The sequence below is a fragment of the Mustela putorius genome, unplaced genomic scaffold, assembly GCF_011764305.1.
Source record: "Mustela putorius furo isolate JIRA1106 unplaced genomic scaffold, ASM1176430v1.1 tig00003909_pilon_pilon_pilon, whole genome shotgun sequence".
Classification (NCBI taxonomy): Eukaryota; Metazoa; Chordata; class Mammalia; order Carnivora; family Mustelidae; genus Mustela; species Mustela putorius.
Window position 1 is genome coordinate 266,801 of NW_025422057.1, and position 131,916 is coordinate 398,716.

The window sequence follows — 131,916 nt, forward strand, 5'->3', positions numbered from 1 at the left end:
TACTACTTGCCTATAAGAATGGCTAAATCTCGAAAACCTGACAATGCAAAATGGTGGTTCGGGTGCGGAGCAACATTGCTAGTCAGAAAGTGAAACGATAAGTTCACTCTGGAGCATAGCTTGGCAGCTTCTGATACAACTAAACATACTCTTGCACGTGATCCAACCATCACACTCTTAGGTATTTACCCAACTGATCTGAATACTTATGACCACACAAGAAAAGTGCACAGGAATGTTGCTACCAGCTTTACCCAAAGAGACTCAAAACTAGAAGCAACCGATACATCCTTTAATAGATGAATGGATGGATGAAGTCTGGAAATCCTGCATACAGTATGATTCCAGTTATATGACATTCTGGGAACGTCAAAACTAAGGAGACAGTAAAATGATCAGTTCAGAGGAGAGGAGAGGGTTTAGAAGGTAAATCTCAGAGGACTTTTAGGGCAGGGAAACTATCCTGTAGGATCGTGTAATGATGGAGACATGATACTTGTTGAAACCCATTGAACTTTACCACACAAGACGTGAATTCCAATGTGTGCAAATTTTTAAAAAGTCACTCAGAACATTTGGGGATCCAGGATGGAATGCAGAAAGTGGCAAACAATCTGACCATAGGAGTGGGGTGTGAGGGTGCCGATCTGAATAACCCTGGAAATGAGTGGAGTCTGTAAGACCCACAGCAAGAGAAACCACGCGAGCATTGCACCCCAGCTGACAAGTCAACCATCCTGTTGCCACCAGGCATGTACACTGGAGTTGAAGAGTCAAGTAGGCAGATGTTGGGTGTACAGACCTGTAAGGGCAAGAGGCTGGAATGACCACACAGTGGTGGATTAGAGGTGGGTTAGAGGAGATGTAGGTAAGATCTTGTGCTCAACGTAACATGGGTACAGGCGGCTCCGTACAGAAGTGGCTGCAGATGTGTGCACTGACTGGACAAATATTCGCACATAACCCTCTCTTCTCTGTCTGCTGGGAGGGCCTGGAAGCCACAACACTCGGAAGCAACGGGTTACCTAGTGGGGGCCCAGGTGTCCGTGTCTAGTACAAAGCACCGGATATCCTTGGGGAAACAGCTGAATCTACAGCTGGGAAAGGAAGAATGCAGGATGAGCCTGGCACATCGCCTCGTGCCAGAAATGTAGTAAGTGTTCGGAAAGACAAAAACACAACGGTGGGGTATGTCAAAGGGGCCTGGGAAACAGCTGAGTGCTCTCGCCAGCCAAAGCTAGGCCAACAACAAAAGAAGCACAGTAGTACTGGAACATAACCCAAGGTATGAGACAGCTATCCATGAGTCTCTAATGATATAAACTGATATAAATGGAAAGAACAGATAAACGTCCCACAGGAAGAATTCCAAATAGTCTGTGTACATGTTCCTCTCTCCAGGAGGAAGAACACAACTTCCCACCCCTTCAACACGGGCTGTGCACAGCGACCTCCTTCCAAAGAGGGCAGGATAGAGGGGGTGTGAGTAACCTGACAGTGAAGAAACCCGACACATGGCCTCAGCCCGGGACCAGCCATGGCCATCCGTGCAGATAACATGCGCCCTTGATATGGTGTACTGGGAATGCCGCTTCTCGTCTATGGTCTTCCTCTGAAGATTCACAATCCTTATCTAGTCATGTGAAAAACATGAGACTCATCCCAGCTGAGGGACACTGTACAAAACAGATGACCAGAACGCCTCAAAATTGTCAAGTTCGGGGCGCCTGGGTGGCTCAGTCGTTGGGCAGCTGCCTTCGGCTCAGGTCATGATCTCGGGGTCCTGGGATCGAGCCCCGCATCGGGCTCTCTGCTCAGCAGGGAGCCTGCTTCCCCCTCTCTCTCTGCCTGCCTCTCTGCCTACTTGTGATCTCTCTGTGTGTCAAATAAATAAATAAAATATTTTTTTTAATTGTCAAGTTCATAAAAAATAAAAAATAAAAATAAGGGAAGTTTGAGAAACCCACAGCCAAGAGGAGCCTAACGAGATATGACAACTGAATGTAATCGCGGGATCCTCTATTGGATCCTGGGACCCAAAAAAAAGAACATTGGATAGAAACTAAGGCAATCCAAACAAAACGGAGGGCATCTGTGATGAGCCCCAGGTGTTGTATGTAAGTAATGAATCACTGAATTCTACTTCTGAAACCAACATTGCACTGTACGTCAAGTAACTAGAGCTTAAATAAAAAATTAAAATTAAAATGGGAAATGGAAATTAATACCTAACTGAAAAAGGAAATCCAAATAAAGTATAAATTTTAATTGATAAGAACATATCAATATCAGTTCATTAATTCAAGAAATGTACCATGCTAATTAATGTAAGTTACTAGCACTAGAGGAAACTGGTTGTTGCGTGTATGAGAACTGTCTGTAATACCTTTACAACTTTTTCATAAATCTAAAACTGTTCTAAAGTAATTTTGAAAACTGTTCATCAAAACACATCCTATGGGGCGCCTGGGTGGCTCAGTGGGTTAAAGCCTCTGCCTTCAGCTCAGGTCCTGATCCCAGGGTCCTGGGATCGAGCCCCGCATCGGGCTTTCTGCTTAGCGGGAAGCCTGCTTCCTCCTCTCTCTCTCTCTCTGTCTGCCTCTCTGCCTAATTGTGATCTCTGTCAAATAAATAAATAAAATCTTTTAAAAAACAAACAAACAAAAAAACCCACATCCTAAAGGAACTAAAAAAGAGTTCCTATAACCTGAAGAAAGATAGTTGCAAAAGATGCTAAAACTTATAAACCACTCATGAAAGGAATCAAAGATACCATAATTACATAGAGAAATGTACCATGTTCATGTTCCCACACGAAGATGAAAGGTAATTCAATTTTCAACACACAGTGCCAGGAAAAATCAGCTATCCATATGCAAAAAATGAACTTTGCTCTGGAACCCACACTCAAAATGGACCAATGACCTAAGTATGAAGCCTTAGACATATGGAGAAAATGTTCATACAGCAAAAACTTCTTCAGTACAACATTAAAAACACAATCCATAGAAGAAAAAAGTACAACTGATTTCATCAACTGCAGAACTTCTGATCTTTGAAAGACTATTGGTGGAGTCGAAAGACGAGCCATGATTGGGAGGGTGGCAGAGGGGGCGGATTTACAAATCAAATCCCTGATGGAATATCTGTGCTCAGAATTTAGAATTCTTGAACTTGAAAGGTAAAGAAACCGACAGAATAAGCGAGTGGGTGTAAGAGCTGAACGGGCATTTCACTGAAGACTGGGTAGTGAGCACACAGTGAACAGCAGGAGTCGGCGGGAAATGCTGGGAAAAACCGTTAGGAGCGGCACCTGGCTAGCTCAGTCCAGCGTGCGATCCTTGATCTCTGGGTTGTGAGTTTGAGCCCCACACTGTTTTCAAAAATCTTTTAAAAGATTTTTTTAATCTTTTTTAAAAACCCAACACCACAAGGAGATACCCCTACAAACTTTTTAGAGTGACAGTTTTTCAAACTCTATACCAAAGGCAAAGTGGCATAGCCACTCTGGGCAACAGGTCAGCAGCTCCTTCCACAGTGATACTGCATGTGTTTAACAGCTGTTTCTGGATGTTGGACAAGAGGCAGTGCAGGACCGTGTCCTTAGGGGGCGGGTAAAGGGACAGGAGTTCCGGGTGTCACGCGTGGTTTGGGAGCCACAGGGAGGAGACACACACCGGAGCCGGGGGACACTGAGGCAGGTGTCATGCAAGGGATGACTGCACTTGGACCCCCACTTCTAGCCAAGGTGGGATACAGAAACTGGATTTACCGTCCCACCTGGAAGGAAACAGACAAAATTGTGAAAGAAAAGGGAAAAAAGTGGTTTTCAAGACCCCGAACGTGAGGCAATGACAGATAGCGACCCTGAGAGGAGGGAAGCGAAGACACGGGCTCAGCTCTCCCGGCTCTCTGCGGCACTCTCCCGCCGGCAGACACGGACAGGGGCCAGGCAGAAGGAGCCAGAGCCCCCCAGCTGCCCAGACGGGCGGACCCCAGGCAAATGCAGCTGCCGAGAAGAGCAAGATCTCAGTGACAGGAAAAGGCAAGACCTGAAGGACGACATAGAGCAGGACACCCTTCCTGCAGGCCGAACACAGGCGGCACTAAAAGATCGTGTCCTAACCAGAGCACTTGAAGCAGCAGCGGAACCCAGAGCGTGGGCCCTGGGAGAGGGGAGCCCAGGGTCGGGGAGGAAAGGAGCTGAGGTTTACAGGTGGTTGGTTAGCTGCGTTACTTTGTAACCAGATGAGTAAAGGGCGCGCCTGAAAAAGAAGCAACTGAGCGTCCGCGGAAGGGCCCTGAGCCCGGGGCGGGTCTGCGGACCGGCCTCCCCCGCGCCTGGCCGCCTGGAGGGCAGGCGACCTGCAAAGACCTATTTGCCGCTGAGGAGAAAGGGGGCAGGTCGGACCCATCCCTCCGGGGACCCCGCCGCGCCCCTTCACAAACTGCTCGGAGAGTCCCGAGGGTCCCGCGCCCCTGGGACTTTGCAGTTCGGGTGCTCCCGACCTGGCGCCGCGCACCTGGGAGGGAGGCAGCGCCGCGAGCGAGCCCGATAAAAGCCACCTGGGTCCAGAGGCAGCGGGGCCGAGGGAGACGCGGCGAGCCTTCCCCAGACCCTCGGAGACCTGCGGAGACCCGGCGGAGGCCGCGCATCTTGTGCGGGGGCAAGGTTGTGCTTGAGGCAGGGGCCTGGGGGAGGCGAGGCGGCGGGTTCCGGGAGGGTCTCCAACACCCTCCGTCCGCCTGGGCGGCACAGAGCGCGGGGCAGGAGCTCCTGGACCCCGGACCCCGGCGGCCTCAGCCCGCGGGTCCAAGAGGGTCCCAGCGACCGAGGCCCCACCCTCTGTCCTGCAGACGCTTCGCCGAGAATTTGGGGGGCGGTCCTCATCGCTCCGCACCGGGGCCTGTGCCCCCACCCGCTCAGAGCGGCCTGCGCAGCCCACCCTCCGTCAGCCAGCTCCCCGCAGGGCTGAGCGGGTCGCGGGGGGCGGGGGTGAACCAGCGCGGTCCCTCCCGGGGTGAGCAGGAGCTGCCGGCTCCCCCTCCCCCCGGAGCGGCGGGAAAGCCTGGAGGAGCCCCTGGGCCGCAGGTGACCGGTGGGGACGGTCACCCTCTCCCTGAGATACGGCTGTCCTTCAGACACCTAACTTCAGTCCCAAACACCACAACCCCTTAGCGGCTCTGAGAGGACCGCTCTGTCGACCCCCTAAATAGCCATTTTGCTCCTCAGAAAACACAGGTTAAAGGCCTCAGGCTGGCTCAGGCATGGTCTACTTGAGGACATTAGAGCTGGGGATGACCCCCCCCCTTCCGCAACCCCCCTGGCAGCTTGGTTCAGCCCTAGAGAGCTCACTGGTGGTCAGACGGAAGTGGTGTCCTTCCCCAGGAAGGAGCATTCTTCTGGAAGGAGACCTGGGTGAGGCCAGGAAAGTGCCTGGGGACACAGCCCGAAAAGACACAGTGGGCAGAATGGGTCTTGTCTCTTGCTGTGTGTGTTGTGCACACCTAGGGGTGTGTGTGTGGAAGTATGTATGCACCTGCAGAGGAGATGTGGAAGGGGGTGCACACCTGGGAGTGTGTAAGAAGTGCACACCCGGGGGGTGTGGGTGCGCCTGCGCCTGGAAGGATGGGCATTTGTGCATACATGTGCACGTGCATGCACACACACCTGGCCCTGCACTGGCGGGGGGGGGGGGGGGGGCAGGTGCAGGAAGAGCTTACGCCTGCGGCTTCTATAGGAAATAGGAGTAAGAGTGTTTGCACCCAAGGCCCCTCTGCCGGTGCTAGATCTGGGAAACTGCATGTTGGACTGGGGGTTGGGGTGACAGGTCAGTAGGGCAACCTTGGAGAGCGGACATAGCACACCTGCCTCTCTCTGCTGTTCCAGGGTGCTCAGAAGAGACCTCCCCACCAGGGAGGGCGATGAACGACTCCACTGAGACCCTGGTAACAGAATTCATCTTGCTGGGCTTCCCAGAGCTGTGCCATCTTCGGGGACTGCTTTCCGGGTTATTCCTCACAATCTACCTGGTGACCATCCTGGAGAACCTGGTCATCGTGCTGACCATCCGAGCCAGCCAGCAACTGCACACACCCATGTACTTCTTCTTGGCCAACCTGTCCGTGCTGGAGACCCTCTACACCTCAGTCACCGTCCCCAAGCTGCTGGCTGGCCTCCTGGCACGGGTGAGGACCATCTCCTTCTCAGGATGCCTCAGCCAACTGTTTCTCTTCCTCTCGCTCGGCTCCTCCGAGTGCTTCCTCCTAGCCACCATGGCCTGTGACCGGTACCTGGCCATCTGTCGCCCACTGCACTACCCAGCCACCATGAACTGGCAGCTCTGTCTGCGCCTGGCCCTCAGCGCCTGGCTGGGTGGCTTCCTGGCCTCTTTCGTGTCCATGGCTCTCATCTCCCGCCTCAGGTTCTGTGGCCCCAATGTCCTCAACCACTTCTTCTGCGACATCTCACCCCTGCTGCAGCTCTCCTGCTCTGACACCACTACCATCGAAATTCTGGACTTCGTGGCAGCCCTGGCTGTGCTCGCAACCTCCCTGCTGGTGACCATGGTCTCCTATGCACACATCCTGGTCACAGTGCTGAGGATCCCTGGCTGGGCCGGCCGCCGGAAAGCCTTCTCCACCTGTGCCTCCCACCTGGTGGTGGTGGCCACCTTCTACACCACCACCATTTTCATGTATGCCCGGCCTCACGCTGCCAGCTCCTTCGACATCAACAAGCTGGTGTCCGTGATCTACTCAGTTGTGACGCCACTGCTCAACCCCATCATCTACTGCCTGCGGAATCGAGACATCAGGGAGGCTCTGACCAAACTCCTCTGAGCCCCTGGTCCCTCCTGAGCACCATCTGCAGGAGGCCAGCCCCACTTCCCGGCCCTCCTGGGTCCTACCTGCCCTGTTCCTGAGCCCATGTGGATGGCCTCCATTGCCTAAGCAACCAACCTCAGCTGGCCAGACTGTGAATGAAGTGTGTGGGCAAGGCCAGACGGTGCCACAGGCCACACACTTGCCGCTTTTCCTCAGAAACAGGACTGTCATTTGACTTAAAACTTGATGGGTCTAGTGAGTAGACAGCATGCCCATACTTGGCTTTTCTGCCTTTTCTTTGTTCTCTGGCACTTAGTGGCAGAAATTGGGTTGATCCAACACCTTCCTTCTTACTGGGCTGCTGTCCCTGGTCAGGGCGAGTGGTTCTGACTCGAACCCATTGCTTCCCACACCCCAAGCCCTCCCCTGCCCTGGCCCTGGGCGTGATGTGTTTGGTGTGCGCCCTGGGACAGTACGCGTGTATCTGCAGGCGTGCCGGCTTGCTTGGCGTTGAGAGTTTTGAATTCATGGGAATGGTTTGGTGCTGTAAATATTCTCTTACTGTGCTGCTTGATTATTTTGAGGTTATGTCATTAAGTACATGAAATTTAGAACTGTGTTGTCATCTTCCTAAATTTAACCTCTTGTCATTAAGAAGTATTACTCTTTGTCTTCAGTGACACTTCTGCCTTCCTCCGTCAAGCTTCAAGTCCACTCAGTCTGATGGCAGCAGAACTGTCAGCCTCCCTTCCGTTCGTGGCTGCTTGTGTGACACTTTCTGCGCCTCTTGGCTTCGGACCACTGCTGTCCTCGGCTCTGTAAACCACACTTCTGGGTTGTCAGCTGCTCCCTACATCTGTGGAGAAGTCAGTTTGTTTTTACTCCTTTTAGGTAATTGGGTTTCCCCTACTTCTGGAAGCTTTCAAGGTCTTCCGACAAGAAGTGTGGTGCCTGGTCCCCAGGGTGTGCTTTTCTCTGTCTTTATCATGTCTGGAGTGTGTGATGTTTCCAGAATTGCGCCTTGCCTCATCAGTTTTGAAAATGTCCAGCATGTGCCCCTCAACACTGCCTCTGCCCCAGCCCTTCGCTGCTCTCCTTTGGTTCCCCACGTCCACATGGGGTCCCCATGGGGTCCTCATGGCGGGCCTGCGGCAGCCTCCCCTGTGCGCCGCAGCCTGTTGTTTTGCTTTCTCCCCGGGCTTTCTTCTGGGCATCTCCTCATCTTCCAGGTCACTAACCCTCCCTGGCCAAATCTAACCTGCGCTTTTAAGTGTATCTTTTCAGTTCTAGAATTTCCACTTGGTTCTTTCCATTTCCCACTCTCTGTCCCCTCCTCCGTGTTGTTCTATTCCTGTAGGTACGTGTGCATTCCTCCGTGAGTCTGTTAGCGATCCTGGTTTGCCTGCGCGGCTGTTTCTTGCCCAGACTAGTAGTCTTATTGCCCTGACCTTTTATAGCGTCTTAATATCTGACAGGGTGCCTTCTTCTTTGATCTTGTTTTTCAAAATGACTTCTATGAGTACTTCTTTCACTTTTCCATATGGACTTTAGAAACCCTCAGGTTCTCTATGACTTTCCTCAGGCCGCCGTAACAGAGTGCCATAGTTGGGATGGCTTAACACTAGAAACTCATTTTCTCATGGTTCCGGAGGCTGGAAGTCTGGGACAGCGTGTGCGCAGGGCTGGTTCCTTCTGAGGCCTCTCACCTTGGCTCACAGATGACTGCCTTCTCCCTGTGTCCTCACGTAGCTGTCCCTGTGCTTGTCTGATGTCCTCTTCTTGTAAGGACAGCAGTCAGATTTGATCAGGGCCTGCCCTCCTAATCTCATTCTACCTTAATTACCTCTGTAAAAACCCTGTGTCCAAATACAGTCCCATTCTGAGGTCCTAGGGGTCAGGCCTTCAATACAGGAATTGGGTGGCCAAGACTGTGCGTGGAGCAGCAGTTCAGAGCCTCTGGGAATCGAGGGGGTCTGATGGAAGCTAAGAGAGGTCACATCACACCAACAAACTAGTCCCGTCAGGTCACTGTTGAGGAGGTCCTGCAGTCCACCCCTAGAGCCATCAGGAGAGCTGGGTGTCCCCAGGCAGAGTGGCTGGGTGGGGCACCCACAAAGGTGGAGAGCAAGATGGCGCCATGTCAAGGAGTCCCAGGGTCCTATCCAGCTGGGACTGGGAAGGCTGGCTGGCTGGGGCACCTTGCTGGGCAGTGGCCACCGGGAGGGCTACCTGAGGGGTCTGAGCAGTGGCACTGCAGAATGGTTAGAAGGTCACCCATTTCCTCCTTTCTGGATACCAGAGGGATAACCTGGCACCTCCCAGTGAAGGGCACTGGACACCAGGATCTAGGGCTCTGGGGCTGCCCTAGCATTCTGTGGCCCGTGTCTGGGACACCGCCTGGGGCAGGGATGAAGATGGGGTGGGGAGGGTGGGAGAGGGGCGGGGTGTGCGAGGGAGGGGGGAGGAGGGGTGGCGTGAGGATGGGGGTTGCTGGGTGCAGGAGAATCGGGATGGGGTTTGTGCTCACTGGGTGGTGGGGACAGAGTGGCGCGGACGCGCGTGGAATCAGGAGGTGGGGTGGGGGCAGGAGTTGACGAGGATGAGGTGAGGCCGCGCGCTCCTCTCTGCCGGCCTCTTTCTCCGCCCTTCCCGTCTCCCGGGGGATGAGCCTCCGCGTCTGCCCGCCCCCATCCTAGGGCGGAGGCCTCGCGCACGGCCCAGACTCGGCGCTCGGGTGCGGGGTCTTCGCCGCCGCCCGCTCCCTCCCGCCCTGCCGCGGCCCCTGGGGCAGCCGCTCCGGCCCGCGGTTCCGACAGAAGCCCGCGGCGGGTAAGGCCGGGCGACGGGATCCGGGCGCACCGGAAGGCTGGGGCGGGCACCCGCGGGGGGGGGATGGAGGCGCCGCGTGATGATCGGAGGCCCCGGGAGGAGGGTCGAGCCGCTACCCGGGTCCCCCGCGCCGGGATTCGGCCCTGCGTCGCGTCCCGGTCCCCCGGCCCAGCGGCTCTGCCGAGCGGTCGGGGGTGGGGGGGTGGAGCGTGGTGCGGGGGCGGGGCGGGAGGGAACTGTGCCCTGGGTCCCGGCCTGCGGGGGCGGGGTCTGCCCTGTGTCGCGGCCGCGAGTCCCTGCGCCGGCCCGCGCCCGCGGTGAGGCCAGGACCCCCGCTCTGGGTCTGCGCGCTATGCGCGCTGCCCCCAAGGGCCGGAAGAGCCTGACAGAGGCTCACGCTTGGTCCTTTCTGCAGACGGTGATCTGGGTCCCTGGGGACCCTCGGTCCCTGAGACTGTGTCCTTCAAGTACATCCCCCACCTCAGTGTGGCCTCTTGTCCCAAGCCGTGGAGGTCGTCCCACGGCCTGGCCCCTCCCCCAGGCCTCAGCGCCCGACCGCAGGGAGTTCACCACCCTCCAGCCCCAGGCACAGAATAACCCCGAGGTGCTCAACCCTCTCACCCTCCGGGTCGCCCCTTCCTGGTTCCCGAACAAGACTCCCACCCTCGGTCGAGGCCTGAACGCCGCCCCTCCCAGCCCACCCTGGCCCTGAGCCAGTCGTCCGCCGGATGCTGAGGGCTCCCTGTACTGCCAAATGCCGAGTCTCCTGTCCCCAAGCCCTGGGCCCGCTGGTCCCCCAGCCCGTGTCCAGGCCCTGAGCCCTTGTCCCAAGCCCTGAGCCCGCTGGTCCCTAAGCCCCTGGGCCCAAGGCCCCTGGTTCCCTGATCCTCGCAGAAGCTGAGGTCCTTTCCCCGTTCTGCCGCAGGTTTGCTCCACAAAGATGAACTGGACGGCCGCGACGTGCTGGGCTCTGCTGCTAGCCGCCACCTTCCTCTGCGACAGCGGTGCGGCCAAGGGAGGCCGTGGAGGGGCTCGCGGCAGCGCCAGGGGAGGGTTGCGCGGAAGCGCGCGCGGGGCCCCGAGGGTGCGCGTGAGGCCGGTGCCCCGCTACGGAGGCTCCTCCCTGCGCGTGGCGGCAGCGGGGGCGGCGGCCGGGGCTGCCGGGGCGGCCGCGGGCCTGGCAGCGGGCTCCAGCTGGAGAAGAGCCCCGGGCCCGGGGGAACACGACCTGGAGGACGAGGACGCGGGACCAGGTGGCAACAGAACGGGCCAAGGCGTCTACAGCTACCGGGCATGGACTTCAGGCGCGGGGCCCACCAGCAGCCCCCACCTCTGCCTGCTGCTGGGCGGCGCTCTTGGCACCCTGGGGCTCCTGCGGCCCTAGGCCCTGCCGCGCTCCGGCAAGATCTGGCCCCCAACCAGTGCCCTCCGGCAGGCCTCTCCAACCTGCCCCAGAGACCTCCAGCTGCTGAGCACCCCCTTCCCACCGCTGCCCACTGCCTCTGAACCAGGGAGCCCAGTTCCACCTCTCACCCAGAGGCGGCCTCCTGCTCACAGCCCTCCACAGCCTCTGCAGCTTCCCCATTTCTCACCCTACCAGAGGCCCAGGGCCCATCAGCTCCAGGATGCCCCACCTACCACCAGGTCAGGGTCCTCCCCAGCCAGAAACGTGGTGCCTGTGCTGCCGTGACCAGCAGTCCAGCATCTCTCCCCAGCTGCCCAGAGAGATGTGCCAAACCAGGATGTTCAAGCCATCCCAGCTCCCCTGACCCCATCCTGGACCCTGGAGGGGTGTGGACAGTGCTGACCACCAAGCCAAGAGGTGGGCCCTGAGGACACTGTGGCCCTCCCCCACAGCAGCAGCCAGTACAGACTGAAGGCCTAGTGGCTCTGGGGAAGAAGAGGTTTCTCTCACAGGTTCTCGTGTGCCTACCACCTGTCCGCAAAAGGCAGTCTGGGGATTTCGGGGCCCACACGTGCCCATCATGGGTTTCTGGATAATGCCCAGGGCACCCCTGCCACAGCAGCTGCCCCAGAGCCTTGCCAGCCCACCCTTGGGCCCAGAGGCATGCTCCCTCCCTGGACACTCTCAAGACCATGGACCCATTGGGGCCACTGCTCCCACGTGGAACAAGTCACTCAACTCTTCTTGGGACCTATTTTAGGGGGAAAAAAACCACATTGTTTAACTTTCAAGAGCTTTTCCTTTTCTTTAAGGTTTAGGTTCACATTCTGGAATCAGTGCTCGCTGGTCCTCAGGGACCGCACGGCCGCTCCCACTGAAGAGCTCTCCCAGGACAGCCAGCCGTGTTTTGGGCAGATCAGCAGCAGGCAGCCCCCCCGGGGAAGGGGGGTGTGAATACGGCCGGCCCGATCTCATATCGGAACCAGCAACCAGCATGGCCACGAGGCAGGTCCCTGGAGGCGGACGGCGGCCAGGCCCAGCACCCGGCAGGCACAGCCAGTCGCGAGAGTGCTTGGGCTCAGCAAAGCAAGCCCCCCCCCGCCCGGAAGCCGAACCCCCGCCAACACCGAGCATCTGAGACCATGCTGGGGCCAGGACAGACTCCCCGAGAGGACTCTGAGGAAGCGCCAGGTGGGCCCAGCAAGGGTTTGCCTCTGGCGCCCCAGTACCCTCCGCAGAAAGCCGGTCCTTTGGTTCTCAGGCGCCCAGAGGCCCGTTTCCCTCAAGCCTCAGGCCTGGGTCCCGGTCCACAAGCCCTGGGGGTCTAGGCTCTTTACCACTTCCTCCACCCCATGTCCCACAGCAGGACAACCTCCCAGGCCTAGACCCTCTGGATCGCCCCGTCCTTCGGTGCTCACTGAAAGCCTCACCTGCCACTGGGCTGCCCCCCAGAATATGCCCTCACACCCGCCCCTGGACCATGGGGCCTTCGGACTCAGCTGACCGATGCCAGCACCTCCCATGGGGGAGGGGGCGGGAGGGCCTGCCCGCTCTGCTTTCCCGCAGCTGACACACAGGTCTGGTTAGGGTGAGGGTCTCCAAGCTACCAGCAGAACCCTGGACCAAGCATCGCTCTCCAAGGCCAGGACCCAGAGCTGCAGGACACAGCTCTGCCTGTACCCACAGCGCCAGCCTTCTGGGGGCACAGCAGGCCCCGACGCCACGCCATCCATTCTGGATCACACCTGCCGCGACCAAAGACCAGCACGGCGGAGCCCTGCCTGGGGCCTCAGGAGCCGTGCAACCAGCCTGCCGCCGCACCCTTTGGGCAGGACAGCCTTGCACAGGGACTCAGCTCTATCTGAGGGGCCAGGAGCGGGGGCCCAGTCAAGAGCTGGGACGCCGGAGTCAAGAGCTTCCACACCAGCCTGACTCCAGGAGTGTGTCTGGCATTCGGCACCGCCGCACACTGGCGTGCTTCCCGCGCTACTGGTCAGGGTTCCAGCGGGAAGCAGACAGTGCCCGGGGCCGGTCTCCTCAGGAGAGGCCAGTGTGTGCGCTCCGGGAGTGGACACCTGCAGGAGGGGAGGTGCCCCACAGACACTCTGGTGTTTCCAGGAAGGCCACACCCCCACGGGACACCAGGTCCGCCCGGCCCCCTCCTTCCTCTGCCCTTTGCTGGAATGCAGGCTGGTAGCTCCAGGTCCGTGGGGAAGAGTCCCACCGACCTGTTGGCTTGAAGGTGCTCGGAGGCAGCAGGAAAGCTCTCGAGTCTCCACCGACCACACCAGCGACCATCGCAGCCCGTACGCGGCTGGGGACAGACCGTCCGTGGGTTCTGCCACGGATCCTGGAACCTCTGTCCGTTTTGTGTGCACATTTTAGTCGTGTCGTGAAATAAACACTCTGTTGGCAAACAGACCCGTCTTTATTGCAGGACCCAGGGCGTTAGGAGGACCTAACACGAGAGCCCCGACAGCATGGCTCACATCCTGACTGCTCTGGCTGAGACACGGGCCTTAACGCGTGGGCCCACGGTGCTACTGCGCACAACAGACGCGCCGCCAGCAGAGACAGGCCTTCTAAAACATTTAACTGCAGACTGCACTTTCAGCTCCGGAGAAAACGTCAGCTTCTCCCTAAGAGATACTCAGCAGGTGTGCGCCGCACAGGGACAGCTCCGGCATGTCAGCAGTCCCAATGTCCAGACCCTGGGCACCGTGCCCTGTGACCAGCAGCTGGCCAGACTGTGCGGTGGCAGCAGGTACAGGCTCCTTCCTAGAGACAAGACCCGAGTACCGTACGGGGACCAGCATGGAGATTCTAGGAAAGGGAGTCCCAGCGTCAGCTTCTTGGGTGTGAGGGCCTGGGATATCCCAATCTCCGGTGTCGAGGGCCAGGCTGGGGTGAGGCCCCTGCCAGCTGGACCCACTCAGGGGGCTGCCAAGGGGAGGCTCTGCAGGACATCCCTGTCCAGCATCACTGGGCCGAGCAGCCCGCTGCGGAAGGTCCGGAGGAAGTCTCGGGCTGCCGCGGGGTAGTTGGGCTGGATGACGTTCACGTCCCCTGGGGGAAACAAGACGGTCTGGGAAGGAAGGCCCCTCTGTGCAGGGCAGGCCCGGGATTCAGACGCACCCCTCCCTGCCCATCCTCAGGGACTGGCGGTGGGAACCGGTGGAGCTTGGGCCCCAGGGCATATTCAGAAAGAAACCGGAGTCCGGGCCATGGCACCCGGACCTCAGAGGCTCCCAAGGGGTAGGACACAGGATGTACCCAGCACGAGGCAGGGCCACTCTGCCCTCCTCTCCAGGCTGGACCCCGAGCCCCACCCTTGCAGCACCTCGGTTTCCAAAACAGCCACGTGTGCCCGCCATGCCCTCCCCAAGAGCCGCAGCCGCTCCACAGGCTGGTTGTCCACGCCCAGCCTGGGGCTGAGGCCTCCACATCTCACCTGTGCCTGTGAACACCTTCACCTTCTGCGTCTTTCCCAGCCTCACAGCCACCCGCTTCAGCACACTGGTGATGTCATCACAGGCCCCGTCCAGGCCGTAGTGCTGCACGTACCTACACACACACCCACAGTCAGGGAGGGACGGCCAGAGCTGATCTGTGCTGGGCCATGCCCAGCTCTAGCAAAGACCCCTCCCACGGTCCCCACCCTTGGCCGGCCATGGCCAGGTGCCCTGAGGCCAGCTTCCCTGCAGGAGCCCGTGGCTGCAACATCCACCCCATTCCTAAGCAGGCCCGGGGCCTGGAGCCCTGGGTCAGCATGGCCAACCACCAGAGGCAGCCGCATGAGGTCAGGAGCACCAGGGTCACCAGCACTCTCTCCAGTCGAGAAGGAAGAGGTGTGCCTGGCGTTTTTGGCAGCCTGCGGACCAGCAGACAGCGCCCACCACTTCTGAGAACCGCCCAGTGGCCCCCGTGAGCTCCCTGTCCCACACAACTCCGGCTCTGGGCCCGATGCGGGAGGCCAGCATGGGGCCGGCACGGCCTACCCTGAAGGGCTGAAGGAGAAAAACCTCACCCACAGCCAAGCACCTGCCGAACCCCAGGGTCCGGGAAACTCTAGCCTGGACGGCCCCACAGGCAGAGGAGACAGTGGATCTGCCCCACGGTCCGCAGTGGGGAGCGGGGCTCAGGCACGAGCAAAGTAAGACACAGACCCAGCCCCCATGTGGGCATCAGAGTGTCCATCTCAGAGGGGGTCTGAACCCTGAGAACACAGGTCCCAAGTCCAGCTTCGGAGGGCGGCAGCCCCACAAGGCCTTCTGTCCTGACGATCTTGAGAGCCGTCCCCGGAAAGCTCTCTCACTAACACAGCCGGGCGTGGCCACCCGCAGGGACTCTGGAAATGCTCTAGAAACGCTGCAGGACTGCAGATGCCCAAACAGACTCCCACACAAATGAGGCAAAAAAATTAATTTGAAATTCTACCTCCATGCAAAAGAGAGTAACAGGAACTGGATTTACCTCCCCTGAAAACAACCAAAGACACACAAAACGGTTTTTCAAAAGCACCAGACATCAAGCTATGAACATAAACAGGGACCCGGCGCTGTCCTGCTTGGCACCTCAGGACCCCACGGGGCCCAGGGGGCTGCTGGAGCACAGACGCCACCAGCAGAACCAGAGAGAGCAGAGCTGCCCGCAGAGGGAGTGCCGAATTCCGCCAGCCTCCGTATTTAGCAGATGAGGGCTCAGCGCACGTGAGAAAGGGAATCCTCCGAAGCCAGAGGCCGGGCGAGACCCCCAGCAGGGCAGAGGGACACTGGCCCACGCTCACAGAGCCAGGAGCAGGTGGAGGGGACACAGGGCAGGGGAGGGCCCCGTCCCACGCAGGGCAATGGCTCCAGACCCACAGGCCTGGAAGGAACTGCTTCCGGACAATCGTCCCAAGCGAAACTCAAGGATTCGTGCAGAACTGGTAGACGCCCGTCACCCAAAGAGACCGAAGTCCAAACGCCCAGCAGCCAGGCGTCCACCACGACGCACGGACAGTGGGGAACAGACTCATCATGAGGAGAAAAGCCGAAACCGCCCCAGACGTCAGGGTTAGCAGAGACGGCAGAGCGGTTTGTGTGACCACGGTCCACGTGTCACGAACTCAAGAACACAAACCATGTGACACGCGCTGTGAGACACACACTGGGGGCGTGAGCAGTGGGTCAGACATGCAGGGGCACAGGCGCGTGGCCAACCCACGGGCACCAAGTCCTGACGACAGGAGAAGGCAGACGCTGAAATCACAGGAAGAAACGGTGGTCGAAAATCCGAGAAAAGCTACAAAGCCACAGATCCGAGAGCACCACAAACTCTCAGCTCAAGAAAGGAGAAGAAAGCCGCGGTCATAAGACCAGCTATTGGAACAGAGACAGACATGACCCGCTACTCATCAGAAACAGGGGTGAGAATGGGGTGGGCCAACCTCTTTCCAGTCCTGGAAACAGCTGTCCATCGAGCCTATCACGCTCAGTGCAAGTATCTTTCCAAAATGAATGTGAAAGAAAGACGTCTCTGAACAACCAAAATCTGACCGTTCAGCAGCAGCACAGGCGCTGCAAGAGGCTGACGGGAAACCCTCCGACCTACACCAGGCAGCGTGTGGCACCGCGAAACACCAAGCATCGGATCAACAGCTAAGGTCTGTTTCTTAGGCTTGAAGTCTCCGTAAAAGCCAGACGGTGCAGCTCAGGGTGACAAGACACATCCCAGTAGGACACAACAGCAAAAGCCCACAGATCCAGCGAGGAACGGAGACGCGCCGGCGTACGGAGCCTGCACTCGAGACACACTCTGGTGTCGCTCAGAGCTGCTCCTCAAACACCCGGGCAACCCCTCCAGGAGTTACAGGCGACAGGCTGACGGAGGGGACAGAGGGACATGGTAACGTCCAATGCATCCAAGAGAGGGCAGAGGGAGGGAGAGAGGCAGAGGATGCCCAGCAAGGGGACAGGCAAAGACGGACAGACGGAACAGACAGCGAGACAAGAGATTTGGGTTTTTTTAAGATTTTATTTATTTGAGGGGCACTTGGGTGGCTCAGTCATCAGGAGTCTGCCTTCATCTCAGGTCATGATCCCAGGATTCTGGGATCGAGCCCCGCATCAGGCTCCCTGCTTGGTGGGAGCCTGCTTCTCTCTCCCTCTGCCCGTTTGTATTCCCGCTCTCACTGTCTGTCATAAATAAATAAAATCTTTTTTTAAAAATAAAAGGTTTTATTTATTTGAGAGAGTGTGAAAGAGAGCAAAGCAGTGGGAGCAGCAGCAGAAACAGAGGCGGAAGCAGGCCTCCCGCCGAGCAGGGAGCCCCATGCAGGGCTCGATCCCAGGACCCCGGGATCATGATCTGAGCCAAAACCAGATGCTTAACAACTGAGCCACCAGGTGCCCCTATAAGATGACAAGTTTAACCCGACAACAATAATCACATTACATGTGAACAGTGCAAAGACTTAAAATGAAAAACAGGGGGCGCCTGGGTGGCTCAGTGGGTGAAGCCTCTGCCTTCGGCTCAGGTCATGATCCCAGGGTCCTGGGATCGAGCCCCACGTCGGGCTCTCGGCTCAGCAGGGAGCCTGCTTCCCCCTCTCTCTGCCTGCCTCTCTGCCTACTTGTGATCTCTGCCTGTCAAATAAATAAATAAAATCTTTAAAAAATAAATAAATAAATAAAATGAAAAACAGAAATGGTCAGACTGGAGAAGAAACTAGCCCTCACTGTACGCAACCTGCGAGAAACACGTTTTTAACATAAAGACACAATTAAAGCAAAAAGTGAGAGAAGAAAAGGCCACCACGTTGACACCAAGAGTGGCCACCGCGTCCTTGCCAGACGAGGCAGATGTCCGAGCAGCGAGAACTGCCAGGACCAAGGCGGCCCTTCTGAGCGACGAGGGCATCAAATCAGGGACACGAAGACCCGCAGACCGTCCCCTGCACCTCCCGGCACAGCCTCGGAGTGCGTGAAGCAAACACACAGATCCGCAAGGACAGACAGACCAGCCACAGGCAGAGACTTCAGTACCGTCTCGCAGCACCTGGTGGCAGAAACAGAAGAAAGCCGGCAAGGCAGAAAGAGGGAAACAGGAAAGACCGAACAGTAACCAATGAACTAGAAGACAGAAAGACAATGGAGAAAGTCACTGTGACCGAAAGCTCTTGGTAGAAATCAGTAGAACTGACAAGCGTCCGGGGCACTGAGGTCCTCAACGCGACACAGGACGTGCGGGAACTCCCCGCTCCCCGCACACTCCCCGCACACTCCCCGCAAGAACAAACGGGTGCGTCCGTCTGTACCACAGAACACGGTGTGGCGGCCGCCAGGAAGGAGTGACACGCCACACAACACGGAGCAGTCTGGGAGCTATCTTGTCAAGCGCAGGGAACCACACCATGGGACTCTATTCCTAGGACATTCGAGGACAGTACAGAAGGCAGATGGCCGCCAGCTGTGGCACCGGGGTCAGGAGACCGTCTATAAAATGGGAGCAGGAGGGTAGGGAGGAGCCGTCCCCAAAGAGCGCAAGAAATTGGGGGTTTTCTTGACTGTGTAAGAGTCAAGCGTGTCACACTGCACAGAACGTGCGGAGTTTACCTAAGAACACGTGAATGCTGCTGTTTTCCTTAATGATGTCTGTCCAGGATGAGACAGGACGGCCCGCCCAGCCCCCGACCCCGCACTCACCCAAAGAGCCGGTGCCTGTTGAGGGTGTAGAGAAGGTAGTCGGCCAGGGTCTCCTCCCCCACCAGGTGGTCCAGCACGGTTCCTGGAACCAGGAGGCCAGGCTGAGCCCCACACATGCGCCCGGCATCGGCACTCAAGCGACCCCTCCCTGCTCAGCCTGAGACACTGCGGCTCCCAGCAGCCCTGCCTCGGCGGTAAGCTCTCCAGGCCTCGTTCTGCAGGGTGAGCGCAGGGGCTGGCCCGCCTCAGCTGGCCCACTTAGAGCAGGCCCAACCCATCAGGCCCGGCGGCAGGAGGGGGCGCTAAGGGGGCCCTGACTCACCGCACAGGGCCAGCTTCAGGCCCATCTCCACACTTTCAATCCGTGGGGACAGCACCCCAGGAGTGTCCAGCAGGAACATCAGTGGCCGGTCACACACCTGTAGACAGAGGGCAGTCAGGCCAGCCGCCCCCTCCAGGTGCTCTGCTGGGTGGCCCCCAGAGGCAGGCTGCTAGGTTCTGAGGCTCTGAGGAGGTTCTGGGGCCCCGTCCCAAAGGGTTCGTGCTCTTCAGGAAGCTCTCCGCTTCCCCACACCATCAGTTCCCACTGAGTTTGGGATATAAATCTGGGCCTCGGGTTCTCCTCCCAGGGCATAAAGGGCGCATGTGGACAGGCTGAGCTACCCGGGGAGAACAGGCCACCGAGTGACCTTGGGCAGGTGCTCAGCTCCCTCCTCCATGAAATGGGGGTGACAGCGTGCCCTCCCCCGGGTTTGATGTAAGGGCCCCCAGTGTGTGGCACATGGCGAGCACTCGGGGGGCACACAGTGGAGAAGACAGGCCACCCCACAGCCCTCGGGAAGCACCAGGCATGTGCGTGCGGCACTCGAGACCCTGCAGCCGAGCCCCCTACCTGAATTCTGGACATCACAGCTCTGGTGATCCCGGGCTCACCGCCGACCCTGGTAGCTTTTCCTGCAGGATGGAAACAGGCCGTCAAAGGTAGCCACACACAAGGCCTGGCACAGAGGCTACAGGGTAAGAAATGATACACACAGAACCCTACGAAGGCCCACAGGGACTTGGGCTCGAGTCAACTCCAAACCCGCTCACAGCAGTGACTCTTCCACCAAAACTTCTTCCCAACACCTGCCCAGGGACCAGCAGGCAAGCACCTGACCATGAAGGTCCCAAAAGAGCTCTCGTGGTAGCACGCCAGCTGCTGCCTCCAGGACCTGACCCCATGCCTGATACCAACCCTGCACCCTGCAAGTCCGTCCCCACAGTGCTGCCCGCAACAGGCCTGTGAGCTGAGTTCCTGTCCAAGGGGCCCAGACAGCTCCAGAGTAAAGAGATCCACCTGTCTGCCAGGCGTGCGTGGAAAAGCAATTGTGGTCCAGAAACCCAACAGAGTATGACTCAGCCTTGGAAAGAAGGCAGTCCTGCAGCAGCCGCAGGACGGACCCGAGGACATTACGCTGACCACTAGCGCTGACTGCACACATGTGAGGTCCAGAGAGAAAGAACATTACTGGTGCCCAGGGCTGGTTAGGGTTTGTTTAAAGCCGTCCAGCTGGAGACAATGGAAAAGCCTAGAATAGTGGGATGGACGGACAGCACTGAATATACTTCATGCCACAGCATTTTTAAAAAGCTGTAATTTTAAAAAAATAAACTTAAAAGAACAGACGGTTTGCCGAGTCTACAATGAGGACCAAAAATGCCACCTGCAGACTCGCAGTTCAGCTGCACCGGGCTGGGGTCTGCGTACGGCAGCCCGCTCATCACGGCTCTGGAGAACAAGGCTAGCACGGCTTTGGCGCGAACCCTGAAAACCCTGAGTGCCACAGAAGCACGGCGGGCAGGCGAGCGTAATGGGCGCGTCTGCGCAACCCTGACACCGGGCGAGCACAGTCGGGAGGTGCCCAGGAGCTCCCGGAGGCCATTCCCAAGCCGGGAGGAGGCAGATTTCCAGCTGGAGAGGGGGCCCTCACCAAATGTCTCCTGCCTGACATCAGGTCCCACGTGTGCAGTGGCGGCCTGAGACCTCGGTGAGGACAAGACCGCCGCAGAGCAGAGAAGTCATCCCCGCGTCAAACACCAACATCCCACGTTCAGGAAAGAAAATACATTCAGTATAAAACGGGTAAGGATGACTCTGTGTCACCCCTTAACCTCACATCGGACACTTCAGTGGGTCCTTTCAGGGCAGAGACAACCCCGAGGGGCCGTAAGGCTCCGGCTATGGCCGTGTTGTCTGTTGTCAGGACTGAGACAACTGCTCACGGGGAGATGAAGGGCCACAGCAGCAAAGAAAGGACCTTTCCCGAGGTGCTGTCTCCTGAGTGCGTTGATGAGTGAGGACTTGCCCACGTTGGGGATCCCAATCACCATGGCACAGTACTCCAGGTTCTGCCAAGGCACAAGAGCAGGGAGTCAGGGGTCTACCCAGACCACCCACGGCCTCCTGTGGCCCATGCTGGGGAACCCACAAGCCGAGGTTTGTGATCAGAGGGAGGAAGACCAGGGTGGAGGCCCCGCCTGGCTCAGCAGGGCCACCCCACCCTTCCTGCCTCGAGAAAAAGAACACGCAGGGCAGCTGCCCCTGACCCCCAGGCACCTGCAGCAGCAGAGAGAGAACGCCAAGGGGTCGTGGCCCAGCACAAGGACTGCTCAGCCGCTGCTAGCCACTGAGCCTTGACCCCTCAGCAGGAGGCACCAGCCCACGGCCAGCCCGGGCGCCACAAACCAACCTCTCCTCGATGATAGCGGTAGCTGCCCTCAACCAGTCCTCTGACCAGCGGTATGACCTGCAAAGCACAAACAGCAGACACTGGCCTTTTCTGGACTTCCGGGGTGGCGTCTGCCCAGGTCCAGCATCCAGGAAGCAGGGCTGTCCCCATCAGGATTTAGAGTGTGCTGGGGCCCGGAGATGGGGGGAGGCGGTGACCTGTGGCCCATCCTGTCCCTCCACCATCAGTGAGTGGGTCCGTCCCCCAGAGGGCGACAGCTCTGACTGCAGCCACTCCAGCCACGCCGCCTATCAGCCAGTGAAATGATCCTCCAAATACGGCTGCAGACACGAGGCCCCAGACCCTCCAGAAGCCTGTGGGAGCCACAGCCCCAAGTGCACGCAACAGCCCACTGCACTCCTCAGACCGTCACAGGCTGCCCAGAGCCCACTTGCTCTCACCCAGAGAGGAGCGTGCCCCTGGGCCCCCAGCAAACCCTGGACTGTCTCGAAATTCTGCTTCTTATAATAACATGAGCTGTGGGATTTCTTCAACGTATCTAAGCGAACGCACTGGGTGTGAAACAGTGTGTACCTGCTTGATGTTCTCCTCCTTCACGCAGTTGGTGAAAACAACATTTTTTAGGCCTTCTCCTTCTAAGTGTTGTATGATTTTCTGAAAGAGAATATTTCCATTTCATACAGTCAATGCAAAGACGGGTGGTATACTGTGCTAAAATCCAAGGATCTGAGACTGACCCCACCCCCACCCCCACCACAGGCCAGGCTGTTCCCTGGCTTGGAGCCACCCCAGCAGGGTCTGGAGATGAGGCAGGCTGCGGGGGGGCAGCGGTGCAGGCGCGGGGGCCCCTGGGAGGGGGAGTGAGGGTTAGGGTTAGGGTTCGGAGGCCCTGGGAGGGCAGGAGGGACGTGTCCCAGTCAGGGGCCTTGTACTCCAGGCTCCAGCGGGGACGAGGGTTCAGCACAGACGTCACCTGCCTCTCGGGACTCAGGACCTCCGTGTGCAAGGGGCCACTTCCAGCAGCAAATAGCCTGTTACACCCGAGTGTTCTACCCAGCCCCCCTGTAAACTGAGGCATGACCCAAATCCAATCACAGAACATATCTGATGTTCTAAAAGCCCAAAGGTAACCTAAGGTTAATACGAAGTTACCAGTCTCAGCATTAAGCAAAAGCAGTGTAGGAACCCTGGTTTTTAAACCAGTATGAGGACGTTCGATCAGCTACCGACCTAAACATATGGTTGATGCCTAAATGAACAAAAGGTCACTCACTTGTTCGGGTTTATATTTTAGTTATTTGTTGGGTGATGCAGGTTAAGAGACAGGCCACAGCAGACACATCTGAAGCCACGCTTTGAAGTACATAAATTCACAACGGTGCTGACCCAGCACTCAAGGTCGACACGAGGGGCGTCCACTCGGGGCTCCACCCCTCCTCTCCAGGACCTCTGCCATAGTAGCACCTAAGAACAGCTCCCAGCCTGGGGAGACCCACTGTGGTCTTACAGTAGGTCACATCAGTGCCCAGCACTCTACAAAAATTAGCATTTAAGGGCAGAAGCAATCACTGATTAAGACTCAAACCTCAACCAATAAAAGCAAAGCTTGTGATTAAATGACTACATGTGCACATGTACTGAGACCCACAGACACCCAGCTCCTGGAGGGCCTGAGCTGCCCGATCTGCACAGCGGGAAGGCTTGAAATGACCCCAGCTGCTTGCACCTGGCTGAGGGGTCGCTGCTGCTTGGATTTTCAACGAACAGAACTCTGGTGGCTTCCGTGTTGGATGTCTCCCTGGAAACCTTGACACAGAGTCTTGTGGCTGGGGCTTACGTGACTCAAACATGCCACGATCAACGAGGAAACCTGAACCAAGGGGCGCCTGGGGGTCTCGGTCTGTTGAGCGTCTGACTCTTGGTTTTGGCTCAGGTCATGATCTCAGGGTCCTGGGATCGAGTCCCTCATCGGCTTCTTCCTCAATGGGAAACCTGCTTCTCCCTCTGCTTCTCCACCCCCAATCCCGCTTGTGACCTCTGTCTCTCTCAAATAAGTAAACAAAAGGAAAGAAAAAAGAAACAATCCTTTTTAAAAACAAGAAAAGAAACCTAAATGACATTCTGGAAACAAAGAGCGAACTGCACCACTGACACCCTGACAGCAGCCGGGCTGCAACCCACAAGGCTTTGGTGCAGCCCTTTGGGCAGGAAGGGCAGAGGAGAGCGCTTGAAAACATGTCCAGACCTCCATGTTTCTGAACTTCTGCAACGCATGGAAAAGCCCTGTCCTCGGTCACCTGGTGCCTCGTGTCCCGATCCTGCCTTTGAAGAAGTTCCTTGGGGCCTCCCCACGCTTCTAGTTTCCAACTCAGTGGCTATGCGGGGCTGGCCGGCTGGTGCGGGTGCCTGGGTCAAGCGTGGCCGTCACGGGAGACCTCTAGGTCAGTACCTGTGGCCTGAGCCTGTGGCCACTGGCCTCACACAGCCACTGAAATGTAGCTCACCAAAACGATGTAAACTGTGAACGTCGCGGCTGCAACAGGAGCCACATGTCAAGTGCTCCCTGCCAGACGGGCCAGAGGCCACACGGTGGGCCGCGGGACTCCAGCCCCACAGCCTGGCCATGTCCCATGGGAGAGGCTCACCTTGGTCTTTTGGACCGTAGACATAGAGGGAGGCTCGTCATTCTGAGAAATCGCGTGCGAATACCTCTGCAAACAAAGTGCTGTTTGCCGAAGCAAGCCCGTCCGGGGGAACCAACCCCGCATGCGTCTGCAATCCCAGACGCGGGAGCCCTGACGCGGACCACGCCCTGACGGGCACCTTCACCTGCTGCTGCTTCAGATCTGCCAAGTCCATTTTGTTGAGGACCAGCACGTGCGGCTTAAGCCCAAGAGTCTCCTGAAACAGAGGATTGCGGCCTGAAAGTGGAATGTGCGGAAATTAAGGAGAAACCCCGTCAGTGCTGTCCCGGCCCGTGGACTGACCTCGTCCACCGCGCCACCCAACTGACGCCACCTTCAGAAGGAAATCTGTAGAAGGGACTGAGCAGAGCAGGAAGCCCGGTCTCAGCCCGGCCAGCCAGCCCAGCCCCACACTCCTCACACTCCCCGCCGGCTGGGGAGAAGGACACCTCGTCGCCGCCACGGTCCCACAGCAGACATGCAGGACAGCGGCTCCCGCGCACCTTCCCAAACAGGAACGACAGGGCAGACAGAAGGCAAAGCTCAGTGGGAGGCTTCAGAACTGGCTCTTTGTTCAGCTGCCAAGGTGCAGGAGTCCAGAATGAATGACGTGACCGCCCTACGGTGCGGCCAGTACTGCCCTAACCAGTCTATGTCCCACCACTGCCACCCTCTGGTGACCGCCAAGGAGATGAGGGTCCCCCGTGGAAACCATCCCTGAAGGTTCTGCCTCCTCGCCAGCACTGTCGGGCCCTTCCGCCCTCAGCCAGGGACCCTTAGGGAATCAGGACAGGTCCCACCTCATGGGACCCGAACACGGGCAGAAGGATGGCCCCTAGTTATCCTCTGAACACTAAGCCACTACCGCTGCTCCGTCTCCTACTGAGTCCCCAAGGCCTCCAGCACACCCTGGGTCTGGACACCTGTTAAGGGCTGTACCCTCACCCACACAAAAGGACTTTCCACAAATCTCACTTTTCGCTCAAGGGTTAAGCAATACCAAAAGCCCAGACTCCATCCCAGGATCCCTAACGCAGCCTAGGTCTCCTTACCATGTCCTGGGGAAAAAGACAGAGGTCTAGAAACCAAAAGGACAGATGTCCACTCACTGCACAATAACAACTATAGCTTTGCTGTTTTTGCTAATCAAACACAGGACTGCCCAGCATGGACTATCCTATAAACTGACATAGTTAGCCTACAGTAAATAAACTTGACATCTTGTTACACAAGTTCCAGAGTCTGAAATAGTGAACACGGTCCCTCATCTGACATCCCTGGGCTGGTAACAACTCTCACAGCAACACCTTCATCACATAAAGAGAATCCAGACACACTCAAATACAAGAAAAACAAGGTCTGAAAAGTACATTCGTTACTGAACAAGATCACTGGATCTTGCCAATGCACACCTCAGGCCCGGAGGAAAACCCCACTGGCCAGCACGCTTACGTGAAGCTTGCATACCTCACCTAGAGAACCCACTGCTGGACTGGACTGGAAGGTCTGGGTGTGCCAGGCAGAGGTCAGAGCAAAGATGCTGCCCTACACACCAATGCAGAGTGTCAAAAGACACAGGCCTGGACCCCACGCCAGAGACGCTGGTTAACTGGTCTGGAAAGGGGCCCAGACCAGGATTTTTTAAAGCCTGCTGGAGAAACCCTAGTGTGTAATAAGAGCGGAGAGCCACTGCTTCAAGTGCCAGTAACTGAGAGGCGAGGGCACCAGCCTGGTACAGCAGACCAGAGCAGAGACCAGAAGAGGAGGTAGACACAGACCAGGTAACATCAGGAATGCCTCCTGCTGCCTGAGCGCCACGCAACCCAGGACGAAGGGTCCTGGGTCCTCTTCCCACTAGGGTGCCGCACCCAGGTCTGGGAGAGTTGGGAGCAAGAGGGCTCACGACAGAAGCAACTCCGTGACACCAGCTGCATGTCCTATAATTCCACTCAACTCTAACACGATCTACATGGATAAAGAGTCAGATCCCACAGGCTAAGGGCTCAGTCCCCACATGCCCCCAAGGTACCTACCACAGTCCAGGCCATCACTTGTGCTTCTGACCCACGACCCCTCCTTGGATTCAGTGAGTTTGCCAGAGTGGCCCATGAAACTCAGAGAAAACTTTACATACGAGATTCCTGGCTCGTTATAAAATGACGACTCAGGAATAGCCAGATTCGGCCACATTCGTACAAGTGCTGTGTAGGATGGAGCACAGAGTCTCCGTGCTCTTCCTGTGCCCCTCGGGCTCAGTCAGTTAAGCATCCAACTCTCGATTTCAGCTCAGGTCCTGAGATCAAGCCCCCTATCAGGCTCAGCACTGAGTGCAGAGGCGGCTTGAAATTCCCTCTCCCTCTCCCGCTCCCAGCCCTGTACCTGCTTGTGTGCCACACCCCCCTTCTAAATAAAATCTTTTTTTTTTTTTTTTAATAATAAACATGCCCCTCTTCCTCTATATCCATGTTTGCCAACCCAGAAGATCTCCAAACCTTGTCTTTTTAGGTCTTAATTGAGGCTTCATTATACAGGGCTGATTAATTAAATCATTGGCCATCAAAATCAATCCAACCTCCAGCCCCACACCCTCCCAAAGGTCAGTGGGTCCAGGGGGTGGAACCAAAATCTCCACTCCTCCGACCGCAGGACTGTTCCACCGGCAACCAACCCTCAAACCTAGGTGACTTAGTGGCTTTCCAAGTCACCCCATCGACAGACACCTTTATCTGGCTCATCACCTGGGAAATACCCAGGGCTTTAAGAGCTCTGTGCCAGGAACAGGGACAAAGACCCAACATACACATATTTCTTTTTACACGTCACAGGATCACAACCACGGAAGGATATCCGGGCGTCATGGACCTCGATGATACAGTCCACCAGCTTCAGGCTGCTCTGCATCTTCTTCAGCCCTGGAAAACAGAAGAAACCTAATGGGTTTAAACAGGACAGGTTTACGGGGCACGTGGTGGCTCCGTGGGTTGAGCGACTGCCATCGGCTCAGGTCATGATCCCGGAGTCCCAGGATCGAGTCCCGCATCGGGCTCCCAGCCCCATGGGGAGTGTGCTTCTCCCTCGGACCTTCTCCCGCTCACGCTCTCTCTCACTCTCTCAAATAAATAAACAAAATCTTTAAAAAACAATAATAAACAGGATAGCTTTAATGACCCGCCACCACAAACCATCTGCGGGACCTGCCCGACAGGTGCCCGCTGAGCGCCTCCTTCCCGTTCACAGCGGGGCCTCCGGAAAGGGACAGGCCAGCCAGAGGGGCAGCAGCGCGTCCGGGCCCCACTCCCGGGGCAGTTAACCCCCGCGGGGCCGGTCTCAGCTACCGAAGCGGCGCCCCCGCCCCCGCGACGCGCTGGGCCCTCCACGCTGCACCGAGGAGCTGCTGCCCAGCGACCCCGCGGCCCCCCGCCCCCGCCCAGGGGCCCCCACGGAAAGCAGCAGCGACCGCACCGCTCACGGCTCAGGCCCCTCACGCCGCCTCGCCGGGGCCCCGAGGGCGCCCTGGAGCACCGCACAGCCCCACCCGCGCGCACCGCGGGAGCCGGAGCCGGAGCCGGAGCCCGCCGCGGGACACGGACGTGCGCGGCCCCGGCCCCGCGCCCCGCCGGCCCCGAGCGCGAAGGGAGCGGCGCAGGAGCGGCCACCGCGGCCGGACGCCGAGCGCTCCCCGACCGGCCGGTAGACCAGGAAGCGCCTCCTCGGGCGGTCTGGCGGGGCAGCGAGGCCCCTGCGCGGTACACGTGCTGCGGGGACCACGCGGCTCGGAGAGGACCCGCCGCGGCCACGGCGCCTCGTCCCCAACGTCCGAGCCGGGACGCGTCCCCGGGTGGCGGCGGGAAATACGGCGGCGAAGGGACCTGCGGGGACCCGGGCCACCCCAGGGCACCCTGCCGTGCCCCGCCGCCGCCCGCCCCACGCGCCGTCAGCCCGCCGAGCCAACGCGGCCGGGGACGCGGGGGCCGGACGCCGGGGCCGGACACGCCGGGGCCGGGGACGCCGGGGCCGGACACGCCGGGGCCGGGGACGCCGGGGCCGGACGCCGGGGGCGCACTCGCGGGCAGACGGACCCCGCGCCGCCCCGCCTCACCCTTGGCCATGTGTCCCGGGAACCAGCGCGCCACGTCCCGACCGCGCAGGGGGAAGCTCTCCCGCCAGGCGGCCCCCGCGGCGCCGCAGAGCGCGTGCAAGGCCACCCGCATGGCGCCGCGTCCCAGGCACAGCGCGGCGCGGGGGGACCGCTCCCGCGACGGACCGGCCCGCCCGCCCCGCGACCCGGCCCTGCAGTTCCGGCGCTTCAGGGGCGGCTCAGCGACTCGCGCCGGAGCACTACGGTGTGCTTGGGCGGCGCCTGGAGCGGGGGGCGGGCCGCGGGGCGGAGCGCGGGGGGCGGAGCCGCGGGGGCGGGGCGGCGGGGGCGGGGCGGGGCGGCGGGGGCGGGGGCGGGGCTACCAGCCAACCTGGGACCTTGTGCAGGCCAGGGACTTCCCAGGGGTTCTCAGTTCATGGAAACTTTTTTTTTTTTTTAAGATTTTATTTACTTGTTTGTTAGACAGAGATCACAAGCAGGCAGAGAGGCAGGCGGGGGCTGGGGGGGGGGTGGGGAGCAGGCTCCCCGCTGAGCAGAGAGCCCGATGCAGGGCTCGATCCCAGGACCCCGAGATCATGACCTGAGCCACCCACTGAGCCACCCAGGTGCCCCCATGGAATTTTTTTTTTTTTAAGGAATTCATAGATATATTAACGTTAACTACATTTTAAAATTTCTAGTTCCTCCTCGACTGTATTCGGAGCATAACTGTGATGCAACTCAGCAGCCCCTTTTTACAAATTGGTTACAATGTTCAAATACTACAAATAGTGTAGTTATATATGTAATATCCCCCTTTTCTTTTTCAAATACGCCACGTTTTAAACAAAGCCTTCGGAAACGCTGAGGCGGTCCCGCTCCGCGGTCAACACACGGAGACAGATCCCGCGGTCCCCTGCTCTGCGCAGCGTCAGGTTTTAGCTTTAGTTCTGGGTCCCAGCAACTCCGCCACACACGGTGAGTACAAGAGTGTTACTCTAATGGAGTTTCCGGGAAAAGCTGCTAAAATCCCAAACACGCTTGAATTCTCAGCACAAAAATGTCACTACAGTCCCGGGACTGCGGGAGGTGAGCCCTCCCAGGCGGCTCCCAGACCAAGATGATGGACTCAGGGGTGGAGTCAGACACCAGATGAGAATGAGGACGAGGTCGCAGCCCCCAGCCCGCCTCACATAGCAGCCGTCCCACCAAGAGGGCAGCAGGTGCCCTGCTCACCTTTGTCCCCTGGGGTACAAAAAATGTCTCCCCAAGGCACGCGGCTTGAAGAAACCTGAGAGGTCAACAACACAGAGGGAAGCAGCATCTCTCAGAGCCCTGGGACCACAAACCTGAAACAAAACCCTGTCGCATTCCGGTTTCCCACAGCTGACTGGCAGGTGTCCCACACAAAACACTCGAGTGACAGAGCAGTGGACACACATGCAGAACTCTGGGACAGCAGCAGGGAAGCCCCCTTGGAGGGGCCATCTGACCCAGGAGGGGAAGAAAGAGATGGGTCCGTGCAGGGCGTGCTGGGGCCAACTTGGGACTGGAGGAGAGCCCAGGCAGGCATGGCCCCAAGACCTCTCCCCCAAACACACATACACGCTTGCTCATGCCTGTAGCCAGGGTCCTCCCCGCCGCCCCCACCAGAGCCCATCACAGGCTGCAGACTGAGGCACAAGTGGAGGCAGGAGCCACTGGCTTCAGGGTGGGTGCAAGGCCACAAGCCCCACCACCTGCAGCTCCCGCACCTTCCTCCCAAGTGCCACTGACCACAGCACCAGCCTCCCTGGGCCTGTCCTGGGAAGAAGACCAAGCTCTGCGGGGGCAGCCCTGAGGCTGACCTTGACCTCCAGACTTTCTGTCCCCTCCTCAACTGGGAAGTGGCAGCGCTTTGACCCATTCCTGGGACACTTTGAGAATGCAGCAAGGTATGATGGGGTCAGCTGAGCCGAGCACCCCGGCATCCCGACACACTCACCCCAACACTGCCCACTGCACTGACATGCCCCCCACTCGCCCTGACTCCGCAACCACCCCACTCCTCTGCACTCTGGAGGGATTTTTTATTCACTTCCTCTGGAAAACCTCTGGCCCCAGGTCAGGATGGGGTGCCCTGTGTACTCCTGTGTCCGCACTCTCTGGCCCTTCCCCAGCGCCGCACACCTGGTGTCCACTAAGTATCTGTCACCATGGTCCTGGGACCAGCAGTGAGAGCTCGAGAATATCTGAAGGCGCCAGGGACAAGGGGCAACCACAGCACCCAATGTCCAGGGAACTCAAGGGAGGGGGCACCTGGCCCTGCAGTGGCCCAGGCCTGGGGCCTGGCGAGGACAGGTGTGACGGGCGCCGCAGGCCTGAGCTGCAAGAACGAGGAGACACGGAGGCGTTAACAGACTTTATGTGGCTGCCCCAGCAGCAGTGGCAGCCTCCCATGCCTCATTTCTCCAAGAAGACTTCGCACTCAGCTCTAGCTAGACCCTGGCCAGACTCAGGGACATGAGAGATGAGAGCTTCCTCCAGTCACCAGAAAAGGCAGGCTGTCATTAACATCCCCAAATCTCAAGCCAGGACAGACACTGTCTGTCCGAGGAAAGGACGTTGTCAGCCTCCCCGTGGCACTGGAGGGGCAGAGCTGGGCTCAGAGCCAGGGCCCGGGCAGCTGTGCCTGTGGGTCCCGCAGAGCGATGAGCCGGTCGGCCTCCCTCCAGCCAGACAGCAGAGCCCCGTGCGTGGTGGAGTAAAACGTGCGATGTGTGGCTTCCCCTGCAAACAGTATCTGGAGCTGCAAAGAAAAGCCGGGGTTAGCCGGGCGTCAGGCCGCAGCCTCTCGCCTCTCACTGTGGCTGCAGAGCTGATGGCAAGTGTGTGGCTTTATTGTTCATGAATCCCGCTGAGCTCTGCCGGTCAGGAAGCATGAGCAAGAATACAGACAGCAGCCATGCCCATGATCAAGAGAAAATGCAAAATGGAAACCCAACAGACGGTTTGGGATGCGATGTTAAGGACTTCACCCAAAACAAAGAGTGAAAACCCAGAGACATGGAAGTTAGGAGGGAAAAAGATTATTAAAAAAAAAAAAAAAAAAAATGACCAGTCCCCCATCCAAACAACAAAATCCCACAAAAGAGGGAAGCAGCAGAGGAGAAGAACAGGGAGCAGAGATGATTCCAGGCTTCCTACGAGGTAAGAAAGGAAGGATGCTGCATGGCTTCGGACTTCCCGAGCAGCACTGCAGAACGTGTTCAGAACACTGAGGGACGTGCCCCTCAAACCAGGCTTGGCTCCCCACACGCGGCTCCTATGGGGTTACGAGTTCCTGGACACGCCTCCCATAGAGAGGCAGCATCTGTGTCCTGACCTTGAATCTGGGCAGGCTTGTGACCACTGTGTGGTGGGGTGTGGCAGAGTGGCACTTTCTGACATCCTAGCTGGGCCACAGGAGGCGACACAGCTGCCTCCTCCACGGGAATGTCTGGGCCACCACGTGGGCAGCAGCAGCCGTGCTGTGAGGAAGCCCGAGCCACTCAGAAGCCACAGGCAGGGGGGCCCGTCAGTGTCCCAGCCCAGCGCAGCCACACAAGACAAGCAGCCTCAGACGACCCCCACCCCAACCCCGAGTGACCCTGGCATAGGTCAAGTCTTCCCCACTGAGTCCCCAGACATCATGGACAGAAAGAGATGGCCCCACGTGCCCACCTACAGAGCCTGTCAGCGTAACAAAGTGGTTGTTCCCACCCCTGGGTTTTAGGGTGGTTTGTTTCTTGCTGGCAGGACTGCAACATACAGTCTAAGGGGGGAAGGACATTTCCACACAGGCAAACTTTCTCTAAAACCTCACCTCCCCTGCACCCCCTCATCAGGGAGCTACTGGAGCAAATGTTCCAGAAAGTGCATGCACACGGGGCAGGCAGGACACGGGGCGCAGGACAGGCTAGGGCTGTGCGTCAGGAGCTGAAGCTGACTCAGGGGTAGGGGAGGACGTGAGAGAGGACGGAAGGAGTTAGCAGAGTCCAGGCAAGACGGGCACAGAAATCGGAGCCCTGCACACTCCCTCCCTCGTGCACGCAGTCACATGCACTTGCACATGCCACACCTCCACACACCGGCCCAGAGCCTCACAGACACACACGCATAAAGTCTCGCACAGTTGCACACTCGCATCTACAGACAGGGAAGGAACCACAGTGTCCTTGGGGCCTGGAGCAAAGCAGATGACGGAAACACTGAACAGTGGTCTTACAAAGAGCACTGCGCCACACGTGGGGAGGCTGGGGCAGAGGTAAGTGCTGAGTGGGCAGAGGAGGGCGAGAGACCTAAAACCCTGTCTGCCACAGGGAGACTCACCAGGGATGCCAAGAACTGAAAATCCAAGGAGCAACATTATGGAACAAGCAGGCCATGAAGAGATTATAAGGCACTTGGGAAACGGAGCCCTTAGTTTCAGATCATACAGAGGAATTATCATTCATTTTTAACTTGGACAGCTTTGCTATAGTTACACATCCTCCGAGGGCGTCCTGGTCTTTAGAGACCCACTCTGGGGTGTCTGCAGTAAAACGATGTTGTCATCCCATGGTGTGGGGGATGGGCCACGGCTGCCACTGCACAGCGTAAAAGCCACAGGCACAGCCCAAAAGTCTGGCTGGCTCATGCACATACCCGAAATTCTCCATGACTGAGTGTTTTGTAAAAAGAGGCAGATGCATGTGAGACTTAGAGATGCGGTATTTGGAGCTGAGCCTTGGCTCTGAGGGCCTGGGAAGGGGATGCTGGAGGCCCTTGGCAGCCGCCGTGGTTTGTTAAGTTTGGTATTCGTACCAGCACTGCAGGATTTTCTGATGCTTTAGGCTATGTGCGTATAAAATTCTGATAAAATAATGCATATTTCATGATTCCTAATTTCAGAAAGCACAGCGACCCAGTGCAGGGGTCCCAGCCCCGCCCACGCACGCCTCACCTGTGCCTCTGCGCCGTCCGTGGGCAGGGGCTGCGCCAGCTGGTCGATGTCGTCCCCGGTGCTGCCCACGGCCACGTAGCTGTAGGAGCCCCTGGTGTACGGGGCGCTGTGCCAGCGGGAGCGCAGCACGCTCCTGGGCGCAGGGAGCTGGGCGTTTCCTGCGCCCAGAGACACCCGTCAGTGCGGCCCCACTGCCCCTGGCCCCATTCCAGCTTCCCTTTAAGACCCCGCGGTTTAAACTGAAGGAAACTACCCAGGAAGAAAACCTCACCACGAGTGTACTCCTCAGAAGCTCTCCTGTCTTACCGCTTTGCTTAACTCAGGACACCCAGAAACAGAAAAAGGCAATGGAAAGTGTTTGCAAAGCCATTTCAGTTCCTCAGACATAAGAACTGAGTGACCCCACTCGCAGCAGGAGGACTGTCCCTGGAGGGTCAGAGCACCAAGCTCGTTCTTGCAAAGCTGGGCTACTGTCCAGAGATGGCCAGCGAGGAGCCCCCGCGGTGCCCGGCCATACACGCTCCATACCTGTCACCCTGCGAAGCACTTGGGTCAGAGACAGAAGCACGTCCTCGTCGGACAGCGACTCCATGAACTCAGACTCCAGCCCGGCGATGAAGCCACAGAGGACGTGGACAGACCTGCTGGGGAGACACACACTGAGACGACTTGCAGCTCACCTGTGCTCAGCCCCTGCGGTATCCCGACAGCAGGTGTGGCCCACAGCCCACCCTCCGGGGTTCCAGCCCCCAGGGACTGTGAGGCCACAACCCTTTCCACAATGCTGAGATAGTGTTTGCTTTTTCTACTCTGTCAACATCCACACTGGCGTGCAAGGCCCACAGGAGTGAACGGCTGTCCCTTCACAGAATTGGGACCAGCACATGGTGTCCTGCCATGACACATACCCCATGAAAAATAAATAAAGGAACAAAAACACCAAATTCACTTGAGAATGTCCTAGATGAAGCAGCGCACACCATTAACTGTATTAAACCTCGAGTTCTGCTACACGCTGGTGTGGCACCGTCTTCAGGACAGCCTTGGGCGGTGGCTGGAGTTGCCAACTGCGCAGCTCCTTTCACAAACACCATTTCTACTTAAGAGAACGCGACCGGTATTCAAGCTTGGGTGTGTGGCAGGCAGGTTCTCGAAAACGAGCAGTGTGTCCATCGCGAGGAAAGCAACTGCAAGCATCTACTGCCTATGAGGAAATTTAAGTGCTCAAGCAAAAATTACAATTTTAGAAAACTTGTATCTGCCACCAACAGCTCGATAGGTTCCCAATACCAAGAGACTTTCCTGAGATCCGTGGTGATATTAATAAACATAATTCTTCTGGGTGGCCTCAGTTGGTTAAGCGGCTGCCTTGAGGTCATGATCCCAGATCAGTGCTCCTTCTGGAATGCTCAAGCTCGGGACGGGTGCACTGTACCCATTCTTTTAAAAAAAAAATAAATAAATAAATAAATAACATAATTCTTGCGGTCGTACATGAAAGGCATGCCCAAGCTCGGGACGGGTGCACGACCCATTCAACGTGCGGCACAGGCAGAGTTCGGAGCACAGACGTCCACGACGAGCTTCCCGACTCCACACGGTGCCTAGCCCAGGAGGAGCGACTGCGTCTGCAGTTTCGGTGCCATTTCACAGAACACCCGCAACCATCTGAAGACTAAGCACAACCCCTTCTCCAGACTGCGTGTCTGAGTCAAGATGTGTCATCCGCTTCAAGTGGAATGAGGCACGGCCCCACCACCTTCCAACAGCCTTGAGAGCCAAGCTGTCCGGGGCCACCCCAGACAGTAGAGGGGAGGAGAAAGGCAAAACATCACTACTCTCCTCGCTAAACTTTGTTTAAGAAATATAGTTATTTTTATTTAATAAACGTTAACATGATTTCATTTAAAAGTATAATGGGGCCCTGAATGGCTCAGTCAGGTGACCGACTCTGGATTTCAGTTCCGGTCGTGATCTCAGGGTCTTGAGACCGGGCTGCATGCCAAGCTCTGCGCGGAGCGTGGAGTCTGCTTGGGATTCTCTCTCATCCTCTGCCCCTCCCCTCTCTCAAAAACGATGCTATCTATGCTAACATGGTATAGATTTACTCAGTTTAAAGAATAAGCATTTGGGGTGCCTGGGTGGTTCAGTCGTTAAGCATCTGCCTTTGATCCTGGGGTCCTGGGATCCAGCCCTGACTCGGGCTCCCTGCTCAGCAGGGAATGTGCTTCTCTCTCTCCCTCTGCTCCTCCCCTGCTGTGGGCTCTCTCTCTCTCTCTTTCTGTGTCTCAAATAAATAAATATAAAATCTTTAAAAAAATTTTTTTTAATTTAACCGTTTTCATTTCTAGTGTGGTAAATGTACAGACACAACCACCTAACGGACACTCTTTGGAACCCTCAGTATTTTTAGAGTATGAAACGGGGTCCAGAGACCACAAAGTGTGAAGGCCACCATCCTGGACCACAGAGCGTCCTGAGGGCTGTGGTCTCCACCAGTGTCCTGAGCACAGGCCACAGAGCCAGGCATGGGGCAGCTGGCCGAGCACGCCAGCCACCGCTCCACTACGCATCCGCAGCCCTGGGTACCTTTCCAAGCCCCTGGATGTCTGCCTTCTCTTCAGTGCAAAGGACACGTGTGGGTCCCCTCCTAGGTGGGAGGGCCCCACGCACCCAGCTCCTTTGGCTGTTGGGGATGAGCTTTGCTGGAAGGCATGCCTGCATTTTGTCCTCCAGGCCCAGAATATGGTCTCCAATCCTGCCACATCTGTGTGTGGAAACTTGGACTCTCATCTGCCAATCGACTACCACACACTGGCTACGTCTTTGGCTCTTACGGGAAAAATCGTCCCTCTGTCCCTAAATGATTCGTGCTCTTGTTTTCTGAGTTGACACCAAGCCCACGTAGACTGCTTGATCCATGCATCATAGCCAACCAACTTAGCCATGGATGGGTCTTTGATTCCTGAGTTATAAGGAAACACAAGGGTGTTTCCTCAATTACTGCATCAGGTTGAGATACTGTCTCCCAGTTACAGACCCTTCCATGTTTCAAATTCCTTCTGTAACCTACACACCCCAGCTTCCTGGGAATTTCAGTAAACACTTTCTTACTGATTGAACACGCCCTCCCGGCCACAAGCTCATTCTAGCACTTAAGACACACCAACAGGCTGCCTGCAAGAGGCTTCCATCCAGCCCTGCAGTGGTTAGAGCCCCAGTGTCCGTCATCAGTGCCCTTGGGTGCCCTTGGAAACCCACCCAGAAATGCCCCAGAAATGCCTCCCAGTGAATCAACAGCCAAACTAAGGCCAACGAACCAGCTCCTCAATGCTGGTTCTGAGCGGGTCCTCAGAGAGACTCAAGCAGCATACATACTCAAAGGAAGGCAGGACCAAAAAGCCAATGAGCTTCTTGAACCAGACGTGCCGCAGCTCAGACGTGACGTCCTCCAGGGGTGACGTGTCCTCCCATACCACCTGGATGTACTGGCAGTCTGGCTCCCAGAAGGGCTCCTCAAACTCCAGGAAGATTTTATTGTTGGTCCCAAAGCCCATCTTCCTGATCGCTTCTGCCTTCTCAGTGGGCAGTGGTGGTTCAAAGAAGGTGTCCAGATGTTCTTTAAGAAAACCTGGAATTCACAAGTGGACTCAACTTACACCACATAAATCTCATAAACTGGAACTGACAGCCACAGGAACCCATCCAGATGCCCATCAGAGGAGTCAGCAAAAGGAGGCATCCAGAGCCCATGTCTACTCGAGACCCACACCAGCCCCAGCTCAACTGGGCTCCCAGAAATCGGGCTGGCTCTGGCCACTGGGACTCGGCCTCAGTAATCAACACCGCAGTGGAGGGACGTGAAAGGCCCATGGCCACCTGCTCAGGCAGGGACAGTTGTCATGCCCCACCCAAACTGCTCTGTAGGACACTGTCTCACTTCGAAACCTATCTGCCTCTCAATGTCTGCAGACCCCGCTGCTCCAGGATAGTGTGGAGAAGCACCACAACACACAGGCTCTCTCCAGAAGCCACAGGAAAAATAATCTGCATGCCAAAAAAATTTAATTCTGGGCCAGAGTCAGACAACAAGATGGACTGTTTGCAGCACAAGCCAGTCTCCTTACAACACAGGTAACCTGCAAGCCGGTAAGTAAAGGACAAACAGCCCAGGAGGAAACAGACCCACAGAGGCTGCAAGGGCCCACAGACGGGTCCCACGCCCCCACCACAGTCCCATTTTCCCAGACCCTCAGCCTGGCAGCTCCTACCACTGTGATTTATGCCACAGATACAGTCACACAAGTGGTGTTTCCACCACACAGATGGAAAATGCTTTGTGAAACAAAAAAAGTGAAAATAGGCTGAATTTCCATCAACTAAGGAATATTCAGCAACGACCCTCACGTACAAGGAAATACTACGTGCCTATAAAGTGTGACCGGTGTCCCCGCTCCCGGTGAGCCACACCAGCAGACACAGTGACGCATCCACTGGTGAGAGCGGGGGCCCCCCGCAGGCAGCACTGCAACACAGACGCTGGCGGGGCGGGGGTGGGGAGCTGACTGGGGCGCACTGACAGACGTCGGATGAACCGAGAAAGCAGGGGGCGGCAAACAGAGCAGCAGAAGACGATGCTCGTACGTCCAGTGTGGTTGCACGTGCGGGAGACAGGAGCAGGGTGCTGAGCGAGCTAACCACAGCCGCATCCCGTCCCAAAGGAACCCCGGGAACCCACATCTTCCCTCAGCTCGGGCCCTGCCAGGTTGTGAACCTGCACAACTAACTGCTGTCATTCCATCCACCTCTGTCCAAGAGGACAGGGAGATACACGTCCCCAGCTGCCTGCGGGGTCAGTGAGACGGCACAGGCCCAGCTCGGCTCAGCCACCTCCACCTTTTGTCAAGTCGCCGAAAGAGCTTCTGTCTCGGGCGTCAGATCTAGAATCAAACAGAACTGTGTGCTCGAGCCATTCCTTGATTACACCAGGACGGAACCTGAGAGCTGGCTCTCACACCCACTTCCGTCTCCAAGAAAGCCCAGCAGGGGGAACCGGAGGCCGTCCGCCTTCCCATAACCGTCCCTGGAAGGAGCAAGACACACGTTTTCTCTCACTGTGAAACTCAATGCCAAAGCACGCAGCTGCTACAAACACGAGAGAATAATCCTGTTGGGAGCTAGACTGAAAACGGGAGCTACCACCGGACCCGGCCCTCCAGAGCCTGCTGCCGGGGCCCGGGGGTGGGGGACCAAAGGGAACCCCGACGGGGCAAACGGCTTTACCTAAGGGCACAGTGACGATGACGTGATGTGCAGGGAAGCAGGCTCCGTCCTCGCACTCCACCAACACTGGAAACGTCTCCCCGAGAGACGAGGCTTCCTTGAAGGACCCATTCCAGTGAACGGTCTTCACAGGCTTGTTAAAAACAATCACGTCCTCTGGCAAGGAGGCCATTATGTGGTTTGTGAGCCCCTGGTAGCCCCTAGGAGACACAGAGGTGTGGGCGTTTTCAGAGGAAGCTGCCATCGGAGGAGGCCCTGCAGGGAAGTGGGAGGAGGGCAGGGTCTCCTCGGGAACACAGACACCGCTGCCCAGGCTGACAAGGGGATCAGGTGAGCGTGAGCAAGTGGAGGTAACTGAGGGTTCCTCCCCACCCACCTGGAACCTGCTTCTGATCACAAATGCCCTCCCCTGCTGGGAGCCTTGGGGTGGTGATGCCAGAGAGCCCAGCGGGACAGTCCTGTGAGGGCCTCTTGAGTGCTCGGTGGGGGACAGCCACCCGCCACAGGGGTGGGCTATCTGTCCATCACAGAGGCTGGAGCCTTACGCAGCACTTAGCACATGAGAAGCCTCATAAACAGGGGAGGAAGAAAGCGTGATGAGAGGTACGGCCTTCTTTTAATTATCTTTTCTTGAAAATAATTCTTTTTCCCCAGTGAGCAAAACTAGAGAAACAAACAGGCAATCTCTCTGAAACGAGGAAGACCAATGGCCTCCTGGCCTCTCACCCTTCCCCTACTTCCCGAAGCTCAACCGGTAAATGGAAAGGGTCCCAGGGTGCATGGAGGGGAACCAGAGTACCTGGACAGGGACCAGGGTCCATAAAGGGGGGGAGGCTCAGAGGGGACCTGGGTACATGGAGAGGGTCCCAGGGTACATGAAGGTGGACAAGGGGGTATGGAGAGAAGCCTGGGTGCCTGGAGGCGGCGCACGGAGGGCTGACTCGGTGGGTGGGACATGCACATACCCAGGAAAGGTGCAGTCCAGCCCTGGCAGCACGGTGTACTCCCCGAAGGGCACGAGGGCCACCAGGTCCATGCTGTGGGTCCCGCTCACACAGCACTCCACGTTGAAGAAGCTGTTGAGGACGGCCAGCTTGAGCTTCCTGGTCTCCTCATCCTCAGGCCAGCTGGCCGCACGCTGACGGATCTCCTTCTTGAGGTACTCCCCAACACTGGGCACTGGGGCATCCGCCGAGTGTAGGAACTCCCGAGTCTGGTCTATGAGACCGTAGAACAGACTCGCCATCTCCACTACCAGCTCACGGCTCACACTTACCCCAGAGCTGCCATAGGACACGGAGGGCAGGCCCACATGACCCCCAGTTTCGGTCAGTTGGTTCTCCTCTGACAAGTCCTTCTCCCTCAGCAGCTGGTACTTGGCAGCCAGCTGAAAGACCGGGTTGCCCTGTGAGGGCCCGTGGATCCAGTGGGCACCCAGCTCTACCACACCACCTGGCAGGGGCAGCAGATGAGACTTGGAGGTTCTCTCCCCACAAAGGCCAACCCTGAGCCCTTCTCCTGGACCGCACCAGCCCCGCCCTCCCCAAACATGCTCTGAAAGCCCCAACAGAGGACACAAGGTCCCTGAAGACTACAGTCCTAGGGCCTGCTCAGACCTAGTTTTAGGGGAACATTTGGCCTGCGCCCGCCTTCAGAGGACATTTAGAGAGCCGCTACGGGGGCAGAAGGGGTGCCTGGGGGTGACCCGGAGGCTGGAGGAGGAGCTCCTCGAGGGACACAACCAGAAGGACTGCAGAGACACAGGCTACCCTCCCCGGCAGGGGCCGGCCCTGCCAACGGGACGGCTGAGTTTCGGGCACCAGTGAACTCGGCCTCATTCCTGGGCGGGGCGGGAGGGGGGAGAGCGGGCAGGCAAGGCTTCCGGGTCGGCCAACCCCGGGTGCAGGGCTGCCCGGGAGCGGCAGAGCCCGGGCCGCACCCGTTGGGCTCCGGAAATGGGCTCGGGGAAGGGGTTCCGGGAGAGGCCGTTACCGAAGCCGCGCTCCGAGCGGATGCGGCCGCCGGCGCGGGCAGTGGCCTCCAGGACCCGCAGCTGCGGGAAGGCCGGGTGGCGGCAGAGCCTCTGCGCAGCGCCCAGCCCCGCGATTCCGCCGCCCACCACCAGCACCCGCGGGCCGCGGCCCGAGCCCTCCGCGCGGCCTCCGCTCGACTCCATCGCGCCGTCCCGGGCAGTCCCCGTGCGCCCCCGCCGCCCCAAAGCGCGGAGAGCGCAGAGGATCCCCGGCAGGGGCGGGAGGTGGGGCGCGGGGCGGGGCTGGAGGCGGGGCGCGGGGCGGGGCTGGAGGCGCAGCAATGGGGATGGGTGGGACCGGGTGCGCGCACCCGGAGGCCGGCGACCGGACTGGGGGCGGGGGCGAGCCGGGACTCGAGCGATAGGGAGGGGCGGGGCGAGGGCTCGAGGCGGACGGGAGGGGAGGAGTTGGAGGCGGGGCTATGGGGCGGGGCGAGGGCTGAAGTTGGGAGAGGCGGGTCTGGAGGCGGGGCGATGGGGAGGGGCGGGGCGAGGGCTCGAGGTGGACGGAGGGGCGGGACGGAGCTGGAGGTGGACGAGCGGGGCGAGGAGGGGCGGAGCGATAGCGAGGGGCGGGGCGGGTAGGTGGAGCGAGGAGCACGGCGGAGGCCACGCCCGGGCTGCGCCCACACCACGTGACCGTATGGGCTGGGCCTGGGGCTTCCGCGAGAGACACCGCCCACGTTTGGGCCGCGGGGCGGAGTGTGGGCGAGCGCCGCTGGGTGGGAGTGTGCCCGCCGTCGGCCTGTGCGGGGCGCGGGCCTGCTGCTGGTCGGCGTGGGCGCGTGTCCCCTCGGAGGGCGGATGGCGCCGGCCGTGCGGGCGGCTCGTGTCTCCTTCCGAAGGAGACGTGGGGGAGGCGACCAGAAGGTGGAGGAGGCGCCTCTCTCCTGCCGCCGAAAAGCGCGGTGAGCGCCTTCGCCCGGGACCCCGGGGAGCCTTTGGATGCAAGTCCGAGGCGGGCAGTGGTGTCAGGGTGGGGCGGGGAGAGCTGAGCGCGTCCGAAGTGGGGCTCTTCTGAGTGTGTGTGGGCACAGGAGTTTATACACACGAGGTACAAAGTTCAAGAGAAAGGGGCCCCTTCCCCGCCACCCGCCCCAGGAGACATTTCGTGCGTATTCAAGCACGCAGGCCTTTCTAGAGAACTGCCCTAATTCAGGGAGGTCTGTTCTCTACTGTCTTGTGAGGGTTAGAAAGCTTCTGCCCTCTGCCCAAAGGCTTTCCTGTAACAGGGTGTTAGGGCACGTCATTCCTTCTTAGTCATGCGCTAGATCCTGCTGTCCTAACCCACTGGGAGGCTTCCGTGGACTTTGTGGCCCCGTGTTCCAGCCAGTGAGGGTGGCCGAGATGGGAGGCTCTGCAGCCTTCAGCTACCACTCCTAAGTCAGCTCCAGACTGGGTAGATGGTCTCTGTCTGGGTTTTCCCCTCTCCATGTCCCAGAGGATTCCCTCCTGTCCCCCTGTGCGGGCTCTCCTCGGCCATCTATTCTTGTTTCTTAATTCACTCACCTGTTTGGGTGAAACTGAGAAGAGGTGTCTGGGAGATCATTTTTTTTTAAATACTGCGAACTTGAAAATGTCTTGGTTTCGCCCTCACACTTGATTTGTAGTTTGCCTAAGCATAGAACTCTAGGTTAGAGACCTCCTCCTGCAGGCTGTGAAGGCATTGTCTCATCCCTTCTAGGAGTGCGGTTAGGAAACTCACAGGCAAGGGCACCTGGGTGGCTCAGTGGGTCAAGCATCTGACTTTCAGCTCAGGTCATGATCTCAGGGTCATGGAGTTGAGCCCTGCATTGGGCTCTCCGTTTAGTAGAGAGTCTGTTTGTCCCTCTTCCGCTCTCCATCCCCCCATTCGTGCGCGCTCCCTCTCTCTCTCTCAAATAAATAAAATCTTAAAAAAAAAAAAAAAGAAGATTCACAGGCACTCAAATTTATAATCCTTTACCACAGTGGCTTGTTCTGCCCTTCAAATATTTAGGATCATTTGCTGAAATTTCACAGTGTGGTGCCTCCATGTGCCTGGACTTTCAATATGTTGGGAACTCAAAGTCTGGAAACTCTGTCCATCAGTCCTGGGAACTTCTTTCATGGGTTATTTCACTAATCAGTTGTTTCCACCAATGATTTATCCCCCATGTGCTGTTAAGCTTTCTCAAATTCCTACTCTAGGGGCACCTGGAGGGCTTAGTCATTACGTGTCTGCCTTCGGCTCAGGTCATGATTCCAGGGTCCTGGGAACGAGCTCTGAGTAGGCTCCCTGCTCAGCAGGGAGTCTGCTTCTCTCTCTCCCACACCCCCTGCTTGTGCTTCCTCTCTCACTGACTGTGTATGTGTCAAATAAATGAATAAAATCTTAAAAAAATAAAATGAAATTCCTACTTTAGGACATCAGAGGTTCCAGACTGAACCCTGGATGCTCAGTGTATTCGCTCCTGTTTTCCATCTTTACCTGTTGCTCTGCTTTCTGCAGGATTTCTCCCCATGAGGCTTTTGTTTTTGCTGTCACAGAGTTTAATTTCCAAGAGTTCTTCCTCCACACGTCTGTTTTTAGAGAAATGTGCTGTTCTTCAAGGAAGCGATGTCTGAGGATATAAAAAGAAACTCTGAAGTGGCATTCTCCTGCTTTGGGAGGTTTGCTCCAAATTGTTTCTTCTGTTTCTATCCTCCAGGAAGACACTTTACACGCAGGCGAATAGTGTCTGTTTGCTCATGAGGAGGAATAGGCCAAAGGGATGTTTGGAAATAGGTTTGTAAGTGGGGCTCATTGAATTTGAGCTTGACTCTGCACTGCTCAGGGTGGGGAGCTGTTAAATGGGGAACCCCCCATCAGTATCTCTAAGTCCTTCCTTTGGGCTGGCCAGGCTCCCCAGTAAGGTCTTCCAGTGTTCTTCCTGCAGCATATAGGTCTGGCTGCTAGTATTTTTGAAGCCAAAGAATGGACAGGAGTGGGGAGGGTCAGCATTCTGGGTGCTGGAGACCCACCTCCAACTGTGCCTTCTTCCAGAATCCCTCTGTGCAAAGACAGATGTCCAAGCTGCTGCCAGAATGGCCTAGGGCCAGTACTGGTAATTGAACAGCTTCTTAAACATGAGGGAACCTGTTCAACAAATTCAAGGTGCTCAGAACTTGCCCCAGAATAAAGACAAATCCCCCTTATGGCATTCAGAAAATGGACATAGAAATATACATAAATATGTGATTCACAGTGAAACATACATGCAAGGGGTGCATGGGTTTTTGAAGAATGATGTTGGGAGAGGTGTTGCCATCGGCAGAAGGTGGTGTCTGAAAATCCTTGCAGAGTGCCCAGACCAAGGCTGCCCCCTCTCCTGATACTGAACGGTTTCTGTGGCTGGTCATATAAGAAACCAAGCAGGTCAAGGCGCCCATGAGTGACTGCCAGGAACGGCCTGCTGTCATTCTGCACCCATCCCAGCTCCCCAACACGGTCGTTGACAGCTGGCTGTGCACTGCCCCCTGACCCAGGGCTTGCGTCACTGTCGCACAGGGAAAGCTCCTAGGTGACAACACCCGTCAGACTGTGATCCTCCTGTGAGGTAAATCCTGAGTCCGATGGCTTGCACCTGGCTGCTGCACAGCCCCCAGGTGGGGACACAAAGCCCTGGGCAGAAACCGGAGGTCATGGGGACCCAGAAGTGGGCTGCAGCACTGGGCCTCGGACCATTTCACAGAGCTGACTGCCTGACCCCTGGCCTTGTCACTCAGCCCGACACCTCAGGCAGTCTGACTGAGTCCGCATATGTTTGGGTGCAGTCACCCTGCCCCCAGTGTCACCTGTTTGTTGAGAGGAACAGCTCTCTCTTTGGGGGAAAATTTACCCCCTGCCAGCTCCTGAAGCAAAGCTGCTGGCCCCTGGGGGCTTCCTTCTCAGAGGTTCTCCCACATGACTTCTGATTCTTCCCCCCAGGGTTCAACTCAACAGTGTCACTGTGCTGCGGCCAGTGTCCCAGACGTCTGGTCTACCACTGGGGATACTTCAGCCCACAGATTAAAGATTCTTTGAGGCCCCAAACTCAGCAAAGTGGCTGCTGTTGTCTGGGTTTCTCACAGGTATGCCTACGGTGAGGGCAGGTGGTGGAACCTGAGAGGCCCAACGGTTACCAAAGTGGCCTGTTCTTTTCCTACTCAAGACTGTTTGTGAAATAACCAAGCGGTATTTCACAGCAAGCTGGTAATTTATTCAATGACCAGAGAATGGAGAGGAGGAGCTCAAGCTCTGAAGGTATCTTCTTCCTGATTTGGTCTCATGGTCAGGGCTATATGGGGTTAGGGTAATTAAAGGGCTGGTAAGCAAGCTGACTAGGGGTTTTTTAGGGAAGAGGAAGAGGTGCTGTCTTGGATTCAGACTGCCACCTCTTTTTTTCCCTTAAATGGGTACAGGTGGATTTGTCAGTGCACTAATAGGTGTTTGGGGTTTTTTTTCAAGATTTTATGTATTTATTTGGGAGGGGGCAACACAGCAGACAGAGGCAGAGGGAGAAACAGACTCACTGCTGAGCAGGGAGCCCGATGGGCTCGATTCCAGGACCCTGAGATCATGACCTGAGCTGAAGGCAGAGGCTTAATCAACTGAGCCACCCAGGCTCAGTGTCTTTGTTATGACAATGACATGGTCATGATCCTGAGGTCACCTGCAAGGTTAGTGCAGTGTCTGAACTGAATCAGACTGGTCCAGAACTGGGTCAGTGGGGCTTCTTTGGAGTTACGGCTTCTGGCACCTTAGTTTCTGGTGGCAAGCAGCACCTGTAAGCAGGGCTGGAGACGTGGGTTTTTGTGGGCTGTTTGGAGCTTACTGGAGTCTCGAGTGAAATGCCCACTGCCCCTGACGAGGCAGCCCTATGCCACCTTCAGGGATTTGACCATGGGACCATGAGGGACATATCTGTATGCTCATCCTTGGGTGAAAGAAGCCTCCTAGCACGGGCCATGGCCACTTTCAGCAGACCAGCTGGCTAGACGCTGCCCTCTCCAGGTGACTGCAAGGACTCAAGGCTGCAGCCCCATTTTCAGGTTGCACCGTCACTGTCCTTGCCCTGTGAACTGGCTCTATCCCCCTGAAAATTACCCTGTGTTATGTTTTCTGCTATCCTGTCCCTTTATAGTCTGCCAGTGGTCACCCAGCAGTTGGCCCTAGTGCGGGTATTCCAACACTTGCTGACACACTGCCTGTCCGGTCATAGGGATTCTAGTACGTAGGAAGTGTGTCCACATTTCCCTAGTGAATAATGATATCGAGCACCTCTGTGTGTGGGCACTGGCCACTTGCATATCTTTTTTTTTTTTTTTAAGATTTTATTTATTTGTCAGAGACAGAGGGAGAAAGAGCGAGCGAGCACAGGCAGATAAAGAGGCAGGCAGAGGCAGAGGGCGAAGCAGACTCCCTGCCGAGCAAGGAGCCCAATGTGGGACTCGATCCCAGGACCCTGGGATCATGACCTGAGCCGAAGGCAGCTGCTTAACCAACTGAGCCACCCAGGCGTCCCCCACTTGCATATCTTTATTGGGGAAATTTCTGTCCGATCCTTTTTTAAAAGCTTACTTTTTTATAGTCATCTCTGCACCCAACATAGGGCTCAAACTCATGATGCCAAGAACAAGAGTCTCATGTCCTTCCAACTGAGCCAGCCAAGCACCCCTCCTTTGCCCAATTTTTTTTTTTTTAAGATTTTTTCTTTATTTATCTGACAGAGATCACAAGTAGGCAGAGAGGCAGGCAGAGAGAGAGGAGGAAGCAGGCTCCCTGCTAAGCAGAGAGCCCGATGTGGGGCTCGATCCCAGGACCCTGGGATCATGACCTGAGCCGAAGGCAGAGGCTTAACCCACTGAGCCACCCAGGCGTCCCTCCTTTGCCCAATTTTTAATGGTTTGTCTTTTCATTATTGATTTGAACATGTTCTTCAGATATTCTAGAAAGAAAACCCTTACCAGATATATGATTTGCAAAACGTTCTCCCATTCTGGGGATTGTCCTTTCACTTTCTTCAAGGTGTCCTTTGAAATACAAAAGTTTTTAATTTTGCTGAGGCCCACTTACAGATACATATATATGAAAATTAATGATGGGAAACCTCACAGAACGGAGTCTGGAGGCCAGAGGGGGAGCCATATGGCTCCATGGTGAGCACAGAACCAACTGTGAGTTACAGACCCCAACAGAAGAGCCCTCAGCAGGAGACAATCAACCACGGCCCCACCAGAAGAGGTGAATCTGCATCCGCCACCAAAACTGGCCCACCCCTGCGCCGAGGCGAGGAAGCCCTCGGAGGCTGAGCACCGACGCGCCGTAGCGGAAGTAACGCAGGTGCACGTACTGGTAACACTGTAACAGTCACTGAGTCACTGGTAACACTGTAACGAACTATGCGTGACGTCGAACTCAGAAGCCACCAAGCTGCTGGCGGGGAGCACCGGCTGGGCGCGTCCTTCCCGTACACGCGTCTCCCGGGTTTTGGTGGCTTCACGCGGCCACCGAGCGGAGCAGGACGGCCCCGCGAGCACCCCGGCGCGGAGACGCGGGCCGAGGCCGCACCGCGGGAAGCGCCGCTCGCTAAGGGCGGCGTCGGTACCCCCGCGGGGCTAAAGCTAGGGTCCTGGGGCCACGGTCCTTTTTTTTGGTTAGATTTTTATGTATTTCACGGAGGGAGTGAGAGAGGGCGCGCGCCCGCGCCGGGGGAGCGCAGGGGGAGGGGAGAGGCAGGCTCCCCGCGGAGCAGGGAGCCCGAGGCGGGGCTGGGGCACAATCCGGGACGCGATCCTAGGACCCGGGAACCAGGACCCGAGCGGAAAGCAGCCGCACCCCGGACTGAGTCGCCAGGCGCCCCTTGCTGCCCCCGCCTTCTCCCGTCCACGCGCTTCCTTCCGCCGCGGCCCGTTCGTGCCCCGCAAACCCGGCTTCCGCGGACTTCGCGGGGGTCCCGGCCCCGCGCCCGCGGGCTGCGGGGCGGGAAGCGCGTCCCCGGGGGCGTGAGGCGTACCGAGCCCGGGTTCCGCCAGCGACTCCCCCTCCTCCCCCGCCTTCGTCCCGGAAGTGGGGCAAGGGCCGAGGGCCAAAGGTCAAGAGGCGGCGCCGGCTCGCCCGGGGGTCTCTGCGGGCCGCAAAAGGCCGCCGGGCGTGCCCTCCGGGGTCCTCCGGGCTGCTGCCCCACGGCTCGGGGTCACCGACGGCCAGCACGGGGCTGCGGCACCCCACCAGGCCAACCCTGCGAACTCCGCTCCCGGACCCCGACCCCGCCCACCGCTTGCCACGCCCCTTCCGCCGCCCGCTGGTCTCGCGAGGCCGGCTCGGAGTCTGGCCGGGCCCGGACTGGTGCAGCCGGGGGCGGCTCCGCGGGGCGGGGCGAGCGGCGGGCGGAGCGGGGCGAGCGGCGGGCGGAGCGGGGCGAGCGGCGGGCGGAGCGGGGCGAGCCGTCCCCAGAGCGCCATGGCTGCCCTCCGCGCCCTGATGCCCCGCGTCCGCGGCCCGCTGCGCCCCCTCCCCGGCTCCGCGGCCTTGCGCCCCTTCTCCTCGGGTGAGTACGCGACTGAGAGCGCGTGGGGGTCCGGTACCGCGGCCGCACCCGGGACCTCCGGACCTCACTTCAGGGCCTGACGCCGGCCTCCCCCGGCACCCCCGTGCCTCGCCCTGGACCTCACCCCCTCCACCGGCCTGACCCCATCGGCCCTCCCCCTCCTCCCTGTGCACCCAGGGCCCGGCCCCCGCGGCTCTGCTGTTAGGCTGGGCCCCCCTTCCAGCACCTGCTGCCTCAGCGTGCTGACCTTTGCGGTTACAGGTCCCCCCCCCCGTTGGGGGACTCGGGATCACGTGCTAAGACCTCTAGCCTCTTCAGTTTGGTTGTTGGTGAAATTCCGCGGGGTTTGCAGGACTTGGAGAGAATGTGCAGCTGGGGCCTCCAGTTGGCAAAGTTGTGTCCCGCAGCGCCTGGGACGCAGGCCTGCCCACGGCCACTGGTTTTCCGACTCTTGTCTCCCCCAACTGGCCCGGCCTGTCCTCCCCTCGCTCAGCCCTCGAGTTAGGGCCGCAGTGTTCCTGAGGCGCTCTTGGCCCTGTGTCTGGGGGGACGTGCCTGCATCCTTCTCCCTCCCGGGTGTCCCTGTACCTGCCCGGCTACCAGAGCCTGTTGATTTTCCCCGGAGCTCTCTTTGCTGACGGGTGTCTGCGGGTGCTGACCTGCGGTCAGCAGTCCTGTCCTGGGTTGCATCAGGCTGCTGCCAAGCCTCTCACTTGCATCCCTCCCCACCAGACCCTAGCGTGAGTGCCCACAGGCACACAGACCTGTGGCTTCCGAGGTTGTCCTTCCTCCTCTCCAGGCCATGCTGGCCCCGAGTCAGCAGCCTGCCTGCCCCTCTGGCCTGTGAGGCACCTCTCCCCAGTGTGTGCCTCCCGCTCTGCTCCGTGCACACACAGCTCGTTGCCTCACCCAGCTGCAGTCTGTGGAGGGAGCCCATTTCCCAGCCCTCGCTTCTGCGGAATCCCAGGGTATCTGCAGAGTGGGTGCAGGGAGGTGTTCAGACTCCTATGAAGGTAGAGAGCGGTGCAGAGGCCACCGCGAGGCTGAGAGCTGTGGGCTGCTGCCCAAGGACTGGGCGGGGGACGTGTTGGGGTCACCCTGTCCACTGACCTGTCGGAGGCCTGCTCGAATTCCCTAGGTGCTGGCTTTCAGTACATCATCGCAGAAAAGAAGGGGAAGAACAGCAGCGTGGGCTTCATCCAGCTGAACCGCCCCAAAGCCCTGAATGCCCTCTGCAACGGCCTGATCACCGAGCTCAACCAGGCCCTGGAGGCCTTCGAGGAGGACCCAGCCGTGGGGGCCATCGTCGTCACGGGTGGGGAGAAGGCGTTTGCAGGTGCGCCAGGGGCTGACTGTGGCATGTGACATTGTGAACAGACTTACCCCTGCGTGGTGGTATCAGAAAAGTCAGGGCAACTCAGGGTTGACTTAAACATCGTGGAAACAGACACAGAGCTGCTCTGCCTGTTTAACGTCCTTGGCAATCAGGTTTTGTATGTGTCGGGGCTTAAGTGACTGATGAATTAGCCCTGCCTTCCGAGTCTAGCTTGCATCAGTTTCCTGTCCCGCAGTCCCTCTGTGTCCTCTTCGTCAACACATAGCATGGCGTGTCGCCGCAGTCTCTGCTGCCCAGCTCTGTCCAGGTGGCCAGCACTGCGCAGGGCCTGCGTCGTCCGCCATTCGCAGCAGCCCCCAGTGCCTACATGTGCTGCACACTCATAGCTCCCTGAGGGTTTGGGGGTGCAGCAGTCCTCGGGTCCCTGCTCTCTGGTAACTGGGACTTGTTTCCACCCCCAGCCGGAGCTGATATCAAAGAGATGCAGAACCAGACGTTCCAGGACTGTTACTCCAGGAAGTTCTTGAGCCACTGGGACCGGCTTGCACAAGTCAAGAAGCCCATCATAGCTGCTGTCAATGGCTACGCTGTGAGTGTCAGACCACGTCTCCTCTCAGTGCACCGGGAGGCGTGGGATAAGCTACCTTGATTTTGAAAAGGCCGGAGCGAAGTTACAGTTCCGCCGTTCCTGCTGAGGGACGTCACAGATCCAGGACGTGCAGAGCAGAGGCGCTGTAACACCAGCTTTCCTTAGCGGGTGTTTGCTGTGGGCTTTCGCATTCTCAGCCCTGCCCGTGGCCCCTGGGCCCCTGCGACTCCTAGGAATCTCCCCCTTCTGCTGGGCTGTAGGCCACACATTGCCTTCTCCGTGTGGTTTCAGTGGCTCCAGCCTGCTCTGCACTTGCCACGCTCGAGAGCGCACTGTCCTCTGTGTGGTGTCTGGGTCTCTGGGCACGAGGACACCCGATCATGGTGAAGCAGTGAGGGCATCTCAGCTCGTGACCAGCTGGTAAAGCTCCCTGTGGGTAAGGTAAGGCCAGCCAGTCAGGTTCATTGGGCCCCAGTCGAGCGTGCTGGTTTGCGAGCTCTCTGTGGCTGCCGTTGAGCCCCCACAGCAGAGCAGAGACTGGGGGCCCCAAAGCGGAGAGAGTTTGCCGCAAGGCCCTTCACAGAGGGGGTCACCAGCTCAGCCAGTTTTAAGTAACTTGTGGAAACACTTAAGTGACTTTGTGTATCTGGTAGTCTTTGCTGTGCCCTGGGCTGTGTTCGTTTTGATGGGAAATTCATATAAGCAAATGGAGTGACTCTGACCGGTGCCTGGTGGCCCCTGTGTTTTACAGCTTGGTGGAGGCTGCGAACTTGCTATGATGTGTGACATCATTTATGCTGGAGAAAAGGCCCAGTTTGCACAGCCGGAAATCCTGCTGGGAACCATCCCAGGTAGAGTGATAGCGTCTCCGGCATGAACGCTCCTCGCCATTCTCCAGAATCTGCCCATGTCTCAGGAGCTCGTGGCCTTTTCCAGTCACAGACCAAAGCATGCAGTTTGCTGGTGACGAGGGACCTCGGCTGTGGTCTGCGCGCGCTGGTGGTGGCCGCCTGTCTGTGCCCATTGCTCCCCCTGCCGACCAGCACACTAAGCCCGGGGGACACAGCAGAGCTCAGAGAGTGGCCCAGGGGGCCTTAGGTCCAAGCAGGCTCCACTGATGACTGCCAGATTGAGTGAGTGTCAGACACTATTAGGGAAGGCTGGCCACATCCCGCATTGTCACTGCAGTGACGCCTGCTTGTGACCCACGGTTCAGCAGAGCAGGGAATCTGATCCCCCACAAGTAGGGTGACGGGAGCCATGGTCAGACAGTGACTCCTCTGTACCCTGGGGGCTACCTGATGAGAGCTCTGGGCTTATGGCCCCACAGGGTCTCTGCCCTGCAGGTGGAGCCTGGAGCCCAGAGCATCTGCTGAGCAGCTGTCAGATCCGCAGAGGGTGTCTGAGTTGGCCAAGGATGAGCACAGCCTTGCATGATGCTGTGCTGGCCACTGGGCTGTCCCTGTCCCAGGGCCCAAGGTCTCCGCTTCACTGAGGCAGCGCCTGAGTCTTGGATTGTAGGTTTCTCCATCAGGTGGTCCCTTTGGCTCACCCGGGCAGCCCGGGGTTCTCTGTGGGGCAGACAGAAGACGGGGCCTCAGGTGGGACAGACAACAGGGCCCGGGTGTCCCTGTGGGGCAGGTGGACGATGGGGCCTCCGCGTCAGTGTAGCCAATGATGGGGCAGACCTCTCCTGCTCCAGGTGCAGTAGGTCGGGTGAGCAGGAGGGGGAGTGGGGCACGTGGAAACCAGCACTGGGCCAGAAGGCCACAGTCAGAGCAGCTTGGGAGGTAGAGCCCTTGCTCTTGCTTCAAACTCTGGGGGGAGCGGGCCATGATCAGAGGCCACCTCAGCTGCCCTCCAGGTTGGACTGGGCCAGGGCCTGAGCTACACGGACCCAGTGTGCCAGGCATGGGGCCCCAGTATGAAAAGGAGGCTCACCTGAAGTTTCTTGGGTGGTCTCCTTTCTGCCCACCTGCCCCACCCAAGGAGCCCATCTTCATCCCTCAGAATTTGCTGGACGTGTGTCCGTGCCATCTGGGCTTGTACTAGCCATGAGCCAACTATGACCGATAGCTCTCTGCCCCTGCAGGTGCAGGGGGCACCCAGAGACTGACCCGCGCTGTTGGAAAGTCATTGGCCATGGAGATGGTTCTCACTGGTGATCGGATCTCGGCCCAGGAAGCCAAGCAAGCAGGTGTGGGCCAGGGCCACCCCACGGAGCCAGCTGCCTGGGGAGCTGGGTGGAGAGGTTGGTGGGGGCTGCGTCCAGGTGTGCCCGTGGGTGACAAGCACCGTCATCTTGGGAGTCCTGAGAAGTCAGGGCACACGTGCCTTTGTTTTTCTTTGGAATGCCACCCACAAGAGAGTAACTAAAATATACATCAACTTCAGGAGTCAAAACATTCCTGTTTCCCTAGCCGGATGTCAGCAGTAAGGGATCTCCGAGACCTTTGCAGGCACACCCTGTCTCCGCCCCAGGGGACCTGCTTTCCCTCCCTGTTGGGGTGTCTGTGAGTGCGTCGACATGGCCCCACCTCAGGGACGGTGTGGAGCCTGGGTCCCCACAGCCCCCTGTTGGCCCCCAGAAGCCCCCAGCCCCAGGAGCAGCACCGTGACTGGGAGAAGCACAGTCAGGACCATTTGCACTCCTGTTTACCTGTTCGTGTTTTAGGTCTCGTAAGCAAAATATTTCCTGTGGAGAGACTGGTCGAGGAGGCCATCCAGTGTGCTGAGAAAATCGCCAGCAATTCTAAAATCGTACTGGCAATGGCCAAAGAATCCGTGAACGCAGGTAGGGGTTCCGCCAGGAGGAGGTGTTGTGCAGGCCGCCGGCAGGGGCCGGTCAGGAGCCGTGCTGCTCAGCCGGTCTTCCGAGGCCACCCTGGCCGGAAATCGGGAATATTGTTAACGTCGGGATCCCGGCTTTTTGTAGAGTTCCGGTCTTCGGGTGCTTGCTCATAGACTTCCTGAAATGTTCTGAATTATCCTTGGTATTAGGACCCAAGAGAGGAGCTAGCCTGAGGGACAGAGAGTGACAGGCACTGGGGTGCAGGGCGATGGCCGGGAAGGACAGGACGATCCCTCAAGTAAAGGCAGCTCTGGCTGCCGAGAAGCCCGGCTCACCTGCCGGGTCCCGGTGGAAAGTGTTCTCTCCTCAGCCGCTCTGCCCGCAGCCGGGTGGCCACACGCGCCCACAGGACACCAGTGTGAGCCGCAGCGGGAGACACGCTGCTCCCGTTGCTCTGGACTCACAGAGCCACCGCCTCTCTGAGCCTTGCCGAGAGCTTCTTGAATCTTAGCATAGCAGATTGTGCTCAGCATTGGGGGAGCGCTCCCCAGGGCCGCTTGTTGAGAAGGCCGCGAGCCTGGGCCGGCCGCTGAGTCACTCGGGTGTGGGTGCTCTTCTGCAGGGAGGCAGGCCCCTCCCGGTGGCCGCCAGCCTTTCGTTGGCTGAGCTGTTGTTCCTGACGCATCCACGGGATGAGCAGGTAGCATTTGCTTACACGGTGGACACTGCCATGCGTGGAGACGGCCAGCAAGGCCACAGTCAGAGGCCTCACCGCTCACCCCAGGTGCTCAACCAAGAAAGACCCTGCACCTTCGCTGGAAGGACGACCCACAGCAGTGGTGGTCTTACTGCCCCGGACTCTTCCGGCACACTGTTCCTGTTGCGGGTTCTCATCCTTAATTTTCATGTCTTTTAAAACGTACTTAGTTCTGGGGTGCTTGGGTATCTCTGTCCGTTGAGCACCTGACTCTTGGTTTGGGCTCAGGTGATGATCTCGGGGTCATGGGATCGAGCCCAGGTCCAGCTCTGCACTCAGCAGAGTGTCGGCTTGTGACTCTCCCTCTGCCCTCCCCCGTCTCATGCATACACGTGTTGTCTTTCTCTCTCAAAATAAAATATTTAAAAAATGAAATCCATGTAATTGTGCAGGCTCTCAGGTCCAGTTGTGATTACTGGACAGAGTTAGCCTCCGCACCCTTTACTCAGTTCCTCGTGCTGCTCCTCTTGGGGCTATGGGAGTCGCAGCCAGGACAGGGCCTTTGAGAAGGGGGTGCTTCCCAGGCTCCCATCCAGATCCCGGCGAAGTGAAGGTTCACGTGGGTCAGCGGGAAGTGTTTCCTGTCATCATAAAAAAGTTGCCTATACCCACATCTAACACCTGAGTTCCTGACTTCAAGCTTCTCTTTTTCAGCTTTTGAAATGACATTAACAGAAGGAAACAAGCTGGAGAAGAAGCTCTTCTATTCAACTTTCGCTACCGTGAGTAAACATTCGGTGGAGGTAACAGGTGGGCCAGCCATAGAAATCCCTGGAAATTTCCTTGCAGGTTTTTTCATTAAATGCTATTTCTCTTTGGTCAAACTGTTTGCTTTCCCTATAGCCAGATCAGATGTGTCCTGTCCGTGAGTACAGTGTGCAGAAGCTCACGCGTATTTGAGGTGACTTCCTGCTGTGTGGGGTCTGACGACTCGCACACTTAGGCAAAGAGTGCTTGTGTCCCGTGCAGGGCATCTGCGCCCGTGGTGTTGGTGTCCTGTGTCATGCCGCTTACCTGGAGTTCAGGTGTATCCTGACGCCATCTCTGAAGCTTCATGTCAGGGTTTTCTAGGATTTGCTAGTCACTGAAAGGGAGTCTTTGTGAGTCATTAAAACCCACCTCTCCGTATCAGAAAGTCACGTTTAGTTGTTTTGTGGAAGAGAGTAGAAGTGACTGCGGCTGTTGAAGTGAAGGTGTGTGCGTGTGCACACGCAGGTGGCGAACGCGTGAGTGGCCCCACCAGGTGCGGCTGAAGCTCTCTGCGGAATGAGAGTTTATCGGACACACAGTGTGGTGGTTCCTGGAGGCTCACACCGAGGGACGGGGAGGGGCATAGACAAATGGCACTTCTAGATGCCGTTTCCAGGGCAAGGTCAGGGAACCCAGGCGGTTCTCAGGTTCCCAGGCAGTCCTGATGCGGTACCTCCCGCCTGTGCTTCTCCACTCTGTGGAAGTCCAAGGTTCTGAGGACCCGGCCAGACTGATCAAACCCCACAGACGGCCAGAGCCCGGCGCCTTGACTCTCTAGGAAAACGTGACCGTCCATCTCCTGTTTCCCATTTCCCACCAGGAAGACCGGAAGGAAGGGATGACCGCGTTTGTGGAAAAGAGAAAAGCCAACTTCAAAGACCAGTGAGCATCACTGCCTCTGCCTTGAGCCCTCTACTTAAAGACAAGTTGCAGTCTGACCGTCTTAGAGCAGATAAATCCTTCTCTTGTAAAGGGCCTCACAGGTGACACCAGTTTCTCTTCCAGTCGGGCTCTTGCTCCCCGGGGTGGCGGGCCGTCTTCACCCAGCGGCCGTGAGAACCCAGGCGGGGGCGTGTTCACGCTCTGAGTCTGTTCTTCTTAATCAGAAGTTACGGAGGCGCCTGGGTGGTGCAGTGGGTTAAGTGACTGACACTCAGCTCAGGTCATGTCTCAGGGTTGTGGGATCGAGCCCCACGGAGGGCCCTGCTCAGCAGGGAGCCTGCTTTAGGTTCTCGCTCCCTCTGCCCCCCCCAACTTGGGTGTGTGTGCTCGCTTGCCTACTCGCTCAAATCAATAAAAATCTTTCTATCAGTTCTGCTCATGAGCCTTTGGTGGTGTGCTCAAGTTTTTACTTGATTTCAGGACCTGAGAGATAGTTCAGTGCCAGACACTCTGTTCAGTGAGCGGCGTTGGGCTGGAAGCGCGTCCCCCATGTGGTCACTGCAGACTCACAGCCGGTGAACGGGACCGCTCAGAGGGCGGGTGCTGCCGACAACGTGGCAGACGCTGGGCCTCTCTTCTCTGGAGGCCAACGCCACGTCACTCTTCAGACTTCTGTTTTGTCGTGCTAGACCACAAGCAGACACGTCTGTCAATCAGTCCCCTGGCACACTCCCAGGTTAACCGTCGTTAACAGTTGTGTAGCTTTCTAGATGCTTCTGTGCACACACATGCAGACACACACGGGATAGCTGCTTTCTTACAGAAAGGGCTGGTGCGTCCACACCCCTGCACAGTGCGGTGATCCGTTACCTTCCGCTCCAGGCCCACAAGTGCACCGTCCCGTTTGCCCATCATCCCGTCATCGTGGTGACGTCTGAAACATAAAGCTTACTGTCTAAGTGGTCTTTAAATGCCCCGCTCAGCGGCACCACGGCCATCCCCACCATCTGTCCCAGCACTGCTTCGTCCCCAGAGACACTGTCCCCACCACATGCTAACCCTCGGCCCCCCGCAAGCCCGGCGCGCCCTCTGTATCCGGGAATTCAGTGCTGCCGGTCAGCCCATCCAGCTTGCTTTCCGTTGCTCAGCATTGCCCCTGTGAGCATTCCATCGAGGGCCCACAAGTACTTTAGGGCACAGGAACGTCCCTAATTATTTATTTATTCCCGTGGTGTTGGACATTTAGGCTGCGTCCAGTTTCTCGTTACCAGCACTGTTGCGGATGACCCAGCAGTGGCCGTTCTGCGTGTGAATCCTTGCACCGAGGTGCAGACACGTCTGTAAGATTTGGAGCAGCGAGCCTGCTGCACAACAGGGCCACCCGCAGTGGGCACCTGCTCGCTTGGCCCCATCCGTGGCTGTCAGCAGGGCCCCTCCCCTGGTGCTTCTCGGTGCCCGGCTGGCCGAGTCTCCATGGGTGATGGGCAACGGCTTGCATCCAAACCTCAGGTGTTTGCTTAAATCACGTGCCCAGAGCTGGATCAGAGCTATGGGAGGCCCTGAAACTCGTGGTCTCCGAGGCATCTCGGTTCCCGAGAGCTGTGCTCTCGGCTGTCACGCTGAGTGCTGTTTGCTGTGGGGACAGAATTAACTCCACTGGCTTCAGACTCTGGTGGGCCAGCTGCATCCCCTGACCCCACCTCCCAGGGCATGGAGTGACCGGGGCAGGGGGTGCCCAGTTCCAGGAAGCCCTGTCCGCCTCACCAAACATCTGCTGCTCAATTTGTGGCTGAGCACAGCACCGTGCTCTGGACCGTCCGTCTCTCCAGGCCATGGAACAAAAGTCTGAGCACGGGTCAGAGACCATCCTCCTGCTTGGGAGGGCTTCATGGGTGCAGGGGCTGTCGCTCTCCCAGAGTGGGGCCCCATCCTCAGAGCATCCTCAGACCCTCTAAGGGGAGGTCAGGCCATGTGCATCTCTGCCGGCAGCCGCTGGGCACCAGGGGTCCCAGCTGGCTCTTGGCGCTGGTGCAGACAGGGCAGGTGCGGGCTAACTGATGGGCGCGAGTGAAGGGCGAGGCTGACTGCCATGGAACCCCCGTCCCTCACCCCATCGGTCCTGCTCTGTGGCGATGACCCCAGCTCTCAGGGAGAACCCAGGGCTCTGTCTAAGCAAGGGCTCCACAGTAAGACCCGGACCTGGCTGCTGCGGGGGCTGTGCCTCAGAACCCTCCTCCCCGGAGAGCCCGCTGTCCCTGAGCCCAGTGGTGCCCTGGGGCCTCCTGTTAGTGATCCCGCCCACTCTGTCCTGCAGGAAGGTCACCAAGTAGTCCAGTGACCGGAACGCAGCCGAGATCACAGGGCTGGGGTGGGGCCCCGACTGTGTTACCTTCCCCAGCCCCCAGGAACTGAGCTGAACGCACCTGCACTTGAGAAAGAACTGAAATCATCTTCTCCAAAGCTCTGGCTCTCTGAACACCTTCAACTACTCTCGTGTCATTCTCAACCCTCAAGGTCTTGAACTGTGGGACACTTACTACGGAAGTAGGTACAAGGGGGTTTGGGTGGCCTGGTTTGGGCTCTCCCTGTGGGTAGGTTTGTCAGAAGGCTGGGCGTTCTTCCTGGTGGCAGGTGTGGAAATACTCATTGACTAAAGCTGAATGCGGGGCGCCTGGGGGCTCAGTGGGGTAAGCGTCTGCCTTTCTTTGGCTGAGGTCATGATCTCGGGGTTGTGTGATCGATCGAGCCCCCTGCTCAGCGGGGAGCCTCCTCCCTCTCCCGCCACTCATGCTTGCTGTCTCTCTGTCTCAAATAACAAATATTTTTTTAAAAAAAGCACTGAATGCATACTCAGGGGTTTGTGCTGGGTGACATACAGCATATTCTAGATTCCAGTGCCAAAGGAGGACCTGAAAGGTGGCCTTCAGTTTTCACGTGCCTCGGGAAGTGGCCTCTATCGCTTGATTGCGCGACAGAGCCCCAGAGCTCCGCGGAGTTTTGATGAGCCCATGTGACACTTGCCTTCATACGCTTGACTTAGCCGTGCTCAGCCAGAAGCCAGGAAGTGGTTAAACCCTGAATCCGTACACGACAGTCTGTGTGCCTCAGAGGTCTGACTCCAGAGCTGGGCAGGGACAGGAGCCCACCCCCTCAGCCTGGACCTGGCATGGGGGCTCCGGGTTGGGTTGCTGACTGCCCTACGCAGGACAAGCCCAGGGCCCACAAACCCCACAGCGAGGCTCCCACCCGCTCTGAGTTTACGGACCTCTGGCCCCATGTTGTTTGGGATTTTGATTCGTTTTTAAAGGGGGAAACTTAGCTTCTCACCTGTGCCACTTGGGTGGCCCCTTGCAGGCTGGTTGCCCTTCCCCCTCCCCATCCCCTGGCCAGCTCCTGACTACTCTGCCCAGCGGGGCCAGCCCAAGGCCCTGCGTTCCTGGCCCTGCTGGATGCCAGGCTGCTTTCCAATGGACTCCCTTGGCCAGTCGGACTCCCAGGGCCCGGCAGTAAAACACAGAGACATCTTTACCTTCTTCTTCAGGTTTTTGCTGTAGTTTTGTTGTTTTTTGTGTACAAAGCCTTCCCAGGAGTGGCCTGGCCTCCCAGCATTTCCTGTCTCCAAAGGACTGGAGGCTGTGACAAAGCACTGACCACACAACCCTGAGTCCCTTTGGGAATGAAGTGGAAGAAGGTAGGCTCCACAGGGAGGGAGCCTGGCCTTGGCTCTGGGTCGGACTGTCTCCTGCTGGGCCGGTGTGCCAGGCAGCCCCGTGAGCTGAGGCCAGGGCCCGTTGGAGCTGAACAGGGTCCCATCTGCAGGGTGAACCATGAGGTTTGGTGCTGGGTCCGTAAGCGGGCCAGCACACGTGTGGGCAGCTGCGCCGCCGTCTGCCCTCCAGCCTGAGTGTGGGGGAGGGATTGGAAGAGAGCGACCAAGATCGAGAGCCAAGGACCTTGTCGGCAGGGCTTTTGGCGTCCATGTCGGCAGGGCCCAGGAGACTCCCAGACCCGTCAGCCATGTCTGCAGAATTGCTCCTGAACTCAGTAGCTCAAGGCAGCAGTCCTGGCTGTTCTCACAGTCTGTATGGGTGCCAGTGGGTCAGCCTGTCTTCACCTCACTGTGTCTGGGTCCTGAGTTGGAACCTTCTGACCAGTCACTCGTCTGTTGTTTGGTGCTGCCTCCCCTGGGCCTAGCTGGGGCTAAGGGCCAGAAGATCCACAGGGAGGCTCTCTGTGTGCCCTAGGCTTCCTGCCAAAACCGTGTCTGGGCTCCCTGGACAAGCGTCCTGACGAGAGAATCAGGAGGAAACCGTACTGCCTCTTATGACCTATCCTCAGAAACACCCTCTCCAGTACATTCTTTTGGTTGGAGCAATTACAAAGGTCCACCTGATTCAAGGGAAGGGAAGAAAACCGTCGCTCAGTGGAACTGTGCCCATGGCCCTCCAGGATGGCAGATGGAGTGTTGCCACCATTTTTGGAAAACAGCCTGCTCCACAGCCAACCAGGGTCTGGCCCTGGACACAGACAGCCTGTGGGGTGCACCTCGGGTTGGTGAGCATCTTCCCGCAGGGAAGTGGTGACATGGTGGACAGGAAGGCACGGTATGGTTAGTGGTCCCAGCATCCCAGATCCCAGGTCTCTAGGGACAAGGGTCCAGCAAGTGGGGGACTCTGGCCAGCTGAAGGCAAAGTGCCCCCTCCGTTCCAGGGAACGCGCTGTGGACCCAACCCCCACCCCACCCCCAATCTGGACACCCCATCTTGGTGGGGTGGGAGATGGGAAGGTCCAGTCCTGAGGAGGATGGGCAAGCTGGGGTCCCGTGGGAGGGGGGAGAAGAGGTCAGGTCACTGCTGTCCTGGGATGGAACACGGCACCCCACTCAGGTGAGGGGTGTCAGCAGGTTGGTGCCTGAGAGACAAGGTGGAGACCCCACAGTAAGGGGCTCCCCGCATACCAGCTTGGCCCAGGGGCGGCTCCTGCCTGCCCTCCAGGTTTCCCTCCAGGGCAGGCCCGTGGCTGTCCTTGCGAGGAGGAATGTTGGTGAAGAAGTCGGACGGGACCGGCCACCCGCTCCTGCTGGGGTGGGAGTTGGGGTGGGGGGTCAGCGAGGCCTGGGGGCGTAACTGAAGGGTGATGGGGAGGCCGCGAGGGGCGGCAGCGGGGAGCTCGGGTCTGGGACCAAGCGAGGGACCTGAGGCCCCGGAAGACGCCTGCTGGGTGGGCCGGGTGTCGCCCCCGCCCCCGGTCAGCCGAGCCGCAGTCCTCCGTGCGTCCCGCCCCTGAGCTGGCGCGAGGAGACGTTCCCCACTGCCCGCTCCTGCCCCCGCTCCTGCCCCCGCTCCTGCCACGCCCCTTCCGCCGGGTCACGCCCCCTTCCGTCGGGCCACGCCCCTCCGCTCCAGACCCGGCGATCATGGTGGTGCTAAAGGGCGTTCCGGCGCTGCTGTCCCCTGAGCTGCTCTACGCCCTGGCGCGGATGGGGCACGGCGACGAGATCGGTGAGGGGCGGGGACAGGGCCTCGGGACCCCCACCCTTGGGCGAGGCGCGAGCGGGACCCCCGCCACCCCAGGCCCTACAGGGGTCCCGACCCAGACTGTGCCCCAGCCCGGGGGCGACGACTCTCAAGCCCGGGAAGAGCCGGGTCCTGGGGTGGAGGCCTTGGTTTGGCCGCCCCGTCCCACTTCCCAATAGGACACGCCCCACCCTACCCTCCCAACTCCTACCCCCAACTTCTTTAGGAAACTGGGGCCAAGTTGGTTGGGGGCCAAGCCCCTGCCCAGACCTTGGTCGGCCCCAGGCGGTCACGAGGACTGTGGCCCTTGGTCCAGGCAGCGCCGCGTCCGGCAGGTCCGGCCCCTCCCCCAGCCCGGCTTTCTGGGGCCCCGGGCCCAAGTTCCCAGCCGCGGCCTCAGGCCCAGTGCGCTGCTCGTTCTCCAGACCCCTCCCAGACGGCCCCCAAGGGGCCACACCTCTTTCTCTGGCGGTTTGCCTTTCCTGGAGCCCTGGACCTCGGGCGGGGGCTGCACGGTCGGCGCCCCAGGGGGTAGAACGGGGCGGGGTCCCGAGTTCTCCCTAGTCCTCGCGGCGCCTGCAGCTTCTGCTCTAGGAAGCTTCCTCTCCCCGCCGCCACCTCTGACGAGAGGGGTCGGGGAGGGCAGGGGGCGTGGTCTACCGTGGGCGGCAGGTGCCCCGAGGTCTGTGCCCACCCACGCGGACCCACCAGGGGATGTCTGACCCGGTTGCGTGGCTGTTCAGTTTTCGCAGACGTGAACTTCCCCACCGCCTCCATATGCAGGTGTGGGCCGGAGGAGATCCGCGCTGACGGTGAGCCGCCGCTGGGCAGGGAGGGGTTAGGCTGGAGACCCAGTGCTCCAGCTCTGCGCTCCCCAAGCGTTGCCCTGTGCCCCCATCCCCACTTATGCCCCAGCCTCCACCGGTGACCCAGGGAGGCCCCCAGAAGTGACCCTGGGCCTCCTGCCCCATCTCAGGCACCTCTTGGTAGCTTCTTGCAAGTGGGGAAACTGAGGTCCAGTGACTTGTTGGCTGCCTGAGCACTGATGCACCCCTGCTCCCCACAGCCCAGGTCAGGTGTTCAGCTTTTACTCTGCTATAGAAATCCCAGTACTGACCTCGCAGGCTCCGGGTGCCCACATGCTCTGTCTCTGGGACCCTCTGACCCTCAGGGGTGGGTGGAAGGCGTGACTCGGAGGGGCCTGGAGCCAGGGCCCCGAGGTGACAGTAGTAGCAGTTAGTACCAAGAGCAAGGGGGTAGGGGGTGTGAGGACACCAGCGTCCTGCCCTGACCTGTCCCACCTGGGCTGGCACTGGGCTTGGCTGTCCCCCACCCTCAGCAGTGCTCTGAGGGGACACAACTCTCCCTGCAAAATCGAGGCCACTGAGGCACAAAGATGTGAGATGTAGGGTAAACCGGCCCTTCTGGACAGGGGGCCAGTGGTCTGAGGCCCGTTCAATGCGCTGCTGACTCCAGACCTTGGCTTCCGCCCTCTGCTGAGGGAGATGAGCCAGCCGTGCCTGGGTTTACACCATGGGCCAGAGGACCCAGCACACTCTCCTCTCCAAGGAGGACAGGACAAGGTGGGCCATGGGAAGGGCCCGAATGCTGGAAGGTAAGGAGGGGCCAAGCTTCCGAGTGTCCCGCACGCCCTGCGAGTTAGTGGAAACAGGCAATGAGGAGTGAAGGCCCGCGACGCAGACAGGTCTGACCATGGAGAACTGCAGAGAACACAGCAGAAGAGAATGCACTCAGGACAGCAGGGCTTCCCAGCCGCAGACTAATAAGATGACAGCCGATTTTTGTCTTGTCCCCAGCCCCGTATTTCCCCGTTCTGTGCAACCAGCACAAGTCCCTTTAACAATGAGAAACCAGCTCCACAGGATGACAAGGACCTCGGAAACCAGTGGGCAGCCTGGGGCAGCCTGGGACAGAACAGCCTCTTCCCAGACCCCACTATCCTCATAGGAGAAAGGTGGCCACCCAGGGGTCATGGGGGGGTGCTGCGGTCAGGGAAGTGGCCCGGGTGCCCCTCCTGGTGGATGAGTAGGGGAGGTCACCACCAGGGGCCTATGAAGTACGGACTGGAGGGCAGGGCGAGCCCAGGGCTGGGACGGTCACAGGTGCTGTGGCAGGGAGACGCTGGTGCGACCCCAGCAAGTGTCACCAGGCGGCCTGCGTCCTCCGCCCTGTCCCGGGCCCGAGGCCGTCCTAGCTGGCCAGCTTGGTGAGGCCCAGGGTAAAAGGCGTGGACAGGCCTGGAGAGCAGGCGGCCCTCTTGGTGGCCGGGTGGGACAGGGCTCCCGTCTGAAGCTGGCATTCCGCCCTAGGCCTGGGCATTCCACAGCTCCTGGAGGTTGTGCTGAAGCTGCTGCCACTGGACACCTACGTAGAGAGCCCGGTGAGCGCCTGTTGCAGTGCCGCCCCTCCCTGCTCTGGGCCTTGGTTTTTTCTTGGTCAGACCTCAGAGGACCCCTGAACTGTCATCCAGTGGGAGGGGAAGCTGGGACCAGGGCTGCTGGGTGCACAGGCCACAGAGCTGAGCCCCCTCTGTCCCTAGGCTGCTGTCATGGAGCTGGTGCCCGGTGACCGGAAGATTGGCCTTCAGACCCCGGTGTGGAAGAGCTACGAGTCCATCCTCCTGGAGGCTGGCTGCGTGGTTAGGCTGCTGCCCCACCCAGGGGGCTCCCGGGGACCCTCTGCACCTCTGTGGAGGCTGGTGGGAGTAACAGACAGGGCCCCCAAACCCCCCTACAGTTGTGGCTCATGTGCTCCACAGAAAAGTGACCCTGGGGGTGTGGCTGTTCCCACCCCCCAGCCTCTCACCTCTCAGGTCAGGGACCCTGTCATGGCCTGGGGTGTGTCACCCACCCCAGCCTGTGTGAGCGGAGCCAGGGGCAAGTGAGGCACCCCTGGCCCCTGTCTTATGGCCAGAAGCCTGGCCTAATGCTGTGTGTCACCCCTGCATTGTGGAAGGATGTACCTCTCCTCCCCAGGACCTTCCCCTCGACACGTCTTGGGCAGGACCCCTCGATGACAGGCTGCCCGGGACTCCTGTCCTGAGCAGGGGCCCTCCTGCCCTTAGACCAACTCCAAGAGACACAGGGCCCCTATGACCCTGCCTGCCCAGTTCTCACAGCTCAGAGGCTGAGCATCCTTGGGACCCCAGCCAGGAGAGCCAGTCGTGGAGCTCAGAGTGTCCGTGTCTCCTCATGCCGCTGGTGCCTGCTTGGGCCCTGAGGGTTTCTGAGCAAGGCCCCTCCACGGTGCCATTTTGCATTCCAGAGCGCCCTGGCGAAGATAGAGAGGTTTGAGTTTTATGAGCGGGCCAAGAAGGCTTTTGCTGTTGTAGCAACTGGGTGAGTTCTGGCCGAGTCCCTGGGGTCCCTTTGGGTCCTGCTGGTCAGGGTAGGTTTGGCTGGGACTGTCTGGGTCTGGGTCCCGGAGCCACTCCCTGTCCCCCTGCTCAGCCCCGGCCCCGCTGGGAATAGGACTGTCGGGATTCCCTGGAGGACTGGTCCCTGGGCTTGCCTAGTGGGCGGGACGGGGGGCGGAGCCGGGGACCTAGCCTGGTGCTCAGCTCAGCTCCTTACTCAGGGAGACGGCCCTTTACGGAAACCTCATCCTCAAGAAGGGGGTGCTGGCCCCCGAGGCACTGACCTAGGCCTGGCGAAGACCCCTGGGCCCAGAGAGGAATCTGCATCTCTGGGCCAGACCACGGACAAACCGGCCCTGTCCTGCTCAGCCCAGAGCGCCCCCAACTGGGGACCCTGGGGGGCCAGGCCGGTCTTTGGGGGGTAGGGGGAGGTGCTGCTGACGGGGGACTGGGACTCACCCAATTTACGACAATGATGTGAAGTGTGGTGACTCGTCTCTGAAGTCAGAGGTTTCAACAACAGCCCCGTCCTCACAAAGACTTGTTCGGTGCCGAACACGAGGGAGCCACTGGCTCCTCGGAGCGCCCCCCACCCCGTGCATCCTCAGGGAGGGAGGAAGGCCTCTCTCCTCCCTAAGGTCCGAGGCAGGTCCCTGGGTTCGGGACAAGAGCTCATAGGAGCAGAGGTCCTCTTGTGAGGAGCCCCCGCGGAGGGCTGGGCCGTGTGGCCGCGACTGCACTGCGAGAGCCTGGGGTGGACAGAGCAGCTGCCCAGGGGCCCTGAGTGGAGGGGGTTCTGCAGTCAGCCCCAGAGCTGGGGGTGGTGGGCAGGGGTCATTCTGGGTGCTGGGGAGGGTGTGGATCAGTCGTCTGTTCCCTCTCCCCAGTGGTTGAGTGCCTACTGAATACACGGGAGCCCGAGCTGTTCTGGGAAATGGGCTGGTTGGGGTGGGGAGGTGAAGGCCAGGAGGATGTCCTTGCGTTGCCAGCAGGCAGAGGGCCAGACTGCCCGAAGGCAGCCCGCGGAAGGGAGGCTGTGATGGCTTCGGCATGAGGCTTGGGCTGGAGTTCAGGGTGGGGGTAGCCTGCCATCACTGCTCTGGACCCCAGGGTCTCCCCAAACCTTCCCACTCCCCTCCAGACCTTCCTGTAGCCATGCGGCTGCTTTGCAGAAGCTGGTGTGCGGGGCGCCTGGGCCTCTAGGCCCCTCAGACCTCGGGGCTGGTGTCCCAGATGTCACAGAGAACCTGGGGGGACAGGCAGGCCCCCTGGGCAGGGGGACCAGGTCTCAGCCTGGCCGGGCCCAGTCATTGCCAGGGCTTAACCTCAGACCCCTGACCCCATGGCCACCTCTAGCCACACAAAGGCCTTGCTTTAAACAGCTTTATTGAGACTTAACTGACCTATAATAAGCTGCACACATTCCAAGTGTACAGTCAAATGCCTTTGGATATTGTCTACACGGGAGAGCTTCTGGCCACTGCCAGTGTCCTCCTGCTCACAAGGCTCGCACACCTCAACGGCCCACCCACGAAGCCCCAGCTCACCCCGCCTCCCCAGGCACTCTCAGCCCTGTGGCTGCACCCTCGGGCTGGAGGAAATGCCCTTGGGGAGTCCTGGCTCCAGAGAGAGACTGGGCTACAAACCACCCTGGTCTGCCCAGGGCCAAGGTCACCACTGACTGACCTTGGATCTGAGCTGGGCACCCCCAAATTGCTTAGAGATGGCCACCCTTGACCTGACGGGGCAGGGGGAATGACCTACGGGCCTGCTAACCCCCGTGCGTACCATGCGGGATGCAATCTGGGGCCTCCCCAGGCACCTGGCTCCCCGGATCTGGGGCAAGAGCGGGTGCCAGGTGCACGGTGAGGAGGCTGGGGCCCACCCTGCCGCTTTAGGGCAGGACCACGGACAGGTCACGACCTGGTCCAGTCTGGGGTCCCATCCACGGTGACATGAAGATGACCTGGCCTGCTGGCACAGTGCGAGGTGGTGAGCACATGAGCCACTAGGGAGAGCCCTGGGGCGTGGGCTGCCATCCAGGTGCTCAGAGGGGACCCACGACAGGACACGGAATTCCAGGGCGCGTGAGGTCACCCCAGACCAGCCCGCAATCCCCGGAGCAGCCGCGTGCCTCAAAATCGAGCCCTGGATGGCCTCTGCCTGGAGCTCTGTTTGTCCTAACCAGTGGAGGGGCTCAGGCCAGGGTGTCGGGGGCACTCCAGGCTTCCCTCTTGAGGCAGAGGCGAGATTGCCACAGGCAGCGTACTCGACACAGATTCAGTGCGTCAAATAGCCCCAGTGAGCCCATGCCTGCAGCCGCAAGGTTGGGCCATGCCCTGGGGTCCGGCCCCTCAGATAGCACTGGACAAGCACCCAGAGAATGGGGAGGACCAGGAGCCTGGGCCTGAGCCCTGCACCACCCCCCCAACCTGAGCCCCTGTGCACCTGAGCACCCAGCGACGCACCCTCCTGCTGTCTTTTTAGGGCCCATCTGTGGGAAGCTGACTGGTCCCAACCACTGACCTCTGCCATGCCCCGGGCCCCATCCCACCATCCAGGGAGGAGGCCTGAGGGGAGCCGATCATCCCAGGAGCTGGGGCGCTGGGTTAGGGGAGCTTTGGGGGCCCTTGGTCTTTGGAGACCAGCCTGTGCACCAGGATGACACAGGCCTTTCCTTGTCCCCGACAGAGCAGGCTAGGACCATGGTCACTGTTGCTGAGGACACATGTGGCCTCCACCCCTATGAGGTTTATTTTTCCAGTTGGGGAGGTGTCAGGGCCCCCCGGAATCCTCCCTGGGGTGGTAGATGTGGTCTCGGTCCTCCTCTGGCCCTTGAAGCGCCTGGGGAAGTGACAGTGCCCAGGGCCACAGCCCTGCCTCATCCTGGGCCTCCCTGGCCTCCTCGGCCTCCTCGGGCACTGGGTGGTACAGGTCATCACGGTCCAGCTCAGGATCCCACCTGGGGCTTGGAACATGGCCCAGGATGTCCTCCGTCCCTGCCTGGGCCTTGGAGCCTAAGGATAAGGAGATGGGATGGAGGCGAGGTTCTCCTGGAGGAAAGTCAGCGCCACCGGGGCTCCGCCGCTGTGACCTTGCCCCCCTTCACCTGGTGCCTGCCTGACCTTGCCGTTTCTCCCACGTGGCAGCGGCAAGGTTTGGCGCCGCTAGCAGCCCCAGGAGCTGGTTGTCCGTTTTCAGAATGTCCACCACACGGGCGTCCCAGGCCCTGTGAGCAGAGCTGGGTCAGGCCTACCTGTGCAGGAAGAGGAGCCAGGAGCCCCGCCAGTGAGGGCGACCACCGCCGTCTGAGCAGCCTCGAGGTGCTGGGCAGGAGACCTAGCGGGAGGTTGCTCCCCACCAGCATCCTTCGTGGCTCTATTCTGTCCCTTGCCAGTGGCCCCGGGGGACCGCCGGACAAGCACCACTGACCCCTCCACTGCCCAAGAGCTATGGCCAGGCAACCTCCATGGAACCCAGACCCGCCAGCCAGGCAACCGCCCCTGCTCCGCCGCATCCCTGAGCTATAGGGGCCCAGGAAGGTCGGAGAGTCTCTTGGGTGGCGTCCTAAAGGTGTCCCCTGAGGAAATATCTTGGCCCAGCCCTGCATCGTGGAGACCTGGAAAACTTGGGCAAGAGCTCCCTCCTGTCCCAGAGGCCAGGCCTGTGCAGGCTGGGGAGTGGCTGTCTGGCCTCTGGCCTCTGGCCTGGCGTGGCCCTGGGGGAGAAGCCAGCGGTGTTGCCTCATGGGAGTGCAGGGAAAGGGGCACGGCTTAGAAGCGCCTCTGTGGGGGGCGCCTGGGTGGCTCAGTGGGTTAAACTTCTGCCTTTGGCTCGGGTCATGATCTCTGGGTCCTGGGATCAAGTTCTGCTTCGGCCTCTCTGCTCAGCAGGGAGCCTGCTTCCCCCTCTCCTTTTGCCTGCCTCTCTGCCTGCTTGTGATCTCTCTGTGTCAAATAAATAAAATATATATTTTTCAAAAAGTGCCTCTGTGGGTAACTATAACCCTGGGTGTGGGGGTGGGGTAGCCGCCCTGGAGGCTGCTAGGAGAGCTAGGGGATCATTCTGGAGCACCACCCCCGCCTTGTAGGTCTCTGACAGATCCCACAGGATCCCATGCTGGTCGGAGCAGTGCCCCCTCCCCGAAGCTGCTGGGCAGGGCCTCCCCACATCCACAAACGCCCTTAGCCTAGAGGGTTCCCAGAAGGGGCAACAGCAGGGGAATGTGGCCAGGGCTGCTGGGGACACTCACTCCTTTGTGTCCCACTCAGGACCCCCGACTGGGCCTTTGGTCTTGATGAGGACCTGGAAGAGGGAGGTCACAGGTGTGGGGTCCATGGTCCGAGAACACCGGCTCCAAGGCCCCCCCGGACCATACTTGCTGACTCCACCCCACCCTCTGGGGACAGGATTGAGGCCCTGAGGTTCCTGGGGAGACAGGGCCACCCCTGGGGCTGTGTCTGCTCACGCTTCCCTGGCTGATGGCCTGAGGAAGGAGGGCCAGTTCCTCTGAGCCCAGCCCTCTGTGGAGCCAGGGGAGACAGGGCAGTGAGTCGAACATGACCCTCGGGGAAGGGTCGCTGTCTATTGCCAGGAGGGGGTGGGCCTTCCCCTTCCCTGCCCTCCCAGGTGTGCAAGTCTGAGTGGTCTGGACCCAAGGCAGGGTGGGCAGGAAGAGGGCTGGGGAGACAGGGCCCGACACCAGTTACATGCACAGGTCACACCTGAGCGGCATGCACGAGGACGAGGAGGGGCTCAGACTCACAGGGCACACACGAGTGTCATCAAGGGCCCCTCCCCCATCTGGACCAGCAGGCGGCTGTGACAGGGGCCACTCCCGCTCAGCTTGAGGCCCTCGCTGGTGCCCACAGGGCCACCTGCTGCCCCGGGTGCCCTTTCTTCACTTTCCGGGCCGGTGGGGCGGGGCTCGCGGAGGAGCACACGTACCTGGGGCAGGGAAGCTGGGCCTGCCTCCCCCAGCAGCAAAGCCAGCAGGCCAGTGACCAGGAGGAGCCTGAGGGGACCAGAAGGGAGAGTGAGAGACAGGCCAGGGCTGCCCCTGCTCATCAGCCTCCGGACAGGACACCTGGGTGGGCAGCCCGGCGTGCTGGCAGCTTGGGTCCAAGCCAGGGAGGCCTGGGGCCAGGTCCACGGGTGGTTTCGTTGTGCCTCCATCCCACAGACCAAGGACACACGGGCACAGGGGTGGGACCGCCACAGGCCCACACTTGCTCCCGGGGCCCTCAGAGCAGGTGCCACTGCCCGCGGCACCCAGCACTCTTGGCAGACCCTCCGCGGCAAGCTCGGGCCGCCAGGTGGGTGTGATGGGCCGTGCGCCCCCCCAGCTCCCGGCATTGGGCTGGCAGCTGCACCTGGGCACACGCCCCCGGGGCACAGAGCAGTGAGGGCTCCCAGCACCCTAGGCTGAATGCTGACAGGCTAGGACCCGGGGCAAGATCTCAGAGCGCTCTGTGTCCGAGGCACCCGGAAACTGTGCACACGGTGCCCTCAGGGCCGGACGGCCCCTTGCTCCTCTCAGAGCTGTGGCTGGACAGTGGTGCCGGTGCCCGGGCAGGAAGCCCAGGAGGAGGCGGGCAGGATGGGGTGCTCTTTCCAGACACATTCAACTGGACCCTAGGGTAGCCAGGATGGCCGGCAGGGGAAGGGGGCCAAAGACCAAGCCCCAGGCTGGGAGTCTGAGGGGCCAGGGCCAGAGGGAGGTGACACAGAAACATAGGACAGGAGAAGGATGACCCAACTGTAAAGGTCCTGGACGCCTCATCCAAGACAGGGGAGGGGAGGGAGACAGACGGGCGCCTTGTGTGTGTGTGTGCGTGTGTGTCCGTGCGTGTCCATGCGCCTGTGTGCGCCTGATGTGTGTGTGTGTGAATGTGCCTGATGTGTGTGTGTGAATGTGTCTGTGCATGTCCGTGCGTGTCTGTGCATGTCCGTGCGTGTCTGTGTGCCTGTGTGTGCCTGATGTGTGTGTGTGTGAGTGTGTCTGTGCGCGTCCGTGTGTGTCTGTGCGTGTCCACGCATGTCTGTGCGCCTGATGTGTGTGTATGAGTGTGTCCGTGCATGTACGTGCGTGTCTGTGCGCCTGTGTGTGCCTTGTGTCTGTGCGTGTCCATGTGTGTCTGTGCGCCTGTGTGCGCCTGATGTGTGTGTGTGTGTGTCTGAGCATGTCCGTGCGTGTCCGTGCGCCTGTGTGCGTCTGATGTGTGTGTGTGTGAGTGTGTCTGTGCATGTCCGTGCGTGTCCGTGCGCCTGTGTGCGTCTGATGTGTGTGTGTGTGTCCGCACGCATGCCTGCATGTGTGTACGTGTGCACGTGCGCATGGTGTGTTCGTGATGCATACGGTGTGCAAGTGTGACAATGTGTATGTATCTTGTTAAAAAACAAGACAACACACCCAAAATGGAATCGCTCACCCCGAACCCCAGGTCACAACCCGAACCCAGAACCGGATCCGTAGAGCAGCGAGGCGGGAGCGGCCGGGTCGGCCCTGGGCGGGTCACCTGTCCCACAGGCCCCTGCGTCCGTCCCCTAAAGAAAAGTCGCCGCGCAGTGACCCATCCGCGTTGTGCTGCTGGGATGTCCTCGTCCTGCCCCTCCTGCCTGTAAGTCCACGTGCAGCACCTCCGAGGGCCTCCTGTCTGCTGGCTGGGACGCCCGACTCTAGCCGATTTTGCTCAAATGAACTCAGCATTTTTCGTATGCCTGTTTATCTTTTAGCAGTCTGGGCACACGGGCCTCTTCCTGGCTCTCCGGGGAAGGGTTCTTTCTGTCTCTGCAGCTGGCAGGGTGGCAGGCTGGGCAGGGCTGGGAGGGGCCGGGGAGCCCCGGGGAGCCCCGGAGGCCAGCAGGGGCCTCAGATGAAGACTTCCCACAAGCTGTCCCCTCACCCCACCGCCCCAGATTCCGGTCCCACAAAGACCTTGGCCTCTTGTCCAAGTGGCCCAGCACTTCAGGGTGAAGGTTCCTGTAGACACCATGGGAGCCAAAGGGCAGGGGCGTGCCCTGGACTTTGGGTCGTGGGCCTGGTCTCGTTCAGCTGCCCTGCCTCTCCAGAGCACCAACTCCCAGACAGAGGCTGGCTCCCGTGCCGGCAGGGGCCGACCCGCGGACTCGTGCCTGCGTGTCTGGACTCCACACCTCCACCACTCTGTCCAGCTCAGCCAGGGAAAGCACCTCATGGGAGGTGACGCTGCCAGGTCCAGGGACCTCAGATCCTGGCTGAGGGCCCTGTAGGCCTCTCTCCAGGAGGACAGCTCTGGGTTCCAAAGGGCTCCCAAGGCCCCCAGGCCACCCAGTGACCCACCTCTCTACAAAGGACCTATGGCCTCTGGTTCACACCAGGGTACCAAGGGGAAGCCCCAGAACTGGAGGACGAGGGGAGAGCCCTGGCTAGAGGAGGAGGGAAGGGGACTCCCACGGGATGAAGGAAAGAGGGGACCCCTGCTTCCTGGGTGGTGTTCCTTCGGGGGGCCACTGACCCCTGCCCTCAGCCCCTGACAGCCTCCAGCCTCTCTCGACCCAACCCTCTCTTTCCAGCAGTCACAGACCTGGTGCCTCCTCCCTCCCATGCGCAGGGGTGATTCCTTGCTGGGCCAAGGGACCCCAAGGGACAGCTGTGCTTTCTCTTTCTCATGGGAGACCCAGGGGTGGCCCTCAAAGCTGGTGCCCGGATGCAGACTACAGAAGGGCCACAGTCCCTGGTAGCTCCGTACAGAGAGCTCCGGCAGCCCTGGGTACAGCAGCCAGACACTGGACCGAGGACAGAGCCACCCCGCCTGCCCGCCTCCCCACCAACGCCCTCCTCTGCAGCCAGCCTGAGCCAGGAAGGAGGTGCCCCGGGGGCTGGGGGGGTCTGGCTTCAGGGGCATTAGGCATTACCTCCTCATGATGGAGCCCCCTTCTCGGTGTAGATGGTGCTCTCGGGGACCTGTAGTTCCAGACCCAAGCACACAGTGACTCAGACACCTGGCCCTGCTCCTCCCCACCCGGGTTTCTCGGGGTTTTATGGCTCCGTGTGGGTGTGTCCGGGCAGAGGTCAGAGACCAGGAATCCCAAATGCACCAGCGACTCATTCTATCCAACTGGCTCCCCGGCTACCGCCACTCCCACGGCCCAACCCACACCCATGACAGGACGGACCCGAGGCAGCGGTGCCTCCCACCTTGGCACCCATGCTGGACCCTACACGCCCCACGGCCCCTCCTCCTGGCCACCCACGTGCAAAGTGTTCTGACATTGCAGGCCCGAGCTCAGTGGCCCAGGGGTGCCGGACCCCAAACTGGGCTGCCTCGTTGGCTGGAAGCTGGAAAACCATCCCCTGCCCTTTGTGCTCTGGCATTCGGGGCACAGTCCCCCTCCTGGAGCTGGGTTTGCTCAGACACAGGCAAGGGACAGGGCTTCCCACAGGCCAGAGTGAGCAACGGGCTCTGGACCGAGGCCCGAGGCCCGAGGCTCAGGTGCAGCTGAGAAGTGGCTGCTCTGACAGGCAGCTGAGCCTTGGGTCAGGAGGGGGCGCAGGCAGCCTCCTGGAGGGCGGTGGGCAGAGGCTTTGCGGGGGCACGTCAGGGAGGCAGCCCTAAACATACCTGCGGGCTCGCAGCTGTCAGCAGAGGGCAGAGCCCCCGGATTGACCAAACCCGGCCTTGAGCAGTGTAGGCACAGGAGGGACCCCCAGGAAGCCAGGCAGCAGAACCAGGGAGGACAAGTGACTGTGTGAGGTCAGTGCGCACAGCACAGGGGAACAGTGCGCAGATCCGGTCTGAGGGCATCGCTGAACCCCCATGACCCCCAGGGGAGATGCCAGAATCCAAAGTGGCTACGATCTAGTTTGGTTTTTGTTTCTTTTTTTATTTTTATTTTTTTATTTTTTAAAGATTTATTATTTATTGGACAGACAGAGATCACGAGTAAGCAGAGAGCCAGGCAGAGAGAATAGGAAGCAGGCTCCCCGCTGAGCAGAGAGCCCGATGCGGGGCTCGATCCCAGGACCCTGGAATCATGACCTGAGCTGAAGGCAGAGGCTTTAACACACTGAGCCACCCAGGCGCCTCTTGTTTCTTTTTTTAAATGAAAAGAATCGACTTTTTGAGCAAATTGAGGTACAGAGAAAAATCTAGCAGAAAGTAGAGCCCTCACCCACCCCCTCCGGTTCACCATTTCCCACCAGGGACGTGTGGCACCAGCATTGCACCCCTGTTCCCCTGACAACACAATTCAAATGTGTATTTTTCAACTGAAAATTACAAGACAGGCAAAGAAACAAGAGAAGTGTGACCACAATTAGGGGGAAAGCAGGTGATGGAAAGTGTCTCTGAGCCGACCTGGATATTGGGCTTTGGGAACAACAGCTGAGCGGAGCCCGTGGTACAGAACTAAAGGGAAGGAGAAATGAAATGTCTGAAGTAATTTCAACAAACAGAATTTTTTAAAGAATCAAATAGAAATTCTGGAATTAAAAAACAATCACTAAAACTTAAAAATTCAGTAGAGGGTTCAGTAGAAGACACATCTAAGCACTTAATATCTTTAAGTTAGATCCACTCTTAAAGATGGGTCAGTAGAAATTGTCCAAGGAGGACGTCCTAGAGGCCAGTGTCACCCGGACGGCAGAGGCAAAGACACTACAAGGAAAAGAAAAGCATAGACTAGTATTCCTCATGAACACTGACAACAGATTCTTCATAAAATATTAAAACACATAAAAAGGAATTTATTTTAGGAAGGCAAAACTGATTTAATATTCAAAGATGAATTACTATGTTGCACTATACTGATAAAATGAAGGACAGAGGGGCACCTGGGTGGCTCAGTGGGTTAAGCCTCTGCCTTCGGCTCAGGTCATGATCTCAGGGTCCTAGGATCGAGCCCCCCCAAAAAATGAAGGACAGAGAACACATGAGCATTTTAATAGACGCAGAAAAGGAATCTGACAAAGTCCAGTTCCCACTTATGATAAAGCTGGAACTAGGAACTGTTCTAGGAACATGCCTGTACAAGACACCACAGCAAACCCGAATTCAGTGTAGGACTGACAGCTTTCTCCCTAAGTCTGGGTTGGATATGAAGACGCGGCTCTTCAGCGCCGTACAGTCGATGCCAAGCAGTGGGGCAAGAGAAGAAAACCGCTTGAACTGGAATGGAAAAGTAAAACCGTCTTTATTTGAGGAGGATGTGATCCCATATTTAGAAAAGTTCTAAGGAATCCAAAAAGAAGTTACTAAAAATAAATAAACGAGTATCAAGATCTCAGGCTATAGGATCAATATACAAAAATCAGTTGTCTTTATTCACTAGCAATGAAAAATTTTATTGAAATTATGGGAAAAGTTGATTCATAATAACACTGGAAACAATGAAATAATAAGAATAAATCTAATGAAAGAAGCACAAGACTAGCGCTGAGAGAAGTTACAGATCTAGGGGCGCCTGGGTGGCTCAGTGGGTTAAGCCTCTGCCTTCGGCTCCGGTCCTGATCCCAGGGTCCTGGGATCGAGTCCCACATCGGGCTCTCTGCTCAGCAGGGAGCCTGCTTCCTCCTCTCTCTCTGTCTGCCCCCCTGCCTACTTGTGATCTCTCTATGTCAAATAAATAAATAAAATCTTTAAAAAAAAAAAAAAAGAAGAAGAAGAAGTTACAGATCTAAACACATGTGTGGGACGCTCGGGGGGCTCCGTGGGGTAAGTGTCCGACTCTTGATCTCAGCTCAGATCTCGAGCTCAGGGTTGTGAGTTCAAACCCCACACTGGGCTCCATGCTGGGTGGAGCCTTTTTTTGAAAAAAAAAATCAAAATGCATCATTTTTAAATGTAAAACCTGAAATTATAAAACCCCTGGAAGAAAATAAACGAGAAAATTTTCATCACTTTGGGTTAGATAAAGAGTTCTTAAATACAACATCAAAAGCATGGTACATAAAAGAAAAAATGGATGTTGGACCTCATCAAAATGACCAACTTCTGCACTTCAGAAGACACCACCAAGAAAGTGAAAAGACACATCATAAACTGTGAGACACTGTTTGTGAATCATCTATTTGATAAAGGACTTGTATCCAGAATATATAAAGAGTTCTTACAACTCAATAATAAGACAAAAATACCCAACTGAAAAATATTTGGAACATTTGAACAGGTATTTCACCAAAAATATATAAGTGGCTAATAAAACCATAAGGAGATGCTCAGCTAGCTTCATTCGTTATTAATATCATTAGTTTGATAACTAATTCGTCATTAGAATCAGGTTCAAAACACAGTGCGATATCACTACATGCTCACAAGGTCGTTGTTAGGGCAGAATTGTTTCCCCCAAAATTCCTATGTTGAAGTTCTCATCTTCAGCACCTTCAAATGTGGTTGTATTTGGAAATGGGATCTTTAAAGAGATCATTAAGTTAAAATGGGGTTCTCTGGGGGGGCACCTGACTGGCTCGGTCAGGGGAGCATGCGGCTCTTGACCTTGGAGTCCTGAGTTCAAGCCCCAGCTTGGGTGTAGAGATTACTTATATGAATGAACTTGAAAAAAAAAAAATGAGGTCATATGGGTGGGCCAAATCCATTCTGATTAGCGTCCTTATAAGAAGAGGAGATGACCGCAGGCACACACAGCGGGGCGGCCGTCTGAAGACAAGCCAGAGAGAGAAGCCTCGGAGGAAACCAGCCCTGCCCTTGGCATCAAGCTTGAAGCCTCCAGCATCGCAGGGAACCCACGGCGTGGCCAACCCAGTCCGTGGCACTCGGCCATGGTGGCCCTAGCTGACGACCACAGATGGCCATCTGGCATTAGCAAAAAGACAGTAACAAGTATTAGCAGGAGGTGGAGAGAGTGGAACCCTCAGACATTTCCAGTGCCAGTGTAAAATGGTGCAGCCCCGTTGGGAAAAGGTTAGCATTTTCTTTTTTTTTTTTTTTTTTTTTTAAGATTTATTTTTATTTATTTATTTGACAGAGAGAGAGATCAGAAGTAGGCAGAGAGGCAGGAAGAGAGAGAGGAAGGGAAGCAGACTCCCTGCTGAGCAGAGAGCCCGATGCGGGACTCGATCCCAGGACCCTGAGATCATGACCTGAGCCGAAGGCAGCGGCTTAACCCACTGAGCCACCCAGGCGCCCCAAGGTTAGCATTTTCTTAAAAATTCAACCTAAGCTACCATCTGGCCTAGCAATTCCACTCTTAGGTACCTACCCAGAGAAGTGAGGCCAATGTCCACACAAACACACGGAGGACGTTCCCAGCAACACCGTCTACTGTAGACAAAGCTGGAGACTGTCCAGGTGCCCACCGGTGGATAAAAGGGGCCCAGCCAGACCGTGGCTTTATTTACATTTTATTCAGCAGCAGAAGGGGCCAGTCGCTGGTAACATGCTGTATTCCATCAGCTCGGAGCCGGGGATGTGGAGCCCGACCCCAGCCAGGCGGAGCGCCGCACTCCATGGCCTACCTAATGCCTAGAAATGCCTTCTCTAAGGGGGCGCGGCGCAGGGGCTCAGGCACAACGGTGCCCAAGAAGGCCAGGCTTGCCCCGGGAACGCGGACGGCCCCGGGGCTTCAGGCGCTGAGACATGAGGAGGAGGCCTTCCTCTCGGGGTGTGAAGGCCAAACCAAGGCGAGCAAGAAGTTAAGTCTGAGCACCTGACCAAGGCCGGGGGTGGAGGGTGGGCGGCAGCCCGGATACCTCCAGGCGGAGAAGCCGCCCAGGCTCGGCTGGCCAGGGTGTGCGCTCCCCTGCAGTGAGGTGGTGTGAGTGTGTGATGTGTGCGTAGTAGGCTTTGCCCCCCCCCCCCATCCCGCACAGCTCCAGTGGGAAGTGGGAAGGGGGGGCGCAGTGGGGGCGCAGCGGGGCGGCAGACGCAAATGCTCACGTCCCTCTGCCTGCGTCTCCAGGCAACAGCAGCCTCGGTCTCGGCTCGGCCCCTCCCCCGCCCCGCCCCGGCTGCGAAGCGTCTGGAACCGCATCCTTCCTCCGCATCCTCGTCCTGCGACCGCATCGTGCAGCAGCTGCCCGTTGGAGCCGCCTGTGAGCCATTTCCACCTTTCTCCTTGTGGAGCGGGGACAAGGGGGGCCGAGTGTGTGCAGGGGAGTGTGCACGGGTGTGTGAGCTACGTGTACAGGTGCGTGTGCGGTGCGTGTGCGAGATGCGTATGCAGGGATGGGGGGGGGGTCACTGCGGCTGACCCAATGGCGGCCAGGTCGAGCCGGGGTCCTCCCTTGGGGTCTCGGCTGACGGGAGCGGGGAAGCTGTCCCCAGGCCTCCCGGACGATCGGGGGCCTCCGCGGGGTGAGCCACTGCCCGGACCTTCCTGAAGAACCGTAGGTATCCAGCCTTGCACAGACCCGACGGCTGCCCGGATCTCCGCACAGTGGGGCAGCTCGGCGGGGCGCGGGGGGGTGGGGGGGTCGGACTGCTGAACATCAAGGCGCCCGCCACGGTCTGAGAGAGACACTGGGAGGGGGGCGTCCCCGAGGTGGGGAGGGGGTGCCGGTTCCAGAATCCGTTCAGCTCTGTCTGAGGGTGGGAGAGACCTGGGGCCGGGGGGAGTGGCGGGGGGTGGGCGGCGGGGCGCGGAGGCACAAGGCGGCGGAGGCACAGATCACGGAGAAGCTCTGCTGGCACCGACAGCGGGGTGGCCGTGGCGGGGGCGGCTGGTGGCGGTCAGGAGGCAGACAGAGGGGTCTTTCTCCAGAACCACCTGCCGCAGCCCCAGGACGCGGGGCCACAGGTGGCTGGTGTGTGGGAAGCCGAAGCTGGGGGCCGCCCCGCGCTTCTCCTCCCAGGAGCCCTCCTCCGTGGGCTGCGCTCGCAGTTCACCTACCCTTGAACCAAAAGCCGAACCCAGGACCGGCCCCAGGGCTGCGGCTGGGGCGGGGGGCGGGGTGTAGGGGCGCGGGGGCGGAGGCGCGTGCTCCGAGGGCTTTCAGCAAAGCACGCAGTGCCCTGCGCTCCGCAGTGACATGCACGCTCCCGACAGGCGCGGGACGCTCGCGCCCAGCCCGCACAAGCCCGCGCCCCTGCGCACGGGCGCGCGCCCTCCTGCGTGACGCAGCAGACGAGGGGGGCGGTGAACGCGAGTCCGCGCCCGCGGATCTGCCGCGGGGTTTCTGTAGTGCGCTCAGCTCAGGGCCCTCGTCCCGCCTCTCCCTGCGTGCGTCGGTCCGTCCGCACAGCCTCCCCACCTGTCCCTTGCCCCCTCCCCAAACATCGGAGAGGAGCCTACACCGCCCCCACCCACGAGTCCACGGGGTGGGGAGCAGATGAGCCGCTGGAGAAGACTATTACAGCGCAGGGCGGACGGGGGGCGGCGGGAGGAGAGGGGGCGAACCCCTAGTCCGCGGAGCTGTGTCTGTGGTGTGAATGAGCCCAGCCAGCCTCCCCGGAGGCCCCCATGACTCAGCAAGGGAGATGAATTCGGGGACAGGGGGGGTCGCACCCGCAGCCCAGCCCCTTCCCCGGCATTCTGCTTGGGGCACGAGGCCTGGAACCAGACGCGCAGAGTCCAGAAGGCCCCAAATGGCTCCTTTCCTTCATGAAGATGTGTCATCCCCGGCTCCGTTTCCATGGAAACCCGCGGTGACGTAACACAGACGTCACGCCTTGTCGGAGGAGTTGGAGCTTAGGTTTGGCTGTAGAGGACCCCAGAGGCTGAGCTCCTGGTAGGAGGAGGCCTCCTGTGGGGAGACTGGGCAGACCCGGGCCAGCCTTCCAGCGGGCGTGGCCACCAACCCGAGTGGCGGAGCTGCGGGGCTGCGGGGCTGCGAGGCTGCGGGGCAGGGGGGCTGGGGGCGGTCACGCACTCTGCCCCTCCGCGCTCTCCCCTGCGGATGGCAGGCTGGACTGGTGAGCCGCGGGGGCACTGACACCAGAAGGCCCCCGGCCCCCTCGCACTGGAGTGGCACACCCCTCCCGCCCCTGCGGAGCTCCTCCAGCCCTGGCCACTTGCCGCTCCCCCACCCCACCCCTCCCTGCCGTCCCTACCTCCGTGTCCCTACCTCCGTGGCACCTTGCCGGCGCTTCTGAGCCTTTTTCCTCCTCGCGCTGGAAAGCCCGACCTCTTCATATTTGTACTCCGATGGCCCCGGGTCCATCTCTGCCTCACAGAGAGGGGACCTTGTCGCGGGGTCCGCGTGAAGAATAACCCATCACCCGCCTGTCCGGCAGGTGCGGAGGCGTCCGTGAGTCCTCCCCAGGCCGCTCCCCTGCCAAGCCCCACACTCCTCAGGGAAAGTTCTCCAGCCAGGGAGTGGAGTTGGGGGCGCTTTGCTGACCTGTAAGGGCCCTGGGCCTGGCGCATAAATCCAAGGGAGGGCCCCAGCTCAGGGCCCCAAGGGGACATTCCTCCGTGGCGGGAAGCCCACGAGGGGGTGGCCCCTCTTGCCCAGCCGGCCGCATCTCGCAGGGCCCACAGTGCGGCTCCTGCTACCCGCCCCCCCGCCCACCCCCATCCTCCACAGCCCTCATCTCCCTGCCCAGCACTGGGCACACTCTCCATCCCGGCATCTCTCTGCTCTGGGTGGGAGCTCCCCCGTCCTGTAGCCCCACCCTGCTTGTCCTGGCGTCTGGGTTGTGAGAGGCTGGGTCACCTCTGGGCCTGGTGGGCACCTGTGCTGGGGGGGAGGGGGAGAGGTGTTTGGGGCTTCAGAGGCACAGCAGTCTTTGCAGGATGGGTGCAGGCGGTGGCCAGGGAGGGGAGCACAGCCCCTGGGGCTCTGCCCTTGAGTCCTCACAAGGAAGGTAGTCGAGGGACAACCAGGCCACCATGGCCAAGGGGCTCACTTTCTCTGTTCAGGCGAAAGTCAGGGTCCAAATCCTGGACTTGGAGGGTATGGGGTAGCTGGGCCTCCGCCACCAACCTGCTGTCCTTTGGTTGTTGGTTTCAATCATTTGGAACACTTTTTGTTGTGAAATACAATGACTATTCAGAAGAGGACATAAAAAAGACGTGCAGCCTGATGATTGAAGGTAAGTGCTCCCCAGTCATCCACCATCGAAGTGAAGACTAGAAATCCCACCTCTCCCCGAAGCTGCTCCCTCCCCCAAAGACCCCCCCCCCCCCCCAGACTCTCCAGACTCAGAAGCAATGAATTCCTCTGGACCTCCAGAGTGCATGTCCCTAATTGCCCGTGATTGGTTCCTAAAGGTTATGGTTAGAGATGGCTTGTTCTTGAAGCTGCCTTTGTGCCTGGCTTCTGTTGGCCTCATCTGGTGGGCTTTGGGGCTGTGCCTGCCCGCAGCTGTGACCCTTCACTGGGTAGGAATGCCTCATCCATTTACTTGCTTTCCTCTGGATGTTGTGCGGTGGTGAGTACTTCTGGGAACAGCGCTGCTCTCCACGCTCGTGCGTGCTGGGTGTCCGCCTGGAGTGAGGGCTGGTCACAGTTGGACACGTGTGGATTATGTGGGTCCACGCCACCTGCATGGCATCCTTTGCTCCTTGAGCTCTCCTGGACTTGGATGGGCTTTGGTGTATCTTAAGCTGGTTCTAATTTGTCTCCCTCATGGACGAATGAGGGGGCAGCTTGTTAGTATCCATGGACATTTGAAATCCTTCGCTGTCCATTTTCCAATTAGGTTTCTCTTTCTTTCTCTTTATCAGCTCGAGCCGTTCTTCACACTCTTTAGACAGACATCTGCCTGTCCTGGCTTCCTTGGGTGGCTGTAATGCATGAGCAGAAGTGGGTGGCTTGAAACAACAGACATTTCTTCTTTGACAGGCGCTGGAGGCAAGAAGCTGGAAATCAAGGGCTGAGAAGGGCTGTGTTCCCTTTGAGGCTCCAGGGAAGGATCCTTTCTGCCTCTGCCAGCTCTGGCAACCCCAGGCATCCCTTCGCTTGTGAATGCTTCCCTCCAACCCCTGCCTCCTTCTGGACATGACCACCTCCCTGTGTGTGTCCAAATTTCCCCCTTCTGTAAGGACACCAGTCAATGGGCTAGGGCCCCGTAATCCAGTATGACGTCATCTTCACTTGGTCTCATCAGCAAGGTCCCTGTTTCCTAGTGAGGTTACACTCACAAGTAGTGGGGGTTAGGACCTGAGCATTTCTGGTGGATGAGCCTCAGGTCCTTTGCCATGACATGTTCCAAATATCTTCTCCACTCTTGCTTTCTGTTTCCATTTTTGAAGGCTATGTTTGGATAAGTGGGAGTTCTTAATTTTAATGTAGTCTTTTTATGGTTGATACTTAATTTTCATATTGAGGAACTCTTCCCTCCCCCAGACCAGGAAAATATTCTCCTGTGTTACTTTCAAGATGCCTTCCCAACTGAGGCATACCCACCTGGAGTAGATTTCTGTGTGTGCAGAGAGGCAGGGCTTAGGTGCCCTGTTTTCCGTGTGGACATCAGTTTATCCACAGGCGGCCATGCCCCCTGCTTTGCACAGCAAGTCTGTCACAAGCCCGTGGTCCATGCACGTGTGTGTCACCTGGGGCTTTGTGCCTCCACATCAGGACCGCACAGCCGTGTAAGCTGGACGCCTGCGGATGAGTCCCCTCCTGCTCATTCACAAGATGTCACACGTGCTCTTGTCCCCAAAATTACGATGTTTGGCGAGTTCACACACACAGAAATTCTGCTGGGCTGTCCACTGGCATTTATTCGTCCTACAGATACAGTTTGGGGGAAAAGGAACATGTTTAAACTTGGAACCTCCCAAAATCCATGACCGTTTTGTTCCCCACTTATTAAGGAAGTTGGGTTTCCCTTCGTCTTAGTCAATGATGTCTTGCCTGAGGTCTTCCATGATTTTCCATGTGGGATTCCCCCATTGCCCTGAAGTCTTCTCCTGAGCATTTGACATTTCCAATACCATTTAAATGGAGTCTTTCAAAAGCTTATTTTCTAATTTTTTGTCACCGCTACATAGAAATATAAAAGCCTTGGACGGACCCTGCTGGACTCTCCCTCCAGGCTTGGTCATGGGTCCACAGATTCACGTGGATTTTCTACACACACGACGTCCAGTCCGTGAGCAGTGACTGTATCGCCTGATCTCCAGGCCTTTCCCGTCCGCTTCTCCTCCCCTACAGCCTGGCTCAGACTTCCAGCACCATGGTTTATAGAACTGATAATAAAAGGCCTTTTTATCTCCTTCCTCATCTTGAAGACAAAGCTTTCACTGTTCACAAGCAGTAAGGGTTGGCGTAGGGAATTTTGTGGCTGGCCGTTATCAATCAGATTAAGGACGCCCCTAGAGTGCTAATAGACTTTCAAAATAATAAATGGATGTTGAATCTTGTCAAATACTTTTCCAGATATTATTTTTTTTTAGATTTTATTTATTTATTTGACAGACAGAGATCACAAGTAGGCAGAGAGGCAGGCAGAGAGAGAGAGGAGGAAGCAGGCTCCCTGCTGAGCAGAGAGCCCAATGCAGGACTCGATCCCAGGACCCTGAGATCACGACCCGAGCCGAAGGCAGTGGCCTAACCCACTGAGCCACCCAGATATTATTGAAATTAATCAAATGACTTTTTAAAAAGATCTTACTTCTTTAAGAGAAAGAGAGGTGGGGGAGGGACAGGGAGAGAGAGAATCTCAAGCAGGTGGTTCCCCACTAAGCAGGGAACCAGATGTGGGCCTCGATCCTGCGACCCTGAGATCATGACCTGAGCTGAAATCCAGAGTCGGACCATGAACCAACGGAGCCCCCAGGCTCCCTGGGGTCATTGTCGTTGAGCAAGGTAGCTGCTCTCAGGGTATGCGCTAGAATCTGCTGGCCGGCGGACTGCGCCAGTGTTGAGTGTCTGGGCATTCACCGGTCAGAGACACCACCCGGTGCCCAACTCTGGGGCCCGTGGGGAGACCAGAAGTCAGGAAGGGACAGAGGCCCAATCTGGCCTCGGAGGAGGGCCTGTCTGCGCGTGGCCTCCCTGCTCTGGCATGATAACACAGAAACTTACCGAGAGAATGCAAGTTCTTCTGGGCATCCTCCCTTTAAGTGTCCACTGGGGCCAGCCTCGCAAGCTCGCGTGGACATCTGCTAGGTGGTGAGCGGGCAGTGACATGTGACTACCTCCAGACAGGACAAGGACCACCGCTCACCATGGTGAAGCTGGGTTGCAGCTTCTCGGGCAAGCCGGGCAAAGACCCCGGGGACCAGGACGGGGCGACCACGGACAGCGTCCCTCTGATCAGCCCCCTGGATGTGAGCCAGCTCCAGCCGCCTTTCCCTGACCAGGTGAGGGCCTCGGCTGGCATGAAGGGCCGTTCCAAGCCTGTCCTGGGAATAGAGGGCCGTGGGCTACGGGTTATTTAGATGTGGTCTCCCCTCAGCACACAGGAGAGCAAGCAGAGGAAGGGCTGGGCTGGGCCAGAACCCTCGTTGGCCACAGGCTCTCTGTGCGAACTGGTCAGCTCTCCAGCTGGTCACCCAGAGTCACCTGTGCACTGTGAGGGGGACTGGCTGCAGGCTGACCGTCAGGACTCACATGCCATCTTGCAGACAGTGCCCAACACATGGTGCCACCCGGCAGGGTCTCCGCAAGGAAGATGCCTTCCCTGCGGCCCGAGGCAGGGTCCTTGGGCCGTGACTGAGAGAGCGCAGCTTTTGGAGGAATCTGGAGGAAGCAGGCCCAGCTCTGGAGCGGCCCTGCCTCACCCCACCTGCGCTCTGGAGTGTGACCATCACCAGGAGTTGTCCCAGCAGGAGGGCAGGCGGCAGCCATCTGTACCCACATCAGTCAACTTTCGTCTGGGGACCACGGGGTGGGGACCTCAGGCGTTGACAGGTGTGCCCCACCCATTGGCCGAGGGCAGTTCTCCAGGGATCTAGGCAGGCTTCAGTGGTGTCTGCTCTAGTGCTGGACCCTGTTCTCGACAGACAGGTGGGCCCACTGTTTGCCCTTGGGAGCTCACACAGCACTTGCCTGGGCCACATCGTGGTAGGGGCCTCGAGACTCTGGGAGCCAGAGGGGGAGGTGTACTTCCTGGAGGAAGGAGCTGAGCTGTGGAACAGCTACGGGGCAGTCCTAGCAGGGAGAGCTGACACCCTTAGAACTGAAGGCAGCCAGCAGATTGAGGGGCTCCATCTGTGGGCCCCCAGGCCGCCATGGCCCAGCAGGCATCCAGCATCCCTCTTCCCCTAGTCTTGGCTTGAACCAGGGGAGCCTAGCCCACTAGACAGTCCTGGCGGCTGGGCAGCACCCACACCACTGCCGGGCAGCGGCCCCCTGCACCCCTCCTAGTCCTCCCCCTTTAGGGTCTTCCTGGGTCACCTCTCTCTGCAGGTGGTTATCAAGACGCAGACGGAATATCAGCTTTCCTCCCCGGACCAGCCAAAGAAGTTCCCTGACCTGGAGGCCCAGAAGCTGGCCTGTAACCACCCAGAGGAAGGGCGCAGGGTAACCCCCCCAACCCCGTCCCATGCTGCCCAGTGGTCACTTCCAGGGGGAGGCAGGGCAGGGGAGATGGGGAGGGTGGAGCAGCTGCAGGCACGGAGCCCAGACACCAGCCAGGTTGGCGGGGGCCCCTTGCTCACTCACCTGCTCTCAGCCCAGCCAGAAGCCTTCCTCCTGCTATAAAGGGGGTGAGGGCAGCAGCTGCCTTCAGACCCGCTGTGCAGAGCCAGTCTAGGCCGCCCCTGCTCCTGCGGGGGGCCCCGTTTTTCCCAGGGGTTCACGTGTCCTCTCGAAAGGATGGTGTTTGTTCTTTGTAGCATAGCATTTCTAAGGCGCTTGTTTTCCATCAGTGAAAGCTGCTCCCTCTCCTTTCCTCGCGGGCTTGGAGCTAGAAGCGCCCCTGCCCCCAGGGGCCAGTGAGCCCCTGACGCTGCCCTGGCCCTCGCCAGGCTTCACAACCCCCGCGACAGCGTCCTTGTCCTTTTGCCCGCCCCGCAGCTGCCCACGGCGCGGATGATCGCCTTTGCCATGGCGCTGCTGGGCTGTGTCCTGATCATGTACAAGGCCATCTGGTATGACCAGTTCACCTGCCCCGACGGCTTCCTGCTTCGGGTAAGGCCTGGCGAGCAGCGGGACCGCTTGGGGAGTGGGGCAGTCCAGGCCGACCGGGCGGAGTGTCCCCGCCCCGTGTCCCCGCTGCCTGCCCTCCCCCCGCCCCGAGGGAAGACCCCCTCCGGCGCCGCCCCTGACCCGCCCCCTCCCTCCCGCAGCACAAGATCTGCACCCCGCTGACCCTGGAGATGTACTACACCGAGATGGACCCCGAGCGCCACCGCAGCATCCTGGCGGCCATCGGGGCCTACCCGCTGAGCCGCAAGCACGGCACCGAGACGCCCTCGGCCTGGGGGGAGAGCTACCGCGCCGTCAAGGAAGGGCCCAAGGCGCCCACCCAGGCGGGCGCGGCGGGGGCGGCGGCGGCGGCGGCGGCGGCGGGGACGGGGGCGGGGGCGGGGGCGGGGCCGGCCACCGAGCCCCCCAGCAAGGTCGCCGCGCCGGGAGAGAAAGAGGCGGCGCGGAAGGCGGCCGGCAGCGCCCCGCCCCCGGCCCCGCAGTGATGGCCTCGGCGCCTGCAGCCCGGGTAGGTGTGCTGGGGGCCGGGCGGGGACTGATGGGTGGCGTAGTGTGTGTGCGGGGGGGGGGGGTGATGGAGGGGGGATGCCGGGTGAACTGGAAGCGGAGGTGGGGGGGTGTCCCGCGACCTGGAAGCGAAGGGGCGGGGGACTCAGCCACGCGCTCCTAACCACGCAGGTGGGCGGTGGGGGGGTCACCTGCCCGCCTCGCAGCGCGGCTCTCGCCCCTCCTCCCCTCTGTCTTGGCAGCGCCCCGCCGGCACCTGTGACCGCCCTCGCCCGACGCTCTCCCGCGCTGTGGTCGTGCTCCTGCTTCCAGAACTCGCTGATGCCCCTGCCCCCAGCCCGAGCTTGTAGCTCTGTTGCTTTTCTCTAAGTAAAGATTCACATCCGCCTGGGTCTCGTGTTTGTCCTGAGCATCCTCCGACCCGCGGGCCTCTTCCCTGCCCTCTTTCCTTTCCTGCCGTCCTGTCTCCCGCGACTGCCCAGAGGGACCCCTGAAGGATCCCGAAGAGCCGCGTGGACGGGCAGGGAGCCAGCCTGGGCGCCAGGACCCAGCGTGGACTGTGCTTTGTGTGGTCCATTGCTGGGCTCGCTGCAAAGAAATAAGCTGTTCAGGGAATCCTCTGGGACCTGAGCTCCAGCCCTGACTCCCCCAGCACCCCTGCAGCAGAGCTCCTCCTCCTGCTGTGCCTGCACACACACCCCCCCACCCCCCGGGATTTGACAGGAGCGGCTGAATCCCCCTGTTCTGAGCAAGCAGGCCCGGTTCCTGACCCCAACCCAACCGCCTCGCCCATAGCAGAGAGTCACTGAAGAAATGAGAGAATGCATGGGTCCAGAGGGCCCTGGGCCACTGAAGAGGGGACGTGACCCCCTTCCTGGGACATGAGAGGGCTCCCTGCTCCCAGGGCACCCCCACCGCCCACTCCCTTGGAGCTAGAGAGGAGGTGGGAGGTCGGAGGGTGTCGGAGTTAGCAGGAGTCCGTTTACCCAGCCCACAGCACCACCCCTCCCCCTCTGCTTCGGCCCTGTGAAGCCCAGGTCTGCTCCTGCCCGGCTAGGCCTGACCATGGCCCCTACTCCAGTACCTGTCCTCCTCTGAGGCTTTGATCCTAGGCCCCGATACCCCACCTGGTGAGAGGTGAGCTCAGGCCCTAGCACCAAGGGCTGGGATGGGGGTAGGGGGGACACCCTCGGGAGCTCAAGCAAAAGAACCAGACAGGAAAGAGACCGGCCTTTTCAATGGGGCCACCTAGTGTTGGGTGACCTGGGTCAGAGTCCTGGAGGAGGCCCCTCTTGGCCCTAGTGCTGTCCTGTGGGGGGACACAGGGCCCGGCACTCAGACAACGTGAGACCATCCAGCCTCCAGACCAAGGAGGCGAGGTGAGGGGTCTGAGCAGCTATGGAACAGGGGGCAGTGACCAGGAAGCGAGACGGGTGTTCAAGGTGTTCTGAGAAACCACGGACACACTGGAGGCCAGGTGGGGGGCATGGGGGTGGACAGGTCAGGGATGGGCTGTGAGTACTGTGTCCCTCATCACTGGGCTCCTGTCTGTCGAGCCAGCCCTCCATCCATCCATCCACTCACCTGCCAGTCATGACTGTCATCTGAAGATGACAGAGCAGGTACCGGCTCTGTGACTGTCACCTGACCGAAGTGCTTCTGAGCCTTGGGGAGAGAGTCGCCTCTCAACTCTTAAATAGCTCAGTGTGGATTGCCCAAGGAGGGCGTGTTCTTACGTCACTTTGTGCAATGGTCAAAATCAGGAACTTAACTTTGATGCAATACTCTTATTTAATTCATGTTCCTTAGTAATATTTTCCCAACTGTCTCAACAACCTCCTTCATAGCAAAAAAAAGAAAAAAAAAAAGAACCATCTGGCCTGGGATGCGGTCCAAGAGCCGGCCACACCGTCCTTAGTGGTTTCTCCCCGGGGGCAGCTCAGTCTGTGTGTGGTGACCTTCACGGCGTGAAGCACGCAGGCCGTGTCATCTGTGGCCTGGCCTCAGCTTGCGTGCGTGAAGCGTGTTGTCGCGAGCAGCCGGCGGCTGCGTCCCCAGGAGTGAGGCCGTGTCCCCTCAGTGTCACATGGGTGGGGCGTCAGGAGCCACGTGAGGTCCGCTTGTCCGCCCCGCGGTTGGCTTAGATCACTCTGCTAAGGTGGCTTTGGTGGGCCTCGTGACCTTACCATTTGCCCTTTGGAAATTAATACACGTTTTGTGGGAAGATACTCTCAGACGATGTGAGTATTTTGGTCCTCACCAACCCCCGTTTAGCATCCCCCGGCGATTCTTGTCTGGATCAGTCATGCTGCATTTTCCAAGAGGCGACTGTCTGAATTCAGCATTTTTTCTACTCGTAGCTAGCTGACGTAAAGACAAGCTCTCTCTTCTCCCCTTTCATTTTTGTACGTCAGCGCGGCCCACTGATTCCCATCTTCCGATCGGCTAAACCCATCGTCAGTGTTTGCTTTTGTGTTCACGTTGTTTCGTAGCTGGCTCAGGGCAGTCCGTCTCTGGGCACTTCCTAACTTTCTGGCACGAAGATGCTCCAGGCTTGACTGGTGCCACGGCGGTCTGGGAGCCGGTCGCGGGTGTTCCTCCGGCCCCTCGGTGCATCGGGCCGGCGCGGTCTGTGTGATACATGAGGCATGACGTTCACAGTCACACACGCACGACCTGCGTTTCCCTCCTCTCTGTGCATCTGGGTGTGCACATAGACACACGCACATGGGTGTGCGAGTGTGTGTGCGTGCACGGATCAGTCCCCACGAGTCCACACAGCACGCTCAGACACCTGTAGACTGTGCGCCAACCATGTGCACACATCTCCATGACTTCGGAGTGACGCCTCTAATCCCAACCCCAAAACATCCGGTTCATTCTAGTTCCCCCCTCCCTTACTGATAATGCCCCCCTCCAACACAGAAAAACCTGTTCTCGGTGTATTTGTTTGCTTAGGGTTAGAAAACACGGGCATCCTTTTCAAAACTGGTAAGCCCTAGCATGGGTCTCAGATGCGCAGGACTAGCGTTGGGGCCGCTCTGGAGTCTGTCTTCAGTTTGAGCGCAAAGCTGTAGTTAAACCTCTGTGCTCCTCGCGTCCCTGTGTCTGTGCTGCCCTGCGGACACCGAACGGACTCACTATGGCGGCTTGCACTGTTTCTGGGTCCTTCCCCATTTTATTGATTGTATCCTACTATTCAGTATGTAAAACATTAACAGGATTCCGACACGGGAGCGGCTCCCTCCCGCCCCTGAGGGAAATCAGTTTCCCATTTTATTTGTCCCGTTTGACATTTTTCACTGTAAGGATTTCCCCCACACAAGACAATCAATTCTCCGACACAGCCTGGGTGTCCTGCAATTCAGTCCTATGCCGACATCAACTCCCCAGAACTAGCACAGACCCCACAAGTGGAGGCCTTGGTCTCAGGAGCCCGCCTGATTCCAGCTCCGTCACAAGCGTCAGGTCTTCGGGCCACCCACGTTCCTGTCCCACTCGACCACCGAGTGGGGGGATCACGCCTTGTCTTACGACTTTGAGAACTCCGGAAAGCACTGAGCGGGGTACTCGTTTGTGACGAAGTACACAGCTCAGGGAGAGGCGCCGGCTGTGGGCACAGGCGCACCTCGGAAGCCCCGAGCTCCTTGCCCCAGAGCCTGTCGCCCCTGTTCGCACCCTCCGGCCCCCAGGCCAGGAGGGAGCAGCCTCCACACCACCCAGACCTGTGTCATTCGCGTCAACTCGGGCGTGGCTCTGAGTCATGAAAGTCACCCGGGCTCTCGCGAGATCCCGAGTTTTCGGAGCCCTGCCAAGGGCAAGGGGACAAGGGCCAAGAACATTTTTTATTTTTATTTTATTTTTCTCCAAGATTTTATTTATTTATTTGACGGACAGAGATCACAAGCAGGCAGAGAGGCGGAGAGGGGGGTGGGGAACAGGCTCCCCGCTGAGCAGAGAGCCCGATGCGGGACTCGACCCCAGGACCCTGAGATCATGACCTGAGCCGAAGGCAGTGGCTTAACCACTGAGCCACCCAGGTGCCCCCAAAGGCAGAGGCTTTAACCCACTGAGCCACCCAGGCGCCCCAAGAACATTTTTTATTGCCACGCGGTCCCTTACAGGCACTGAGAATCACCGGCCGCCGGTGTGAGCGCTCTCCTGGCTCCTGACCCGGCAGGACGGTCCCCCGCCCGTTCCCCGCCTGCAGTGAATAATTTTGCGTCTGTGCTCTGTGCTGCAGAGATTTACCTTCCGGGCAAATTCCCTGGAGCAGTCTTGCTGACTTAAAATCTTTTACTTTACAAATGTCATGATTTATACCTGAAAATTCAAACCAGGGCCAGGGAGCGACAATTCCCTCCCCTCAAAGGCCCGTCTGGCTTGAGCGAGAATCGCATGGACGTGAGACAGAGGCGCCGGACAAAGTCAAACCTAACGGCATCCGTCTGTGCGGTCCGGGGAATCAGCAGGCGTGGGGACTTCAAAGTCGTGCAGATGAGGTCCATCTGTCACCTCACAGAAAGGGGTGGCCTGGGACTTGAGAGGAAAGGGTGCTCTTCGCAGGGCGATAAGAAGGGCAGAGGTTTGCCGTGCAGATAGGTCACTCCGATGAGATCGATCTGCTTGTCACCCTTATTTGGGGAAAGACCCCAACTTAATTTCTTCTGTGTCGTTAAGGGGGAACAGGAGTGTGTCTTGGGCCTGCAGGATCTGAAGTGCCCTCAGCACCCAACGACCCCCAGCCTAGCCCGGGCTGAGGGGTCTGTCCTGAACCCCTCCCCCAGCGTCCCCAACCTTTCAAGCTCCGTTTAAAAGCTGACTTGTGGGGCGCCTGGGTGGCTCCGTGGGTTAAGCCGCTGCCTTCGGCTCAGGTCATTATCTCAGGGTCCTGGGATCGAGCCCCGCATCGGGCTCTCTGCTCAGCAGGGAGCCTGCTTCCTTCTCTCTCTCTCTGCCTGCCTCTCAGTGTACTTGTAATTTCTCTCTGTCAAATAAATAAATAAAAAATCTTTAAAAAAAAAAAAGATTTTATTTATTTATTTGACAGACAGAGATCACAAGCAGGCAGAGAAGCAGGCAGAGAGAGAGAGAAGGAAGCAGGCTCCCTGCTGAGCAGAGAGCCCGATGCGGGACTCGATCCCAGGACCCTGGGATCATGACCTGAGCCGAAGGCAGCGACTTAACCCACTGAGCCACCCAGGTGCCCCCCAATAAATAAAATCTTTAAAAAAAAAAAAAAAGCTGACTTGTGAACCCAGTTACGTTTCTGTTAGTGAGTCTTCTCGTGCTCTGTGATCAAAATGCCATTAACTTAATCATCTGTTATAGTCAGTCTCTAATTTTTAAAAGACCTTTCACAAACGTGTTGAACTTGATTAACTAGATGTCTTGGGTATTTCAGGCTCTAACCCTGAATGGGTACATCACATTCTCGGCGTTGTGAACGTCGTGTGGACCTGCTACCTGCCCAGCAAGCCTCCGTGAGCACTTGGGAGCTGCTCAGCATCACAGCGAAGTCAGAGCTAGTCAGACCTTGAATGAAACTCTCTCACACTTTATTGCAATAAAGTTTAACCCTTCAAATTTCGAGTTACTGATACTGCTCAGCAGGAGCCAGCAGGACTTCAGGGTGTTCCCAGGGCTCAGGGCAGACCTAGCCAGGCCTGCAGGAACCATGCCCGCAGGGCACCGGACAGGCCTCCTGCCCTTGGCCTGGCTCCTTTCTCAGGGTCCCTTGAGTTTTGCTCTCCCCCCAGTTTTACAGAAACCTGTCATAAAAACCCTTGCACAAACCAGAGCCCTGCCCTGCAACCCCGTGTTGTTGACGGCGTAAGATACAATGTCCCAACGCTACAACATTTCCTCCACAAACAGACTGTGTCCACGTTCACGGGCTCCCTGACACAGGACCCCCGGGATGAGGAGATTCAGGACAATGTGAGAAACTGCTCAGAGGGGGAAGAAATGCTGGGCTCTCGGTTCGAGGTCAAACGGGCAGTCACGCACAGGGCACTGTGGTCTTTGGGGCCAGCTGTCCTTCTCCTGGACACGCCGCAGGCACGGGGTGAGTCCTCTGTGAATTAATGCTGTGTCCAGGCTAGGCAGCCCTGGGTAATCAGACGCACGGTCAGCCCTGGTCCCCTGGCGCCCATCCCGGCGCGACCCACATGCGAGGGGGTAATTTAAGCAGGACGTGAGTTTGGCTGGTGTGGGTTCCCCTGTGACCCAGCGGGAAACAGAGCGCGGCATCCGGTCGAGGACGGTGTTCATGCATGTGCCCGCCAACCCCACGAGGTTCACTGGGGTGCACCTACCCCCACCACCCGCCAATGAGACTGTCCCCGGTTCCAGTCATCTCCTCCCGTCTCTTCAGGGCAGCTCGCACGTGCAGCCCTTGGACACCATCCTCAAGGTCGCTTCAAGGTTACATGCCTCCCCCTGTCAGGCAAACACTGAGGGCCAGGCCTGGGCATTCGGGGGTGGGATCCAGCAGGTGAGCCTTTGCTGGCCATCACCCTCCCAGAAACAGAGACACGGCAGCGTGTCCCCTCATCATCTGGGAGCACAGAGCCTTCTCCCCAGCAGGCACCTGCCAGCCACGGCCCAGCAGAAAGGTGAGCCCGTGCGGGGGTAGTCAGGAGGGCGACCCAGCTCACAGGGTTAGAGCACACTGCAGTCGGCTGCCACGGCTGGAACCTCTTAGAACTACAGGTTCCCGGGGGCCTTGCAGAGGGGCCCTGACGTGGGACCCAGTGGGACCCTGGGGGCTGCATCTTGAGGAAGACAGAGGAACAGAGGCTGGTCCTCCCTCAGAGTCCTGCGGTGTGGTGATGCTTCCAGGGCCCCCTGTGCACGCATGTGCCCCACGTGCACTCACACACATGCACCTGGGCCGGGCACACGCACACACACTCATAGGCCAGGCATGTGGACACGTACGTGCAAACGTGCGCGCATGTGTCCTCTCACTCCGGCCCCTCCCCCAGCACCCCAGTGACAGATCCCCAGGCACATTCTCTGCAGGAGACTCTGTCCCTCGGTGTGGCAGTGGAGGAGGCAGGTGTCCTGGGGGGTTGAGTAGGGCTCCTTGAACTGGCCAGAGTTAGACCTGATGCATTTTTTTTTAAAGATTCTATTTCTGTCTTTGAGAGAGGCGAGCACGGGCAGGGGTGATGAAGTCCCAGAACCTAAGTCAGGTTCGATGGGGTGAGGAGGTTCGGAGCCGACGACTAAAGAAAGAATTCTTAAGACGTTGTTGGTGCAAAAGGTGATTTATTAGAGCACGGGGACAGAGCCCGTGGGCAGTCGGAGATGCGGCTGCTGCCCGGCATTGTGAGGGTAGGCAGTTATATACCCTGCGGCTGGGGGAAGGTGAGGGGAAGGGAGCTTTCAGTGGAGTTTTCATATGCTAAAGATGCCTACAAGGTGCCAGGATGTCCCAGGCCTGCCGGAGGCCTTGCCCTAGCGGCTGGATCAATCTTGTCTTTAGACCAGCCATTAGCATTAAGATAGTTGGGAGACTTTTTGGTGGGGTGTCACAATCCTGTTATCAATCGTCTTTGTTAGTGAGATGTAGGACATTTGTAAGCCAAGGGAGACTCCTGTCTAGCAGGATTGTGAGCTCCCCGCAGGTTAACTATTTGCTTATTGTTCATGGCAGTCAGGGCTGCCTGAGGGATGCTACACGTATGGAGGGGAAAGGGTGAAGAGGGGGGGAGCAAGGTGCCAGCTTTTGCTTTGTCCTCAGCCAGCCTCCTGCTCCCTCATCAGGGGGAGGGGCAGAGGGAGAAGCAGACTCTCCGCTGAGTGGGGAACCTAACAAGGGCCTTGGTTCCTGACCTGAACCAAAGGCAGACGCTTCACCAACTGAGCCTCCAGGCGCCCCAGGTCGGACGAGTGTTCGGAGTAGACACCGCCCCGCCCCGCCCCCGCGTCTCGCAGGCCAGCGGGGCCATCCGCACAAGATCCCAGCAAGAGCGGACCAGACGCCTCCTGGGGAACTGGAAGAGGACTCGGGGCTGGAGGCCAAGGGCCCCCCAGGCTCAGCGGCCTTCCTGAGCCCACACAATCTGAAAGCGCTGGGATGTCCCGCAGCCAGAGTAAGAGACCAACAGTCCTACAAAATGGTTCCTTTAGGCGTTTTCTCTTTATTGTGTGCACAAGTGTGTTATTTCATGACCTTAAAAATCATGGCCTTTGAAGGGACAGGACTTCTTTGTCCTCTGTCTACTGTCTCTGGGACGCGCTGTAGGGTGGGGCGATCGCCATCTCCACGCAGCTTGCCCGAGGACGGGGGCGTCCCTGCCCGCAGCTAGGCCTTGGCTCGCAGGCCCCCAGGGACCGTCCCCAGACAGAGCCTAACCCTAACCCTAACCCTGTGAGAGCCGTGGGTGCCCTCTGGGGGTTTGGCCCTGGCCTAGAGTGGGTGTGGGTGGGGCTGTTGGGTCCTCATCCCGTGCCACTACTGTGGGGGCTGGAGGGTCCCCACTGTTCCTGGGAGGCTCTTTCTCAGCCTGGGGCCCAGACCAGGCGCCCTGCTTTGGACATCTCAGAGACCAGGTGCTGGCACCCCTTGGAGTGGATCCCAGTGCCAAGCACTGCCCCCAAGAAATCTCTGGCACCCAAAGTTCACCCAGTGAGCCCTGGGTTCGAGGGACCCTCCTGGGCAGCTACTCTTGTGACCTGGGGTCCTACCTTGTGCCTTTCCTCACACTGTCCTCTTGCCCAGAGCCCCTCCCTCCCTTCTCTGCCCCCCGACCAGCTGCCTCTGGCCAGGCTCCTCCCTGTGCTATCCTGGGCCCAGGAAAGACGAGAACAGTCCAGCCTCCATGTTCCATGAACACGTGTTAAGTGTATCCAGGCTGCTGGGTGGGGACTTTTGGTTTAGCAACAGACCACGGGATCTGCTGCGCTTCCACGAGAGAAGTTGAAATAGAGAAGTCTGCTGCTGGCGGGTCCTGGGGGTGGTGCGCGCCTGCCCGGAGAGGCCATGTCAAGGCAGTGTGGTCATGGCCTACGCAGACGAGGCAGGATCACAGCTCCCAGGGTCTCTGGGTGGCTTGCTCTGGGGCTCCTGAGCTAGGACCAGACGGGTCAGCTCAAACGACAAGAGCAGGGTTTGGTAAGCTCCGTGGGGTGGAGTGGGGTGAGGTCCTGTCTAAGGGGCCCGTGAGAAGGTCTCTGCAGGCAGGTACACGGTTGACCAGAAGGGCTGCTCGGGGGTCACTGAGGGACTTGCTGCCCCGTGGCTGTGGTCTGGGGCCCGAGCTTTCGCAAACCAGCCTGAGCCAAATACTTGCCAGAGCAGCACCTGGCCACGGGCCCAAGGGCACCAAGGGGCTGGGGACATGGGCCTGGCACTGACTTCAAATGTAGCGGGAGAGTCCCTGCCACCTGCACATTTAGAGACAGATGAGCCGAGGCTCTGGCAGCGCCCCAGCTACCCCCCATTTCCAAAGTCTGGCCCTAGCTCTCTGCTGGAGCCGAGGGACCTCTGTGGAGCCCAAATGACCCTTACATGGGCATGGGCATGGAGTGTGAGGGTCTCAACCCCACCCAGGGCACAGAGCAGAGGGGGCCGTGTCGTAGTGTCCCCTGCTCCGACCCCACAGCCAAAACCAGCTCACGTGTTTCATGTTCTCGTCTGCAGACCTCACTCTGTTCTCATGGGGAGAGCGTCTGCAGATGGCCAGAAACCCCAGGGTGGGGAGTGACGTCTGCACAGCCTTCTGGGTGAGGGGACAAGGTTGGAGAGCGTACCACCTGGCTATAGCCACCCTCCTCTGGGAAAGCGAGGCTGGGGACAGGCTGAGGCAGGGAAGGAGCAGACTCGGGTCTGACCGGGTGTCCATGCTGAGGACACACGCTGGCCTTCTCATTCCCAGCCACAGTGGGGCTGCAGGGGCCCCCCACGAGCTCCCAGAGTCAACGGCATGGGCAAAGGCATGAGTGTGTGTGTCGGCGCCCTGACGGCAGAGGGTGGCCTGGTGTCCCCACACACCGCCAGCGCCCCCACGTGTCCTGGGAGGAGGGGCAGGTGTCTGTAAACGCTGCTCAGGAAGAGGGCCACAGGGAGCCGGCGCGTCGGCCCTGGTCCCCCCAGGACGGTAACCTGCCGTGTCGACAGCAGCAGGCACGAGCTCTTCCCGAGGAGCGGGCTAGACCCTAAGAGGACCTGCTGCCTCCCCAGCCTGCTCTCAGGTAGTCTCGTCAAAGAGCCCCTTTCCAAACGGTTCGGGCCAGCTGGGCTGACATGGTCACTGTGCCTTCAGAGCAGCCCGTGGGGCCCTTGGGCCAGTGTGAGGGCTGCAGGGCGAGTGTCCTGACCAGACGTGAGGTCCTGTGTGCACCACCTGGGCCTCGGGGAGGCCATGTCCACAGCCACGGCCCGGCAGCCCCTCCTGCCGTCACACGGGGTCAACCCCAAGACCCTGGGGTGTCTTCAGCTGCAGAGACACGAACTGGCAGAAGCACAGGCCCAGCTCCAGGTGGCCCGGAGTCCCCTGGGCGTCCTCCCAGGCGGGGAAGTGCGCGTGGGCCACACAGCAAGTGTAGCTGGAAGAGAAGCGCAGCAGGGCCTCTCGGAACAGGGCCTCGCCGTCGGGGGCCCGCAGGAAGACCTGGCGGCAGTCCTCCAGCAGCACGTACACGAAGTAGAGCTTGTTCATGGTGTCGCAGCCCATCAGCAGCGAGTGGGGCGCCAGCAGCACGTTGGCCTCGCCCACCCGGAGCGCCAGCTCCCGCATCTTCTCCCGAGAGAACCTCCGGAACCAGCACAGGGCGTTCACGCCCAGGACGATGAGCAGAGGGCAGAAAAAACCCGTGGCGGACACTAGGTAGAAGCGCTCGGCCGGCGGGCTTCTCTGCAGCCCCAGAACGACGGTGAGAACGAACGCCATCAAGGAGAGGACGATCAGGAAGATGCCCAGCGGGACCCTGCAGCCCACGTAGCGGAGGCAGGACCTGGGGGACCGCACGCCGTTCAGGATGCCCAGGGCGTGCCTGTAGACCTCGGGGTCCTCTAGCACCTCCTTCAGGGGGTCTGGGATGACGAGGGTGCTGAAGGACCCCACCTTCCACGAGGGCAGGCTGTCCCTGTTGATGCAGCTTAGGCTCAGCAGGGCCTTCCCACTGTAGAGGGCGGGCGCCGGGCGCCGGGCGGGCAGGGCGCACTCCAGGCGGTGGCTGGCGTGGCACAGCAGCTGCCCCAGCTTGCGGTAGAAGCGACTGTCCGTGGCCTCCAGGTAGGTCAGGTGGCTGAGGTGCAGCGGGACCTGGCAGGGCCGCAGCAGGACGGGGATGACCGGCTTCCTCTCCAGGCAGTAGCCGAAGAGAGACAGGTCGGCCTCCAGGAGGCACCACCGGCTCCGCACGAAGTCCTGGCTCAGCACCAGCAGCACTTTCTGGCTCTGCTGGATGCACTCGGCCATGTTCTCCAGGACATTCCGGCCCGGGGTGAAGTCCCGCTCGTGCAGGCAGACCCGCAGCCCCGGGAGATCGTCCTCCAGCCGGCCGATGAGCCCGCGCGTCCACACAGCGTCCACGCTGCTGTAGCTCACAAACAGGTGGAACTTCTCGCCCGACCGCAGAGGGGAGATGGCCAGCGCCGCGCCCTCGTCCCCAGGGCCAGGATCCATGGAGGCCACCTGGGAATCCACCCCCGGGGAGCTGCCTCTGGTCTCCGGAGAAGGTCCGCCCTCGGACTGCAAGAGATGGAGACAGACTGACCCGGTGGGCGGACGACCGCAGGCCACCCGTCAAGACAGGACTTTGGTCCATGGTCTGCGGCCACCAGCTCAGCCACCGACCGCCCGAACCACTTGCCAAGCCTGCCAGGAAATGATCCGTACAGTGAGTTTTCCCACCCACTCAGGACCCACTGGAGAAAGCCAGCATGCTCCCTTGACCAACGTCAGGAGACCCGTCTTCCAGCTCCCTGTCCCACTTCTCCATCAGGGCACCTGAGCCCCCTTCCCACCAGGACGCCTCCCATCCCCTGCTTGCCCTCGGTCTCTGCTGCGCACACGCACACGCGCGCACACACACACACACACACACACACACACACGTGGCATGGGACCCCCAATCGGTAAACTCTGAGAACTCAGCCTTGTTCTCATCTGCGGGGGCTTCCTTGATGTCCACACGACATCGGCTTTGAAAGGTCTGGGGCGCACGGTGGCTGCACCGTCCCGTCCTTTCTGTCTCTTCAGCGGCGGCTCATGTGGTTACTGGTCGGGAGGGGCTGCTGTGGACTGGATGTTGGTGTCCCCGGACTCACGTGTGGAAGCCCCGACCCCCAGGTGATGTTATTGGTAGGTGATGAGGGCAGAAGGGTGGAGCCCCACGGATGGGGTGAGCGCCCTCACCCCTCACCCCTCCAGCAGTGAGGACGCAGGGGCAGGCCCTGGGCACAAGCCCGCAGGTGGCCGCCCCAGACCCAGCCCGCAGGTGGCCGCCCCAGACCCTGAGCGCAATGGCGCCCCGATCCCAGAGCCCCGGTCTCCAGACTGTGGGAAATGACCGTCTGTTCTCGAAGTCCCCAGACTGTGTGCTGTGTTCCAGAGCCCAAGCCGACCGAGTCAGTGCTCCTCCGTAATGTGTGCTGCACGGAAGGCTGTCCCACTCTCCGGAACACACTAGAACTCTCTCCTGTGGCTCCAGAGCCACACGTCACTTCCCGCTGCTCTGATTCGTGATCAGAGCTCTGAGCTGCTGCTCAGCCACTGGAGCTCTGCCTGCCGCGTCAGAGGAGGGTCACCGCGCGCCGTCTCCCCAGGACTCACGGCTGAGACGCTCCCCATGCCCGTGGCTAGCTAAGGTGACCCTGCCCAGAAGCTCTGCCCACTGCAGCCCTGCACACCCACGTGGTAGCTGGTTTGATGGACAGCGTCCCGGGCACGCTGGGCACACTGGGGGCTGCGATGCCGCTTGGCCAGGCCATCGCCAAGGGAGACCCCTCCCCTCCTGGTGAGCGGGAGCAGCAGAGTCAGGACCACCGGGGACCTGCTCCGGGAAGTGCAGAGGAAGGAGCCCGTCCGCCCACTCCCCGCTTCCACAGGGGCCCGGTCCCCACCTGCTCTATCTGGTCCCTGGGAGGGAGGCACCCACGTAGTGCTGATGGGGGGGACACATCCCCCAGCCCAGCCCAGCTCAGCATGGGGCTGGAGCCTTCGCACAAGGCCCCAGTGTCCACCTTCCTGCCGGCAAGCCCTGCTGCAGGCCATTCCCCCAAGCCACCCCCTTCCAGGTGGCACCAGCACCCAAGGACGGCAGCTCTGGAGCACACAAGTGGAAAGCTTGGCTTCCCCAGGCTCCCCCTAGGGAGGGCTGGCCCCCCCTTCTCTCACCGGCGCCCTGCAAATGGGTAGTAAGGACGGGCCCTTGTCCAGGAGAAGCCGGCACCTACTCCACGGCGGTCAAGCGCTGTGACAGACACTGTCCTGGGCCCCGGGCGCCTGAAGAGTGCGGACTCTGGGCCGGCTGGCTCCTCACCGCCCCGTCCTCTTCGTCCTCGTCCTCGGGGAGGCCTGGCAGACAGCCCGGGACCCTCCCTCAGCGCTCTCCCCAGACAGAAGGAAGTTTGTACCCAATGCTTTCTAGAGGCGTCTCCGATGAAGCCAAGTAGCGGGACACCGAAAACAGGAAGCAAATCGGGGAAGCCCCCCCTGTGGAAGCGGATGGGTGGGCGGGGCAAGAGGCACAGCCCTTGCCAGAGCAGATTTGGGCTGGGACTCCGGGGCCTGGAGATCCGGGGCTCTTGAATCTGTCTGAAAGCGACGCTGGGTGCCTACGACGTGACTTTGCCAGACCCACCGGGCTTGCGGCTGCTGGGCCGGGCCCTCCAGCTGGAAGACGGGATGGGAAAGACTGGCGGTGCTTCTGTGGCTCCGGGCTGGCGTCACTGGAACAGGTCTGGCCAGGGGCAGGGGTGGACCCGTGGGGCCGGCTGCACCCTCCAAGAGAAGGTCCCAGTTGCTGGGTGGCCTCCCCAAACAGCCACAGGAGGCTCAGGTCACCTCCCCGGCTCCTGCCCTCTCAGGCCAAGCAGCCTGGGAGCTGCACCCCGCAACACCATTTCCCAAAGCCCCCCCACACCCCGTCCCTGGCTCCTTCCCCAGTTCTACTCAGAACCCACGGGAGTAGCCGTCTGTGTCCGTCCGGGCCCTTTCCGCTTCCCAAGACCTCCTCCCCCTTGAGCCAAGGGTGTGTCCCCGAAGGCTGGGCTCCGGGCTCAGCTGTGGTCACTTCACAAACGGCTGTTCACACTCGCGGCTGAGGACACTCAAGTGAACAGACCCTGTCCTGCGATTCCTGGGAACCCAGGCAACCCAGGGCCCGCGGAGCTCTGGAAGCGGGCGGAGCTGGTGACACCGGCACTCGCTGCAGACCGCTCTGGAACACACCCCGGCCGCGGCCCCAGAAAAGCGTGGAGAGAGTGGTCTGCCCTGTGAGGACAGAGTCCTGTGGGACAAGGCCACATGCCCGGCTGACAGAATCCTGCCTGAAATGACAGGACTTCGAGGGACACACACGTCCAGAATTGTCCCTTTTTTGGAGGATAAAGATTTTCTTTTCTTTATTTTTTTTTTAAGTTTTTTTTTTTTTTTTAAGATTTCATTTATTCATTTGACAGGCAGAGATCACAAGCAGGCAGAGGCAGGCAGAGAGAGAGAGGAAGGGAAGCAGGCTCCCCGCAGAGCAGGGATCCCCATGTGGGGCTCGATCCCAGGACCCCAGGATCATGACCTGAGCTGAAGGCAGAGGCCTTAAACCCAGTGAGCACTCAGGGTGCCCCAAGATTTTTTTTTTTTTTAATTTGAGGGAGGCTGGGTGGCTCAGTGGGTTAAAGCCTCTGCCTTCTGCTCAGGTCATGATCTCAGGGCAGGGAGCCTGCTTCCTCCTCTCTCTCTGCCTGCCTCTCTGCCTACTTGTGATCTCTGCCTGTCAAATAAATCAAATCTTTAAATATATATATATTTTATTTGAGAGAGACAGAAAGAGCAATCACACAAGCAGGGGCTTGGGGAGAGCGACAGGGAGAAGCCAGACTCCCGGAGCCTCGGTGCTGGGGGCTTCAGGGCCCACTGGGCTGGGTGGGGGGAGTTCCTGGGCTCGGGGCTCCGTCCCAGGACCCTGAGACCATGACCCCGGCCCCGGAATCAGCTGAGCCGCCCAGGTGCGTATATTAGAGTTTCACAGCTAGTCCTTCGAGGGGCTCACCCCTCCCTGCTCGCCCTGCGGTCTCCCACCATCAGATGGACACCCAGCCCTCACCAACACCCAGTCTTCTGAAGCCAGTGTGGCCGGGGAGGAGAGGGGCAGAAGCCTCTGGCCTCCAGGCTTTGGCTCCTGCTTCTGGTGAGCAGCCGCTAACGGGGCTCAGGCGTGGCTTGCACTGGCAAGGTGCCAGGAGGGAGGACGGAGAGGCCAAAAGCGACTCCAAGGGAAGCCCCTCCGCTCAGCCCCTGGGAGACTCCGGGGCTCTTTGCTCCTGTGACCTGTGCCCAAGGGTGGGGTGGGGGGAGTCTCACTCCCATGCCCGGGGTGGGGGGGGCGTCACAGTCAGAGCCAGAGGGTGACCCTCCTGCCGGAGCTGGGTGGGAACCCCCTGACAGCTGGGGCCAAGGGCGCCGGAGGTCTGCGGCCCAGAGCTCTCCCAGCTGCATAGCCACTCGCACTCGGGTCCTGTAGCATTTGGGGACCCCCCCACTTCCTGCAGTCACACTTACCCGGGTCTGGGTGGGTGCGCTGGTCCTGGACCCAGACTTCATCCCACCGGGGCCAAAGGGAGACTGAGGACTTTTCACTGCCCCCCCCCCTCTCTCACACACACACTCACATCTGGCCTGGGGTGGGGGGACCCTGCTGAGCCCAGGCCCCGCTCAGACCGGCCTGGGGAGGTCCGGGGAGTGTGGGGAGTGTGGAGGTGGGGGCTCAAGCGGACCATCCCGTGTCGCACACTAACTCAGCTTCCCTAGCCCACAACTCTTCTCCAAGGCCTGTTTGCTCCTAACCCTTAAGTGCCACGGGCAGGGTTCCCGCAGATCCCTGGGGTCTCGGGTGAGCGTGACGCCCCGACCTCCCAGCCCCCAGGGTTCCGGTGTTTGCCCACCCAGTTCTGCAGGCCCCCTGCTCCTCTGGGCGTGGGAGTGGAGGGGGGGATCCTGGGGGCACCCCGGTCCCGCCCCGCCTTCCTTGGGCCTGGGCCCCCCCCCACTCCACCCTGACTCGGGGCAAGTCACTGGGTGTCCAGCACCAGGAAGAGGGGTCTGGACAGGGAGAGGGAGCTGGGGAGGCATTGGGGTCCACACAGCACAGCCACTGGCGGGGCGTGGGGGGTGGGGGAGCGAGATGCTTGCACCCCTCTCCAGGGAAGGTGACCCTCCCCGCCCTTGCCCTTCTGGGACACTCCCACCCCTCCCCTGTCACAGGTCAAGGGCCAAGGCTGCTCACTGAGCCCCCCCATCCGTAGTCAGGGACCCTCCGGGCAGTGCTCAGTTGTCCTTGGGGCCTTGTCAGTGACACAGGCAACATTGCACTCATAACCCAGCAACGGCCCAGGACAGGCATGTCGGCCTGAGCGACCCCCTGGCCTGCAACCGGCTCGGTTCAGGCCCCTCAGACCTCAGGGACCCCAGAGAGGGCGCAGCTTTCCTGGCCCACCTGGGCTGCTTCTTCCCAACTCTGTGCCCTGCCCTGGCGCTCTGGAAGCTTCCCAGGGACCATGAGGCTCACTTCCCTGTGGGCTGCTCAGCTCCCGACAGGGACCACCTCCTCACGGCAGCCCCTCTGCCCCGTGTTCCTGGTCCCCTCACAGCCCCTCACCATGGGACAGCGACTGTTTGCCGAAGCCGCTGGGAACAGGAGGAGTTAGGGGGAGAAGAGTGGAGAGGGGTGTGGGCGGCTGCCTTTGGGGCAAGTTCGCCCCTCCCACAGGCAGGGACTGACCCAGGCCCCGGGCGTCCTGGCCACTGCTGGTGGCTGGAAAGGAAAGCAGAGGGAGGGAGAGAGGAGAGAACCCTGAGCAGGGAAAGGAGGCAGGAAGGCAGGCAAGCGGCTGAGCAGGCGGTCACCAGGCTGCTAGCTGGTCTGGGTGGCTGCGGCCCCTCGGCTCCCCGGGCCCACCCAGGGACACTGAGGGCCTCTTGCCTGCCCTTCCAGCCAGACCTGGGTCTCCCCCAGTCCTGAAAGCATCTAAGTCCATCAGCCCTTGTGCACCCCTGAGCCCAGTCTGGTGGGAGAGCTGAGTATAGACATGACCCCACCCCGGGTTCTTGGATAACCTGGGGGCCCCCCACCCACGTGTGTTGCCGGGACAGAGTCTGGAAAGCAAGCCTTCGCCCCCAGCCCTTGAGACCAGAACGTGGAGGGCTGCGACACAAGAGGCAGGGTGCCGCCTCACCGGGATGGTTCCTCCCAGCGGCTGGCTGTCCTGTCCCTTGGTGGTGGCACCGTTTCCTAGCCCATGGCCATCAAGCGTCTGAGTTAGGGCTGGATCGGAAGAAGAGCAGAAGTCCTAAGGCTCCCTGCAACTCTAGCTCTGCCCTTACCATACACATGGCCCTCGGACAGAACCTTAAACTCGGGGGGCTCAGCTGGGAAGGGCAGATGCTGCCTCTCGGAGGTCAAAGGCAGGGCTTTGGCCAAGCAAGGTAGCAGGGCGCTTTGTTCGACCCCAAGTGTCTGGGGTTTTTGTGGTTGTTGTTCTATCCATATGTTGCCCACAATTTAAAAACAAGCATGTTGGCCCCAGCACAGGTCCAGGGAGCCCCTCCTTCCCAGGCACAGAGTCAGGTCGGCAGGCTGGGCCTGGCCAGAGGGCAGCTACGAAGCCGCCAGGGTGGGTCTGTGGTCTGTGTGAGTAGAGGACACAGATGATTCTGCTAGGACACAGCCTCCTGGGCCCCAAAATGTGTCATCCCGCAATGTTACTTATAACACAAGATGGCACATTCCCCACAATGGCCAGACAGGGGCATCAATCCAGCTGTCCAACACTGGAGGGAGGGACAAACCACACAGTGGAGAGTGGCCCAGCCTCGGATGAACAGCGTGCTGTCCTGCTGCAGCACGGCTGAGGCCCGGGAAGCCGCAGGCGGAGGGAAAGGGGTCAGACGCAAACACACAGCGTGTCTGCTTCCACTGACGGGTGGTCTGCGGAACAGCCCAGCCCACGGAGCTAGCAGTAGGTTAGCGGGGGCTGGAGGCTGGGGGCCAGGGACCGAGGGGGAAAGGGAATGACAGCTAACAGGGACGGGCCTTCTTACCAGGACGGGCCGGCAACAGTCTTCTGGAGTTCGAGGACCGGGACAGCAGCACAGCCCTGTGATACACTGAAATCCACTACGTGCACACTTTAAATGGTAAATTTGATGTTCTGTGTATTGTATTTCAACTAAGAGAAACTGAGACGGCTTCGGGAAAGAGAGAGCGGAGGCAGCCCACGTGAGAACTCAGGAGTGGCGGGCAGCCTTGGGGTGGCAGGACATGCCACCTGCCGGCCAAGCCCTCTGGAGCTTTGTGTGTTTGCTTCAAATGCAGCAAGCGGGCTCCTGCGTCCCAGCTTGGCACCTGGGCTGTCACTCCCCTCCGTTTCTGATCTGGAGAACCAGAGGGAGCCCACACCGTCCCCTGCCTCTCTCCCCGTTCCTGCCTCTCTCCGTCCCTCTCACTGCCCATCCCCCTTGACCGCTCCCTCCTGAGCTGGGTCCCCACCTCTCCTGGAGGAACAGGCGGTTCCCTCCTTCTTCCCCGTTAAGGCTGGACCAGAAGACCTCAGTCCTGCTGTCTGAGCCTCTCTGGACAGCGTCTGGACAGCCACGGGCCTCTCCTGGGTGTGCTGGGACCCTGCCGGCTCCAGCAGCGGTCTCCTCCCCTGCTCCTGCACTCCCAGGGCTCTGGCTGCGCCACGTGCTCCGTCCCCATGCCCACAGCTCTGACCAGCCTCCACTCCCTGGGCTGGGCCCCCTTCCCCTCGTTGCTTCCAGATCAGTCTCTGCGTCAGGCCCCCATGGGCATCTCACATCCTTCCCAGCAGCGCCCAGCTCCTGCCTCCCGGCTCACGGGCTCACCTGGCTGGGCCCCACCAGATGCGCGGCATCCGGGGCATCTGTGTGTCCAGCCCCAGTGCAACTGGCTGACCAGCAGCAGACGTGTTTGCGGAGGGAGGGAGAGAGGACCGAGCTCTGCTCAGCCCTGCCCACGACAGGCTCCTCCGCCGTGACTCGGCCACGGGTCCTGTGTCCGTCCCGGGACTCAGCCCGCTCCCAGGTGCGGCTCCAGGCCCAGGGAAGGCCTCGGGCCTCAGCCCTGCTCCAGCCACCCCAGGGTCCTTGCTTCAAAGGGCTCTGACCTGGGGATGGAAGGGGAGCCCCTGCCAGGTAAGGGCCTCTGAGGGACCAGGATCCGAGACTGCGCCGGGCACTTCACTCCGCGCCGAGCCGAGCCCCGGACACAGAGAGCCTTTGCTGGAGGGAGGGCCTCCTGTCTGCCCAGCAGGCTCTGGGGCCTGCCCCCCACCATGGCTCAGACAGAGCTACCTCTCACGTTGGGCGCACCCCAGCATTCACTTCCTCTCCTGGGTCAAGGCCGTGGCAAGAAGCTGCCCTCCGGCCCTGCGTCAGGTGTTTCTGTCCGGCAGCCGCCAGGCAAGGGCTCAAATTTCTGCACATGGGGGATCCTGGGCCCTGGGTTGCCTGGTGGCTGGTGGAAAACGTGCTGCCCATAGCCTGGCTAGTTTGGCCAAGGTCACTGGGGTCACTCAGAAGGCCAGGTGTCCTTGCCAGCCACAGTTACAGGAACAGAGAGGGCACCGTGTGGTCACAGCCCTGAGACCCCAACCACGGTCCTGGGGAACAGGGGAGGCCTGAGGCTGAGGGGTCTCTCTGGGCACTGGCCCCTAGTCCTTCCATTCAGGGAGTCCCCTCCAAGGACTCACTCTGAAGGTTCAAGGACATCTCTGGCCCCAATGAGGTGCCATGAGCGTGTGCGGCCCCGAGTCCAAGGAGAGGCCAAGAGGAGCGCTGGCGCATGTTCAAGGCCTTTTCGGGGGCCCCACGCAGCCCAGTGCACCCCTAGCTGCTTTTGTCCCAGCCAGACTGCTCAGGTCTGGGTGCGGGCTGAGTCCAAACAGCACCTTAGAAAAGCCAGAGACGAGGCTGGGAAGCCTGCTAGCCCGCCGCTGGGCCGAGCGAGGCAAAGCACATGGGCAGCTCCCAACGCCGCTGCTCCTGCCACACAGAGAGCGCCCCTCGCAGCCCAACCAAGGACCTGTGGTGTCAGCGCCCCGTGCGAGCCCCAGCGCCCACGGCCCGTGCTGGGTCTGCCCCTTCCCGCACCCCAGCAAGGGGGAAACACGCCTGCCTCGTCAGAAGCTGGGCCGTGCCCAAGAGGCAGGGCCTGCTCTAGGGGCGCCCCTCCCCGGGGACAGCACCCCTCCCCAGCGACCGCCTCCACTAACTGCCCGGCCTTGCCCCCCAGCCCAGATTCAGTCCCCACCCCTGCTGTGCCCACGGCTCCCCAGGTTGGGGTGGCCCTCCCGCCTGCGGAAGCCAGGTCCGGTCCTGTCCGCACTCCGGCTTGGCTGGCAGACCGCTCTGCCCTCTCTGGGCTCTGTGCCCCCACGCGTGGAGAGGTGTCCTCAGACTTGGGGCCTGCAGCCTGGTGCTGGCCAGATGGGGCTCCCGGGGCTCCCGTCCCCCGACTCCAGAGCAAAGCCACAGCCCGGTGTCCTCCCCTCATGGCTTCCTTTCCCCGCATGCCCTCAGGAGGTCAAAGGTCAGGGGCGTCTTCGGCTTACCCCAGTGACCGAGGTCAGGTGCTTCCCCGCCAGCCCGCAAAAAGTGTCCTGCTCTCCGGTCCCTTTGCTGAGCGGGGAGCCTGGAAGTCAGACCTGACCCTGTGCTCTGTCGCCAGACCCAGAGGAAAAGTTCACATCTGCTCCGCCCCAGCAGAATGTTTGCTTCGACCTTCCAGAGTCTGACGCGGAACAGCGCCACCGAGCTGGCCGGCGCAGAGTGCGGGCGGTGGGAGCCCATGGGCCGGGAGAACCCACGCGCCCGAACCTATGGGTCTCCAGCTCCCAGCTGCACAGGAGGGCCCCCCGAGGCCACAGCGGCTCGTAGGGTGCCGGGGAGACTGGCCGCCTTAGGGGACACACATGGTCTTCCTTTCTTCCCTGCTTGTTCCTGGGAGAGGGTTTGGAAACAGGCGCAGCTTGGCGCCGTCCCCACTGGCCCAGAGGGGAGAGGCAGAGCTGAAGGAACCTGCAGACTGCGCGGGGGTAGGGTGGCGGGGCAGAGCTGGGGCCCCAGGCCTCTCTGCGGGCTTCAGCTTCATACGCCCTGCTTGGTCGCGTTATTAAGATAGCAGCTTCGTTGCCCAACATACTTTCGACAGACGTGATAAAACTGGCTCCCGTGAGCAAACTCGGGGTGCTGGACGGCTGTGCCATGGGCTCAGCAGCCGCCACCACAGGACAGCAGTAGAGTGACCGGTGGAGACCACGCTGGAGAAGACCAGCCCCTTCAGCAGGATCTGCTGGGCAAGGTCCCCGCATCGACGTTCCCCTAAAGCAGGATGGCTCCGGCCCCTGAGCAGGGAGGGGCTCAGGTCCTGGGCAAGAGAGCCCAAAGCCCCTAGCCCAGCCCTCCATGGGGCCAGTGTGGGGAGGAGGGGCCTGACCTGAGAGCCCAGGAGCCCCTGAGCCCTCCCCATCTGAGGTCAGCACTTGGAGACAGTACTCTGCCATCAGAGCAGTGTCCCCCAGGAGCCAAGGAGCTGATGCCTCGCTACAGGGCATGGGTTCACCGAGCCCCTCCCATTGCCACCTGGCCTGGAGCTGGGCCGGGGGGTTGCTGAGAAGGGGGCTCCCTGGGAGAAAGGGCCTCTTGGTGCAGGAGATGGACAGTGTCAGTGTGAGAAGCACAGGGAAAAGGAACCAGGGGTGGCCAGGCAGCTGCCACGCCTCCCTGAGGGGGATGACAGGTCCCAAAGGGGTTAAAAGAGAGGGACACCCCCTCCCGACACCCAGGGAGACAGCTGGTCGGCCAGCCACTAGCCCAGGGACAGCCACAGCAGAGTGGAAGGGGGCTGCGTGGCACAGGGAGGCAGGTCAGAGCAGCTCCCAGTCACGGCTGTCCCCGAGAGATGCTCCAGCAAACCCTGGGCTAGGGGTGTCCCTGGGATGGGGAGCAGCAGGTTCCAGCCCTGCCCTGCTTATGAGCACCTGAGCACCCTTGGATCTCACCGGTGGGCCTCCGGCAGTTTCCCCGGGGTCTGGACAGAGAACAGGGCCCCCAGCCCAGCACATTTCCCGCTCCACACAACCTCAACATGTCCCTTCATCAGCAGACGGGTGCCGAGTGCTTCCTGGCTCCGTGCTGCGGAGCACAGGGCACACACACACACACACACATCCACGTTACAGGGAGACAGAGAAAAGAGACAGAGATGGTCCTATAAGTGGTCCTAAAGGCTGAGAGGGACCTGGTGGTCGGGGCGACCTCCCCGGGAAAGTGACATGGGGCAGGGTTGTGCACGTGAAGGGACCCAAGGGGACCGGTGTCGGGGGGCCTGGGTTCCAGGTGAGGGCCTGGCACGCAAGATGTGAGTGGATGGTCTCGCCCCCCTGGGGTGCGGTCACTGTTGGGGGAGCCAGGGGCCGGGAAACCAAGAATCAGAGACCCAGTGGAGGCCCGACGGGGACATGCCCCTGGTCACACGACACCCTTGCATTCAGGGTCCCAGATTTAGAGGTGTCTGCGGCCCCTCCTGGTACAGTACCTGGGCACAGACACGAGGTGGAGGCCAGTGCTAGACCTGAGAGCTACCTCCTGGGGACCTTGTCCAGGGTTCCCCCACTGGGCAGAGGAACAGCCATGGAGAGAGACCCCGAACCGCAAGTGGAACCAAGACCCCACACCACAAAGGCCTGAGGCTCACGGGTGTGGGTGTGGGCGGAGGACAGAGCCGCTGCCCGAGACGCCTTCCCGTGGCCGGAGCCCATGTTGTCCTGCGGTGCTCAGCAGCAGGAGAGAAAGGAAGGCAAGCAGGAGCCCCAGCTGCGGCAGGAGAACGAGGCCCGGGAAACCGAAGCGAGAAGCTCCTACAGGCGGACGTGTGGGTGTCCATGGGATGCAGCCTGCGCACCAGGCCCAGGGAGAAGGCTCCACTCTCCAGGGCCTCTCAAGAGCTCTCCGTCCCCCACCCAGCTCAGGGGGAGAAGGAGGCATCAGGCTGGCCTGTCCGTCCTCGTCCGCATGAGGCCAGCCAAGGGTGGGCCGCGGATGGAGGACAGCAGTGGGCATCGCCTGGGCCTCCTCAGCCTGGTGGCGGCCATGTGTCCCCAGACCCAAGTCCTCAAGACCAAGGCAAACAGGAGTGAGCTCAGGGAATCCGAGAGAGGCGTCCAGCAGCGCTGATGCAGAGCCAGGGCTCCAGGAACCTCACTCGGAATTTCAGGTGGAGCCCCGTGCCCACAGCTGCAGCCTCTAAACGGGAACACACTGAGACACAACCGCACCTGGGCGCCTCACCTCCCTCAGCACCTGCTCTGGCCCTGCCACCAGCGGCTGGCAGATGGTTCCAGGACCCAGGGGCTTCTGCTCCACTGGCCAGCCAGGCTGGCCCGACAGGCACATCAAGGTCAGTGGCTCTAAGGTCTGGAAAGACCGATCCCAGGTCTGGGGTGATGACTACAGGGCATGGGATGGAGATGCCTTTGTCCAGGTCAGCCTTTGCAGGGCCTGGATACCGGGAGTGGGGGCAGAACCAGGCCTCCCCCCGCCTGCCGCTCACCCCAGCACACAAGCCCACTCAGGGGCCACACGCCCAGAAGGTGGTTGGTCTGGAGTCCATGAAGGGAAAGTGGCTGCTCTTCCCAGGAAGATCAGGGCCGTCGCTGAGTGCAGTCGGCAGCTCCAAGGGGTCCGAGAAGGTAACAGAGCAAGGACCTGAAGCCCTGGTGTCTGGTGGCGGGGGGGGGGGGGGGGGGGGGTGGGGTCACTGGAGCCTGAGTGCTGTGGGGAGACACGGCCCCAGGTGGAGAGGCTACGGAGAGAGCGGGCAGGGGCACGTGATGCTCAAGACCAGTCTGGGCAGGGATTCAGGACTGACCTGAGGGAACCTTCATTCTTCGAGCTAACAAGAGGAGGCCATCTCCTGGGCTGGGGGGCAGCCGCTGCCGCAACGCCCCTGAGAGCTTCGAGGGGCTGGGCGTCTAGGAGCCTGGACATACCCAGTGCCGCCTGGTCCCGGGTCGGTGCAGCTCTGGCAAGTGGCCACTGGGCTTTCCACACCTGTGTCTGCAGGCTCACTCAGACCCCACCGGGAGGCGGCCCTGTGCTCTTTGCATGACCCAGTCCCTGGACAGTGTGGCTTGACCACCCAGAACCCCTGAAGGCTGGCCCCCAGCCCAGAATCCCAGGGCAGGCAAACCCTTTGTGCCGCCAGGGGCCATGGCCAAGCCCATCCCTTCCAGGGCCAGGGCCACACGTGACAGAGACCCCAGGGGTGTGTGTTCGATACGAATGGTGAGTGAATGACGCATTTTCCGAACGCACACTGCGCTCGTGCAAGAACGGGGCGTTCCAGGTGGAGAACGCGCTTCCCAGGGACAGGTGTGCAAACAGCAGGTGCTGCCCTCCCAACTGTCCCCAGCTCCATGTCTGCTGGCCCTGACCCCAGAGGGCCCAGCTGGGGGGCTGAGCAGGGAGGGGCTGGAGCCCAAGTGATGAAGTTCTAGAACACAGGTGAGGTCCGGTGGGCTGAGGTCTGGAGCCGATGACCAAGAAAGAATTCTTGAGACCTCTTTGGTGCAAAATGGTGGTTTATTAAAGCACAGGGACAGGACCCCTGGGCAGGAAGAGCTGCTGCCCCAGGTTATGTACCCAGCGGCTGGGGGAAGGTGAGGGGAAAGGAGCTTTCAGTGGAGTTTTCATATGCTAAAGATGCCTACAAGGTGCCAGGATGTCCCAGGCCTGCCGGAGGCCTTGCCCTCATGGCTGGATCAATGTTGTCTTTAGACCAGCCATTAGCATTAAGATAGTTGGGAGACTTTTTGGTGGGGTGTCACAATCCTGTTATCAATCGTCTTTGTTAGTGAGATTTAGGACATTTGTAAGCCAAGAGAGACTCCTGTCTAGCAGGATTGTGAGCTCTGCAAGTTAACCATTTGCTTACTGTTCTTGGCAGTCAGGGCTGCCTGAGGGATGCTACACGTATGACAGAGGGCGCCAGCTTTTGCTTTGTCTTCAGCCAGCCCCGTGCTCCCTCATCGTGAGGACACTCCTGTCCCTAAGCCACTGCTGGAGCTCTCACACCCACCCCTCCAGGCCGGCCCAGCACAGCTTCTGAGGCCTGAGGTCCAACCAGGGCCATTGAGGAGGGGGGTCTCCGTGGCTCTATGCCCTAAAGCTTCCAGAATTCTCCCTCTCCTTCCAACAAACACTGAAAACAAAACAAAAGGCAGGGACGAGGACCAGAGCAGTGGGACCTCACGCTGCTGGTGGCAGTGGGTTCTCAGCGTCACCTGGTTGCCTTGGGGCCCTAGGACTGCTGGCCACACTTGACCTCCCACAGCCGGGGCGGGGCTGGTTTTAGTCAAGTGGAAAAGGAGCGGAAACCCCTTGGGCCAGAAGGCCTCTTGGGTCAGAGCGCTCAGGGCGACACCCTGCCAGCGGGTGGGGGGGGTCTCAAAGGAGCAATTACCTGAGGGGGAAGGAGGCGGGAGGTGGCCCCAGAGGCGAGGAGGGGGAGGGGGAGGCCTGCAGCTGGACCGAGAGCCCCGGCCCCGCCCCCACCAGTGCGGGGCGGGGCGATGCGGGTTCGAGGGTCAAGTGGCCCATTGTGCGGGCCCTGCAAGAGGCTCCAGGCTCCCAGCCGCTCCCGGGGACGTCTCAAAGAGCCTTTGGCGGGGAGCCCCTGGCAGGACAGCTCACCTGCAGAGACTCTCTATAGAGCCTTTGAAAGCATAGCAGCTGCCAGGGGCTGCCGGCCGGGCACCTCGAGGGACAAAGAATGGGGGAGCTGGCCCCTTCAATGAGAGGCCGCTTGGAAACAGCAGGCATGTGCCAAGCCTGCAGACGGGAAAGAAAAGGGCTCTTCATGGCGACTCAGTGTGGGAAGGAGACCCTTTCTCAGCCCCAGCGCCCTCGTGTGCATGACAGACGGCCTCGGCACGGGCCTGGAGGCCAGCAGTCCCAGCAGGGTGGCCGGGCACTCGAGTGTGGCCTGTCCAGCCGTCGGCTGAGCCTGGCCCCAGCCCAGCCGCAGCCCTCTCTGGGCGCGACTCCAAGTCCCATAAGGAAGGACGCTCCCGCAGGGAAGCCAAGGGTCACCGGCTCCCACCCCCCTTCCATGAAAAAGGTCCGGCACGGCAGCCAGAGCTGCCCCTGCCCAGTGCCTGCCCTGGGCCTGCACCCCCAGAATCGCCTTTTCCGGAACCGGGAAGGAGAACTCAAGGCAGGGGGGCCCCAGAGTGTCCCTGAAGCAGAGCCTGACTTTGCTTCACCACCCGCAGGAGCAAGGCACACGAAGCAGCCTCCAGACCCTCCTAACCAAAGCCCAGGGTCCAGACCTGCCTGGCAGCCTCCTTCCCCCAGGGCTGGGAACAGACGTTCCAGTCAAGACCTGCTGCCGTAGCTGCCCAGTCTTTAACGGTCTCCTAGACCAGGATTAAATTAGTCACTAGATTGTTAATCACTTTCTATTCCATGATCTTCTTTATTAGAGAGGAAGGACACGAACTGGGGGAGGGGCAGAGGGACAGAGAGACGCAGATTCCTCTGCCGAGCAGGGCCCCAGCCAAGCAGGACTCCATCCCAGCACCCAGGGATAAGCACCCAAGCTGAAGGCAGACGCTTAACCAACTGACCATCCAGGTGCCCAGCCCACCGTCTCGTTTAGATTGCTTTCAGACATCACAGTTCTTGGGCCACGACCCACCCAGACCCGTACAACTCCTTGCCTGCTGCCTTGATCAAGAGGGGAATCCTGCGGGCTCGGCCTCTCTGAGCAGAGTCCCAAATGCGGCGCCTCCTCCCCCGTCTACCCACACTGGAGGTGGGGAGTGGGGGCTCCCAGTACCATGCCACCCGCTTCGGCGGAATCTCTGAGGCCAGGAGTAGATAGCAACTACCCCGGAGTGGCCTTCCCGAGCGTCAGGCCCGGTCCTGCACACCCCGCCCCCTCGCTACTTTCCATGACCCCAGGATTCTCGTTCCCTTTCTGACCTCCTCCCGCAGTGCTGGCCTCGTCGGCCTGGCCTCTGTCCCCAAAATATTCCAGGCATTAGATCCTCTGCTCAGATTTCATGATTTGGGTTTCCCTAACCATGCCCCAATGTCCCGTTTGCCCCAGTGGCTTGAAGACTGTGGAGGGATGTGTTCCCTGCCCCTAGCATAAGGAGTGTCCCTCACTCTGTTCCTGGAGAGGTCAAGTCTTGCCCAGAGGCCAGTATGGAGGGTGGACAGAGCCCTACTTTCCCTGGACCAGGCTCGGCCTAGGCACCAAGGGAGGCTGGGCAGACCGTCACTTTCTGGGACCAGCCTGTTCGAGCCTCACACCAGGATGCTGCCTCCCACTTGGCATTTTCAGGAACGGAAGCAGTCAGCTTGGAGGCACCACTCCTTTTCATGTACTTCCTGAGGCGGGATCAGTGCTCAGTGTGAACCCAAATTCCAGAACGCCCACAAAGGACCCCAGTGTCTCCCGTCTGGTTCTGACCCAACCAAAGAGGTTGTGGAGGGCCCAGCTTCGGTTTGTTTCGGCCCTGGACCTCGGCTGGGCTGAGGGTAAGGCACAGAGGGGCAGGCAAGGCTGGCCCGGCTCCCTGTCAGCTTGTCCTGGACCCAGACCCCCAGGGCCCTTAGGGGCTCGGGGCTGGGAGGTGGCCACTCTCCTGGCCTGTCGCCATGGCAGGTCCCAGCTGGGACTGCTATGTGGCTGTCCCGCAAGCCTGCGGGGATCTGAGGTCCAGCAGGATTAGGCTGGATTACAAGCCCCAGAAGCTTCCCCTCGGTGGGCTCAGGCCTGGCCGGAGCATCCGTTCGCAGGGAGAACTCCCGCTTGTCAGTGGCCGGAGGGCCTGGCTCTGGAGCGGACAGAGGTTGGCTGGAAAATCACGGCCGAGGCTGCATTTATTCTGAGAACTCACGTACCTCAGGGAGGATCCAGCAAAGGAAGCCGTTAGTCCTCGAGGGTGTGGGGCTTCCTCCTCCCTTTCCACAGCTGAGAAGTTTTGAGGGGGTTGTGCTCGGGTCGTGCGCCCTACTGCAGGGGGGATCCAGCTGAGGCCAGGGCTGCTCACCCCGCCTCGCTGACCGGCGACCCTCTGCTGGGACTCACAGGCCTTCCGGCTTCCTGGGGCTCCTGGCAACCTCAGGAATGAGGTTTGGGAATCAGGGTTTCAGCTCCAAGTAGAAAATGGCTCACAGGTCCCTGGGACCTCACTGTTGGTGGCCCCTCTTTGGAGTCTCCGGGCATCAGACGACTCTGCAGCAGACAGTGGGGAAGCCCTGGGTCGGCCCCTGAGCACAGCCCTCCACCCCAGGGCACAGGCTGACCAGCATTGTCCCCACAGACGACCCGCAGGAACTCGACCATCCCTCAAAAGCTTCATCTCCTGTAATGGGAGTGTTGGGCCGGCCTGGAAAACAGGAGGAAATCATCACAGAAGCGTCAGGCCCTGTCTGCTCAGTTCAGAGATCTCTCCAGTGTTCGTGACCCTGTATCTGGGAAATGACCAAGAAACTCTCCACAATATCCCCAGAACAGCACGCCTTGCGGGCCCAAGACACCACCATACAGTGAGTATGGTGTTGGCCAAGCATGGGCAAGGTCTGGAGTGACCGTCATTCTCCTGGGGTCTCCCAGGTAGGGCTGACCTAACAGACCTTCCCAGTGTGGGGGCGCAGGGAGTGGCCACCGCTCAGCTCTGCCAGGCAAGGGGATGGGTGTGTTACTCTGGTCCAGAAGAGGGCGTGGGGCTCTGAAAAGTGGGAACAACAGACTCTGTTGTGGGTTTTTTTAAGACTCATAAAAAATATTAAATAAATCGGGGTGCCTGGGTGGCTCAGTGGGTTCAAGCCTCTGCCTTCGGCTCAAGTCACGATCCCAGGGTCCTGGGATGGAGCCCCACATCGGGCTCTCTGCTCAGCAGGGAGCCTGCTTCCTCCTCTCTCTCTGCCTGCTTCTCTGCCTACTTGTGATCTCTGTCAAATAAATAAATAAATAATCTTTTTAAAAATGTTAAATAAATAAAAATAAAAATAAAGCCTCATCATACCCTGGGTCCTGGCCCAGTTCAGGGTCTCTCTGAAGGCCGGTTGGCTTGGGGTCTTCCTGGGAGGAGGCCTAGCCCCTGGCCCAGGCCTCTGTAAGGATGCACTGGGCCCTCTGGACAAAGGAAGTCAATTCTGGGTTCTGTGGGCCGTTAAGTGACTCTGCTGGCCCCCAAGCGATTTTCTGCAGCCAGGGAAGAGCAATTGTATTTTCCAGCTCATTAAGCCGGCGCACAAAGCGCAGCCGTCCCCAGGCCCGAGCCCAGGCGTCCAGTGGCCAGACCTGGATTCCACAGGTCCCTCCCTGCCTGGAGACGCTGCCACCCATTGTCCCTGAAAGGTACCACCTGATTATTCAGGCGCGTTGAACTCTCATCCCGCATTGTGCGGCCACGCCTGGGAGACTGCGCCCAGACGAGCCCCTGACTCCCCGCAGTTACAGGGCCGGCGCCCAGGGCAGACACATGGGTGCAGCCTTCCCAGGTCAAGGTGCTCCGAGTGCCTGCAAGCGCCGCCCCCCGGCGGCACCCCGTGCTTGGGAGCGGGGCGGGGGCACTCTCGGGATGGCTGGGGGCTCCTCGAAGGCCTCTGGGCAGGGGTGCACGTGGCCCTAGCCCAACCCCACCCTCTAACTTCCCCATGGTGGGGGCCGGCCGAAGAGGACCCCTCTGTCTCTCCCTCAGGTGGGGTCTGGGAGGTCACCTTCTTCACCCAGGCTGCTGCGCAGCGACCACTGCGTGGCCGTCCCTTGAGCAGTGAGCGGACAGGGGTAGGGGGTGTGGGAGAACACCTGGCGGCCTGCGGTAGACCAGGGCGGCTGCCCCTGCACATCACCCCCTGCGCACGGGCGCCCCCACCCCTGTGGGTGAGCCAAGGTGCAGACTCCTGGGCAGCACCAAGGAAGCAGGGAGGCTCTGAACCTGGCCCGTTTGCCTTCTGCTTCCCTCACTTTGTCCGGGAGTGAGGGCTGTGGCTCAGGAGTCCCGGCCATGACCCCAAGCTCCAGACTGTCCCTTCCCCTGCAGCTCCGGAGTCCTCACAGTACACTCGCAGACCACACGGCGGCTGGAGGAGGCCCACAGCGTCCCACAGCCCCGCGCCCCGCTTGCCCATCGCTCCCCACACTGCACCCACAAAGGCCTCCCGCCCTTTCCAGGCCACCCCCACCAGCTCCTTCTCAGCCAGAGGGTCCTGATACTCAGGTCTGGGCAGCGCACCTGTTCCCACCAGTCAGCTGGAAAACCCCATGGTCCGTGGGGTCTAGGCAGGGGGACAGAGGGCCCTGCCTCAGTTGGGGGAGTAGTCCTGGGTGAGCACAGCTCCAGACCTGCCTGAGAAATCGAAAAGTACTCGAAAGGACCAACCATTTCCAGACAACTTACCACATCCCAGAGCAAAACTCAAGGGCATTTCCAGGAAATGACAGTGAAACTGTCCACTCGCCAACAAGGTAAATTCATAAAGTGTAACATCTAATAAAATACTACCAAGAAGCAAAAAGCAGTAAAATATGACCCTAGTGAAAAGAAATATCAAAACTGACCAAAACCTGAAACGGATGAAGCACTTGGCGTAGCAGTTACTGTAACAAGCTCTCACTGCTTGGAACAGTGGGTAGAGACGTGACACGTGTCAAAAGACCCAAGTAGAATGTCTTGAGATGAAAACTGCCACATCTGGGCTAAAACAAAACCAAAACAAGTAACAAAACACATCAATGGCAGAACAGACATCACAGAAGAAAAGGGTTAGTGAACTTGAAGACGGTACTAGGAAATAGCTCCCCCTCAAAAAGGAAAAAGGTAACTTTAAAAAAAAAATTTTTTTTAAAGATTATATTTATTTATTTGACAGAGAGAGATCACAAGTAGGCAGAGAGGCAGGCAGAGAGAGAGGAGGAAGCAGGCTTCCCGCTGAGCAGAGAGCCCGATGCGGGGCTCGATCCCAGGACCCTGAGACCATGACCTGAGCCCAAGGCAGAGGTTTAACCCACTGAGCCACCCAGACGCCCCAAAATAGGTAACTTTTTAAAGGATGGAGCCATAGAACGACTTCAAGAGGCTCAAGATGCGTGTGATCGATGCGTGCGGAGGACGTCAAGAAATATCACTGAATAATGGCTGACGATTTTCCTAATTTTTCCTAAACTTGCAGATCCAGGAAGATCAACAAAAACCAAGCAGAAGAAACATCAATAGAATCCCCCCAAAGTCCATCATAACCATATTGCTCAAAACTAATGATAAAGATAAAATCTTAAGAGTAGGGGCACGTGGGTGGCTCAGTGGGTTAAAGCCTCTGTCTTCGGCTCAGGTCATGATCTCAGGGTCCTGGGATCGAGGCCCGCATCGGGCTCCCTGCTCAGCGGGAAGCCTGCTTCCTCCTCTCTCTCTGTCTGCCTCTCTGCCTGCTTGTGATCTCTGTCTGTCAAATAAATAAATAAAATCTTTAAAAAAAAAATCTTAAAAGTAGCCAGAGAGGGGCACCTGGCTCCCACTCAGGTCATGATCCCAGGGTCCTGTGATCGAGCCCCACAACGGGCCCCCTGCTCAGCGGGAGCCTGCTTCTCCCTCTCCCACTCCCCCTGCTTGTGTTCCCTGTCTCGCTGTGTATCTCTCTGTCAGATAGATAAACAAAATCTTAAAAAAAAAAAAAAAAAAGTAGCCAGAGAGAAAAGACACCTTATGCATGCAGAAGCAAAGATGGCAAACGTCCATGACAGATGTCCCACTGGGGACAACTCAGACAGTAAAGAGGACAACATGTTCACTTTGACCTGTCAAGTCACAGTTCTGCTCCCAGGAAGATATCTTTCAAGATCGTAGGGGAAAGAAACATGTTTTCAGACATACAGAACCTGGAAGAAGAGTTTATCTGCAGACCTACACTACAAGAAACACTGAAGAAAGCCCTTACACGGGACAGCGGCGACAGAGGGAGTAGAAATGAACCCAAACAGGTGAAGAGCGCCGGAAGTCGTACCGGTGTGAAGGGTTAGAAGAGGTAGTTTTCTTTCTCTTCAAACCTCTTTAAAAGTTAACTGACCCTTTAAACAGAAATGATGTCAGTGTCTACGAGACATGGAAGTAAAAGGTGTGACAGCAGGAGCCCCAGGGCCTCGAAGGACAGATGAAGACACCCGACACTCCGGAAAAGTTCCCACACCAGACAGAAAAGGCCGATGCCACTAGCAGTCAAGTTGTCGTGATCGGAATACGCTACTGTCGCCCTTACAGCAACCCCTAAAGTGACAATCATAAAAGAGTCACAGCCAATAAACCGACACAGGAAATATGCTGGAGTCGTGAAGAAATTCAAATGACCCGGAAGGAAGGAAAAGTGGGACAGCAGCGAGCGGGGACTTGCGAGGTGACGGGGACTTGCGAGGTGACGGGGACTTGCGAGGTGATGGGGGGACAGACTTGGCGGAGGCGCAGCAGTGAGCGCAGGAGGGTGACCGTCTCCCCTCCCCGTAAAGAGGCACAGACAACGTGCAGAAGGGCCAGACCTGACGGCCCGCAGCCTACCCGAAGCACCACTTATTTTATGTTGTTAGTTCTTTTTACGGATTTTTTTTTACTTCTTTATTTCAGCAAGAGAAAGAAGGAGAGCAGGCGGGGGGAGCGGCAGGGCAGACCCCGAGGCCAGGAGCCTGACCTGGAGCTCCATCCCGGCACTCTGGGATCATGACTCGAGCAGAAGGCATGGGGTCAACCGTCTGAGCCACCCAGGTGCCCCCACAAGGCGTTTTTTAGGGACACCAGGTGGCTCAGTCTTTAAGCATCTGCCTTGGGCTCAGGTCATGATCCCCCATCAGGGTCCCTTCTCAGCAGGGAGGCTGCTTCTCCCTCTCCCACTCCCCCTGCTTGTGTCCCCTCTCCTGATGTGTCCCTCGCTGTCAAATAGATAAAATCTTTAAAACACACACACACATAACACTTTTTAAAGACACAACTATATTAAAAGTAAAAGCATAGAAAAGATATCCTGTACTAACACTGGTTAGAAGAAAGCCTGAGGGTCTATACTACAATCTTAAACACTTACGCAACGAACAAGACAGCTTCAAAATATACTAAGTAAAATGGTAGAACCAGGGGCGCCTGGGGGGCTCAGTCGGTTGAGCGTCTGCCTTCATCTCAGGTCATGATCCCAGGGGTCTGGGGTGCAGCCCCGTGTTGGGGGGGGGTCCCTGCTCAGCGGGGAGCCTGCTCCTCCCTCTCTCTGCCTACGTCTCTACCTGCTTGTGCTCTGTCTCATTCTCTCTCTCTCTCAAATAAGTAAATAAATATTTTTTTAAAGAAATGGTAGAACCGCAAAGAGAAATCAAACCCACAGTGACTGTTGCAGCCTTCAGTTTGCTCTCAGTAACTGATTAAACAAGCAGGCAGAACGCCTGCACGGCTGTCGTCATGCGTGCTGCATCCAAACGACCCAGCTGACGTTCTCTGGACGCCCTCCTCTGCCACAGACGAACCCACGGTCTTTTTGAGGCAACAGAACATTGGCCAGGATAGACCATATTTGGGGCCATAACACAAGTCTCTAAATGGAAAAGGACTCATGTCCCAGTGCGTCCCTGACCTCACCAGAAGCAAACTGAAAGTCCATTTAGAAACATCCCTGGAAAATGCCCCAAACGCTGAGGAGCTGAATGACACACTTGTAAGTGACCCTGGGTCAAAGAAGAAAGCGAAAGCAAAGTTAGTGTTTGGAACTGAGTGAAAACATTCCAATTGCAGGATGTCTCCACAGCTGTACTCCGGAAAGTCTGCAGCACGGGACGTTCTATTAGACAGGAAGACAGGTTTGAAGATCAATGACTCAGTATCCCCCTTAAGAAACCCAAAACGAGCAAACAGAACCCAAGCCCAGTAGAGGAAAGGAAACAGTAAGATTGGGGGGCCCCACGAAGCAGGAGCCTGGAAACCATGAAGCGGTTGGAACCGACAGCCAGTGCCTTGAGGGCCGCAGTGCTGCTGAGCCCAGGCTGCCCACACAGCCGGCGCCCACACACTCCTGCAGGGCTCAGGTCCCTGACATGCCACCGTCCAGCCCTGCCCAGCCTGGCTGAGAGCAGGAGCCCGAGGCCCTGGGTTTAACGACGGCTGCCTCTGGGGCCTTGGAGCTGAGCAGTGCCGAGCCTGGAGGGGCAGCCTGGCTCCCGTTTCCAAAACCGTCCTGCACTCATCCTCCTCTGGCTTGTCCCCGCTCTCCACGGACTTTTGGGGCACCTGGGTGGCTCAGTCGGTTGAGCGTCTCTGCCTTTGGTCAGGTTGCGATCTAGGGTTCCGGGATGGGGTCCTGCATCTGCTTCTCCCTTTCGGCCGCTCTGCCATTGTGCTCTCAGTATGCCCTGAGGCCCTGCCTTTGTGCCCAGGCCCCGTGGGTGAATGGGTCACATCTGTCCATCAGCCCAGCCAATGCCAGGGTGACGGGAGAGCCAGAGTACAGACAGAGAGACAGATGCAGAAAGACAGGGAGGCACAGAGAGGGAGATGTCAGAGAGAGAGAGAGAAGGTGCACAGAGGCAGCATCTGGGGCCTGGTGGAAGTGAGAAGAAGCCCCACTCCTGTCTGAGAAGCTCTCCTGGCCTGGAAGGAACCTCCTCTGTCCTCAGGAGCCCGGCCGCCGCCCCCAGCCCTGGCGTCCGGAGTCTCCGGCCAGCACAGTTAGGTCTCAGGGGGCTGACAGCAGGCAGACAGCCAGTCTCGGTGTGGACCGTTGCTAGTGCACGGGGTCCTGCACTGGGTGTGCTCAGCTGGCACTCTGCACCCAGTTTCTCAGGGTAGAGACACCTGAGAACACGTCCCACCTCAGGGGCGGTGCAGATGGGCTGAGCACCCGGAGCTAAGGAGCCTGGGAGGGAGGCCCGGGCTTGGGGGGGGCGGGCGGGGCCAGAGAATGGGCCCCAGCGTCTCTCCTGGTGGCCAGAGACAGTGTCTCGTCTTTCTTCACACACAAGACATGGGTTTCTAGCTCCAAAGTCACTACATTGGCAGCAACGGGGTCCCTTCTCAGCCCTCCCCACTTGTTCCTCTGCCGCCAGGCCCTGGGGGTCTGAGGACACACTGCCCTGCTGGAAACCTGTTTGTGCTGAGTGCCAGGGCCCGGATCTTCACGTCCAGACCTGGAGGCTCTCCCCAGCCCCCACATCTTCCCTCTCTTCTCTGCCACTTTGCTGGAACCCATGCCAGGCAGGGGCCTGGTCAGCACTGGCCCAGCCTTGCCCTGCCAGGACGAATACCAGTTTGGACACCCCAGGGAAGGAAAGATGTCCCAGAATCTTGGGGCTGCATCTGGCCCTGAGACCCCCTCCCCACCCCGGGCCCAGCCAAACCCCAGCACAGACTCCCACCTCACCCACCAGACCCCACCTTCGGAGGGAGCCGGGCAGACCTGGGGCAGCTGGCTGTTACCCTCCTTAAAGTTCTTCTTCGGGCAGCTGGGGGGCTCGGTTGGTTGGGCAACTGCCTTCGGCTCAGGTCACAGTCCCGGAGTCCCGGGATCGAGGCCCACATCAGGCTCCCAGCTCCGTGGGGAGTCTGTTTCTCCCTCTGACCTTCTCCCGCTCATGCTCTCTCTCACTGTCTCTGTCTCAAATAAATAAATAAATAAAATCTTTTTAAAAACTTAAAAAAAAAATTCTTCTTCAAACACAATTGTGATTGTGGCTTGCTGAAGACAAGCTACCAGGAGAGAGTCCTTCAAAGAAAGTGCTTTCGTGATGCAATTTACTCCATTCAACTCAGCACCCTTACTACATCGGAACGAGGCAGCCCGTCTCAGGTTGGAGAGCCGCCCTCGGCACAGACACCAGGCCTCACTGCCCAGCGGGTCCCAGGTCCTGTCAGCCGCACTTCTAAATTCGAATTAATGGAGAAAAAAATTCTAATTGTATTTCTCTGGCTGAGCCAGAGAGTTAACTGTCCCCAAAACTGGATTTCAGGAAATCAACTTTGGTTTTTCAAAAATAAATATATATCGATCCAGGTTGTTGCTCCTGTGTTCTGGGACAGTAATCAGACGTAAAGCCTCCTGCAAACCAATCTCGTGATTTGTTCTAAAACTTCAGGGAGAGACTGCAGAGGGAGGCCTACAGCACCCAAGAAGGTTTTTAAACCAAAGATTGGTCCAGTTTTGGAAAGGTGCTCTGAAGAAGCACAGGTGTCTGGCGGGCCCTGGGCTCACGGGGTTCGCGGGGCTCGCGGGGGGGGCGGGGGGGGGCCCAGAAGCATCTCCGGGGATGGGTGGGAAGCGGGGGAGGTCCCTCTCCGGGGACCTTTCCTTGGTGCCAGATCCCAGGTCCCGCGACCTGGGAGATAAGGGTGAACAAGTGCGGAACGGGGGCGGGGGGGGGGGGGGCTGCCTGTGTCTCAAGCCCGGCGCCCGAGGCGGGTAAGAGGGTGCCCCCCCCACCCTCCTGGCAGCCGCAGGCCCCGCCCAAGGACCTTGGACGCGCCTGGCAGGCGGCTCCTAGGGCGGGACCCTGGGACACTCGGGCAGTGCGACGGTTGACCCCCGCCCGGGAGGGTGCCGCGCAGTCACAGGTGACTGAAAAACCATCCAGGGCCAAGGCAACTTCAAGGGGAGGGAAGCAGAGTCGCCAGTTCAGGCCGCGGATCCATCATATGCGGCCCCAGGGTTGAGAGTGAGCGCTGGGGCCAAAGTAGCAGGCGCCGAGGGCTCCGGGTCCGGGCTGGGGCGCAGGAGAAGAGCGGGCGAGCCACAGGGGGACGGCATGGCCTCCGATGGTGCAGCCCTCTCCGCTCGCAGGATCTGCGCTGTCAAGGCCCGTGTTCCGCCGTCGAGTCCTCCCTTTGGGGAACCTGGGGCCAGCTCCCACCCAGGGCCAGTGCTCCCTGGGTGTCCCAGGCACTTCCTGGGCAGAAGGAGCGCGGGCCCGGCGGGCAGAGCTCCGGGAGAGGCCGGCGGGGACCTGGGGCTTAGGGTCCTAAGCGGCGGACCCTCCCCTCCCTGTCCATCCCGCCCCCCTCCCCCCAGGTCAACGAAGCCAATGGACACCCAGGCTCACGCTGCCGCGGCCGCAGCGATTGGATGGCGGCGCATGAAAGGGACACCGCCTCCGTAAAGGGTCCCGAGCGCGCGGGCGCCGCCAGGCCCTCGGCAACCTTGCCGCGCGCGACCCTCTCGTCCTGTCTGCCGGGCCCCGCCAGTCCTGCGCCCGCCGGCCTGCGCATGGCCCCGGCGTCGCTCGGCATGAACCCCGCTGGACTGCAGACGTGCGGCGGCGGGCGCGCGGGGCCCGGCCCGCTGCCCTTTAGCGTCGAGTCGCTGCTGGAGGCGGAGCGCGGGCTGGACTCGGAGCCCGAAGAGCTCCGGGAGGAGAGGCCACGGGGCACCGCGGAGCCCTGGGCCTGGTTCCCGACGGCTGCCCGCTCGTCCTCCCCACGTAAGTGCCCTGTCGCACGGTCAGGGCAGCGAGAGAAGCCCTCATCCGGCCCAGGCTCGGAGGACCAGCGCGGGAAGGGCGCCGTCGCTCTTAACTTCGCAACGTAGCGGCCAAGGCGCCTGGCTGGGGGCAAAGAGAAACGAGCCCACCCGAGGCCTCGCGCCCCGCCAGCCCGCAGCGGCTCCTGCGGCCCACGCCAGCCCCGAGGCAGAGTCCGAAACCCGTGAGCCCGCGGCTTTGGGGCTCAGAGCTTCCCGGCCCAAGCATCCCCCGACCCCGTCCGTCCCCGCGATGCTTAACTTCCGCTTGGCCGAATCCCCCCGAGAGCGCTCGGTTCTTGCGGCCGCCTCCCGCCCAAGCTTCTCGCTTCTCCAAATGGGCAGAGTTAACCTCCTCCCCGGCGTGCGGGGCAGCCGACTTGAGGAGCAGAGCTCGAGTCCAGTGCCCACCGCCCCGCCCGCGCGCACACGGTCCCCCTGATGCCTTGTTCTCTGGCCCCAGGGGCTTCTGGGGTGTCGACTTCCCTCAGGGCCGACACTTGCAGAGGTAACCAGCCTTTGCGGGGACTCGAAAGTGTCGGAAAGAGGCGCGCGCTGCTGGCGTCTGAGCGCCCGCTTTGTGCTTTTCTCTCCTCGCAGGCGCCCCCAGCCCTCCACCCTGCACCCTCCGAAAACACGAGACCAACCGCCAGCCGCGGACTCCCTTCACCGCCGCGCAGCTGCTGGCGCTGGAGCGCAAGTTCCGCCAGCAGCGGTCCCTGTCCGTCGCCCAGCGCGCCGAGTTTTCCAGCAGCCTGAGGCTCTCGGAGACGCAGGTCAAGATCTGGTTTCAGAACCGCCGCGCCAAGGCCAAGAGGCTGCAGGACTCGGAGCTGGAGAAGCTCAAGCTGGCGGCCGAGCCGCTGCTGCCTGCCTTCGCCCTGCCCGTCGCGCTGGGCGCGCCCCTGCCTGGCTCCCCAGCCAGGTCCGCGGGCGCAGCCGGCACCCTGCCTCGGGTGCCGGGACTCCTCGCCGCGCCGGTCGCTGCCTACCGCATGTATTACCTGTCCTAGGTCAAGCGGGGAGGGAGGGCGCGGGCAGGGAGCTGCTGGCTTCCCCGGAGGGGCCTGCGAGGTGGGTCCCCCGCGCCAGGGGCGCCGGCCCGCAGCGTGGTGTCCTCTCGCGGAACTGCTGCTCTGGGGAGCCCCCCCCCCCGCACTTCTTGTTCTGTTTGGTTTTTCAGTTTTTATGTTTCTGCTATTGTTAATACATGTATGACTGAGGCCTCGAGCTTACTTGGGGTATCTCACGGATCTTTCAAACAACCACATTCCTACAAACTTCTCTGCAGGGAACAGGGCAGCTTCATCCCGAGTCCTCGGAAGGGGCCACCGCAGAGCTTCCCATTTTGGGCAAAGCAGCTAGTGAGGCGTTCTGAGGTTTGCTCTGCGGAGTGTCTCCTGCACCCTTCCTACCTTAAACAGGACACCCAGAACTGGCTCCATGATTTGGGGCTTCGGCAAGAAACTGAGGCCGGAACAAGGAGGGGAGAATAGTTTGGTGCCAGGAGTGTTACATGGACTTACTAGTTACTTCCACTGACCAGGTTTGTTGCCATCCTGACCAAAGTTCACACTTATTTTAGGGATTTTGCCCACAAATTACTGTTTTCATGGAGAAGGCCCTGCAGCCTTGGACGAAATGCTGTCTGTAGGAGTGTGTGTGTGTGTGTGTGAATGTGTGTGCGTGTGTGTGTGAATGTGTGTGCGTGTGTGTGTGTGAGTGAATGCGTGCAGGTGAGCGCCTGTGGCAGGTGTAGCCCTGCGGGGGCGGCGCACTGGGCGGGGGGCGCGCAGGAATGGGGATGAAGCTGCCCCTGGCGCTGCCCTGGTCGCAGGACCTGCAGCTCCGAGTTTTGGTCCTGTTGGTCCACCTGCCTGCCCAGCAGGGGCAGAGGGGGTGATGGCCAGGGACCAGCGGCTCAGCCGCCACCGCCAGGAACTGGGTTAAGGAAGCCGATGGTGTCCCTCTCAGCGTCCCCAACACTCAGCCTCGGCCCAGGGGGCTGCTGAAGGGGCCCACAAAGACCCACAGGGCCCGTTTTTCCTGCCCTCGCTGTGGCTTGGGGCTGCAGCAGCTCCCTCTGGCCCCGCCCGCCCTGCGCACTGCCCACCCAGACCACAGGGTGGGGGGATTCCAAGCCTTTCCCTCCAGACAGGACGCAGGGTGGTTGCCCCGGACTGGGGTGCTGCCAGCCCCAGGAGGGGGAGGACCTGGTTTTACTGAGCAGGAGGCTCCCGAAAGTCCTCATAGTGCATGAACTTGCCTATTAGTAGCGATTACTCTCCCTATGTGTCAGGGAAATGAGAATTCACGATGGATTTTAAAGCCCAAAACACCTGCCTGGTCAACGGCCCACTAGCCTGGCACCCTTGTTGCTTGTCAAGACCAAGTCTGTCTGCTGTTCTGGAGAGGGCTACTGCCTTGGGCAGGGACTGTCCCTCCTCCTGAGACTTGCTGCCTGTTTGCCTTCTCTCTCAGAGGGCTCAGGTTCCTGCATGTCCTGGGCCAGATCCCCAAGCTGTGTGGACGTGCTGGTCTCTCTTCCAGCCAGTGTGTCTCTGATGGAAGTTCTCAGAGGCCCAGAGGGTGTCCCAAGCTTGCCAGAGCGAACATGGAAGGGTTGACCCATCAGGAACCTGCACGGAGGCCTGGGGCCTCTGCCACCCTCGTCTTGGGACAGACACCCTGATCTCCGAAGTCCTGCCCCACCCCGGTCTGTGCCTTCACATGTGTTCCATGCCCAGCTACTGCTGGTGGACTCAGAGATACCAGCCCTGCCCTTGGGAGACCAACCAGATGAGGGGGAGAGGAGCGCCGTTCAAGGCCAACCACACCTCTTTGCGGGGGCCAAGAATGGGTCGAGCTGTGCAATGGTGTGGATTGTGGGTGACTCCGGTAGGGGTGAAAGTAGGCGCTGGGACTGTGGAGACTGAGCCAGCCTGGGTGTCCCATCAATCTCATTAAACAAGTGGTGTAATCATAGGCCTGGCTGGTCTGGGTGGCCCAAAGGCCACTAAGCCTTGGGATTTGGCCCTGAGACTCCCAAGTCAGTGTCCTGCTGGTCCAGTGGCTGGGTTCGGGCCAGTCGGGCTCATTCACTCTGGTTCTCGGGCACCTCCCCAGCACAGGCAACTCTTGGAGCCCCTGCCACAACCCTGCTGCTCTCGGCCCGTCCCCGACGTGGACGCCCAGCCACAGGTCCCCTGTCTGTGAGTCCACAGAAGGAGGACAAGGACCATTCTGTTCCAGTATTTCTCTGGGAGGGATTCCCGCCGTTCTGACCGTGGGTCCCAATGATCACAAAGAAGCTGTTGCCTAGAGGGCAGAGGCTCCTCATGGGACTTCTGGAAATGGGACCCCAGGGTCCTTCTTAAGCTGGGCAGTGGGGTGGCATCTACCGTTCCCACCAGGACATGTGACTTCACAGTTGTGTTTGCACTACAAGGCGTCAGGTGACAAGGGCACACTACTTCCCATCAGGTGCAGTGATTGCTAAAGAACGCCACCATCTCTGCGTCCTGAGATGCAGGCACGTGCTCCGGGGGGCTCCCCCGCGGCTTCTTTGTGGCCCCAGGACCTGCCCAGGCCTCAGTGTCTGTGTGTTCAGGCGGCGTCTTTGGGCAGACGGGCTGCACTGTTTCTTCGGCCTGACGATACATGAAGCTGTCTGGATGGCCTCGAGAGCTCATGCTGTCATTCTCATGTCTACGGAAGTGGGGTCTCCCCCCTTGAAGGGACAGTTTTGCTGCTGCTGGTGCTCCGCACTGACGTCTTCCGCCGACGAGGCCGTTATGAACGAGCACTGTGCGGCGCTGAAGCGGACACAACGCGGGAAGCTCCGCGCTCGGCCGCAGAGGCGGCGCGGGTGGGGGGAAGGAGCTCGGCGTGTGCGGGGCGAGCATCTGAAACCCACACCCAGCGGCGACACTAGTCCTTTAAGCATCCAAGGGTGCTGGTTTTTTCCAGGTTGTACTTTGAAGATGGGCAGAACGCAGAATGACGTACAACCCCCTGCTCTCTCGGGCCCCTTTACCGCTTGGGACTGTGAGCGCTGCCCGGAGGCCTGGGGCCCTGCGACCCTGCAGGAGGCGGGCGGCCACGGGCTGGAGAGACCTGCGTTCTTACTCTGTTGCAATTTAGTGTCGGCGTTTCCACGGACGGAGCTGAAAGCACGCACAATGGGACGTACCTTAGCTCTTTTCTGTCACTGGGCAGCTAGCGCCTCCGGCCTCGGTGTGCACGGAAGCTGCCAGAAGGGGCCTCTTGGTCGCATTCTTGATTTTTAAAGGAAGTACTTTTAACACTTCACTGTGAGCATAATATGCATGTGGTGGTTTTTTGAAACACCTTGTCCAGGTGACTGCGGTTCGCTTCTGCAACTGATGCAAACTTCTATCGTCAGTGAATGTGGTACTTTATTCAGATTCTTTTCCTGCATATATTGATGGAGATGATGTGTTTCCCTCAGTCTGTTAATGTGGTAAAGATTCTCCAATGTTGACCGTAGTGTGAATTCCTAGAATAAGCCTGGGAGAGGGGAGATTTGACACATTTACGCAAAAAAACAAAACAAAACAAATGGTAAAGATAACATATGACGGACGGACGCTGTAACTGTTCAAGTCCGGTCGGGCAAACAGCACCAAGCCCACGGCACAGCAGGAGAGCGGCGCCACGTGGTGTGCCCGCGAGACAAGGCAGACACGCCTGCCTCCCTGTGGACGTGTCCGCGAGCGTTTCTGGAGACGAAATCCTATCCTGTGGACCGCACGCGTGTTTGCGTGTGTGTCTGGCTTTGTCCGTTCAGAGTCATGTTTTCGAGGCCCTTCTGTGTCAGAGCAGGTAATTGCTTCATTCCTTTTTATGGCCAAAGAATATTTCATCATTTGAATACACCACATGTGTTTATCCATCGTCAGATGATGGACCTTGGGTTGTTTCCACCTTTCGACTACTAGAGTAGCGTGTGGAGTTCTGTGTGGACACGTACTTTCGTTTCTCGGGTGCCCCTTCTCTGGCATGTGCACGTGCAGCTCTCGTGGTACCACGTGTTGGGAAGATCATTCTGTCCCCACCAGTTGGCCACAGGTGTGCGTGTTTGTTTCCAGACTCTCAATTCTATCCCATTAATCCGTGTGTCTTTCTGCAGGTACCGCAGTGTCATGGTTACTGTTACTTTGTAGTAAGTTTTGAAACTGCGAAATTTTGTTATCTGTCAAGATTGTTTTGGCTGTTCTGGGTCCCTTGCAACTCCGTAGGAATTTTAGAATCGAGCACATTAATTTCCACGAAGAAACCCACAGGGATTCTGATGGGGACCGCTCTACCTCTGTAGATCGGGGAATATTGCCATTTTAACGACATCGAGTCTTCCAATCACAAGAACGAAATTTCCTCCAATTCTTTAGACCTTTCATTCTTTGAGCAACGTTGTACAGCTCTCAGAACGTGCATTTTATACTTGGGGGAAAATTTATTCCCAAGTATGTTATTTCTATTGATGCTATTGTAAATGAAATCATTTATTTCTACTTTTGGATTGTTCATTGCACGTGTGTAGAAATATAATTGATTTTGTATATTGATCCTTTACCCTGCAACCTTGTTGAGCTTGCTGCTTTTCATCATTTTTCAGTGGGTTCCTTAGGATCTTCTATATACAAGATCCTGTCTTCTGAGAATAGAAATACTTTTACTTCAAATCTGGATGCGTCTTCTTTTTCTTGCCTCGCTGCCCTGGCTAGAACCTCAGCACAATGTTGCACAGACGTGTCCTTATCTTGCCCCTGAAAGCATCCAGGCTTTCACATTACATATGACGCGAGCTGTGGGCTTTCACAGATGCCCATTATCAGACCAAGGAAGGTCCCTTCCAACCTTAGTTTTTTGAAGTCTTTTTATCATGAAAGGGTTTGGGTTCTTGTCAAATGATTTTTCTGTATCAGTGGAGATGAACCAGTGCTTTTCGTTTTTTATTGTATTGATACTATGCTATGAGGTAGTACGCCAGGTGATTTTCTGGTGTTAAAGCGACCTATCGTTCCTGGGTTAGATCCCACGTAGCTGTGCTGTGTGACTCTTTTTACATGTTGTTGATTTGGTCTGTTGATGTTTGCTGAGGATCTCTGCATCCGTATTCACAAGAGGTATTAGACTACGCTTTCCTTTTCTTGTGTGTCCTTGTCTGGTTCTGATGCCAAAGCAGTACTAGACTCACAAAAGGGAGTTGGGAAGTGTTTCCTCCTATGCTATGTTTTGGAAGACTTTTTAAAAAATTGCTATGAATTCTTTAGGTAACTGGTAGAACCAGAGAAACTGGTCCTGAGCTTCTCTGCTTTTCTTTACGGGCAGATTGTTGTTTACTAATTTAGTCTTTTTACTGGTTACAGGGCTATTCAGACTGCCCGTCACTCCTTGGGTCGGTTTCAGCCTGTCTTTCTGGGAACCTGTTTCATCTGAGTTCTCTGACTCTGGTAGCATAAAACTATTCATAACATTACTTCCTAGCTCTTCCTCTATCTATTAGGTATGTAATAACAACCCTATTTTCATTCTGATTGCTGGATATAGAATTCTCTTGAAGCACTTGGAATATGTTCTCCTCCTATCGTCTGGCCTCCATTACTTCTGCTGGGAACTCCTCTTACGTTTACCGAGGGTCCCTCGTGAGTAATGAGTCATTTGGTCTTGTTGCTTTTTAATTTTTAAAGTGGGCTCCACACCCAGGATGGCACGCCGAGATGAGAAGTCACCCAGGAGCTCTGATCTTGTTTTCAAGATTCTTCCTTGTCTTAGACTTTCAGCATTTTTACTATGATGTGCGCAGCTGCTCCCTATGTTTGTCCTCCTTGGTACTCACGGAGAGTCCTAGATGTTAGGTGACTTGTTTTTCTGAGTTTAGGAAGTCTTTAGCCATGATTTCTTCAGTTTTTGCTCCTTTCTCTCTTCCTCTAGTGTCCCATCACTGGTGTGCTGGTGTTCTTAATGGTGCCGCGGTTCTCCCTGAGGCGCCCTTCGTGTTTTTTCGTTTTTTTCCTTTCTGTTCTTCAGCATACACAATCGCAACTAAGCTATCTTCATGTTCACTTATTCTCTCTCCTGTTAGCTCAGCTCTACTGTGCAGCCCCTCCAGTGGGTTTTTAAAAAATTTCAGGTATTGTATTTTTCAACTCCAGAATTTTCCCTTAGTTCTTTTTGAAATCATTTCTATCTCATTGTTGATAGTCTTCATTTGATAAGACATTGTACTCATCCCTTCCTTAATCATTTTACCATAGTTTCCTTTAGTTCCGTGAAATGTTTATGATGGCTACTTTGAAGGCTTTTCTGATAAATCTGACACCCTGTCCTGCCCACAGTTTCTGTTCCTTGCTTTCTCAGATACAAGGGTTGTACATTCCTTTCTTTGCATGCCTCGTATTTTTTTGTTGGAAATTGCACATTATAGGTAACATATCACAAGAACTCTGGGTACCGGTCCCCCTTCTCTGGGGCCTATTATTATTTACTTGCTTATCTGTTTAGTGTGTGGCTGGATTATTTGAGTGAAGACTATTCCTTTCCACCTCCACACCCCCAACATGCTGAGCCTCTGATGTGTCCCCAGGACTGTGTAGCTTTGGGTAACCCTCAGACCCCTCGGAGAATAGTGCTTTCCTGGGACTCCCCTCCTCTTTCCCTGACCACTGCTTGCCAGCTGATTGCTCTACTGTTGTCAACAATGCCCTGAGCACAAATTCCTCTACAGACTAAGCCAATCAAGTTCTGACTTCCTGGGTTTCAGAGGTCAGTGTTTCATATTTATTTGACCCCAGGAGGTTCCTCCCAATTTCCTTATTTCTGGGTTCTCTCCTATGAACTGGCCTCTGATCCCACCAGTCTTCACCACTGTTTCACTGCTTTGAGAATGTCCTGGGGCTTGACATTTTTTGTTTTTAAAGAATCACTCTGAGGGGCACCTGGGTGGCACAGTCAGCTAAGCATCTGACTCGATTTCGGCTCGGGTCGTGATCTCAGGGTCATAGGACTGAGCCCCATGTTGGGTTCTGCACTCAGCACGGTATCTATTTAAGACTCTCTCTCCCTCCGCTTCTGCCCCTCCCTCCCAAAAATAAATAAATCTTAAAAAAAAAAAAAAAAAAGAACCACTATGAGCTCAAAGGCTTAAATATATTTGATCTGTTTCATTCAACTGCAATTGTGATTCTCACCGATGAGCAAGTCGCTGTGTCTCTGGACAGGGGCCCCTAGCTGAGCTGGCCCCTGAGTCTGACCTTAGCATCCTTTAATAACTTCCTTGACTCCTACAAATGCATCCAGTCTTTTCAGTAATAACACTGATTTAACAATATACCCATATTGGAACATGTTAAGTATATGTAATGAGCATATTGCAATGCTTCTAATTCAAATTTAGGACTACAAGGCATCTATTAAGTTCATTGATCTTAAATCTGTAACTTCATTTTACAATGCCAAAAAAAACTCAGTTCTCAATGCTATTTGAGCTGGTTTCAGTCTTTAGTCATTAAAAATTTTACTGAATAAAATGCCTTTTAAGGGTGCCTGTGTGGCTCAGTGGGTTAAAGCCTCTGCCTTTGACTCAAGTCATGGTTTCAGGGTCCTGGGATCAAGCCCCACATCAGGCC

General features: G+C 58.9%; 9 protein-coding genes and 1 long non-coding RNA gene across 23 annotated transcripts; 6 read left to right on the forward strand and 4 right to left on the reverse strand.

Annotated features, from left to right (window-relative positions):
* The first annotated feature begins 5,845 nt into the window (after positions 1-5,845).
* On the forward strand, positions 5,846-7,434 carry LOC101682134 (olfactory receptor 226-like). The gene has a single exon (XM_004782347.3). It carries the CDS (start codon positions 5,926-5,928, stop codon positions 6,841-6,843), a length of 918 nt encoding a protein of 305 aa, XP_004782404.1. The 5' UTR covers positions 5,846-5,925; the 3' UTR covers positions 6,844-7,434.
* Positions 7,435-9,324: 1,890 nt separating this feature from the next.
* SPRN (shadow of prion protein) lies at positions 9,325-13,479 on the forward strand. Its single transcript, XM_045068523.1, has 2 exons — positions 9,325-9,657; positions 10,583-13,479. Exon 2 carries the CDS (start codon positions 10,598-10,600, stop codon positions 11,039-11,041), a length of 444 nt encoding a protein of 147 aa, XP_044924458.1. The 5' UTR covers positions 9,325-9,657; positions 10,583-10,597; the 3' UTR covers positions 11,042-13,479.
* MTG1 (mitochondrial ribosome associated GTPase 1) lies at positions 13,472-28,480 on the reverse strand. 3 transcript variants are annotated; one of them, XM_045068520.1, is made up of 12 exons: positions 28,263-28,480; positions 27,011-27,075; positions 24,309-24,413; positions 24,125-24,190; positions 22,053-22,133; positions 21,480-21,536; positions 21,048-21,138; positions 19,640-19,701; positions 19,070-19,166; positions 18,748-18,829; positions 14,514-14,626; positions 13,472-14,128 (listed from the first exon to the last, which is right to left on the reverse strand). In XM_045068520.1, exons 1-12 carry the CDS (start codon positions 28,372-28,374, stop codon positions 13,995-13,997), a joined length of 1,065 nt encoding a protein of 354 aa, XP_044924455.1. In that variant the 5' UTR covers positions 28,375-28,480; the 3' UTR covers positions 13,472-13,994. The 3 variants fall into 3 exon arrangements, with proteins under 3 accessions (XP_044924455.1, XP_044924457.1, XP_044924456.1); XM_045068522.1 differs by lacking the exon at positions 24,125-24,190; XM_045068521.1 differs by lacking the exon at positions 24,125-24,190 and having other exon boundaries at positions 24,303-24,413.
* A 2,149-nt stretch (positions 28,481-30,629) lies between these two features.
* PAOX (polyamine oxidase) lies at positions 30,630-40,778 on the reverse strand. 4 transcript variants are annotated; one of them, XM_045068719.1, is made up of 7 exons: positions 40,480-40,775; positions 39,453-39,939; positions 38,488-38,687; positions 36,583-36,835; positions 33,733-33,848; positions 33,205-33,362; positions 30,630-31,029 (listed from the first exon to the last, which is right to left on the reverse strand). In XM_045068719.1, the coding sequence occupies exons 1-7, from the start codon at positions 40,661-40,663 to the stop codon at positions 30,886-30,888; spliced, it is 1,542 nt and encodes a 513-aa protein (XP_044924654.1). In that variant the 5' UTR covers positions 40,664-40,775; the 3' UTR covers positions 30,630-30,885. The 4 variants fall into 4 exon arrangements, with proteins under 4 accessions (XP_044924654.1, XP_044924655.1, XP_044924656.1 ...); XM_045068720.1 differs by having other exon boundaries at positions 33,733-33,845; positions 40,480-40,774; XM_045068721.1 differs by lacking the exon at positions 33,205-33,362 and having other exon boundaries at positions 40,480-40,778.
* A 7,116-nt stretch (positions 40,779-47,894) lies between these two features.
* Positions 47,895-55,595, forward strand: ECHS1. Its single transcript, XR_006603156.1, has 8 exons — positions 47,895-48,048; positions 49,187-49,384; positions 49,846-49,973; positions 50,725-50,824; positions 52,066-52,170; positions 52,648-52,767; positions 54,176-54,243; positions 55,092-55,595. It is a non-coding gene; the product is annotated as an enoyl-CoA hydratase, short chain 1 (long non-coding RNA).
* Positions 55,596-60,515: 4,920 nt separating this feature from the next.
* Positions 60,516-67,908, forward strand: FUOM (fucose mutarotase). Of its 6 annotated transcripts, none has more exons than XM_045068778.1 (6): positions 60,516-60,654; positions 61,413-61,481; positions 63,000-63,070; positions 63,230-63,388; positions 63,955-64,028; positions 67,443-67,908. In XM_045068778.1, exons 1-6 carry the CDS (start codon positions 60,570-60,572, stop codon positions 67,474-67,476), a joined length of 492 nt encoding a protein of 163 aa, XP_044924713.1. In that variant the 5' UTR covers positions 60,516-60,569; the 3' UTR covers positions 67,477-67,908. The 6 variants fall into 6 exon arrangements, with proteins under 6 accessions (XP_044924713.1, XP_044924716.1, XP_044924712.1 ...); XM_045068781.1 differs by having other exon boundaries at positions 63,230-63,328; XM_045068777.1 differs by lacking the exon at positions 67,443-67,908 and adding an exon at positions 64,267-64,583.
* On the reverse strand, positions 66,755-72,072 carry PRAP1 (proline rich acidic protein 1). The gene is made up of 5 exons (XM_045068783.1): positions 71,942-72,072; positions 68,993-69,059; positions 68,298-68,350; positions 67,171-67,274; positions 66,755-67,062 (listed from the first exon to the last, which is right to left on the reverse strand). Exons 1-5 carry the CDS (start codon positions 71,947-71,949, stop codon positions 66,821-66,823), a joined length of 474 nt encoding a protein of 157 aa, XP_044924718.1. The 5' UTR covers positions 71,950-72,072; the 3' UTR covers positions 66,755-66,820.
* A 4,873-nt stretch (positions 72,073-76,945) lies between these two features.
* CALY (calcyon neuron specific vesicular protein) lies at positions 76,946-85,917 on the forward strand. 2 transcript variants are annotated; one of them, XM_045068853.1, is made up of 6 exons: positions 76,946-77,075; positions 83,075-83,233; positions 84,282-84,395; positions 84,891-85,004; positions 85,163-85,530; positions 85,772-85,917. In XM_045068853.1, the coding sequence occupies exons 2-5, from the start codon at positions 83,099-83,101 to the stop codon at positions 85,505-85,507; spliced, it is 708 nt and encodes a 235-aa protein (XP_044924788.1). In that variant the 5' UTR covers positions 76,946-77,075; positions 83,075-83,098; the 3' UTR covers positions 85,508-85,530; positions 85,772-85,917. The 2 variants fall into 2 exon arrangements, with proteins under 2 accessions (XP_044924788.1, XP_044924790.1); XM_045068855.1 differs by having other exon boundaries at positions 77,060-77,170.
* Positions 85,918-93,659: 7,742 nt separating this feature from the next.
* Positions 93,660-99,672, reverse strand: LOC123388672. 3 transcript variants are annotated; one of them, XM_045068729.1, is made up of 2 exons: positions 99,121-99,672; positions 93,660-97,234 (listed from the first exon to the last, which is right to left on the reverse strand). In XM_045068729.1, the coding sequence occupies exon 2, from the start codon at positions 97,166-97,168 to the stop codon at positions 95,939-95,941; it is 1,230 nt and encodes a 409-aa protein (XP_044924664.1). In that variant the 5' UTR covers positions 97,169-97,234; positions 99,121-99,672; the 3' UTR covers positions 93,660-95,938. The 3 variants fall into 3 exon arrangements, with proteins under 3 accessions (XP_044924664.1, XP_044924663.1, XP_044924662.1); XM_045068728.1 differs by having other exon boundaries at positions 98,941-99,671; XM_045068727.1 differs by having other exon boundaries at positions 98,882-99,671.
* A 22,742-nt stretch (positions 99,673-122,414) lies between these two features.
* LOC101670155 (homeobox protein MSX-3-like) lies at positions 122,415-124,492 on the forward strand. Its single transcript, XM_004781876.3, has 2 exons — positions 122,415-123,227; positions 123,866-124,492. Exons 1-2 carry the CDS (start codon positions 122,873-122,875, stop codon positions 124,276-124,278), a joined length of 768 nt encoding a protein of 255 aa, XP_004781933.2. The 5' UTR covers positions 122,415-122,872; the 3' UTR covers positions 124,279-124,492.
* The last annotated feature ends 7,424 nt before the right edge of the window (positions 124,493-131,916 follow it).

Excerpts from the sequence above, each read along its gene's own strand:
- SPRN (XM_045068523.1), top strand. The coding sequence starts at position 10,598 with ATGAACTGGACGGCCGCGACGTGCTGGGCTCTGCTGCTAGCCGCCACC.
- LOC101682134 (XM_004782347.3), top strand. The coding sequence starts at position 5,926 with ATGAACGACTCCACTGAGACCCTGGTAACAGAATTCATCTTGCTGGGC.
- LOC123388672 (XM_045068729.1), bottom strand. The coding sequence starts at position 97,168 with ATGGATCCTGGCCCTGGGGACGAGGGCGCGGCGCTGGCCATCTCCCCT.
- CALY (XM_045068853.1), top strand. The coding sequence starts at position 83,099 with ATGGTGAAGCTGGGTTGCAGCTTCTCGGGCAAGCCGGGCAAAGACCCC. Across the intron at positions 83,234-84,281 it reads AGCCGCCTTTCCCTGACCAG|GTGGTTATCAAGACGCAGAC; the intron begins GTGAGGGCCTCG and ends CTCTCTCTGCAG. Across the intron at positions 85,005-85,162 it reads CCGACGGCTTCCTGCTTCGG|CACAAGATCTGCACCCCGCT; the intron begins GTAAGGCCTGGC and ends TCCCTCCCGCAG.
- FUOM (XM_045068777.1), top strand. The coding sequence starts at position 60,570 with ATGGTGGTGCTAAAGGGCGTTCCGGCGCTGCTGTCCCCTGAGCTGCTC. Across the intron at positions 61,482-62,999 it reads GGAGGAGATCCGCGCTGACG|GCCTGGGCATTCCACAGCTC; the intron begins GTGAGCCGCCGC and ends ATTCCGCCCTAG. Across the intron at positions 63,389-63,954 it reads CTGCACCTCTGTGGAGGCTG|AGCGCCCTGGCGAAGATAGA; the intron begins GTGGGAGTAACA and ends TTTGCATTCCAG.
- LOC101670155 (XM_004781876.3), top strand. The coding sequence starts at position 122,873 with ATGGCGGCGCATGAAAGGGACACCGCCTCCGTAAAGGGTCCCGAGCGC. Across the intron at positions 123,228-123,865 it reads TGCCCGCTCGTCCTCCCCAC|GCGCCCCCAGCCCTCCACCC; the intron begins GTAAGTGCCCTG and ends CTCTCCTCGCAG.
- PAOX (XM_045068719.1), bottom strand. The coding sequence starts at position 40,663 with ATGGAGTCGAGCGGAGGCCGCGCGGAGGGCTCGGGCCGCGGCCCGCGG. Across the intron at positions 36,836-38,487 it reads CATCGTCACTGTGCCCTTAG|GTTTTCTTAAAGAACATCTG; the intron begins GTAAAGCCGTTT and ends TGTGAATTCCAG. Across the intron at positions 31,030-33,204 it reads CGGACGGCGCAGAGGCACAG|CTCCAGATACTGTTTGCAGG; the intron begins GTGAGGCGTGCG and ends TTTTCTTTGCAG.
- MTG1 (XM_045068520.1), bottom strand. The coding sequence starts at position 28,374 with ATGCGGGTGGCCTTGCACGCGCTCTGCGGCGCCGCGGGGGCCGCCTGG. Across the intron at positions 27,076-28,262 it reads CCCGGGACACATGGCCAAGG|GGCTGAAGAAGATGCAGAGC; the intron begins GTGAGGCGGGGC and ends TCTGTTTTCCAG. Across the intron at positions 19,702-21,047 it reads GAGACAGCACCTCGGGAAAG|GAAAAGCTACCAGGGTCGGC; the intron begins GTCCTTTCTTTG and ends TCCATCCTGCAG.
- PRAP1 (XM_045068783.1), bottom strand. Across the intron at positions 67,275-68,297 it reads CCTGAGTGGGACACAAAGGA|GGCCTGGGACGCCCGTGTGG; the intron begins GTGAGTGTCCCC and ends CTCTGCTCACAG. Across the intron at positions 67,063-67,170 it reads CACGTGGGAGAAACGGCAAG|GCTCCAAGGCCCAGGCAGGG; the intron begins GTCAGGCAGGCA and ends CCTTATCCTTAG.